Raw genomic sequence first — 144,179 nt, 5'->3', positions numbered from 1 at the left:
ACAAGAAATGAGACCAATCTTTCACGGCACCATGAAGGTTAGAAAGATAAAAGCTATAGTACTCTAAAAGCCATGAAATTACTTCTAAAGGCAATAATCGATTTAGTGGGGAACATTAGAAAACTACAAGTCAAAAACAACATCAACGAGAGTGGTAAGCCCTGGAGGTCACAACCATCAAAAAAGTGCCTGGCAAATCCTGTTTCTCTCACCTTGCTCCTCAGCTAAGATTGATTCTTGGCTGAATCCTGAACCTGAAACAACTATTTCCTAAGGAGAAACATTTTTACTTACTAAAAATTGCCCTTCTTTCACTTTTAACACAAAAGGAAGGGAGGGAGGAGTGGAGGAGGAAGGAGGAAGGAGGAAGGAAGAAAGGAAGAGGGAGAGGAGGGAGGGGGAAAAGAGAGGGAAAAAAAAGTCTGGTACTATTTGTTTTCTTCTGTGATTATTTTCTCTACTTGACCGATTGATCAAAAGTCCCTCAATGAAATAGATTAGTTGAACATTCTTGTGCTTCTTACAATAATATAATTGTGTAATTCATCATGAGTAATGATTTTCTTGATCATTTCAAGTCTTTTCTGAGTAGTATCCATTGCTTTGTGCTCTGATAATCTGCATTGACTATTCTCACAGTCAATTGTCGATTGCACATTTTCAATCCATAATTATTTATAAAGCTGGCATTTTATCATATCCTGTGAATGCTGAAATAGAAGATAGTCTCAGTATTCCAGCAAAAACACTGATATCTAGTTTAATCGTTTTGTACTTCATCTGAGACTATCATTTCCTGTGTGAGATAGAACCACTCCAGACACTGGTTAGGGAAGTGTAGTTAAGTTAGAATGACAGTTTTCTGTATTTTCCAGTTTTGTAAAATGAACACATATTTCCTTTGATAATTACAATAATATTAAACATTTTTAAATTACAGACATCAAAACATAAATTTAAATGATTAAAATTGAGAAAATATAAATATATTTTTGTTTCTTTAATTTTACTTATACATTACTTTTTGTCAAATAATAAATACAATATACCTTTTTGAAAGATTGATTAATTCTTTCATACATTTCTCATTCCTTCTCACTCCCAAGTCATATTACCGAGAAACAAGCACTTTCAACTCATTTAATAGCTTCTTCTATTGCTTTAGTTTATATTTCTAAATAACAAGCATACTGATATTTCCTGATTGTCAGTTAACAGATATTGAATTCCTTGGATGACATTTTATTTCTCCTCTTTGGTTTCTACTTCCCCATCACACACTTACCCTCTTCATATAGTTCTAACACACATATATTCACAATTGCTGGTTGAATCAATATTTAGCATTTGCAGTATTTATATGTACCTAAATGCTAATCACAGCAAAAGGCTATAGATTTTCTCGCCACATAAACCTTCAGTTTATCTTCTGGGAAATAAATTATGTTGATTGCCTCATATTGGTAACTTCTGGTTTCTTCCTGTGGTAACTTTGAAACTTATTATTTTTTCCAATTCCTCCAAAGAAAATACAGTCCACTGAGGAGTAGTATGCAAAAAAAAAAAAAAAAAGATTTTATCAAAGACCCAGTAGAGGAGAAGGCTTTAAAGGAGCATATGTCACATACTATATACCATGCAACATTTTCACTTCTTTAAAAATCTCCCTGAGGAGTCAGTTTCTGTGTCTTTTTTATCAGTTGCCTGACAGCAAAGATATCTCCACTTGCCCTCCTAATAATTTATGTAATTCCTTGTGCATAGATCTCCCTTAAATCCCCTCACCTCTTGCTTTGCCTCAATTTCTTCTTATGGTATATATTTTAGTCCTCCTCAAGCTTCATTACTTTTATATCTTCAAAAACAAAATTTGGTACCATAGTTATATCTGTGAGTTAGCTTTGTATCAATCAGAGATAGACTGGGTTATTCCCTGGTAATGAATAGTCCCCAAATCTCATGTATTTAATAGTAAAGGAAAAAAATATTTCTCATACTCCATGTCCAATGCAAGTATGTAGGAGGGGTCTGCACCACATTGATTTATACTTCCATGATCACAGCATTAGCAGGAAAGGTGACACATGCTATTTCCACTCACATTTTATTAGAAAAAGCTAGTTACATGTCCATACCTAACTTCAATAGGGGGAAGGAGATGTAATATTTACCCTACTGTGTGCCAGGAAAGACAACTGGAATATTTTTAAATAGCACTAATGACGACCTTAACCATTATAGTACTTATTGGGACTCTTTATATTCCAAACAAAGGAGACTCTTTAAAATGATGTATTTGAACTGGCTTTGAAAATAACTTTTTCTTCCATTACATATATTTTGATATCTTCTTGGTTAAAGGAGAGCCCAACTAAACTGACTCACTTCTGACTAACTCACCCATTGGGTCACATGTCAGTCTAACAGAGAATGATTTCATTTCTCTCATCTTGAAACATCTTCAGAAAACATCCTTCTATGAGTTTACTTTTAAATGCATTAATTTTTTCCCAAATTCATTAATTAGTAAATTAACTTAAAATATTATAAAAGCTATATAAAAGCTTCTGGGAAATGAAAATAAATCTGAGAAATGAAAATAAGGCAAGACAATCATTCTATGCATATTTGGTTTGTTACTATACTACATTTAAGTTTTAATTATTAAAAATCTAAAATAATTATCTCATGTTGAGAACATTAAAAACACTGAATATAAATTGCCTCAGAGTAAAAAATGCTAGTCAGATAACTGAATACCAACCAATATCATATATTAACCTTAGGATTTGAAAAAGAATATTAGTATAATGATAATCTGGGCCTTTACTCGCAGCAGAATATATTTCTCATTGCAAAGTAACTATCATTTCAGGTCCAATAAGCAAATATAGACTACCCATTCATTTCATGCAAGCCTCCGACGAGCTGTCTATGGAAACAAATGTCTCTTGTTGCTCAACTAGGTTGGGTTCAAACTGGTGAATTAGAGGTAAAAGGTTGTGGATTCTGTTATTAATCATCTATGCTACCTATTGCTCCATCGAGAGGGGAGAATTATTTGATTTCATTTATTGACACATTACACCACTGTATTAGCAAATATCATCTTATATAAATTATGAACAGCCTACAAAGCAGTTTTATTTAACATATGGAACATTTGTGAAGAACACGTGCCAAATATAGTGTTCTGCCAATTGATATGAATTGTTAGTGAGAAAATTTATTTGCAGTTTCTAGGTATTTCTTCTTGTCTGTAACTGTCAAACAATGGCAGTGTGATGGATTGACTCACCCCAAGCAGATCCCCATGAACACAGTCTCTGACCTCTGTCAGATAACATTTCAGACTTGACTTTAACACTCACTGCTAATGTACTTGGGAGAATGTTATTTTACATTTCTGCTACACTATTTTGTATTTCTTTGCAATAAATACACAATAGAGAGTATAAAATGATTGTTGAGACATAGCTAGCAGAGAAATCAAGACTTGCAGTTTGGGATATTTATTACTTCATGAAGATAATTCATCTAAATTTATCGAAACAATAAGAAAAGAACAAAAAAACCAAAATTTAGTCTCATGATTAGTTAGCATTAAATATTCGAAGAAAGTTTGAAATATACTCTTGTGCTTTTCTCTGAGATAACTTAAACTTCCAAAAGCACCCATGGCAGAATATCTTTTCTGGAAGATTTCTAAAATGGTTTCAACTGCAATTTTATGCCCAATTGATCAACTGCTTACTTTGTGCCATGCAGTGTTCAAGAATATAGAAATAAACAAAGTCAACAAGTTACTTAGCATTATGTAATTTATATTCTACTGAGAAGACAGAATATAGATGGATAACAAATGACGATAAGGGTAGTTTTAATAAGTACTATAAAAAAAAATAAAACCTAAGGTAAGATCAATGAAATCAGAGTCATGCAGTTTTCTGCTTTAGATAGGTCATTTATAAAAAGACTGTATGAAGAGATAACACGTGAGCATAAGTTTAAATAAAAAAGAAATCAGGCTGTAAAAATATTTAAGGGAAAATCATTTCAGACAGAAAGAATACTGAATTCCATAGGAGAGAATTGCTTGGAGTGTTCAAGAACCAGCAAGAGGATGTGTGTGGGCAGCAAGGCCAATGGTGCATTTCCAGTTCCAAGGACAGTGAGAAGGGCAACAAAGGCAATGGGACCTGATCCTGGATGCAGTAGGAAATCCATTGCTTTTCTATTTTGCTAAAGGGAAGGCAGTGCTGGGAATGAGGCTGGCTGTAGGCTGTTTGGTGAATATGAATCTAACTTGGATGGAGAGAGGAGACATAAGATATTAGACAGAGTTATTCATTGGCTAGATTATTTAGGGCCCCAAAGCATAAAAATGCTTTGGATTTTGTTCCAAATATTCCATGGGATATTCAGAAGGCCTGAGAACAGGGAATTGGTAAATGATTTACCTGTTAAAGTTATCTCTGGATGATGTGTAGAAGTAGACTCTAGAGAGTCAAGAATTGAAGCGAAGAAGCTACTACAGTATGAGTAAGAATTTATGGTGGATGGAACCAAAAGATGATAAGAAATATTCCTATTCTGGATATAAAGTGAAAGAATGATAGGATTTTTGAGTCTGAGAAGAAAAAAGCCATCAGAATGTTTTACCTAATCAGCTGAGTAAATGGTTGGGCCATTAACTTAGATAGGGAACACTAAAGAGATATAGATTTGAATGGCAGGAGGACCTGTGCTCTATTTTGGACAGGATTAATTTGTGACAGGATGCCTATTAGATTCTTTTATTTGTTGTCTATGATGCATAACAAATTACCACAAATTTAGTGACTTAAAACAACACAAATGTATTGTCTCACTGTTTCTGTGGGGTTAGAGTCTGGGTGTTAACTTAGCTGGGTTTTCTGCAAGCCTGCATAAGATATCAGCCAGTTGGGTTCACTTCTGGAAGCTTGCTTAGGAAAGGATCTGCATCCAAGCTTACTCAGGTTGAACACAGACTTTCTTTCCTAGCAGCTATAGGATTTATGGAAGCTTACTTTTTTAAAATCAGCAAAGAGAGAGCAAGTCAGCTAGCAAGATAGAGTTTTATATAATGTAACATAATCACAAGTGTGACATCTCATTATTTTTGCTGTAGTCAAGTCTTAGGTCCTATCTACACTCAAGAGGAGGGGATTCTACAAGGGCATGAAATCTAGGATGTGAAGATGATAGGAGACTATCTAAAAATCTATAGACATCCAAGTGGATAAACTGAGTAGGCAATTGAATATGCATTTCAGAAGGATCATCAGAGTAGAGATAGAAATTTTAGAGTTTAAGATAGATATCTCAAAGTCTTGAGTCTGGATGAAAATATAATGAATAAACATGAAAATGGTAGATAGTTTATCTTAATGGACATATAGAGAGAATATAGAGTCAGATTAATAAAAGATTACAGAAAATAATTCTAGGACAGGTTTTTCTACTTAATGGGTCATTTTTGTCTGTCTGAACATGTCTATCATTCTTTACTAATTATTGGCTGTTATCAGATGTTTAGGATGCTGCAGTACCTCTAGTAAAAAGTCACATATTCCTATGACTGCCATAACAAAATACCACAAGCTAGATGGCCTAAAACATCAAGCACTTTCTTGTTTCATAGTTCTGGAGGCCAGAAGTTTGAAGTCAAGGTGTTGGCAATGCCGTGCTGCCTCTAAAAATGCTAGGCAAGGAGCTTTCCCTACCTCTCTTCTGAGCCTCAGTTCTTGTAGCCGCAGACGTTCCACAGTAGGTGCATCAATTCAGTATTCACGTGACATTCTTCACAAGCTATTCTGCCTGTGTGTCTTTGAGTCATCTATTTGCATCTGTCTCTGTGTCCAAATTTTCCCTTTTTACAAGGACACCAGTCATATTGGATTAAGGCCCAGCATAAGACCTGATTTAAACTTGATTACTTCATAAAGACCTTGTTTCCAAATAAGGTTACATTTGAAGGTGCTGAGGGTAAGGATTTCAACATATTTTTGAGGTACACAATTTAACATGTGTAAAAGGCTATACATTTAAAATCAGTTTTGAAAACATTTGTGCTGAAATATTGAGTTCAGATTATGTAATTAATGTCCTTATGTTTACTACTTCATGCAGACTAACCACATTTTTATTTAACTTATTTTTAATTAAACCTATTCCAGATTCCTATACATGATTGAACTGCATTTTTTTAATTCCTTTTTCGTGATTCAACATAACAAAACATTGATAGAATCAAGGAGAAATTAATAGTATTATCACAACAATAATCTAGAGAAGAGACTATAAGCAGTAAGCAACAAATATTTATCACAAAACTTAACTATAACATTAAAATGATGATACATAATTATGAGCAATGTTAGACATTAATTTGTATTCAAATACATATCAAATAAATCACTTGTGGTTAGGATGCTTTACATGGTTTGTAGGCATGAGTTTAGAAAGGTAATTCCCAGCTTCTAAGTCTGCTTTATGTTCTTTATATATCTCTATAGTGCTGGTTAGAGACAAATTATTAATGTTTATAACTATGAAAAACATTAGAAATTTAATGAATTACTATTATGTGTACATTTCATCTGTAAATCAAGGTTCTTTCTTAGTACATTCTGCCTTTCTTAGAGGTGTTCATAAATAAAAGCACTTGATAACTTAGGACACCTGGTAAGATATACTGCTGTTGCTGCTGCTACTGCTACTACTACTGCTAACACTGACATAGCAGTCTTTATTTCTCATTTAATTGCCATAACAACACTATGAGGTAGGTACTATTATTATTTGTAAAATAGAGATGAGAAAAGGGAGGCACAGAAGGGTTAAGTGAATTGCCCAAGGAAATACAGCAAGTTACCAGATATAGGTTTGGAAACAAGATGGTCTGATTTCAGAGATCAGATTATTACTATTATAGAAGGGTATTCTAAATAATCCAAAAGAAATTATAATTCAGCATGCTTTTTTGTTGCCATTTTCCTTCATAATAATTATTTTAAATCTAATATTGTTTGTGTTGCCAAAAGAACTAGAAGTGGAGGCCTTATTTAAAAAATGATCTAACTTGTCTTTGTCAATGCTTACTTTATTTGCTTTTAGATTGTAGTCATAAAATGGAGAATAACGCATATACATTGTAGTTTTGTCTTAGCTCTTGAGATACAGAAATGAATAAAACAAACGAAGATCCCTGACCAAGTAGTAGTCATATCCTAGTGTGAAAATAGGCACCAGCCTTTTAAACCTCATTGTTTTCATGGTATGTGTTTATCTTATCATATTGCTTCTACATTTTTGAATCACTGGCTATTTTACCGCAAAATTATGGGTTGAAAATAAGAATCACTTAGATTTGTGTCTAAATACAAATGTACTAAAATTTTAGATTGCCTATTAATTTAAAAATTACCCTAATACAGTAGCATGAGACTATAAATTACCCTAAAATATTTTAATTTTAAGGACTTTTAGTTATGCATTATCGGATCAATACTAAAGCTTAGAGACACCAAAAGTATTTAACACTGCAAATTCAAATTCATCAGTCTCAATTTTCTAATGTTTTGAAGAATACAAATTTGAATGATTCTAGATATATGTAAATCACTTTCATGTCAGAGTTATAGAATATATGCCTATATAAACTTGCATGATTAATGTTTAATTTCTTTACAGAATAAGTCATATATAAAGTCATCGTTGACCCTTTTTGAACTTGTTCATCATAGTAACCTGATCTAAAACTGTAAGTATAATCTGTAGGATCGATTGTTCCTAAGAAGGCTTCTAAATAGCAAGCATAGTACCAATAACTATTATTGATGTATTATTGATGTATTATTGTATTCCACCAAGACCAGTGCTTTATTTTTCTCATTCTTTATGTAGTAGAATCACTAATAATTAAGAGGAGAAAAATTATAGTCTCTAAATACAAATGATCTCAATTTGCATGCTAGTTGCTTAATATAATTAATTCTAATATTTTACAGTATTTACTCTGGAGTTTTTTTTAATACTTTATTATATACTCTATGAAGAAAAGGGGATTGAATACTTGGATCTTTTTTTTATTATTATTATGGCAATCCTTTTCTCATTATTTCTACTTCCAATACTGCTCCAGAATCTTAAAAAAAATAAGTCAACTCAATTTTCAGAACTATGCAATTGAGAACTGGCTCCTCAAAATACACGGGAAACAATCCTTCAGTCCTTACATGAAGACCCCAAACCATCGTATTTGGGTAAGGATGTTGCAGGTTGATTCTAATTTTGCTCTCCTTCCAATCCTCTAAAGTTGCAGAATGACACTAAATACTACCTGGCCATACTCTGAGGTTTTCTAACTTTTAAATCAAATGGTATGTACTTTCTAATAATGTACTGAAGACACAGGAGCAATACAGGTTTATCAACAGTGGCTGAACAATGACCAGCTATCTCACATTTTTGTGCTTTGTAGGAAAACATCAGCATAAGGAACCCAGGCTTACTTTCCTGGACTTGTGATTTTTTTTTTTCCTGAAAGTAATTATAACCTCTGCTTAAAAGAGAAAATATGGTAAGTGGCTTGAAAAGATTTTATCTTTAGGGAACTTTAATTCTTTAGCCTGGAAATAAAATTGAATTTTTTAAAAAATTATTTTTCAATTACAGTTGACATTCAATATTATTTTATATTTGTTTCAGGTTATATAGCATAGTGGTTATATAATTTACAATGTGATCTCCTTGATTAGTCTAGTACCCACCTGGCACTATAGATAGTTATTATAATATTGTAATTTGTAAATTGTACTTATTATAATATATAATATTGACTATATTCCCTATGCTGTACTTCCATCTGCATGACTATTTTTTAACTTCAAATTTTTACTTCTTAATCCCTTCATCTTTTTCACCCAGCCCTCCAACTCCCCTCCCATCTGGCAATACCCAGTTTGTTCTCTGTATCTATGAGTCTATTTCCATTTTGTTTCTTCATTTATTTTGTTCTTTAGATTCCACATATAAGTAAGATCATATGATATTTGTCTTTATTTGTCTTTCTCTGTCTGACTTATTTCACTTAGCATAATACCCTCAAGGTCCATCCATATCATTGCAAATGTTAAGATTCACTTTCTTACACTATATATAAGAATAAACTCAAAATGGATTAAAGACTTACATGAAGACCCCAAACCATAAAACTTCTGGAAGAAAACAAGAAGTAAACTCTCTAACATTGCTCTTAGTAATATTTTTTTTCTCATATATCTTCTTGGGCAAGGAAAACAAAAGAAAAAATAAACAAATGGGACTATATCAAACTAAAAATGTTTTGCAAAGGAAACCATCAACAAAATGAAAAAAGAACCTACCGAAAGGGAGAAGGCATTTGTCAATGTTACATCTGATAAGGGGCTAATATTCAAAATTTATAAAGAACTCATACAACACAACACCAAAAATATCAAAACAACAATCCAATTAAAAAATGGGCAGAATACATGAACAGGCATTTCTCCAGAGGACATGCAGATGACCAATAGACATGAAAAGATGCTCAACATCACTAATCATCAGAGAAATGCAAATTAAAACCACAATGAGATATCACCTCACACGTGTCAGAATGGTTATCATAAATAAATATCATAAATAAATATCATAAATAAATAAACCAAAACACTAATTTGGAAAGATATATGCGCCCCTGTGTTTACAGCAGGATTATTTACAATAGCCAAAATATGGAAACAACCTAAGTGCCCATCAATAGACAATTGGATAAGAAGATGTGGTGCATTTATATAATGGAATATTACTCAGCCATAGAAAAATGAATTTGTATTGCAGGTGAAACGTAAGAATCCCAACTGGTTGGCCTACTTCAAGGGCTTCCTACTCTTTATACTTCACTTCAGAGATTAAAGACAGTCTTTATTTTGTCAAAGTATTCTACAGTTTCCTTAGCCTTTTTCACATTTGTATACAAATGTCCTTTTTTGTAGGAACTTCGAAGATTTGGTGTGTCCATGTCTAATGCACATAGCAAGCATAGGCAACTCAAAGTATAACTGTTCTGACACTAAAAAAACACACACTGTTATCTATGTGAAATTATTTAAAATATGTGATGTGTTCTTTAACCAGTATGACTAAAATAGTTGTTTCAGTCTGTTCTAGACTATCTCCTTTAAATCCACACTCTTGATTCATGTATTCCAAGTCTTTGGTAGAATGACTTCGTGCTTCAAAGACTTTACTAGCAATCTTCATCTTTGTACACACTATTTCAATGTTAATTTTTTATTAATAAACTTTAAAATGTGGAACATTTTTAGATTTGTAGAAAAGCTACAAAGAATGTATGGAGAGTTTCCAAAAGCTCTTCATCCATCTTCCCCTTACCTTCACATCTTACATAACCAAGACATCCTATATAACCAAAATAAGCAATTAGCATTGACACTTTACTATTAAAAGAAAACTACAGTCTTCGTTCAGATTCTTCACATTTTTTTCCCCACAAATGTCCTTTTTTTTTTTTGTTCCAGGATCAAACTTCTATTCCAGTATACACAGAGAAGGTAGTCAATGCTAGTTTGTAAGCACCAAGGTTTTATTTGTAGCCTTTCTCCAGTATAGTCTAATTAGTTCGATGGTCCTGAGAATGTCCTCTTGTTCCTGCTGCTTTAGTCAGTAGCATGCTCATTAGAACTTTGTGCTTACTGGCTTTGGTGTCCAATTTGTCGAATCTATTTTGAGTGGAATCCAGAGCCATCAAAGACTATAACAATGCTAAAAGAGAGATTATAGCAAAAGAATATAGAAAAAGAGTTTCATTTATATTGTTTTTGGTAGAGAGACCCTTTGCATGCATAAAATTTCAATGTACAATGTATCTCCATTACTTCAGTGCTGTGAAAAGTCCTAGGACATTTTAAACATTTACAAGGCAGCAAGAGCCAGGACAACCATTAATACCACACACACTCAGCCTTTTGGAAATGAATGTATCAGGTTTACTTTTTCTAACCAATCAAAAAATAAGATTATATGTATATAAAATTTGTTATTTAAAAAGTTAATGGGTTAAAAATCTTAACAGTTTTACTTTAAAATATATATTTTAAATGCATCTAACTTATATGTATATATATAAACATAATACATATATACATTATAACATATAGACACTCATAATTTAGATACATTTAAAAACACTTTAAATTATAATCCTTAAGATTTTTAATCTAATTTTCGAAACATATATATATATATATATTTACACACACATATACAAACACATACATGTTTAGTGCTAGAAACTTTCCTCTCAACACTACTTTAGCAAATTGTGATGTCTTATTTGCATTTTTAGATTGTCATTTAGATTTATCTGTATTGTTTATGGGTGTATCTTTCCATATGACTTTTTAGTAGTTGCTCTATTATATGTATTCACATATGTGTATTTGTATTATATCTATGTATTTGTATCATATCTATATATGAATATCTATGGTATAGATCACACTCTACAGGTATCATCTCTTCAGTAGTCTGAGAGAAGTGTAGAAGTGTTTCCCTTTTTCTCCCTTTATTTGCTCTATTTGTGATTTTTAAGAATATTTCTTCTATGTATATTAAAAATCACATCAGACAGTGTTAGAATTTTTACTTCGAACATCAATCATAATTTTAAAACTCAAGAGAAGGAAAGCCTTTTTTATTTACTCATAATTGCGCTTACTGTGTTTTTGAGCAACAATCTTTTTTTAGTGTTCCTTCATTTGATGATATCTTGAATTCCCCTTCAATGTTGAAAGATTGTCATTGTGTTTAGGACTCTAGGTTGAAAGCTTTCTGGGTTTTCTTTTCCCTTGGAAAATATTAGCCACCCTCTTTTGCCCTCGGTGGTAATGTGTTCCATTTCTCTAGCTGTTTTCAAGACTTTTTTTTTTTTCCTGGTATCTTTAGTTTTTAAGCTTTCATTATATGTTTTGGCATGTATTTCTTTGAGTTTATCCTGTTTGGAGTTCACTCAGGCTTTTTGACTATGGAGGTGTATGTTCCTTGCCATATTTGGGAAGTAACTAACCATGATTTCTTTCAGTACTTTTCCAGTCTCATCATTTTTCTTTTCTCCCGGGACACTCTGGTAGCAAGAATGTTAAATATTTCGTTATAGTCTCACCGACCCATGTTTATCTGTCTATTTATCAATCTATCCACTTATTTATTTATTTATTTATTTATTTATTTATTTATTTATTTATTGGTGTGTATATTCTCTTGGTTGTTCAGATTGGTTAAAGAATAAAAAAACCATTAAATATTCTCTGCTGTGAAAAGCAAATAGAACAAAATGTGGCTCTGCAATGAACAATATTTATATAGTTATGAGATAAATGTTGTTATGGACTATAAACTTTTATAATTAACCAATATTTAAAAGAAATCAAATTTTATTATTATTCAGTAGAATATAAATATTACCAAACTTGCGATAGAAATATGATGTGCAGAGAGCAGACACTGGATGATAGAATGAAAGGTGGGGATGTGGTAATACTGCTATCTTGTTAAGTGGGAAGTCAAAAGATAATTTCTGCGAATAATGGAATAAACAATACATTTAAACTGTAACTGTTTCATAGAAACTGTAAAATATGAGCTAGATGTTCATAAAACTTTTTTTCTTTTTGAGTTTTCAGTTGTCACTAGCTTGTCACACCTGAGTTAAGGCCAATGAAATGTAGAGAGAAGTAATACACGCCTTTTACTAATTTCTCAAAATCATATGTTTAATTTTCTATATTTTTCTCATACATTTCTTACAAAGCTTTATTTTCCCTGGCATTTTTTATTGTCTTTTATTTGTTCTTTTTAGAAGAAAAAGTGTTTTCCTCCTCACCATACCTTTATTATTTTCAACATCTCGTTCATTTGTTCTATTTCCTGGTATCCATTCCATTATTCATCTTTAAGCTTGCTTATTTTGATTTGAACACTTCACTTCATAATTGGACTATGACTTTCCTGTATAGATTTTCTTTTTCCTCAAGAGTCTATTTTTATTTGTTCTAGCACTCTATGCTTTTATAAAATCTGCAGGATTTTCTACACTTACTATTAAGAAGAGGTAAGCATTTGTGCCAGATTTGTCATCTTAAAACAAAAGCCCATAGTAGCACTAAAATTAATACATGATTCAAATTAATAGCAAACACCAAGCCAGGAAATACATCAAAGAAACAATACAGTAGGTATGATCCATGAATGCATCCTAAGATTTTATCCTATTTTTATTTACTTTTTAAAAGATGACATTTTGCAATAATATTTATGTAGATTTAGCGTAATTGTACTAAAATCTGAATAGAATTGGATAATCTCTGGAAAACAATTTTCAAAGTTTAGGCAAGACAGTAGTGTTCTCTTCTCATTCAGGATAAATGTTAATAATATATCCTCTTCCTCACAGTTACTGATGCTAACATGCATCTTAACTAATGATCACTCAAAACTAGCAGGAAGTGAAGGTTATGGTGGTGAGGAGACATTCCAAGTATAACTCATAGATTAATTGATTCACTTGTAAGTATTTAGATATATAAAAATCTTGAGATCAGTCTCTATCAAATGAGTTAAAGGTAAGCATTCAACATTACTATTTAATGAAGATGCTAAGATCTCTTCTTTTAGTCTTTATCTTATTACTTTTCCCTTTGTTACTAGAAAAGACAACTGTGCAAGCCAGTAAGATTGTTGTAAGCGTCTATTAGAAACATTTAATGATAATCTATTAGTAAGTTAATTTTAAACTAGTTGCTAATAATTTTATACTTACTTAGTCTTCCCAGAGTTACACGGAGCACTGGACTATCATTGCAGCAAGATCATTATGGGCTATAATAAGTTAATGCTTGTATGTTTCAGCTCAGCACTTAGTGGACTGCTTTGCTCAAAATAGGTGCTTTACTAAACTTGAACCAAAGATTGATTTATGGATTACCGAGCCCAAACCTATGATGGCAGTTTGGAAAATAAATTTGAGGTAATAAAACTGGAATTTGTTTTTAGAAAGGATTATTCAAAGCAGTTGGGGTGAGCAGCTGGCAGCTCTGAGGTTTGTGTATCTGGAAAAGGTATAACTTTAGCCTACTGTGTAGAGAACACAGAATTATAAGCTAAAACTGAGAATTAAAGTGGCAGAGTCAGTGGTAGAAGGGATAAAAGAGAAAAAATGGGTTAAAGCTCTTGTTTCCTGAGGATATTAGTTCCACCATTAGAAACTCCTCTTATATCTATGCCTACAGCACGAAGTAAGGCATACTTGCTCAGCCCTTCCTCTAAACATAGTTTTTCTTTTTCTTCATGAGAAATAAATTAATGAGTACATATAGATTTGAAAATAATTCTTATATTTTATTTCAGATGCCTTTGATGTTCCTACAAAACTGGGAACATTTTAGTAAAAATGAGCCATCCAAATCATCTACCTAGACTTCTTATCTCAACGAAGCCACAGTCATTACAGCCATCTTCCCCTTACCTCTCCCTCTTCATTCTTCATGATACGGCCAGTATATATCCTTTTTAAAACAGATTTGAATGTGTCATTTTCCTCTTAAAACCTTTCGACATCCTCCAAGTGGTCCTTCAAATAATGCCCTGAAAATACCAACAACCTGACTCTTAGTTGCTTCTCATATGCACAATTTTACTATTTGCTCACTTTATGCCAGTCACTCTGGCTTTCTATTTGAGCATACTATGCTTTCTCCTGCCTCGCAGCTTTTGTGTTTCCTCTTCCTGGAATGTTCCACCCCTTCTCTTTACCTTGTCTAATTGGTCCTTCAAATCACAGTGTGAATATTGCTATACAAGTAAACCTTTCCTAATGAACTTGAATAAGCTGGGTCCCCAAATTATACATTAGCACTATAAAAATCTACTCCCAACATTTTGCACATAACAGTTTCTAGTAAATACTGTTTATAACTAGTAAATACTGGTATATTTTTTCTTCTCTTTTAATTGTCGATTGTAAACTCTACAAGGAAAGAAACTATTTTGTTAACCATGTCCATCCTCTGAATACATGATATTGTCTGGTAGGTAGTAGGCACTCAGTAAATTTATTAGCCAACTGACAGATACAGTAATTTAGAATTTACTACATAGTTTTGTATACCTAAAAGATTTACTACATAGTAAATTTAGAATTTACTACATAGTTTTGTATACCTAAAAGATTTACTATATAGATTTGTATACCTAAAAGATTTTCTTCCAAGTTCATTTTTTATTCCTTTCCATTGTTGAGCTTTGTCAGAGTAGTTGGTAAGGTAAAGAAGGGAGAAAGTTGGATGAAAAGATAGGCTGAAGAGCTGCAGAGTAGGAAAGCGAAGAGAAGGTAAAAGAGAAACACTGATACTGGAAAATAATATTGTCTTCTTCAAAACATAAAACAAGACCCAGAAGCCGTCTCCATTTTTTTTTTTTCTTTCAACATAAGCTTTGCAATATGATTTAACATTACTATTCAGAGGTCAATTAACTAGACTGGTGTATTCATATCTTTATGCCTGTTCACTTTTGTCATTTATACTGGCCATTAACACTACCTCTAAAGTGACCATGTGAAGGGAATGGGGGTGAAATTTAAGCCAGGCAATTTACTTCCTGTTGACAGATTTCGTAATATGATTGATGGGGGCAGAAGGTGAAACTATCTGGTAAAATGAGTTTTTTTGCATTATCTGTGTATTTCATATATCAATGCCAGTGTTTCTCAAATTGCAGGTCAGGACCCCAGAGGGAAGGGTTACAATATAATTTAAGGGGGTTCATATATGGGAACTGTTTGGATGTGGAAATTGTGGGGTGTCTTGAGAGTATAAGTCTTCTTCTTTTTTTTCCTTCAACTCTCCACACTTCCTTCTTCCTGACCTATTAAAATTTAACAAAATTTTACTAATTAGAGGATATAAAATCTGTTACATTATTCATAGTATAAACACTTTAAAAGCAAATATTGAAGAATGTTGAAATCACTGATCTGAACAATGCTGCCTACAGTACCTTGCACAGTGCTTTAAAATAAATAATATCCATAGCTTGCTTTCCATTTATTCACATAAAGTAGATGACTACATTATGAGAAAAAGTAATAAAAATGTGGAATAGATAGGTACTACCTATCATACTAATTACTGATTATCTTAGAGAAGGAAAAAAACTGCAAAATGACCTGTTTTTACTTTATAAAGATGTATTAAACCCCTGATATAGTATTAAATAGGATTAAAATCAGGATTAAACAGATTTTCCAGGGTCTCTTAAATTTTATATTTGATTTCAGGCCTCAATTATGCTATTACGTCCTATCTTTCCACTTCTTTTTGCATCATCTCTATTATATTCAAGAAAAAAGTCCTTTTATTTGTGGACCATAAAGATTTCTATTACTACCCCAAATTTTACTGTCTACTTAGACTCATATTGACTCAAGCAACTTTGGTTGAATATTAAGCTCATGAAAATTTTTTTCAGTACATGACATGGAAAATAATGGAAGAAAATGTTAATTATTTTCCTTATCTAAACATTACAAAAAGATGTAAAGATTATGATAAAATTTTATATTAGGATTGTTTATTACAGGTGATATTATTATCTGACAATAAAACTTAAGAGTCTTAGAAGAAAATAAGCTATCTGCAGTCATATATTCTATTTTCATTTAAGTTATCATTAAAATGGAATACAGAGAATTCATAAATGTGTACTTAAATAATTTAAATTATATAATACGCACAACACACACACACACTAGCAAGCCAAATGCTCTAAAATATAATTTTGTACATATTAAAATCTTAGGATAGGAGGATTGTCTAAAGTCATTCAATTGTATATTTGATAGCTGTTTATTTAATTAAGATATTCATTTTAAATTTAGGCATACATTTCTAATAGACAAGTAAATATTGTTGTATGCTGAGGAACGAAGTGGCAGAGAAGATGATTTCTTTTTATAAAATATTGTTAAGGTTCCAGGTGCAAGACTAAACATTTCAGTTGTGTTAAGACAAAATCAAAAATAAAAATATATTTACTTATTTACTTAATATCTATTTTCATTACATTAATTAGAATAAAATAAAATAGAAAATTATCTGCTATAGCGCAAAGTAAAGAAACTAAAGGATTTTAGTAGAATTCCAGTGTCTATTCATACAGTGAAAAAATTTCATAGGTTGTATTGTCATTAAAGATCTATCACATTGCTTAGAGAGACCAGTATTGTCTGGTCATCATGATAAGCAGATTAAATTAGCTTTTTTAATATGTTAGCATATATAATCTTATGTTTTACTCATCTCTGAGGTCAGAAAGGATGATTTGTTTGTTTATTTTTTAAGAATGATTTATTTGTAAATTCTCATTTTATTTAACTGTTATATAATTTTGATATAAAATTTTATATCAAATAAAATCCCTAGATAAGAATCATTGTAGGCATAAGGAAGATGTTGGAAAATAACTACTAATTATTAACATCAAGTATGGATATTCCCAAGGGGTAAAAAAAAAATTGAGTCTCTGTTAATGTAGGTATTCTGGCATTTAGAACAAGCTACTCAATGCAAACGACTAAATTCTTGAGAGAAAATAACATCTTGGTTAATTTCAGCTTTGGGTCAAGATGGAGTGGTAGAGATTCAATTTTTCCCCCCTGTCTGGAGAAAGAGAAAAAAAAAAAAAAACATATATATATATAGAGAGAGAGAGAGAGAGAGAGAGCAACGGTTTTCAAGTAACTAGACTCCAGGCAATTAAGATAAAGATCCTTTGAGAGAGTTTTCAGACCACAGCTCAGGGAAGAGGAGCCTAGGTGAAGTTCAGTAGACACAGAGAGTTGAGGACATGGAACTGAGAGTCCAGTGAACTACGGCAGATAGAGTTCACAGGATAAATTATTGGAGAAAAGAGAACTACACAGACAGAAAACTCCAGAGATCTTCAGAGGATCCTCCACTGAGTATTCAGCTGATTACCAATCAGCACGTGTATGTAAGGATGCAGGACTGAGGAAATGACCTTCCAAAATGTAACAGCACTCAGTGGGCCACGTGTAGAAACACGTTGGAAAATCTTAAGTGTCCTGGGACTTTGGCCAAGGTACAGAGAAGGAATTTTCCTCAGTAACAGTGATCAATTGACCCTAGACCGAACACTAAATTGTTCCCATATAAGAAATGTTACAAGCAAGACCAGGAAAGATAGCAACGTTTCCAAGTAATTTAACTGGATCTATATCACATTACTTACTATACAGTCATACATCATTTTTTCTCTCCCTCCCTCTCCTTTTCTGTCTCTTTCTCTTTATATGTATGTATGTATATAGAATTATCAGAATAATTCTTTATTTTGATAATTTAAATAAAAAAATATAAAATGCAAAATAATGCAAATTCTACCCATAACCTTTGGTCAGTGTCAAACTAATGGCACCAGTTGCCTGTCACCAGAAGTAGAATTGTGAACACTTCTGCCTGCTGAATCTTGATATCAGAGTCTCCAAGAAAAACACAAAGTAATCAAGCACTACACAATGCTTACCTCACATAGAGAAGAAACATAAAAAGCTCTGCATCAGCTATGGGTGTTGGTTCCCCAAGACCAGCTGATCTTTTTGGCAGCTAACACAGGGCAATTGGCCTATACACACACCTCTTGTGCTGCAGCAGAAGGCCTCCCATCCTCTCTCCACAGAAGAGAGCTATAGCAGTGAGGATGACCAGGTGCTATATGATGTACGTACTTGAGAACAAAGTAGTACACGCTGAGTCTGAAAAAGGGAAAGAGATTCCTACAGGAGGCGATAAGTCCAGCACAAGCTCTGTGGACTCTATCTCCTGATCACGAATAATCTAGGCTCAAGGTCTATTCTTATACTGTCAGGCTGGGGATGGAAAACTGCATGTATGAGATTGCCTTTCCCAAAAGACAGCACGAGCAAAAATATATTTAGTTTGAGTAATCTAGATAATTAACGTACTATTTGACATGATAAAATTAAGAATAAAATCTACTGCCTGTCAAGTAATCTCTACCACCATGTTGCACATGCTTGGTAAATATTGGTTAAAAATAACATCATATTTGAAAAAAAAAGTATGTTTAATCCATCAAATTAAACTGTCTAGAGACCACAGAGAAGCCTATTTTGTTAATGGTGATTTTGTCCTAACTGAATGTCACCTCATGCATGGTGGGTAGACTCTAATATGGATTTGTCTCCATAAAACAACAAGAAATTGGCTCCCTAAGACCCACTGTCCCAAAGATAAGCTGCCCAAATAGCGTGAATTACAGCAAAAAGAGAAGATGCTCTGTAATGTTATTAAGGGTTGAGATGAATGGATGAAAATTGTTCTTTTTTTTTTTTTTTAAGTATAGAAGTTACATTCTTAGCTTCAAGTTGAGTGCGCTAAGAGAAAAAAAAAAACAAAGTACCTAAGATAAAATATACCAATGATGACTGCATGTATAAAAAATAATGAACCAACTTTATAGTTCAGGTCTAAAGTTCAGAAAGTAAAAGATTGCCTGTCTCTATATATTTGAGCCTTTATAGAAATACCTAAGAATATATATACACATACACACACGTCTAAGTCTATATGTATATTAATGTCTCTATATACACAAAAATGTATGCATATATGTATATATAAGTGTGTGTATGTGTATATGTGTATGTATATATGTGTATGTATATATAAAATGAGTGAGTATAGCATAAGATAAAGAGGAACATGGATAATTGAGTTCAAATCTATATTCCTCCATTTACCAGCTTGTGATCTTGTGTTTGGGGCAAGTGACTTAACCTCCTTTCATATGTATTAGATTGAATCATATAAAATTTACATTTCTATGGATCAAAATGGTTGAATAGAAGCAATTTCCTATTGTCTAACCTAATCAAATGGAGGAAAATAATAGTAAATAAAGCTTCATTATGTTGTTGCAAGAGTTAAACAATACACATAGATTATGTAGAATAGTTCCGGGCATAGTGCTCAAATGTGTTATTAAATATGCATTTTCAAATTTTACCACAGTATTGAACCCTGAGTAACATACCAGGTGCAAGTGAATTCTTGATATTCCTTATAACCTTTAGTTGTAGTCTATAAAATAAGTGACTGGGAGGTATTAATAACCAAATATCCAGATAAACATGAAAATAAACACAACTGAGCAAAATTCCCTCAAAAAACTGTTTATTTTCCCCTCCCTGTGAATTATTTCCTCCCACATGAGACCTGATATTTGGATGTGCACCAAATTATTTAGGTAATGAAAATGAAATTCCATTACTTTGACACACTAAAAAAAAAGGTCCCATTCTTTTTTCCTTATACAGTAACAAGTAGAAATTCCCAATGAGTGCTCTGCTGAGAAAGAGGAACAGAAAGAAATAAGGAGAATAAAATGTATTAATGGCCTTTAAACACAACCCTGCTTACTCAACAGCTGATCCTTTCTCATCACAGCAGAGAGAGAGATTTCCTGTGGGCACCTCTCTCATTGTCTCTTGGAACTTAGTGGCTTGACACAAGGATCCTCACTGGTCTAAAAAGTAAAGTTATTATAAATGTGTTCCATATGGTCAAAGTTAAGTGGCGACATAGAAGATATAAAAAAGACCCAGATATAACTTCTAAGATGAAATTTAAAAGTTGTCAGATGAAAAATACACTAGATTAAGTTCTCAGATAATGCATTGCAGAAAAAATGATTAGTGAAATTGAAGATACAACAATACAACTATCCAAAATGAAACCCAGAAGAAAAGATAGAAAAAAGGCAAACAGAAGATCAATGAGTTGTGGAACAACTTTAAGCAACCTAATATACCCAATTCCATGGATTTAGAGATCCCAGAGGAGAAGAAGAAGGCGGGGGGAATATTCAACAAAATGATCAAGAATTGTTCAAGTTTTATGACAACTAGAAACCCACAAATCCAAGAAGCTTAACAAATCTCCAAAATAAGAAAATAAGAAAGATGAAGAAAACTGCATCAAGGTATATCATAACCAAATTGCTAAAAACTAGTGTTAAAAAGTGTTAAAAATAGAATGAAGAGACATATTATATACAGAGGTATAAAGATAAGGATGAAAGCATATTTCATATCATAAATAATTCAGTGGAGCAAAATTTTAAAGAATCAAAAGAAAAAATATAAACCTAGAATTCTATACCCATCAAAAACTACCTTTAAAACAAAGGCTAAATAAAGACTATGTCAGGTATACGAAAAATTACAAAGAATCTATAAACTGCAGGCTTACATTATAAGATAGATTAAAAGAATTTTGGGAGAAGCAGAAAGAAAACAATACCAGATGGAGATATTGATGTATACAAAGAATAAAGTTCACAGGAAATAGTACCTAGATAGGTAAATATTTAAGATTTTTTTCATATTATTTAACTCTCTGAAAGACATGTAACTGTTTAAACAAAAATTATAACAATGTAATGTGAGGTGTATGTATATGTAAAATTAAAATGGTTAACAATAATAGCACAAATATTGGGAGGAGGAAAATGGAGGTATACTATTTTAAGGTTTTTATGCTATATGTGTACTGGTATTGTATCACTTAAAGAAAGATCACAATAACTTAAACATGTATTCTATACATCTTGAAGCAATCATTAAAATGACAAAGCAAAGAGTTATAGCTAAAAAGTCAACAAAAGAGATAAAATAATAGAAATATTAATCTAAAAAACTTCAGTTAAAAGGAAAAGATGGCACAAATCAAAAACCAATGGCAAAATGATGGATGTGAAGGTAACCATAGCAATAATAGATTAAATTTAAATGATGTAGAAACTCCATTTAAAATACAGAGATTGTCAGATTGGATAAAAAGCAATAAATACCTATATGCTGCCTATAAGAAACAAATTTCAACTACATAGATGTGGACACAAGCAAGTTAAAAGTAAAAGGATGGAAGAGTCTATACCATCCTAATTCTTTGTTAAAAAAAAAAAAACTGAGTGATTATATTAATATCAGTCAAAGTAGCTTTCAGAGCAAAGACTATTACTCAGGGACAAATACCTTTATAGCAATAAAGGGGTCAATTCATCAAGATTTATGTATCTAATAACAGAGCTGAAAATGCATGAGGCAAAAACTTCTAGAATTATAAGAAGAAATAGACAAACCTGTAATCACACTCAGAGATTTCAATAATCCTTTCTCAATAATAGATAGAATACGAGAAAGGAAAGTATGTAAGAAAATAAAAGATTTTAATAACACTATCAATTGAGTTAACCTAATTGACATTTAGAAAGTACTCCACCAAAAACATTTTTTTAAGAACACATAAAATATTTACTAAGATAGACTGCAATGGACCATAAAACAAATTTCAATAAATTTAAAGAGATTCAGGTTATTTGATATGTTATCGAGCACAAGAGAATTAAATTAGAAATCAGTAACAGAATGCTCTCTGGAAAAATGCTGCAAATTTATAAATTAAATAATGTACTTCTAAATAATGTATGGGTCAAAATCAAAGGATAAATTAGATGGTATTTTAACTTGAATAAAAATGAAAACACAATCTAACAAAATTTGATGCTACTAAAACAGTATTAAAGGGAAATTTTATAGCACCAAATGTCTATATTAGGAAAGAAGAAAGATCTCAAGTCAATGATTTCAGTGTTCATCATAATAAACAGGAAAAAGAAGAGCAAAATAAAGCCAAAGTAAGTGGGGAAGGAAATAACATCAGAGTAGATATCAATGAGAATAAGAGCAAGATGGCCGAATAGGAAGACCTAATCCTCTTTGCCCTGCACACTGACTTAACAACAGTATATGGACCAAAATATCTTTATGGGGACTCCCAAGACCAGTTAAAAAATTGTAATACCCCAGGAAAGTAAAAATGTGAGAACAGCTGCATTGAAATGAATAACTATTTCAGTTTACCTCTAACCGCTCCACCCTGCAAGCCAGCACAGTTCAGTGCCTTTGGAGAGAATTCCAGCTCATGGCTTCTCCTGGCAGGAAAAGAGGAGAGTGGGACGTGTGTCCAATGTGCAATATTTTCAATGGCTGCCACAGGGACTTGTTTCTTTCTCATTTGACTTAGAGCACTGGCATAGTTGGAAGCAGCATAAGTTGGATGCATGGGGGCTGGCTAATGTAAGCGAGAATGAGTGCAGCTTGCTTTCACACCAGCAGACCTGCAGTACTACAGATAGAAGTCTTATGGCTTTGTGTTATCAGGAGAATGCACCCAACTCATGGCTTCTTGTCAGGAATGGAAGAGAGTGGAGCATTTATCTAACTTGGTGGAGAGCTTCCAAAGAAATCAGTCCCTGTCTGGCCTGACTTGAGGCTCTGACAGGAAACCAGGATACTTTGGATGCCTCAGGGCCAATGAGAACAAAATAGAGCTGGACCACTTGCTTCTGTCATACCATAGAACCTGCAGTACTGCAGACAGACACCAGAGGGAGAAAATATTATGAGCTTCTGAAAAAGAAACTAGAAAATCTCTCTAATTTGAAAATTACATGTAAAAACCCAGAGAAGTGTCATCCTCCTGAAAAGAGTCCTGGAGGTCCCCAGAATCTCTAGCTGATTTAACTGGTAAAAGGTCTTTCCCTGCATAAAGCCAACCCATAAGGACTGGGAGAAGTGCTATTTTTTCAAATGCAAAAGCTCAGCAAAAAACAAACAAATAAACAAAACAGAAACACGGGAACACGAAGAAACAGGAAAATATGGTCAAATCAAAGGAACAAAATAAATCTAAAAGAATGGAGATTTATGAGTTACTCGACCAATAAAAATTAATAAAAATAATTGTCTCAAAGGTCAGTAATCAACAAGAGAACACAGATAGACAACTAAACAAAATCAGAAACATGCCTGAACAAAATGAGAATGTCAACAAAGAGACAAAAAATACAAAAAAAAAAAACCCAAACAAATTCTAGAGGAGAAGAATATAATAACTGAATTGAAAAATTCAGTAGAGCAGCTTAACAGTGGATTTAATCAAGTGGAAAAAAATCAATGAACTCAATAACAGGTCATTGAAGAATGCCTAAAGAACTTAAGGGACACCATTAAACAGCCAATATATACATTATGGGAGTTCCAGAAAGGGACTATTTGTCTACTGTACAATGAAATTTGATATGTTTACCATTGGGGGTATTTTGAATAATGCTTTATTTACCTGTTTTATGTGTGTGAATATCATTTGGGGGATGATAGCTAAGGGTAGAATTGCTAACGGATCATAAGTAGGTATATATTCAGTTAAATTCACTTTTAATAGATGCTGCCAAATAGTTTTCCAAAGTGGTTTTACATGTATATGATCGGTGTAAGAGAATTCCAGTTCTGACCTTGCTCACAACCACTTTCTGTGGTCAAATTATAAATTCAATATTCTTGATGTGGAGTGCTATCTTATTGTAGTTTGTACTTGTATGCCCTTTGTGACTTGCGGTTATGAGCACATCTTTATTTAATCATTGGTCACTGAGACACTTAGATAAATGTACTCTCATTAACAAAATGCCCGTTCAAGTCTTTCACACATTTAAAATTTGTTCTTGCCATTTTCATACTAATTTGTACGAGTTTTTAATACATTATAGATGTGGATACTTTGCTAGTTAAATATATTATAAATACCTTCTTCCAGTTTTCTGTCTCTTGATGAACATAAATTCTTCATTTGAATCAAGTCTAATTGAACAATCTTTTCCTTTATAGTTGGTGCTTTTTGTGTTCTATTTAAGAAAGCATTGACTTCACTTGATTATAAAGTATTTTCCAAAAGTTATCTTCTGAGTCGGGGCTGGAAGTAAAGGTTATTAAAATGGAGAAATATCTAAGGGATTAGGTTGTTAGAGAGATTATCTGCATTAATGGTTTCAAACTTTACTGTACTTTAGAGACACTTGGAAAGCTTTAAAACCCCCAGTTCTCCGGCTGTACCTCAAACTGACTAATTTGGGATTTCTCGATTTGGAACTTAAGCATTGGTATATTTTAAGTGGTTTAGAGAGCATTTAAGCATAGGAAATCAGCAAAGAAAGGACAGCATGGAATCAGATTTGGTGAATATCAATTTGAGCTAGACTATAGTCTCTATAGAGAGAAGTAATGGTGAGTCGCACCAGAAAAAGCTGAGGCTTATAGAACTTTGAATCCTGAATAAAGAATTGGATTTAATTCAGTGAACAGTGGAGTTGAAAAAAGGTTTTGAGAAAATTAATAGGATTCGTTAATATATTAAGGATTAAAGTGGCAGTGTGGGAGGAGTAGATCGGAAGTGAAGGAAATAAGAGTAGATTTTCAAACTAAAACCTTTGGTCTGATTTCTGTAATTCTACTAACGATCAGAAACTATATGACAAATTTTTTTTTGTATGGCATATTTATGGCAAGAAGATCTAAAGCTATCATTAGATTTTCAAAGGAATCTGAAACTCTCCAAAGGTTAAAAACAACAGGGTTAGAGAAGGAAATCAGTTAATGTTTATCGCGCTTTGCCTCTTAAGAGTTATTGAACACCCAAACCGTGTTTGTAGTAGTCGACATGGAAAAAAGACTGGTGGTAGAGATGTTAGTGGGTGGAATAAGAAGTAGAAAAGGCTGATTGAATGTGGTATGTGAGGTGGGAGGAGGGAGGTGGGTAGGAGTGGGAAAATAAAAAAATAAAAGACAAGAATAGGGAGAATGAAATATGATTAGAGGAAAATGATAAATGAAAGAGATATTAAGCTTTTAAACCTTGACTTTGATAATTAGGTAGCTGGAACTGACTTTCTAAACAAATTGTATTAAAGTTGATAAGAATGAAAAGTCAATAATCAATCTGGGCTCTTTATAGTTTTATGTTTGTTTGTTTCCATAGTAAACAATAGGTATGACAGGTAGAAGACTAATTTTCATCCTAGTCATTTGTTATTTGCTAATAAAAATATATCCTTTTTTTTCTGATTGGTGGTCTACACATTAAATAAACTTTAAAATAATGTATTGAAAAGAGAATGAGATCCTTTAACCATAGATTTCAAAGAAAGAATTTTTTTAAATGATGAAAATATGTACTTAAGTTTAGATTTAGATACAACTATTGAAAGGGCTTAGGAATTCATTATAATTACAAAGGGATAAATTTTTAAAACTCTGGTTTTTTCACATAGAGGTAGGAAAAATCATTGCATAAAGAGCTGACAGATGAGCTAAATCTTATCAGTGTTTCACAAATAAGGTTATGGTGAATGAAACAATAAGCGGTAATAAAAAATAATTGCAGGTCCCTACCTTCTATAATATTACATGTGTTTAGGGCCGGAATGATGACATTTCTTTAACCTTTAAGTTAAAGAAAAAAGCAGTGAGAGGAATTATAAATTTGTTTTTTTTTGGCAGATTGTCTTTATAAGGAAAAACCGCATTCAATTTATACCAATAAAATAAATTGAATGCTGTTTAAGAGCAGTCTTTGCAAATGATTATTTTAAACAGAGAGTGAGTCACCATAAAGTTTATCTGTGCTTATCATTATCTCGCTACTTGATAAATTGATTTGTACAGCTCCAATAAGCACATCAGCTTTTCACAACAAAATTAAATTTAATTTTCTAAGATTTGACAATTTGGCAACTTCCATAGAGCTAATTATACTAGGTAGGAGCTTAGTTTTCTTTCTTTTCCTCTACCACTCACTCTGCAACCTCCTCCCCACCCCCCCTTTTTTTTTTTTTTGACTTGTGATGCATTCAGAAATTTGTTAGGCATTATTGGAATTAGTAAAATTGGAAAGTTGTCATCCACTTTACTATTGTTGGTTATTTTTTTCCTAGCAGACTTTAGCAACCTAGAAGCAAGCTCACAGATGGTAGATACTTGTTGGGATTTTGGCAGACAAGTAGGAGGAAAAGCCAAAGAAGATTGCATGGACAAATATTGATGAAAGTAATTGAAAGTATTTAAAAAAATAGGCAATGGGATCTGAGCTAGATTGGAAGGATAGTACAATTAGAATGATGCCAGCAAGTGGGGAAGATGTAGAAGATGGGGCCATCTTAAATATGCTGTAGAACACTGAGAACATTGAGAGTGGGAATAATTAAAGCAAGGAAACAAAAATTTGGTATTTATTCAGTCTTCAGTCTTTTATACAGTGGCTACTCAATAAATAAATACTCTGTTTAGTATCTTCTCCCTGCTCCCCATACATGCACTCTAAGGATAAAGAAAGTCTGATACATGATATTATCTAACTCCTTTGATTTATAAAAATAGAAAATATATTATGCTTTAAAATGATTCCTAATGCTAAATAAAAATAGGGATACAATGATTATAGCATGTTAGGAAAGGAATATAGCAGAGAGTGACTTTTAAATGACTAAAACATTGTGTTTACTTTAATATTCATTTTTAGAATCTTTTACTGTAATAATTATAGTGTTCATTTTTTTTACAATGTACTGATTAAGCACAGTTGGAATTAGAGCATATGAAGTACTAAACTACTATTATAAGAAATAATATCACACCATTAGCCAATTTTGTATTACATGTATGTTAAGTAACCTAAGGTGTTGAATTATATTCAAATTACCTTTATTATCTTTTAATGGAAAACTTACTTAAAGGTAATATAAAATCTACCTAGTATAAAAGTGAATAAAAATATGCGCTGCATTAAATTGGCTATGATGCTAAATCTTTTTATATGACAAATCCTTTTGGAAGATATTTTATTATAAAAAAAATAATAAGAAACTAATGTATAGTCAATACTGCTTCTAGATGACAGGATAAAAACATTAAAATGTAAAATATTAATTTATAGTGGATTATAATGCCTGTTATGATCCAATTAAACCTTGATCAAATGTATATTTAGCTTTGTTAAAAATGACTTAAATTTAGTTGTTGATATCTTTATTTCCCCTTTCCTAATCATGATGTGGTTGCTCACATTTTCATGAAGAAGGGGAAGGAACAATTATTAAACAAATAGATGTAAAGAGAGGTTTTCTTTACCATTTCTTTCTATTGTTGACAACTATGTCAGAATTTGTACATTAGTTTTGCTAGATAGAAATAGATTGAAATTTCTGGCAAAGCCAAATGTGCTCAAACTCAGATGGGGCATCTGAATGAAACTGATGCCTTTGCAAATACAGGATTCATAGTAATTACTATGCTTTTAAAGCTTCATCTTACAAAATAAATAAATAGTTCCTATCCTCAAGGAGCTCACCATCTAGAAGAATAGACAGATAAGGCACCTATGAACATCAAGCAGTGTGAAGCTTAAGACTGTTTTCTCTGACTGGGGAATCAGAGGAAGCTGCAGAAGGAAGATAACACTTCAACAGAAGCTAGGTGGTCAAACGGGATTTAAGCTGTTTGGAGAAGCTTTGTGGACCTGAGTGAACAGGGATAAGAGCTGTAGGTGGGGCCAGGATATTCCACACGGACAGATCAGCTTGTTCAAAGCTCTGGAGGTGTGAAAGAATGTTTCTCATGCTAAATATTAAAAATAGCTAAGTATGGCAGGATCATAAGCAAATTATGAGGAATGAAGCTCGAATGTTGGGCAGGGGCATATTGTGGAGGGACTTAGGGTTAGAAGTTTATTGTTTAGCCTAAAAAAGGCCATTGAAGGAGGAAAAGCAATGGAAAGATTTTAGAAAGGTTCCTCTGGTTGAATAATGGAAGATAGATTGGAGAGTGTATCTGGAGGAAGGAGAAAGATTTAGAGACTTAATAAGCACATGCAAACTGAAACTGTAAATATTACAGAAAAATTATGTTTTCAAATATAGTACCTTATCACGATAGACTGAGGAATGTTTTCTCTCATTTTGTAAACTATATCCTTCTAAAACATTAGTTTATGTATATGACTCTCCTATTTAAAATCTTTTAATCATTACCTGACTAGTTTTTAATATTTCTAATGTTAGGTCAGACGTTATCTATATAAAATTGAATTTCCCAGACCCCCTGCTCCAGCATAGAATTTCATCCAAGAAATGAGCATGTCAGCCAAGTGGGATCTGGGACTAAATCCACTGAATATTTTAGAACTGGGTCTAGTTTAAAAACCCTATACTCTGTGGGAAAGAATATGAAGAAGAGCCTAGAGTGTGGTCATTTCTCCCCAACTGGATAGAAAAAAAAAACAAAAAATGTCCTTTGTTAAGAATTAATTAAACCAATGTACAGAGAGAAGTTGAGAAGAGGAACAGAAAAAAAAAAATTAAGAGTTCTTGATTTCACTTGCTGTGACCATGAAACTACACTACTTTGTATATTCTCAAGGTTTGGTTATTTACTTCTTCCTCTACTTCTGGAAGTGTTCTAGTACATTCTTTTTACTTAAATTAGAGTTGGGTATTTGTCACCTGCAACCTGCTAATATATCCTCCTTCTAGTCAAACTTGTCTCCTTATAAATGTGACACATTCATTTCTCTGTCCTTTTCATGATGTTTATACCCTGTTTAATATCAATACCCATCTTTCCACCTATTGATTTAGTTTCATAAATATATAATGAACTTATTCTCTGTGTAGTGATGGATGTTGTGCACTGTTGATGCAGAAGTGAGTAATCCACAGTGTCGGATCTTGAAGTGCTCACAATCTATGGGAAAGCAGACATAACCACAGAAAGGAACAATCCCAGGTGATGAAAGTTGTATTAGGACTAAGAACAAATTGTTATGGGAGCACAAAGGAGTCAGTGCCTAGGTCACCACACTGTCAATTGAATTTTACTAGAATAATCGAGTCCACATTAGTTTACCTCTTCTGTGAACTCATGTTGCCCTCATTTTGCCACTTAATACTATACTGGACTTTTTTGTTATTCATTTGTTTTGTGGATGTATATCTATCTTTTTTTTTTTTTTTTTTCACAGCTGCACTTTAAGCCCTTGCTGGGTGAGGAATGTGATTTTCTTTTCCTTTGTACTTCCTCAAGCATCTACAACTACGTGTTGCATTTGTTAGAAGATTCAGTAATGCTCAGATTTATAGATTCAGAGTTAAAACAGTAAAATAATTTAGGACTCAGCTTAAGTCATTGTTTTTCTTAACAGAACAGAAAACAAGTCAAGTAGTTTTAAACAATTTGCTTACAAAGTTTCTAAGTATTCAGTGAAATAGCGAAAGCAGGGTTTATCAACCTCAAGGTGCTATTGACAGTTGTGGCTGGACAATTCTTTGTTGGGGGGCACTCTCCTGAACACTGTTAGATATTTTTATCACTTGCCTCCCCGCCCACTAGATGACAGTAACACCTCTCCTTTCAGGGGAAATTTGTTTCCTACTACTAATCTAAGTCCTTGCCATCTAATTCCTCGATTTTTAGTCCTCTTTTACGATTAGGTAATGCCCAAAATATAATCTTTATATATTTGTTCTTTTTATGGCTATATTTTCTAATAGTAAATTTCAGCTATATAGAATAGCCAAGTTGTAGAATATCAGAGTTCCCTGAAATCAGAAACCAGCACAAAAAATTTATAATGAAAAAAATCACATTCTAAAGCATTATGTTAAAATACTGAAATGAAATTACAGTGAGAAAGAAAAACTTATCTTGCGCTGGGATTTTTAAAAATCTATTTGCGCCTTCTCCTGAACTATTTGGATCTGTTCAGATTTGAGAGCAGAACCACTGACCATCTTCTCCAATGTCATTATGGTCTTATAGAGAATTTCTCATGTAATGAATTAGTTTTCTTTTGCTGTATAATGAATTACCACAAATTTAGTGTCTAAAAACTGCACATTTGTTATCCCACTGCTTCCATGGCCAGGAATCCCAGCATGGCTTAAGCTACAAGGCTACGAGCAAGGACTTGGTTGTCCTGCATCCCCCTCTGGAGATCTGTCTAGGGAGGAGTCTACTCTCAAGCTTGTTCAGATTGTAGGCAGGATCCATTTCCTAATGGCTGAGGGTCCCAGCTACTTACTAGCTACTGGCTAGAAGCTGCTCTCTGATTCTAGATACCTACAGTTCCTGCCACTACGTTTGGCGGTTCATAAGATGGCAGTTTTCTTGTTCAAGGCCAGCAGTATAGCATCTCTCCCATCTGTGGGTTAATGCAATCAAATCTTATAAAACTTCAGGTAATCAAAGGAGTGACATCTATTCACCTTTGCCATATTCTGTTGGTTTTTATTGGTTGGAAGTAAGCTACAGGTTCTGCTTACACTCAAAAGGAGAGAATATATAAGAATCTGACTCAGGAAGGCACCTTTAAATATGTCCTACACACATACATTCATGAAGTTCTCGATCAAAAGTAAGAATCTAATAAGTAATCCTGTTAAAACTGAATAATCTATTGTTTCAGAGAGTGATCTTTTAAAAATACAATTTGATCCATGTTCTCCAACCATATCCTTTCACCTGCTGCTTATAACAATATGATAATTTCCCAACACATCTGGAATGAAGACTGATCTCCTCACTGATGTCTTTAGAGTAACACGAGTTGGCCCTTGTTAATCATTTCTTATGATTTTACTGCTTGCTCCTGTGCCCCAGCCATAATCTGAATTTGTTCTCAGTGTAGGGCTTCGAAGTAGTTATTCCCTCTTCTTGCTTCTCTTTTCCTTGTCAATCATACCTCAAAGTAAATGTCATCTTCTCAGAAAGACTTTCCCTGACTACTCAGTCTAGAATTTTATAGCTCATCAAGTATTACATAACCTGATTTCTATTGCCTTTTTGGAACCAATCATTGGCGATTTTTTTCTTTTGGTTTATATTGGTTATTGCTGGTTGGCCCCCAATCCCTCTACAGTAGAATATTATGTTCCATAAGCACAGAGTCTTAATGCACCTAGATCATCTTATTATTCCCAGCACCCAGAGAGGTTTATCTCACTGTTGGGGCTCTGCACATTTGTTGAATGAATCTATGTCCCACATAAATCTCTACCAGAAGTGGCTTTTACTATTACTAAAGAAATCAGATTCACACTTTTAAAAATGCTTATTTTACTTCCTATGTTTTTGGTTTGACTCTCTATATAAATTGTCAAAATCTTAGTAAGTATTGTGACTTATAATTCTTCAGTAATCACCACAAAACCTCATGCTCTGTGAATATCATTTTTGAGGCCGAATATATGTTGGTCCCTTGTCAGGACATAATGTAATGACTCTGCATTCAGATGGAATCATGGATTAACTATTTGCCCTTATATATAAGATTTTTTTTCACAAGTCGTATTGTTACTAACCAAATATATTTTGGACAATATAGATGTAGCATGCATTTCAAGAAAAAATAATGAGGAAATCTGTTGTAGCTGCAATATACTTTTTAAAGAAACTCGTGCATGACAACAATATGAAGATTAGGGCTATCTCTATGTGATTTAATTTTAAAATCTCAGGAATTTAGTGATTTTTGGAGAATACTACTATCTTTGAAAAGGACATGATAGCTTCATTTAAAAAAAAAGAATCTTGGTTAAATAAACATGTTCTGGGATTGCTTCTATCTTATGTAGTGCTGCCTGTGGTGAGTTTGATAAAGAGGTCAATTTGTGTTTGGAGTACAGTCTATGCTACTAGCAATGTGGACTGGAGAAAATAGAGAACTGGAGAGGAACTGGATGAATGATGAGTTGCACAGAGTTTGCCTTTATTGTTGTTGTTGTTGTTATATGAGAGCTATTCAACATTGAAAAAATATACTTTAAACATTTTTTTAAACCAAGAAATTAGCTTCAAAAATTCTCTAAGATTCAGAGTAAAATCAAGCATGTTTTCTTATCAGGAGACAAGACAGAAACTTAAACTTCTAGAAATATACTTAAATATGCAAGGATTTATAGAAGCATTCATTCAATACCTTGTAACACAATAGTATGAAAAGAAGTATGTAAAAATTTATATATAAGATTAATGTTTAAAAATGCTGACAATGGAATTGCCAGCAAATGTGTGCTATAGGAAACTCAAATGAAGGAGCAAAACTAGAGGAAGGTAATTAATCTTCAAGAGTGAAAGTGTTGTAATAGCAATTGTTCTATTTGAGATATATAATTGAATTTTCAGGAACCAAGGACTCATCTACTTTTAAAGGTGAAAACAAAGAACATGTGAATTTATGACATTTCCTTAGCATTATTCTTATTTTTTTAATGAAGAGTATCAAACTATTAATCTAGGTGAGATGTCTATAATTTCTGATCAAATCTGTCCCGGAGTGGGTTGACTAAATAGCTCATGATCATACCCAGTGACAAAGAATTTTAATGAGTTTCATTAACAGGGACTTCATGAATGTAAGAAGGGATAACTTTTTTTCCTATAGGAGACAGACACATTCTCTTCTTTTTGATACTATCACCTTAAAATATCTTCCTGAATTATGCGAAGCTTACAGCATTACTTTGAGTCAGACAGTACTTGTATGCCCTTCAGTAATGAGGTTTCAGAGAAAGTCCTTCTACCCCATGAGGAATGATGGGAAGGAAAGTTTCATTCACTATTCAGCACAGATTATAGCTAGGCAAGGTGATATAGGGTAGGTTTACATTGCTAAATAAAATAGAAAGTTTTCTTGTACTTGGGTGTTTTCCATCTATTGAAAAAAAAAATGAGGAAACCTATTGCAGCTGCAATCTACTTATCTTTTTAAAGAAACCCGTGCATGACAACAGTATGATTACGATTAGGACTATCTCTATGTGGTTTAATTAAAAAACAAATAAACAGTTTTTTTAAAGAACAACTCATTTTAAGTTTCTGAATGAACAGTGTGCAGGATGTAAAACAGTGGGAAACTTGCTTAAAGAGGATGTTTTGGGAGGGCCTCTCTGGGGAGGTGGCTTTTAAGGCGAGGTTTGAAAGATATGATGAGAAATCACTGGTGAAAACACATTAATATGGCCTTATATAAGCCAAAAGAAAAAAAGGAGGAAGTTGTCTACAGTGTCACCCCATGCAGATCAGTTAGTAAAGAACAATGACACATAGTCATTATATTAGTAACAGGAAGGTTGTAAGTTGCTTTGGCAAGAGCAGTTACAGTTGAGTAGTAGAGAACAGAATTCAAATTGCTAGACTTATGATAATCACATTGTAAGGTATATCAGTGTTGAATCACTGTTGTACACCTGAAACTAATATAATATTGTATATCAACTATATTTTAATTAAAAAAAAATGCTCAGAGTTGAGGAATGAATGAGAGTCAGGCTAGTGGTAATGAAAGAAAAGCCATGAATATAGCCAACTTCAAAAACAATTTTATGTCGTTGAACGATCTAAATACTTGAAAACACAGGTTGTAAGTTGTAAGTTAATAATATTATTATATTGTAAATTATTATAAGGTAGTATTGTACAACCATTAAAAGTAATATAAAAGAAGAATATTCAATGATATATAAAAAACTCACTAACTCACAAATTGAAATACTGTAAATAATATTGAGTATATAAAAATCTTTAAAAATATATGTGACTATAACACATCTGCCTATGAATATATAAATAGAAAAATATGTCAATGTTAGATATATCATAATTATATATTGTTTAATATATATGAATAATATAACTTGAGAGTTTATATTCATTAAATATAAATAGATATTATATAAACAGGTATTATTTCTATGTGATAATTTTACTGATATATTTTTTTATAATGAATGTGAATTTTGTAATCACAATTTAAAAATTAAACATTAAAAATAAAATACAATAAGCTCTAAAATCACATAGTCTTGGTTTAAATCTATGCTCTGGTATTCAATAATTTAACTTCTTTGAGTCTTTTATCCTCTGTGAAAGTAGAATTTAGCAGATTGACAATGTATTAAAACTCCTAACACTTTGAACAATAATTATACTTTCAATAATTTACTGCTATAGACTGAATGTTTGTGTTTCTCCCAAATTCATATGTTGAATCCTAATCCCCAATGTGATGGTATTTGGAGGCGGGGCCTATGAGCAGTGATTAAAGTCATGAGGGTGGAGCCCTCATGAGTGAGATTAGTACCAGAGAGTTCCCTGCCCATTTTATGAACTAAGAAGACGGCTCTCACCAGACACAAAATTTTCTGGCATCTTGATCTTGGACTTCTTCGTCTCCAGAATTGTGAGAAATAAATGATTGTTGTATAAGTGACTTGGTCTATGATGTTTTGATATAGCAGCCCAAATGGACTAAGACACTTGTCATAGATTAAAATGTATAATATATATGTAAAAATATATGTGTATGTATATATATATATATATATAAATGTATAAATATATAAATATATATCTATATATATCTACATATATAAATATATAAATATATATATCTATATATATCTATATATATATATATCTTCAGTTAGATATGTAAAAAGATCATACAATAAACTAGGGGAAGACAATAGAATTTAAGCCAGTAAAATTCTTAAATGAGCTAGTGCATACAATCTATAACTTTAGTGAGTCTGTATCGCTTTATATTTTTAGAATAAAAATAATAATTTTTGTTAGGAGAAAATCTTTATTATTCATACACATATCCTTCAAAAGTTTTCTATTTTTGTATATATCTCCAGAAAGTATCCTGTCATCAACTATGTGCTTATGTACTCTACAGAACAAAGTGTGGTCCATTGAGATATTAAAGAGATAATTATACTTCTGGAATTTGGAGAGTAAAAGAACTCTAAAAGTTTAACATAGTAGAATGCAAAGGCCAGTTATAAATCATGCCCACAAAAATGAAAAGTGAATATTTTTCTATACGATTTTATATAAGGCAAAGCTAGGTCATTCAGTTATTTTTATTTTAAGGTTAGGCTAGAAGATAAACTAACTCCATTTCTTCTCATGATTAAGTTTGTGTAGATTTTGTAGTAAAATTTATCCCTTTTTTGAAAGTAATAGCAAAAGGGAATAAAGTTTTTCTACACCTAAAGCTAATACAAAATTACAACTCAGAGGAAATTTCTCTTTTATGTACCCTCTAACATAAATCTAGGTTCATAAATTTTAGCTTTTTATTTGGGTGTTCTATAAAAATGGTAATCCAGGTTGAATTTAGCAGATGTCTATTTAAGTGAAAAAGCTTTGCATACCACATGTGTGCATTAATGATCTCTTATTATAATATTTATCACTGTTAAACACCTATGATATCCGGACACAGAGCGGAAGATATTGGCAGACACAGTCACAACCTTTAAGGTAGTTGTAGTCAATGATAACATGGATGAGAACACTCCTATGAAGAAAGAATAATGGCAAAAAACAATAATGTCCATATTAAATACGATTTTGGAATTACAGATGCCCCTTGACTTATGATGGGATTAAGTTGAAAATAGCTTAAGTTGAAAGTGTATTCAATATAGTTAATTTACCAAACATCATAGCTTAGCCTAGCCTACCTTACATGTGCTCAGAACACTTACAGTAGTCTACAGTTAATCAAAATCATCTAACATAAAGCCAATTTTATATTAAAGTTTTGATTATCTTGTAAAAAAGTAAAAAATTTAGAAATAATAAGTTGAGGTGTTGCTACCTTTTAGGAAAAACAGCAAAATAGTTATAGATGCAAATGTAAATTCAGAAAAAAAGTTATCCCTTTTTATGTTCCTGGGGAGAAATTCAAGGAAAATATGGGACTTCAGTGACAATTTGAATAGTAAAAGAAAATAAATCAGAGAAAGCTGATGGGTAGATACTCTTGATATCGGAGAGATTTCTTATAGTACACTGATGAGTTTCATCCATTGAGAATATAATTAGATTATATATCAGCTATTAAATTGCAGTTATATGATGAAGTAATTAGTAACCAACAATTGAGAGTCCCATAAGTAAACTTGGTAAGAGAGCATGAAAGAATATGGACAACCTGGTATTATTTAAAAGCACATTCTGTGATGTCAGACAATTCCAGCATTGGCTTGGCCACTTAAAACTTAATTTCTAAAGCTACCTTTTCTTATCTGCAAAACAGAGACAGTAAATAGTCCTTACAAACCCTCTCTGTTATACTAGCAGTAATGGTCTATGGTTTGGATTGACCATCAAGCTCATGAGACACTATATCTTTTAACCAGCAGCAAATATTTTAGCTATAAGGAAGGACACGAAAGAAATGACAGAGGATGCATAACAACATCCTAACAGAGACTATGTATTCTCAATGACTAACATGAACTCTTCCAGTCATTTCATACCTGGGACAATGTGATCATGAGATAAGTTGCTGGACGACCCAGGCTTAGAGGAGTAATCAGCACTGGAATCTTCTTAACTGTTTTCTTTAATTAGACATAGTCATCTCAGGTGCTCATAATTATCCCCAATCTTCAGAAAAGTTGCTTCTCATTGATTTACCTTATTTATTGCTTGCTATGGGAGATAAAGCAAGTGTTTAGACCAGTACATAGTTCTTGGCTGGTATCTTATTTTTCTATAAATTTTGTGAAATATTTGACTAAAGGTTAAATCTTCAGGGATCCCTAAAACTAAAGGAAAAAGCACAGATCTAGCCAACAATTTTTCCCTTCCAGTGTAACCTGATAAGATTTTATGAGGATTGAATGGAATATTACACTTGTAATGTTTAGCACAGTGAATGGCACAGAGTATGTAATACATGTTAAAAATACTTTATTAATAAGGTTCTAAAGAGGAATTTTCCATTCAAAAGGCTAACCTTATAATCAGCTCTTTGTTCTGCTTCCGTAGATATGCTTGCCACATAGGCCGAAGGGCAGGGTGACCTCGAAAATTAACTGAAGACTCAGCCTCCTTTTTGCTTGTTCTATCTAGATAATAAATGTATTGCCTGAGTTCCTGTCTGAAAATCCCATGCTCTGTGACTGCCTGTAACCCATAGTAGCTCCCAGGGTCTGTAACCACCTGAGAACAAATTAACCAATTGGCCCATGCCAACTGTAACTGTGTGGATAAGCCCTATAAAAGCAACATTGCCTCTGAGCGTGGGGCCCAGATTTTCAGAGCACTAGCTCCTCTGGGACCACCGGCGTAATAAATCTGAGTTCTCCAACTCTCCAAGTGGTGCTTGGTTTCTCGCCGGTCTGATTTTTCTGCAATATTTCAACATATAAAATTGATATTTGGTTTTGAGGATTTTTTCTTTTTTAACCATATTCTATTTAGGATATGATTCTATAATTGTCATCACTGTCTTACTACTACTACTACTGAACATACACACCTTTATATTTTTACTTAGTATCACATTTGGAAGCAATTTTTATATTACTTTTTAATCGGTAACTAAAGATAATTATTTTTTCTTTTTAAAAATATTTTTATCACTAAATGAACACACGCATATATATATATTTATGTAGCTATTATGGCGAAGTAATTTGATATCAAATTAGTATGAAGAAGTATGATATCAAAACTGTTTATTTTATTGTATCGGTTTTAATTCTGTCTTCACTCAGGCTCTCTTCAGCAAATTACGGAAATAATTGTCAAATTCTAGTGAAGTTTACAAATAGAAATTGATGTTCCATGCAGTTGATTTATATGCACACTTATCCTTTAGTATTATAGCTCTAGAAGCAAAGCAGACGGGAGGTTATAGCATTTTGCATTATTAGTCTTCAGAGGACCATAGAAGTAGAGCAAGAAAGGAAAGCAAATAAAGTTGCTCTGTCTGCTTTTTTCAGGGCTGCTTTTCTCCCGTGACTTCCTGAAATTCATAAAATGGAGAAATATCACATTTTTGAGGAGCTAGGGACCCTCTGACTCTAGGCTCTTTTATCTTTCAGATTTTAAAGACTTTTGGAAGAAATCATTAGGAAAAATTTATTTTTAATTATGACACAGTTTCTTGTCTTTTCTGTTTCTGTCATTTTTCTTCTCTCTATTTTCCTTGTTTCCAATTTAGTTTGATAATACTACAGCTTGCTTCAACCAACCATCTGGATTAAAATCATATGAGAAAGATATAAAGGTTTTAAAAAGTACTAAACAACAATAGCCAACCAAAATCAAGCAAAAATGGAGCAATTCTCTTTTATATTCTATCAATTTCTAGGTGCATTTTCTCTTAGAAAGGATGCTTCTTCCTCTAAGGAGAATCTCTTCTCTATGCTGCTTTTTTTTTTTTTTCAGTAAATAATCTATGAATTTTTAAAAGAGAGTAAAAAGAAAGAATGTTTTTAATATACAGTCAATGACTACCTTTTAAAGGAAATGTGCCAGGAGATCAATAGGTACAATTCTTTGTCTTCAATAATTATATGCTTAAATTATGTGACTGTTTTTCAGTAAGAGTTAGGACTTTTAGGCTCTCAGTAATAGATAATGCATTACTTTCCCATAAGTTCATGAGTTAATCAGGATTGAATCATATTCTTGCACATGCAAGCTTAATAATAATATATGCTGAGGCCCTAGCATCTCAGATTGATTAAAAAAAGCGGGGAGAGGGGGGAGAAGTAAAGGTCCAGCTTGTTGGGAGCAAGAATTTGACAGCTATGGAGCTAGATCTTGCAGTAAATAATTATCTGCATATCATCTGAATGGCTTAGAGAGAAACAGTCATGGACATGGCGATCGAGGCTAAATGGTAAAACTCTATGTTTCACTTGGGTTCAGCAACATGAGTCTAGCTGGCACGATGTGAGATTTGGTGGCATCCTAGTCCAAGTGATCTGCCCACCATGAAAAAATTCTGGTCAGTGATTGGGATTGGGATGGGAGTATACGAGTAGTGCTCTTTAGCATCTTAAGGTGATAGCAAGAGTTAAGGCAAGACAGGATATCAGAACCAAACAAAGAAGGTATGATTCAGGGAGGCGTTTCTTCCCTGTTTGAAAGCTGGTACTGAAGTGTGAGATGGAGTTAAAATCACAGGTTTCTATGTATTAGCCCATTTGTGCTGAGGAGTTAGTGTAGACTGTGACTGAATGACTGTACAGGGCTCGACATCATATACTATGTGTATGGCTGAGAGAACACTTATAATCCCAAAAGGATGGTAGATAGAGGAGAATGGAGATAGAGCCACTCAATATCTCCTTCACATGCTCATTTCTACCCTTCTATAGGATCTTCACAGATCTATGGAACACAGTAGCAAAATGAGTAATTTTAGGAACAGATTAAATATACACACACATATATGTATATAATTTCCTAATTCTTCCAAAAAGTTTGATTTAATTTATTTTGAAATTTGAAATATAGTTAATAATTGTGGAACATATTGTTGCCTAGTATTTATTTCCCAAGCAGCAGAGACTTTGGTCCATGATCTGAGCACTGCAGTGGTTTTTTATGCTTGATACTCATTTTGTAAACTCTTTTCTCTCATTTTTCTCAAATACAAAGAATCCTAAGATTCTCACGGCAGGAACTATAGGGTTCCTTGCTCTCACATGTTTGAAGCTACAAGAATAGTTTATGGGTTCTTGTCTGACCTTGAGAAGGTGGAGCATCCTATCTAATTGAGGTTATAAGTTTATGGCCTCCTAACTTGTTCCCCAAAATGTTAGAGACATCACTTTTTAAAAATAAAATTGCAGACAAATTATATTTTAGATTCAATGGTAAAGGTTTTATACCGCATTATGCTGCATTTTCTTAAAATGAATTAGTTCAGTCATTTAATGGAAACTATCTCCAGTTTCAGGTATTCTTCCATTTAGCCACTTTTTTTTTTTCTATGTTAGAAAACTTTGGCAGTGCTTGTGAAATACTGTTCAATAGTCTATGTCTCAATTGCCATTCTGATGTCAGAATCACCTTCAATGCCTTGGTTCAATCCTAGACCTACTTGACTAGGGGATTGCTTCAATTCGAAATTCAAGAATCAACTAATTGGGGATCTATTACTCACCCTGGCACTTCTTTATACTATAATTGAAGAAATTTATTCAATATTGATACTCATTTTGTAAACTCTTTTCTCTCATTTTTCTCAAATACAAAGAATCCTAAGATTCTCACGGCAGGAACTACAGGGTTCCTTGGTCTCACATGTTTGAAGCTACAAGAATAGTTTATGGGTTCTTGTCTGACCTTGAGAAGGTGGAGCATCCTATCTAATTGAGGTTATAAGTTTATGGCCTCCTAACTTGTTCTCCAAAATGTTAGAGACAAATATTTGGCAAACATTTGTTGATTGCCTGCAATATACTGGAGAGTTTGTTGGTACCAGTGATCCATAATGATCAAGACATATCTTTATTTTCAAGAAGTATATCACACTTGGGAGATAGAGATGTGAAACATATTGCATTAGATAAATGCAAAGTGCAATAGGAGCACAGGAAAAAAAAAAAAAGCTACTTCCCTTAGGAGAGAAGAGGAGAGTACACTATTTCACAGAAGATGTGACATGTGAACTTGGTCGAAGCAAGCTGACAGACAAGTAGACATGCCCCAGAAAGAGAAAAATAAATATCCCTGTATAATCAGAGAGAATGAGACGTCCTTGAGGCTGGAGCCTTCTGTGCATAAGCAGAAATCTAGGGACTTAATTGAGAAGGCATCTGTGGATTACAGTAAAGAGACTCCTAGTCCATAGGTGATGAGAAACAATGAGAGATTTTAAGAAGTGATATGACCAGATGAAGGTCTATAGCTGCTTAAGTATTTAGATGAAAGTAATCTCTTAAAAGGAAGAATGTGCCTTCATACCTCTATTGCATTGAAACAGCAAAATAACTTTTATTGTGAATGAATATATAGAGTAAAATAATCAGCTTCAATTTTTTTCTGTTCCTCTTCTCAACTTCTCTCTGTATATTGGTTTAATTAATTCTTAACAAAGGACATTTTTTTTTTCTATCTAGTTGGGGAGAAATGACCACACTCTAAGATTTCAGTTATCTTTTTATGGGCAGTGTTCCAAATGACAAAAATTCTATATTTTTAAATAACAACAATAACAAAAGTTATTAAGTTTATAAACATCTGAAATGATGTTTTTTAATTTTCCTTTTTTTTCCCCCCACTGGAACTTTTCTTAAATGCAAGTCAGCTGTGACAGTCGCAAGTGCTGCCACACACCACAGCAAAATGGCCTATCTTCATTTTTGTCCTTCATCAGTTCAGAGAGTTCTTATTCAATCTTCAGGGACGTAGGAGAAATGAAAAAAGCCTAAGGACAGGCCAAGGAGACTCACTATTTATAGAATAACCTTATGTTAGAATCAGCTCTCCAAAGAGAGGGAACTAAAGCTTTTTGCATGTTTAACAGAAACAGCAGCACTGTGAAATATGAGGAAACAAAACCTAAATGAAAGAAACACTTCGTAATTTTAAAAGAATTCAAGAGATGAATGTAAAATTAACAATGAGCTAAAATGAAATGATTCTTAGTGTCATCTATTCTTTTATTGTTCTCTTGGATGTTATATCTTAAGCATATCTTCTTGGGCAAGTTCTGCTGCCTCCCCAAGACCTGGCAAGATAACAAAATATTACAAAATGGGCATCATTTTTCACCTTGAATATTAACTGTATACCCCTGTTGAATTTTTTGTAAGTATAAAAATTGATAAATGTTATCACATAATGGCTTTAAAGAAATTATTTCATTTAAATAACATTTAAAATAATTTGTTTTAAAGTCCACTGTTATGAATCATAAATCCTGCCCAGTTTAAACATCGGAAATGTGAAAGATACATTGTTCCTTCTTTGTTCCTATTTCATGGAGTAGTTTTTTGTAACACCTTTATTATATAACCGGGTCCAGAAGACTCCCATCCCCCATCTGTTCACTATGTTTTCTTTCCATTTTATTCCAGAAGATGCCAAGACAGCCTCCTGGTGGGTTACCTTGGCAACCTCATGTGTCATGTTTTAGAATGTCCCAGGGCTGCAGTTTTATTTCCATTTGCATGCACTTCAGTCAGCTAACTGTAAATTAAAAAGGCCTGTTGGAGAATAAACCTTTTTCTTTTTTCTTGCAGAATGAAAAACAGATAATTAGGATTATTGTTCAGTAAAATCCACTTATACTTACTACTGTATACAGGAAAATTTGGATTACCCCTACCTAAAGTCCTGGTATTTTTCACATGACACTTCATAAACTGATGCTGTAATACAATATAATATAATACACAGTGTATATTATGCACATAATATAATACCCAGTGTGATTGCTTAATCTCATCTTTGAAAAGCATGTCACTTTACAATCTTTTGATGACAACCATATGAGGCTTTTATTATGGAGTTTTTGACATGTCAATCAGTATAAGACTGCAGTGACTCAAGATAATTTTATATCAAGCTACAAATTTCAAACAGCCTCCAATCAAACAAATATTGATTTTAATATTTCTCATTGAAGAGTCACATCTTTTTAGCTATATCTTTTAAAAGTTAGTGACATAATTTTTTTATAAGCTCGAAATACTTTTAATATATTGTCAAAATAGTTTAAAATTTGTACTAATCTTCATAGACTTTTGCAGTTTTATAAAAAGCAAGAAATACAGAAGGCCTGAAATTTCAGTAAAGTTGTATATAAAGTTAATAGCAAAGCTGAAGTGAAAAGAAATTCTTTTTGATACTCTAGTATTTATGAGATATCAGAGTGAGAGCAATCGATCAGTGTTTTCACTTCAGGAGAACTGTCATGCATGCTCCACAGTCTGCAAGGTATTTTTTTTTGCTTCATAGTAAAGAGTTCAGGCATCCTATGATCATTTACAGCATTCTAAGAGGTTATTCTGCTATGGAATAGTGACATTTTTTCGTTTGACTCAGACTCAAAGTTATATTGAAATTAATAACCTTCTCTTTCTAAGAAATGGTCTCTGAAGAACTTTTCCTGAGTAATTTTGAGTATGGCCATATTGAGCCATGTTTCCTCCTTTCATTCCTTAGAGGCACAGGCCGAACATGCTTCAGTATGTGCTGGGTAATTCAGTTGCTACTTTCTTTTACAGTGTTACCTTCTGGGCTTGAATATTCTTAGCATGTCATATTTTAGCTTAGAATTTGATGAAAATCATGGAAATAGATGGTATTGTTCATGAATTTTCTATTTTCCAAAGTTCTCCCCCTCTCAAGAGTATCAGGAGAATCTTCCAATATGGTGCACTGATTGAAGATGTCTGTGCCTGAATGTAATTTTTGTCCGTGTGTGAGTATTCTTAAAGCAATGTGGTTCCTTTAGACATGAGTTTGTAAGACACAATTCAATAGGGGCCTGGAGTAAGAAATGCTCTTTTTTTTCTTTTAACTCTAAAGAGGAGTAAAACTAGCTTGATATTTTACTTACTGCAGAAAGATGCAAAATCAGTTTGAGAGAAAATGACAAAATCAGTTTGAGAGAAATTGTAAAAATCCTTTGAAATACATAATAAGGAGACAGAAGGGCTGGTGCCCAGACTAATTTGGCAGCGTCATTCAGCTTGTTTCTGGTAGATAAACTATCAAACTCCCAATTTACCTAATTCAAGTCTAGTTCTTAAAGCTCTATTAAAGTGTTCTCCAAACTTTAGCTGTTTGTCCTGAATTTCACTAATTACTTCAAATACTTCATTAATCTACCCAATCTATAACTGTTCCAATTAGGTTTGCTTTTTGGTGGAAAATTGAGGGCGTGTATGAACATGCGTAGAATGTGTTTGTTATGTGATAACATATTATATAAGATTGAATATGAGCCTTGGAGTTAAATAGATCTGGGTAAAAATCCCAAGGTTGCCATTTACTAACATGTGTCAGTAGGCCTCTTTCCTCTGATACCAGCCTGTTGACATTCAGCAAACAATAATGATAACCTTACTACTTCTTTATATGTATATTCCTTTTTTGTACACATAACATAACAAATACACTGGCTAATGTTACAACATGGAATAAAATAAAATAGATTCATAAACTCTGAAAAAAAATAAATAAAAGAATCCCATATCATCACCAATACTAGGCCCTTGTCATTCTTTTAATTGCCACCATTCTAATACATGATTAGTGATATCCAATTGTGGTTTTAATTTGCATTTCACTAATAACTAATGATGTTGAGCATGTTTTCATGAGTTTATTTGCCATCTCTATACCTTCTGTTGTGAGGGGTCTGTTTAAACCATTTTTTATTGAGTTTTCTTATTTTTGAGTTTTAACAGTTCTTTATATATTCTAAATATAAGTCCTTTAGCAGATATACGTTTTGCAAATATTTTCTCCCACTCTGGTGTATGCCTTTTCTTTTATGGCAGAGTGTCTTAGAAAAGCAAAATTTCCTCATTTAATGAAGTCCAATTTATGTTTTCTTTCTTTTATGGATCATACTTTTGATGTTATATTTAAGAAATCTTTTTTTAACAAGATCAAAAAGGTTTTCTATTGTTTTATTCTGTATATTTTATAGTTTTGGGTTTTACATTTAGGTTTATCATCTATTTCAAATTAATTCTCATATGTGGTACAAGGTTTTCTTTATTTCTTTTCTTTTATTCACCCCCCCTTTTTTGCATATAGATGCTCATTTTTCCAGCACCATTTGTTGAAAGGCTGTCATTTCCTCTCAAACTGATTTTGCATCTTTGTTCAATTTCAATTGCCTATATATGTATGGGTCAATTTCTGGACTCTGTACTCTTTATTTTATTTCATTGATCTATGTTTCTTTTTTCATTGTTCTTTTGTTTGTTTTCCCCTTTGTCCCATCTTCATTCCTATTTTTTCCCCATAGAGACTTGTTATTGTGTGTGTGTATGTGTGTGTGCATAACATGTACATGTCTAAATCTACACACATATATTTGCATATGCATATATTTATCATTATAAAACATAGTTTTTGTATATATAGTTTTTAATTTATATAATTTTTTGTATCTAGTCTTTATTCTATTTGATACTTTTAATATTATATATTTATAGTATATTCAAAAATATATTTAGATACTCATATTTCTCTGTCTATATTCACCTAATGACCAACTGCTTTCCTGTAAAATCAGAACAATTTATATTCCAACCAACCGTGCATAAGGATTCCTGGTTCTTTACATCCTTGGCAACACTTGGTACTACCTCCAGTTTTACCATCTCCAATTTTTTTCACCAATAGATATATAAGTATAACTTTTTCATTTGCTTTTCTCAGATTATTGGTAAACTTGAGCAATTCATTTACACTAAACAGCATGGGTTTCTCTTTCGGACTTATATTTTACTGTGTTTTAATTTTTCTACCATGTTTGCTATTTTTTTTCCAGTTTATTTGTAGAAGTTCCTATATTCTAAACTAGCATTGTTCAATAGAACTTTCTTCAGTGATGGAAATGTTCTATATCTATGCTGCCTAATATAATAGCACTAGCCACATGTGACTAGTGAGCACTTGGAATATGGCTAGTATCACTAAAAAGTGGATTTTTGATTTTACTTAATTCCAAGTAATTTACACTTAAATAGTCAGGCTACTGTGCTGAAGAGTGCAGTTCTAGACATTGGTCCCTTGGTAGTGTACATACTGCAGTTGGTTCCTTTCTGGCTTTTGTCTGTCTGCGACCTTTTCCTGTGGTCTTTTTCATATAACAGAAATCTTCACTTTTGATCTATTCAACCACATTAATTTTGGGCTTATGGTTTTTAGTTTTGGGGTTTTCCTCAATAACTACTTTCCCATGTTGCGATCAAAAAGGATTCTCCTACATTTTTTTTTTTTTTCACTTATGGTGTCAGTTAATGATCCAGTCTTATTTTCCTCTGTGTAGTTATATATAGTTTACCTACATAATCTATTAAACACTTTCTTTGTAACTCATTGCTTTGTGGTGGCTTATTTATCATACATCAAAATTATGTTTATATTATTGTTCTGAGCCCTATATTCTTTCAATTGGGTTATTTCTCTTTTGCGCATATTCCTTATGCTTTTTCTAGTATAATTATGACATGTTTTAATATTCAACAGGATATGTACTTACTGTTTTGATAAACTTTTTTCAAAATTGCCTTACCTCTTTGTAGATCTTTATCTTTCACATAAACATATTTAAACCTTAATTTTTATTTTCAACTCCCTTCTCTCCTACTTTCTTACTACAAATAGGTTGGCCTTGTTCATTCAACTCTGTCTACTTCTGTTAACCACCTGCTTTCATTAAAGGCATGTTTAAAGAACTATTTTCAAAATCTTCTAGATTCTAATTAACACAGTGAAATTTTCTATATTTTTAAGACACTCTTGGGTATACTTGATGAGGTTGTTTTCAAGTCTGTCAACAGAAGAGCTTTTCCGGGTGTCTTCTTTTGGTCTTGAAAGCAGGGTTGTTATGAGACAACTGAGACTTCAGAGTTACCCAGAGTCATGGAGTAATTTGGCTCTAGCCTGAAGCTGGAATTCAGGATTATCAATTTCTGGGTCTCAACAAAGAATAGAGAGTTTATTTATTAAGTGTGTTGAGCCTAATTGTGTATTTTAGAGAATTCATAAACAACTGTCAACTAACAGCCAAGTCAGTGAAATAGAGAAAGGCATGCCAATTATAAAAGTTAATTTGAAGAGTGGAAAGAATATAGGATCAAGAACAGGTATGAATCAGAAAGAGTAGAAAGAATATAGGATCAAAACCAAATGTGAGTCCTTAATCTTGTTTATTTACTTTTGTTGGGGCAGGACTGACATTTTCATAGCTTCAGTTTGCCCTGCTCCAAGATGGTAGACTAATTTTACCCCACTTTTTTCAGATATCTATGAATAATAAATGAGACAATAGATATAAAAGTTATTTGAAATTTGAAAAGTGCAAGACACATGAAGAATTTATGAGTGGTGACGTGAAATCACTGCAAGGAAAGTGAGCATTTTTGTGGAATGTCCCTAAGGGTGAGTCAAAATCAGAGCTCTAAACAGAGTCCAGTTAACAGTGATAATTCCATAATCTTTGTTGAATGTCTTTATTTTAGCTGCTTAGTAAATTTGTTTCACGTGAACAACACTTTTCATTGCTACAAATTGAATTAATCTCTTAGAAATTATGTGAATATATTTAACATAATCATTTTAGTGCAATTTTTCCTCCATGATCAGGAAACTAAGAACTGGCATTAGACCTATTATCAGAAAATATATGTATTTTAATTTAATTTAATATATAATAACATCTTTTCATTAAATTGGTTTTATAGATGAGGTAAGGTCTGAAACCTTGTCTAATACAGTGTATTTTCCTCCATTTTTATCAGATTTAGCCTTAAATTTTTTATGCATTTCCTTTCGGGAGATCTATAATTCTCTTGTAGTGTATCCATCCATTTCCCCACATTTGGGAAAATTAATCTTATTTTTTTCCCCTAGAGTCTATTTTTTAGCTTCCGTGAGATTAGGGAAAGGAAATAGAACATAAAATGCCAGTAATTACCATGCACTCCATTTGCTTTCAGTTTTGAATAATATAGGTCGATATAGTGTACATGATAGCCCCAGGAAAACCCTAAATGTTGTCTCTGTGTCACTTAACGTATACCTGGAATAACTTATAGTGTAAAGAAGTAGCTTTTTCCAAGTTACTTGTGGAATTCAGTACTTGCATGGTTTAGATCAGTGGCTCTTTAAAGGGAAGAGGCGATGATTCTGCTCCAAAGGAAGCTTCGGTAATATCTGGAAATATTTTTGGCTGTAATAAGTTTTGAGGTTCTACTGGTATCAAGTCAGCTGAGGCCAAGGATGTTGTTAAACATCCTACAATGCACAGGAGAGTCCTCGCAAAACAGAATTATCCTGCCCCAAATATCAGCAGTGTTGAGATTGAGAAACCCTGGCTTAGATTAAATGAGTGATGAAATTTCATGAGTACTTGAAAAGAGCCTATTCACTGAGGATTGTGGATGGAAAAGAAAAAAATTCAGAGGCAGATTGAAATAAGTGTAAAAGAAAGCTATGGTTTCAGTGTCCAGAGCTGCAATGCTGTGTTGGTCACATTTGTTTCACCTGACACTTTGAAAAGTTGGAGAAACAGCCCATGCTGGCTTTTAATAAATTAGATCTGAAAGCTGTTCTGTCAAGGATGTTGGAGGATCAGATCGATGGTCCCTTGGCGGTTGTTTATCACTAAACACGGCTAGAAAGAAAAAGAAATGGAGGGGAAAACAGAATAAGAACAAATCTAAAAAGATGGGAGAATAGGAATACAGTGGCATCTTTTGTTATTGTTCTATGTAGTTTATTTGGTGGCAAGGAGCTGGGGAAGAGGGGATCGCAGTGGAAATGAGTTGAGGAGGATGTGGAATGTTCGACTCAGGATCAGTTTTGAGTGGGCCAGCCTCTCTACTCAGCCTTAGATGATATAGTGGACCCTGGCCCCAGGACCAGCTAGGGCGCTGGGACATCGGGTTTGGGTTACGAGCGTGGCCGTTGGCCCTTGTGGGACTCTGGCAAGATGACATGGATCTTGTGTCTCTGATGAACTAGAACACGAAGGGGCTGGGGCGTGCTGAGGCCTGAGGCGCCGCAGGTTTTCCCTTGATGGCAAGAACACGGAGGCAGGGCGGAGAGAGGCTACAGGGAACCCTGGCAGTGCCTTGTGGCTGGAAGGAGCAGCTGCAGCCGTGCGGGTGGGAGACCTGGCTTTCGTCGGGTGGGCGGGGTGCAGGGGTCTGGAGCCCAAGGCAGGAGGCACAACCAGCAGGCACTGTCCGAAGGAGCCTAGGTCCTGAGCGCAGTGCCTGCCTGGCTCCGGGAACCCGGCCCACCCTACCTCGGCCAGGCCTCCATGCAGTCCTGCGCCCTAGGCCTCACAGGCTGAGTGTGTCTGGCCTAGACGTCCTTTCTTCCTGGGAGCCTCGGGGAGCCCCAGGCTACACGTCGGACACTGGGTGAACCCCATTTGTGCCAGCGGCGGACATCACACAAAGAGGGCACTCCAGCTCTCCGCCCAGGTCTTTTTGGCAAAAACCCATAGGCAGCACTGTTTTTAAGTTTTGTCTACTTAGTTACACAACATCCCAAGAACTGAAGTTCCAAAATAGTTCTTCCTCCCCTTTATTTTTTAGAGTGAGTGGATTGAGAGGCTGTGGGCAGAGTGGAGAGATTTGATCGGATGGAAGCAGTAAATATTTTAAATGAGCGTGTCTATGGTATAGTTTCAGCATTCCAAACTGTCATCTTTTTTTCCGCTGAACAAATATGACCTGAAGTTAGACTTAAGAAAAAATCGAAGTCTATGCTGAGAGTAAAATGTAGAGAGTTCTCATGAGACAAGCAGACCTAGTTAACGAAATCGTTCTATTGGGCTGAAACAGGGCTGGGTAACAAAATGGCAGGATAAGTGGCTTCAAAAATTTGAAAATAAGTTTCCCTTATCTCTTTCTTGTCTACATCTAGAGATAATGTTGATTTTTACATGAAAAGAAAGTTAAGGTTAAATTTGCTAATTGAGTTAACCAAAACCTTTGCACTGTGTGTATCTTATTGAAAACACTTTTGAACAGTTCTGTGAATCTAACCTATTTGGAAAGAGATACTTGGGGGGTGAGGGAGCGTGCACTGATGGAATGTAATCTAAAACAAGTCATTTAATAGTTTGGGGCCAGTTTCCTCAATCTTAAAAGTGGTTTGATTAGCGGGAATATGTTATATCGGTATTTCTCACACTGTACATGCGTAATTAGTTTTCCCACACCAGTAGCTTTAGATAGACAAGGTGGAGATGGGGCAGGGGGTTTCTCAGGTGATTCTGATCATGATCTTTTCCTCTTCCCTCCCCATCAGGAAATTCTTGAATCCTTCTGGACTAGAGACTGGGTGAGTTATCATCCAATTTTATAAACTACTGAATATTTTATTTTTCTGCCAAAGATTTTTTCTTTAGTCATATTTTTTTCTTCTGAAGCACGAAAGTAATACAAAGTTGAAAGGTTTAAACAGGATGGGATGGTGAATAACTTCAAGTTGTAGTTGGTATGTTATTTAGTTGAAATGTTTTTCTCTAAACATGAGTATGGTACACTACACATGTTAAATTTACTGTGAGTGTGTCTGTGTTTTTAAGAGTGAATAGTTTCAAAGTTTTATACTGAAAAATAGCTTTATAAGCTTTTAATTTCCAATTTCCTTCACTTGTGTGAACTGCCTGGCTAAGTTCCTCCATTTAAATTGAGCTCACTTGAGCCTTTTCTTGACCTTATGATATGCCTGTTTTTCCTGATTTCTCTGGAATTGACTTTGAATTACTAGTATCTGTGGTGAATTTTTATCATTTCGTTGAGTACTTAAGATATTTTATCTTTAGTAGGCCATGGTTAGAAATTACTTTACATTTTCTTTATATGAATTGCTATAATATATACATGTAAACATATATGCGAAGGTGAATAAAATTAAATTTTCTCTTTTTGATTAGATTATGACTATCTAGATGTTCTTGGGATTTTGAAGGATTGGAGATTTGCTACCCCTTTTTCTGGTTGATATTAATAATTTGAGTCAAAAGTTCTCAGTCCTTAAGGAGTTATTTGGGATTGCTCAGGTTAGATGAAAAGTCTGTGCAGATATGATTCTGTAAATCCATTTATCAGATAGTTCCAAGGTTACAGCTGGGAAAATTCTCCTTTTTCTCATTAACCCTTTTCTAAGATATCATACAGGGTATTACAATAGGAGAATTAAAACCGAGGAACACAGGACTTGTGCTGATGTGTTGGGCACATTCCAAGTTGTATCTATACCACTTACACGGGACTTGGAAAGGAGATAGTAAAAATCCAATTTTCACTTCTGAGCTTATTAGTCACTATGAGGGCATTTTAGGGGTAGCTGGAGCTTTAATGAGGGTGTTGAAACCTGAAGAAGGCTGTTTGGCCCAAGTTATCAGTGTTTTTACCCCTTCCCAAGGAGGAATGGTAGGGGATGCTTTATGAAGCGGGGAATATTTCCTCCTCACCTGAAATCAAGTTGGAGAAGCTTCAAAATGTCCATTCATAGCGCCTGTTAATGTTTCTCAGTGTTTTTCGAGATTAATAAATGTGCTTGAAAATATGAGACACTGAGATGCCCCCGCCTGACCTGAGAGAGCTGGAAAACTGCATCAGGAGTAAACTGCAGTGACATCTGTTGTGGGGAAGGATGTATAGGTTTGGCTATTCTTGGGAAAGAGTTGGTGTAAAGCCTTTTTGAAAGTTTCTCTACCAAAAAGGACCAAAGGTTGGCCTCTGGAAACTCAGGGAAGTAAGTGGAAGCCACCAGCTGGGAGAAAAAAATCCCATGTTAGAGGAAGTTCAGCATTCACTGTGGTTGAATGTTTGAGAAATTGGCAAATGTGTTCCCTCTCCTCTCAAATCAGTTGTTCTGTCACCCAGAGGACCCTGACTTCATGTCAAGGACAACTGCCCCTATCCCCAGCCCCCATCTGACCTGTACTGAATCACACAGTTTATTAATGGGGTAGAGAGGAGGAGAAGAAAACACCTAATGGCATCATCACTACAGGTTTCTCAGCCTGAAATGGGCTTAAGATGGGAAAAGCCCATCTTGAACTTAGAGATTTTGATTTTTGCATTAAGTGGACATTTCTAACTAGTGAAATGAAATTATTCTTTTGACCAAAGGGAATTAGAAAGCTGTGGATGTTTCCTGAGAGTTTATCCAGAAGCAAAGATAGAACTAGCCCACAAAAGTAGGCTAAAAGATAGTGGAAGAAAACTTTTTATGCATGCTAAGGAGTCTAACTTCTTTAAGGAAGTGATTATTTCATAATAATTCCTTTGACTTTGGCTCAGCTATGAGATCTTGGCCATTGCACTATATCTGTGCAAAGCTTTGGTTTTTATGTCAGTACATGAGCAAAATATAAGTACTTATCCAATCTCATTGGGAGAATTAGCTTATTAGCATAGTGCCTGACACATGTAAGCAAATATTATATGTTAATGCCATTGATTTTTACATAAATGTCATAGCTCCCAGTTGCATATTGAGCTCAATTGGGTACTAATTCATCTTCTGTTGAATTATCAGAATGACATGGTTAAGGCCGTAAAAACCAACACATTTCTGAGCCTGGGGGAAAAGAAAGTGGTGACCAAAAGCATGAACAACTCTGATTATTTTATTTTGTCTGTAGCTTCCCTAACCAGTCTTTTCTTATTCTTTTAGTAGTAAACATAATAAAAGAGCTTCTTAAAGATAGCTAAATATGTAGTTATGAAAATTGGGGCACAAATCAGGGACTCTAGTGGCCATTTTTATAAAATCATTTTAGAAAAAAAAAAGATTCTGATGATGAAATTCAAAATGGAGTTCAATTGTTAAAGGCAAAGCTAATACTTCTAGGTCAGATTATATAGAAGTTCTAATCCAAATGCCAGTAAATTATTTTCAGATAATCCCACATCAAAGGCACATGTGACTGTGGGTAATATGTAAACGTTCGAAATCTCAAAAGCACTGCTTCGTCTTTAAACACCAGGAAGGCTTGTGCTCAAATGGTGACCATCTATGAAGTAATATAGTTTTTGCTTTTTTTAGCTTTAGCATTTGTTTATTTGATGAAGAAAATAAATCAATGCATTATGAAATGAAAGACAGATACTAAATTTCAGGGGAGCGATATGTGTTTAGAAAGGCACTAAAAATGCACAGATGTAGCCTCATAAACAGAAAAGCTTGATTCTAGCCTTTCTATTAACTTTTAGTGAAATTACATAACCAAGTATCTACAGAGCAGGAAAAATACCCTCAGTTAATAAAACACCCAAAGGAGAAGGCATTCAGCTCATTAAAAGTACCTCACTATGACTTCTTCATCCATACAAATTGAGCTGTAATATATAAAAATGTTGAATATTCATGGTGCATTTGTATGTCCTTTCAAAGAAAAAAATTTGCCTGGCGCTTTTATTTTTTTGTCTCTAGTCTCTTGCCTTCTAAACATGGTTTCAAGGACTCTTATTTCTCCATAAATATGTAACCACCAGGATCTGACACAATGAATTTGCACAACTCCTTGTTCATTTTCTTGCCACAGCTTCTTGGCTCTTGCATTGTAGAAATTAAAAAAAAAAAAAAATCCAAGTGTGGGAGGCAAAGAATCGTTGCAAATCCATCTGAACTTGGAAGAATCTTTTTATATTATTAACTAAGTTTTCATGTTGGGGTATACAGTATCATTATCTTTTCATAATATAAGCTATTTGTTTGCAAGAAAATATGCCAAGTTTTGAAGAACAGTAAATAATATAGTTTTAGTGAAAATGTTGTTATAAATATATATAATTTTGTATGTTTAAAAACATTTCTTTCCTGTACCTATTTTTGTCTTCTGAAAGCAAGTGTTCTAAACAAGCTTGGAAATATAATTTTGAGGTGAAATTATACTCATAGTCCTATTTCCTTATTTTATACCTGAATCCTAAATCAAGTTTTTAGATCAACTAATAGGGTCAAGACTAGAAGCTAAAACCTAAAGAATACATCTTTAGCCTCCATAATAAAAAGCAGCCCAGGGAAGTTAATTTGTGACAATGTCTTGTTTTGTTGATTTTGGTCAATTTTACATAAGTGGATTGGTAGAATAGCTTAGTTTGATATAATATCAGTCTTATTTAATAATAGAATAGGAAATGCTATTTTTAAATTATTTATATAAAATATCTTTTTAGTTTATTTAGAGCTATAAACTCTAGTTCAAAAATATTAATGAGAGTATTTAAAAATTGTCTGGAAAAAAAGCATACAAATAGGATTTATGTATAGTCCTTTAGTAGAATATGGCAGTCTCTCTTAAAACTCTCATTTGTTCAACATTTTCTGGATTTTAACTTTTGTTGACTAGAAAAAGAAACCAGAATTTTTAAGAAATTTGAACCAGTATTTTATTTTACTTTTTAATAGTGTTCATTTCATAACTTAAATTTCAGGGCTTGACATATTAAGTATTCTATTATGTGCTGGTGTATGTGCTTGAATGTTCTAATTTTGGTAAATTCATGAAGTTCTGATTTATACAGTGTTTGTCAAATTTGTTAACTACTTGGTATACCATTTTTTGTAAAAATAGCTTCATAATTTACTGGGTTATTTATTAAAATTGAGTTTATTCATTTATAATCTGTGCAGTATTATATATGCCTAGAAATTTACTTGCCAATAAAAATCCAACCTGTGAGAATATTTATAATTGGAAAAGGAATTGTTTAATAAATGATAATGGCAAATTAGCAATCCATCTGAAAAGAATTAAACAGATAGTGGATGAATTAAAACATATTTCATGAGAAAATATTTTATTTTATAAGTCATACAGAGAAAGATAAATACCATATGATTTCACTTATAAGTGGAATCTTAACAAAGTAAACAACACAGAAATAGCCTCAGATATAGAGAACAAACTTATGGGGGTTAGGGGGCTGAGTGAAAAATGGGAAGGGATTAGGAAGTACAAATTGGTAGTTACAAAATAGTCATGGAATGTAAAGTACATCATAGGAAATATTGTCAATAATATTGTAATAACTATGTATGGTGCCAAGTGGGTATTAGACTTATCAGGGAGGTCACTTTGTAAAATATATAAATGTCTAAGCACTATGCCATACACCTGAAATTAATATAAAATAATATTGAATGTCAACTCTAATTGAAAAATAATAAAGGAACAAAAAATATTTTAAAATTTAATTAGGTTATATTTAAACTTATTATTTAAAGAGGATATTAAGCTCGTTAATGCACAAAATAAGCCTTACGATTTATGATGGATGATTGAGTTAATACATGTGTTATTGAAATCAATACCTTTTGATGTAAAACAGTGAATAAAGTAAGCATGCAATTTTTCTTAGTAGCTTTTTAGAGTTTCTATAAGAATTTCTATAGGAATTTCACAAGTATTCATCTACTTGTCAAACTCTTTTAATCAAATTTATCTTCCTTCAGTCACCACAATTTAAACTAAAACATCTTTTCTATTGGGTAAAAAATGATGCCCTTAATTTAACTAACCATGTGACAGACTTGATGTGAAACTAGGTAAATAACAAAAACTTCCACTGTAGACAAACATAAAACACATTCAATAGTTTCACAGATATTTTCATCTCTTAAGTTGGTAGTGATAGTAGTACTTGAAGGAAGATTTAAGTCTTAAGTAAAGGGTAGATGGTTGTTCATATAAATTCCTGAAATTGGTTATAAAATGCATCATGAAGTAAACTTCTTTCATTTGATGTTTTGTCCTTACGTTATCTCTGACATTGTGCGTTAGACCAGAAGACTGAAATTGTGGAATTTAAGCACTTAATTAGGTGATTCAAATCAGATACATTAAGTATTGGGGTTTGGGACATCTGTGAATATTTTAAACGTGGCTAAGTGTCATAATTTTTTAAGACTTGATTGAAACTGGGTTGTCTTCCAGTAACAGTTTAAGAATCCAGTTACATTTCTTCTTTTAAAATTACGTAATTACTAACAATCATTGTTGGTTTATCATAAAACAAAGACAGTGTTCTACCAGCATAAATCAATTGTTATCAACATGATAGTGCTTTTAATCACACACACTATAGAAATTTTATATTATCACATGTTGGGAGGATGTTGCACTCTTGATTTAAAAACAAAACAAAACAAAAATCTAGCCCTTTAATGTCGAAAAATATGGATACTGGAGCCAGATAGACTGCATGCAAACCATTTTCTAGCAATGTGATTTTAGACTTAGGAGTAGTTATTCTCCATGAGGCTTCTTTTCTTTATTTGTAAAGTCACATAATATTTATACATTTTTCAAAGCATTGTTGTGAGGATTGAATGATTTAATACATATAAAGACAGCATTTAGAATTTTGCTTAGCACATAGAAATTATCCACAGATATTAACTACCAGGTAGTCCCCACTCCCTTCTGTCCTGCCCTAATGCTTTTCAAATTATCTTGTGCTAAATTCTCACCTCTTGCTTTTTCCTACTAGTCTCTTCCATAAACCCTGCAGATATGACTCTAACTTCTCTAAGACTAAATGTGTATATGCAGTTATTGTGGACATATAAACATATAGAAGTGTGTGTATATGAGAGATAAGTAATATTTTGATGGAAGTATATCAGAAGCATTTATAGAGTTGCTCTTTACCCTAAAGAGCCACCTTTTTGTTAGAAGCAATTGTGTGACTTGTTCTACATATGTGCTTAAACACAATGTTTACAAGTCTTAATCAGGGCCAGACACAGGACCTGCACACCTGTCACTGTGTATGTTAGATCACATGTTCGCAGATTTCTTTGAAGATTTTTTAAAATGATGACAGTTGTGAACCAGAACGTGATAGTCAAAGAAATATATTCCCTCCCCCACCCCAAAGGATACTAAAAATTCAATGTGGTGGTTCAGATTATTGACTGAAGGTTGGGTAACAGTCCTACCTTTGCTATTTAATTAGCTGTGTAATCTTACATGAGTTACTTAACATAGCTCTCCCTTTCTAAAATGGCTTGAAAATTATACATTTCTTATAATTCATATAAATGCATTCATAGAATTCTTACGATATTTCTCATAGTTAAAATGGTTAAAATGATCTGGCAAAGAGTAAACTGAAAAATGTAATAGTGATTGTTATTCTACACTTAACTCTTACCACTGTCTCAAATGTTTGCCTTTATTTATAACAAGCGCTAAGAAAATAAAACACAGTTATTTCTCCTTAAATACAGAATTCTCCAAGAACATCTCTAGTAGTGGACCGGTACAGCATCTCTATATAAGAACAAGAATTTTTTATTCAATGGAAATAGCATTTGCAAAACATCTATCTTTGTTTTCATTTGGAAACATCAAAATTTATTTTCTTAACTTCAAGGTGCAAAACTAGACTGTGTCCCACATCTGAAATAGTTTCAATAATTTAAGCAAAAACCCTAATGTCAAATGATCTGTCTATTCAATAAATGTCTATTATTTACTTTTCAATTTTGCTGCAGAATAATCTTATTTCTAATCAGTTCCAAAGACACAAGAAGCTGCCTTAATTTTCCAGTGTCAGTTTTAACAAATGTTGAGATGTTGGAGGATCTGTTAATGTGGGAAAAATAAAAGGTCATGGTTATTTTAAAGACATGTAACCTTAATCTCAGCAAATGAACCCCCAAATTAAACCTCTACCCAGAATTTTTTTTTCATAAAGGTTGTCAAAATAGAATAGATGTATTCTCCTAATATGCAAGTCCACATTTTATTAGAGTTTTTCAGAAAATTAGATAATAGACCCAAGTGAAATGAAAGGAAATGTTTGTGAACTAAAAATGAATAATTCTGAATGAGCGATAGTTAAGGCTTTTGTCCAAGTGACTGGGGACAGCTGCAGGTTTAGAGGCTCATGCTAAGTCACTCAACATTTATGGAATATCTAGTGTCTGTGTTGAGTTCTGAATAGCGCACCAACATCTATGGAATATATTGAATAATCACAAATCTTCTTTTAGGTATAAATTAAGTTGTCTAGGACCTTTTCAAACAAGATAGAGGATTGAAAATTCAAACATCAATGAGGGCATTATTGTTTGAAAATGAAATTTATTTACGGGCCCTACTTATAGCTGTGACACATAATGATAACACAACCCCTTTAACTTGAAATATAAATACTAAAGGCTTTTAAAAATATTATGCTCTTCTAGGAATACAAAATCCTTTAGAAACATTTTGTAAGGCATCATCTTACTAAAGCAGTGATATGTAAGGATATTTATAACTGCAAATATTCAGCAGCTATAAAGACAGTTATTTTATGTACATTGTAAACCATATTCTGCCAAGAAAGCGTAAAAGCTTAGGCAGGAGAGGACTATTTTTTACTCTTCAAAAGTGTTAGCTGGTAGGGAATGGGGAAAATCAAGAAAAATTGATACACTCATCATAGACATGACAAAAGTTGCCTTTTTCTTTTCTTTTTTACATTTGCAGTGGACTGTGGAAAAATGAGGGCGTAGGAATGAGAAAGGAATAATCTGGCAGATGGGTATCTGCCAGCTGAGAATTGTACGGACTAGAGAATAAGGAGATAAAGGTTTCTATCATCCAGACCAGAGGGGCAAAACAAAATTCAAATTCTGAGGTTAAAAAGTAGAGATGAGAATGATGTACAAGGTATTTATCTCTTAAAGAATTCTCTGTAAAAGTACATAATTTAAAAGTTAAGGTAAAAAAGGATCCTATTCTCAAAACTACAGAAGACACAAATAATTAAAGGTCAGACAAACATTAATTGTACTTCTTTGAACAGATCCTTATATGTTGCTAATTTGAAAAATACTTATTTTGTAATAGCATCATTTAAAACTAAGGATTAACAAAGAAGTAACATAATAAAAACTCTCAGTTTACTATATATTTCCCCTATCTTTGTATCTTTTGCTTCTCAATAAAATTCCATCCCTGTCAGATTTTTGCCCTATTTCTCTTGGAAACTACCAATATAAATTTCATTAGGAAAAAACAACAACAACAACAAAAAACCTTTCTTATGCTATTAATTGTGTTTGAAACATTCTCTACCTTTTCTGGCCATATTATTTAATTTTTTAAAGTGTACCTCTATTACCTCTATTATTTTTTACAAATTATGACTTTTTAAATGGTCGAGCACACGTCTACTTTTTTATTCCCTCCATTTTTTTTTAGTTCTATCATGATACAAATGACAAAAATGGTAAGATACTTAGAGTGTACATTATGATTTCATGTACATATACATTGTGAAAGAATTCTGTCCATTTAGTTAACACATTCATCACCTCACATGTTTATCTTTTGTGTGTTGCGTGTGAACATTTAAGCTATACTCTCTTAGCAAATTTTAATTACACTAAACAGTGTTATCACTATAGTCACCATGTTATACATTAGATCCTCAGATCTTATTCATCTTATACTGAAAATTTGTATCCTTTTACTAACATCTCCCTATTTTCCCTAGCCCCTTGCAACCACATTTCTAGTGTTTCTATGAGTTTAACTTTTTATTTTCATTCCACAGGGATGCTATGCAGTGTGTCTTTCTCTGTCTGACTTACCTCACTTAGCATAATAGCCTCAGGGTCCGTCCCTGTTGTTGCAAATGACAGGATTCTCTTCTTTCTCTTGGCTGAGTAATATTGTGGACACACACCACATTTTCTTGATCTATTAATCTGTTGATGGGCAGTTACATTGTTTCCATTCTTTCTAGCTATTTTAAACATCTAAGGGTCATATCAAATTCTGACTTCTTCAATAATGTCCTTTAATTTTTTTCTCTGTTGCAGTCCTCACTTCTTTCATTAACTAAATTGTGACTAATTTAATACAGTTAAAGAATTAATATAAATGATTATTATTAACTACAAATACTATTTTATAATTATAAATTGTGAAAATGTAACTCCAAGTGGAATGCATCTCCCTCAGTCTCAGGGATGGATGCCATAGTCGACTTCTCCTATGTGTTTATTTCAATGGCAATAATAGTGACAGGCAGCATAGGAAATAGAGATGGGGGTCAATCAGTAGGAAAATTTTATTATGCTAAAATGGTATATTGTAGTTACAGAAATGCCAATTGGCTATTTTATTATTAGCTCTACTACCATGTTGTAGGATACTGAGTTCTCAAAGCCTTCTTATATACTTCCCAAATTTTTACCAATATTTAAAACTATTATTTTTTTTTAATATTTCAAAAATGATTCTGGGTATCAGAATGCTGAACCCAACTGACAATGTGCAGGCTTTGGCTAGAGAAACTCAGAGCTGAAACTGTTTTAGGGTGAATAGCAGTAACTAACAAAAAGGTCACAGACTTAGGGTGGGGCAGAACCAGTGGAAGATGCTTGGTATGTTCTCTGTCGTGGTTCCCAGAAATTCGTGAATGGGGGGAAGCGTTCACAAGAAAGGAGGAGATCGTGGCAATCTTATCAAAACATAATTGTATCAGAAAAAGCCATTATAAGTAAATCTTTTAAAGATAAAGATCAAAATGTTTTCGTAGGTGTGGGGGTGGAGGACATTGGTAACGCATCATCTTAAAAAAAAAAAAGTCTACGGTCATGCCACCCTGAACAAGACCGAGCACATCTGATCTCAGAAGCTAAGCAAGGTTGGGCCTAGTTATTACTTCGATGGGAGACCACCTAAGAAGATCAGGTACTGCAGGTGTAAAAAATAAAAAATAAGATCGTAAGCTGACAAGGTCCTTGCAATCTGTGAGGTCAACCAAGAGTTGCCTCGCCAAAAAAGAAAAAAAAAATTTTTCAGAAATATTTATTTTCTCATAATAGTTTAGGGCATTTTCTTACTTTGGTTTTCCCAAACAAAATGATAGGACAGTATGACCCGATCTTTTCACTTGAAATTTGAGTTCTGCAGTACAGTCAGTACAAGAATTCCTTTTAGAAACATCGGATATCAGGCCATTCCCTCAAAGTTCTTCATTAATGATTTGATATTCAGATTGTCCATTTCTGAAGCTTAGCTTACTAGATTGTTCTTTTCTTCAGTTTTTGATTTTTTTTTTTAACTCTGGCATATCACCTTTTGTCTGTAACTTACCATCTAATTGTGTTTTCCAACATGACTTTCAGTAATTTGCTACATTTTCTGTCTTATTTTGTAATTGATTTAAATTTTATTTACACAGTATGATCAATGCTTCAGCTGACAATCAGTGAGGGACTGAACAATAAAAAGAAGTCAAGCAGTAAATGTGGATAATATTAAATGGAGAGATTTGAGTGGTAAAGGTAGATCATCAGTTCGCTTATGAACATTTTGGGGAGGTAGTGTGTTTCATCCCTCCATTCTTCAAAAGTGCTTTACACCTTTATTCAATGTGACTAAGGGGTTTAAGAGTCATCTCACAGATTCTTGGTCCTCATAATAAATCCTTGTCTCTAGGCTAAAACTCACTTTGGAATCCTAATCTTCCAGCAGTAGCAACTGAGAACATATTTTTTTCTTCGAATATTCAAAGATTTATCAAGAATTCCTCTGTCTTCTCCTTTTTAGGCCAAAATAATACTCAAAGAGTGACATTTCCAAATCCCTCAATGTCATCTTTTCTGTTTTCATTTGGATATGATCTAATTAATGAGTGTTTAAATATGTGGCAAGTGAATAAAACTACCAGGCCAAGAGAAATACTAAAAGAATAGAAGACACATATTTGTGACAGATATAGATGTGTGTGTGTGTGTGTGTGTGTGTGTGTGTATACATATATAAATAAATCAAATGCAAATAATATATGCTTAACAATTTTAAATATTTTACCTATGAGAGGAATGGATCATGGGGTTTTTTAAAAATTAAGAAAAAGAACAGGAGAGAGCTATTTGACTTCCCAAGAAAGTACTGTCCTATGAACTGGCAAAAGAAATTAGTTTATAAATTATAATATGCATGTAAAGAGCTTTTTAGATTTCTATCCTGTTTTCCTTAGATGGCTAAGTATGAAAGCATGACCTACTTGTCTCCAACTTGTGCCTCATAGTGCGTATGTGTTCTATTTTATGCACTGCTATTTTCTCCCTGAGTTACTCTTCTGCAGAAAGCACTTCCAAAATTGACTCATTCAAAACAGACAGTTCTGCAAATCTTAATCAGAGATTCATAGTTTGTATTCATCTAGTTCACAAGTCTGTAAATTGCCAATTTTTGTTGAATTATTTACATAAAAATGAATACATTTTAAATGTTCCTTAATTGGCAATATCTAATAATATCTCCCATTTGCTACTCACCTTGTGGACATTAAGAGAATGGTTCTGGGAGGCTGGCCTAGATAATCCATTTCTGGAAAATTACTGACTTATGCCAGAACATACTTTTAAAAAATCTCTTCTTAAATTACATCACTCTTTTCTTTCATCTTAAATTTAGTCCATGAACTCTTATCTATTTTTGTTTTAAATAGTTTGCCTTCTAACAACTGATAACCTAGAAAAACTTAGGCAAACACTAGCCAACAGAAGGAAAACTCAGTAAACATAGTGACATAGCAGCTGAGAGCATAGAACTATAAAGCCGAACCTAGGGGATTTGAATCTTTTTTGTCTTTTTTTTAGCTGGGTTACACTGAGTAGATTTGTTAAATTGTCTGTGACTTAGTTTTCTTAGCTATATAAAAAATAATAATAGCACATAGAGTAGAGATAAGGATTAAATGAATTAATATGCATAAAGGGCTTCTCAGTGCCTGGGACATGGAAAGCACACAGTAAATATATGTTTTAGTATTTGTAACATACAAATAGCTAGAAAACAATAGCCAAATCCTAACCTTTGCATAGTGATAACAGGAATTGTACCATTTTAAATATTTTTCACATGAAGAATAAATAAAAGTTAATTGAACTTCTGTGATTATCCTTTGCACCAATCTTAGCATACTGGTTTGAGAAACTTTAAAAAAAAATAAACAAGAAAAAGAAACACAAGATAGTAGAATTTAAACTGACAAAATGTTTTATTTTAAGAGGTATCGGCCGCAGTTAACACCATATGGAAAAGTGTTCAGAGCTGTCCTTTGCTCTTTAGGCTATCTAATCCTATATCTTAGGAAAAAAAACAATAATACTCAGTAAACACCCCATTCTGAAAAGAACTTATTCCAAAAAGAACTAATGCATCGGCTTCCTGGTAGGTCCTGAAGTTTGTGGTTTCCTCTCACAGGACCCTTAGCACTAAGGTGTTGTGCAGCTCCAGCATCTATGGCCGGAATTTGGTGCTCTTGATCTCTTGCTAGCTTAAATTACTTTCTGCAATATTGGAGCAGATTATTCGGAAAAGTTACTCACATTCCAGTATCCTGTCTGCTTTCATATTTACAGGTTTCCTTTTTCCCTTGTTTGCTCTTCTTGTAAATCTAGAGATGCAGACCACCAAGGGAGTGTGTTCACACTGAGTGTCACAGGGAGGGAGAAGGTGGAATATATTTTCTTAGTTCTCTGGCTAATTAGGCCTTGCAGACCTCCTGCCAGTACCTACACTATACAGAAAGCTTTGAAGATAAAATTCAAAGCAAAATCTAGAAGTTGTTTAAAAATGTCTCAGGAGTACGAAGTTGATAGGTATTTTTCCTATATTAATATAACTAAAATGGCAAATAGCTTCTCAAATTTATCTTTTTCTAATATATATTTCATAAGTTATAACGTGTATGGTCAATAATGTTACACATTTTAAAAATAACTGACCCTCAAATTCCAATATTGATCATAGTTCTACATAAATCAATACTAATCTCTTAGACAAATTAGTTTTTACATTGACCAAAACAAACTCATTATATGCATATTAGTTAGATGCCTCAACATAAATTGAATTAATTTTAGAGGTGAGTGAAGAACATATGCTTTTCATATAACTTGATATTTGAGACTTCCAGCCTTAATTCTCTACCATGTTTTTACTGTTATAGAATCATTTCAATAGCTAAACCATCAGTTATCTGCTCATTAAGTGAAATAAAATATGTAAAATGTCCTGTACAATGTCTGTTGTATAAAGGGGTTCATTAAATACTTTTCTTTTAATGTTTATCTTTCAAAATGAAGGTATTGACAATTTAATTAATTCCATTTTATATGTTTAATGCCAGAGAATTTGGCATTGAAATCGAGAACCAAAATCTGCCTTATGATGTGACTTGATTATTCTTTGAGTGTAGAGTTGAGTGGAGATTATAATTTGGGGAAGTAGTGAAATGTTTTATAAGAACATGTGGTAAAAATAGTTATACCATCTTTCACCCCACTCCAGGGCACTGCCCATTTAATTCCTCTGTGTGCACGTGTATTTCTGTTTAAGACTAGCTGTTTGAACAATTTGTTGTGTTGTTGTTTACTTCTCTCTGCTCCTTCTACCCCCACTCCCACCAATAAACACATACAAACACGTCAGTTGTAACATGCCCAGGTCCATTTAGCATCAAAGTCATTTTTATTACAGCATGAACAAATCCTGAGATATCAACTATACATATTGAGATAAATTAAAAGATTAATGTTTTATATTAATCCATGTTTAAATGAATAGGTTGAATCATATGAAATTGCTGATATTCATCCATATTAGATCTTCAGAGAAGGTCAAACTAATATCTTGGTCTCTTCTAAGATATCTAGTTATTTCTCAGCCAGTCAGGAGTCTTATATCTGGGAACAGACCATATGATGCAATGGGCTACTATTACAATTTTTGCCTACCCAGGATGCTTCTTTTTTGTTTTCTTGGCTATACCCTCAATTCTGTCCTCCTAACCTACATTGCTTAGTGGAGTTCTCTTTTGACTACTTAAGGGTGTTTCCTTTTTTCTGTTACTAAAGACACGTAGACTAATATGTATATTTTTGAGTTTAAACTTTTACCAAGAAAAGGAAAAATTCTTGACTTAAAATAAGTTTTGCTTTATGTCCAGCAAAAAAACCAAAAAACAAAAACCAAAAATCTATCAGATAAATAAATGCTAAGGACCTCAGTCTCTGCTTGGACTGGAAGAGGAAGGTAAAAAGCAGAAAAAGTTAGAATCAAGCTCTCAAAAAAGAATTTGGTCAAATGTGTGATACCTTAATCTTTTGTATATCATATAAGAAAATGACAATTGAAGTCATTTTTAGGGGGGCTCTTAACATCTTTGCATTTGCTGAGGTACATGAGACAGAAGTGCATGTGAGTGGAGAAATAGTCTAAGTAAATGGATGCTTTGAAAACTCTTGCAGATGGATGAATATTTTTTTCCCAGTCACTCCTGGACCAATTTTGTAAAGTACACTAAAAATGGATTACTAGAAGAATGAAATAAAAAAATAAATAAAAAAAAACTAAAGACCTCCAATTCAACTTATTTGATTCAGTAGACCTAAAATTACATATCAGTAAATACTATCAGAACACACATAACAGGAGAAAAGATAATTATGCAACCATATTTTATACATTAAAAATGATGCATTGGGGATTAATATAGAAAATCATGATTACATGGATAACTCTTTGTTGTACAATTATAACAACAAACAGTTATGAAAACTGTTATGTAGCTGTAGAATAATGAAAACGTATTTTTCTCATTATTCTTCTGTAGCACTTTGAGAAAGGGGAAGGAGAGAATGAAAGAGGGAGGGGAAGGAAGTGGAGTGAAGCAGGGAAGCGAAGCAGGGAGGAAGAGAAGGGAGAGAGAGAGAAGTATCCATTCAGTTGTAACTTTTCAGGTAAGAATGTAGACTTGTTTTTCTAACTGATGTCTAAATAATATTAATCTGGCAAGAATTATGATATGGTAATGATAGTGATAGCTTCACTAAATCACTGTGGCAACATAATGCCAAGGATTTGTTTTTAACACCTTCAAGATGTTTCATGTTCATGTTTCTGCCTGAATTTATATATAATTAATTTTTAATTTTTTACTAATCTCAAACATTATAGAAAACGACTTAACAATATACTTCCAACTAAAAGCTTTCATAGTTAAAACAAAACAAAACTTTAGTGAGCTACTTGAATGATTTAAATTATTCATTCAAGGCAAGGAACTATTTTTCTTGCACTGATTCATGTTCTATTGAGGTAGACACTTGTAGTTTTCATCAATAGTATAAACTTTAGAAAATTAATATGAGTAATATCTGCTTCTAAAAGCACTAAATCTAAAAATATGTTATCATTCCACATTAGGTATACATTAGTGTCTGAAATTGTATTAGATTTCCCATAATTTCTATTTCTCAAAAGCCAACTTAGACCTAATATTTTCTTGCATTATTATTGTAAAATGTTTAATGGTTATTCTTGAAAAATATTTTTGATACACATATATAAATCTTCCTGACTAATATGTATGTATTTGTGTGCAGGCATACCTTGTTTTATTGTGCTTCACTTTATTGTGCTTTGCAGATATTGCATTCTTTTTTTTACAAATTGAAGTTTTGTGGAATTCCTGTGTCAAACAAATCTATCGGTTCCATTTTTCCAACATTTGCACACTTCGTGTCTCTGTGTCACATTTTGGTAATTCTCACTATTAAAATATTTTTCATTATTTGTTATAGTGATCTGTGATGTTATAACACCATCTTTGATGTTATAATTGGGACACCACAAATTATTTCTGAGTAATTAAGCATACATGATGCTGGCTTCTCCTTAATCTTTTTTTTCTTTTCTTTTAGGGGAGACAACCCTTGGTTGACCTCACAAATTGCAAGGACCTTGTCAGTTTACAATCCCTTATTATTATTATTATTTTATTTTTTATACCTACAACATTTAGTCTTCCTAGGTGGTCTCCCATCCAAATACTAACCAGGCCTGACCCTGCTTAGCTTCCGAGATCAGCCAGGATTGGGCTTGTTCAGGACAGCATGGCCGTAGAGTTCTCCTTAATCTCGGTCTATGCTTTGTAATCATGAATTTGAATGCTACTTTTATATAGAGAATTTAATCTTAACTAAAACATATCAAGTAGAATAGATTCCTATGATTTCATACTAGATAGCTCTTCACATCTAACCATTTAAAAATATTCTTTGGATACCCAATTCTTTAAAACTATTTTGCTTAAATGAAATTTTAATAGTGTTTTTTTTTTTTTTAATTGTGTGTGCTAGAAAACTTGGTATAATACTGCTGAGTTTGCTGTAAAAAAAATCTTTCTATATGTATCTCAGTTATATACCTAGACCTGTAGTGCTATAATAGAACCCAAGTTATTTCATACAGATGCAATTTAATAACAGATAGGGTAATGCAATTGTAAATACCTTGTGGTGTGGATATTAACATATATCTCTAAAGCTTCCATAACAACTAGCTCTGAGCTTATGAATTATAGGAACTGAATGAACTTGATAATTGGATGGATTGTTGTACTGAGAAAGTAATTATGAATCATTCGTACCAAGAACAATTTGATTTCCAATTTACTATTTAATTTAGGAAGGACTATAGTTAAAGGAAATAGAGCAAAGTAATATGTGTCTCTTTAGGTGAGACATTTTTTCCTGACATTTTCAACCAAATAATAATTTTCCAATATATCTTTCCAGAGAACAAAATAAGAAATATAAAATGAAAGACTTTGAAGTGTTAATGGTATATATTCTTAAATTTAAAAAGAGAGGCTATGCTTCTCTGTTCACAGTGAGATGTTTGAAGTAAGTACCACAGAGCTTGGCATGTACTCAGCTATTAAAGTAACCACTAGTGCTGTTCGGGAAATGTTACTGACTCACCACTTTCTGGGCACATGATAGGACTGACATTCCTCATAAACTGAAGTAATTAAATTTGTCCTAGTACTTGCTTTGGCCAATGAAATGTGAGCAGAAGCAACATTTTAAGAGTTTGTGAGTGGTACAGAATTCTCTGTGTCTTTTCTCTCCTTCCCTCTCTCCCTCCTCTGTCTCCTTTGCCTTAACAATTGTAATATGGAGTTGGGGCCTCCCTCAGCCTGAGTCCCTGAAAATACAGCAAAATAGAGCATAGCCCAATGTGAATAGACATATAGTAAGAATGAGAAATGGATTGTTATTTAAAGATACTGAGATTTGGGGGATTGTTTGTAACTGCAGTATAACCTTGCCTAAATCAGAATAATATAGCGATATAAATAGATTAACTAGATAGAGAGAAATATAGATGAATATGATACAAAGTAAAATAGAATATTTGTTAAAATTGTCCGTGTTGTTTGATTTTAAAATCTGCAAAGCATTCGGGACTTGGGGTTGAATTTAGGCAGTCTTCCTGAATTAAAAAAATATTAAATCATGTCAAGCCATGTTAATACAAATATTCTGTATTTTATAAATATAGTATCTGAAATAAACTTGAAATACCTTTGTTTTCTCCCCTTCTTCGAACATGCATGGAAACATTTAAAAATTATAAGAGTTATATATATAGTATTACATATAATCTTTAATTTGTAAAATTAAGCAGCAATTGAGTTAGCCTTTGAGAGTCTTTAGATAGTATTATCTTCATGATGCACCGATTACTCTGACAAGTTTTATAATCCATTTAGTTGGAGTTTTGTGTTGGCTGATTGATGAATCTTAAATTGGCTACCCATGGGGAAATTGTGAGTGTCATTTAGGATAAAGTATATTTAAGCTAATTATTAATATTTTAGAGGTTGAATTTTATTTAGATCATATATATACTGCTTATATCTTTAATTCTGTGGAATTAATAATGGGTAATAGTAAAAAGAGCATCAGAAAGAGCATCTTTATAGATAATATTAAATAGCAGTTCTACTAGTTTGTGAATAAATGACCACTGCTTCTCATAACATCACATTTTTTAATATTTATACAAATTAAATTTTCATATGGATGTTTTCTGTCATGTTTTTTGTAAGATGCTTTTCAAAATTTAGCTGTATTTTTTCAGATGACCTTCAGCTCATAAAGAATAATTTTCTGCATTCTAATTTTTGTTATCCCAATATTTAGTACTTTCAAATAAGACAAACTTCAAAGAGTTTAATTTTTTATAAAGCCTGGTAAGAGTGGGAGTGTGGGAGTTATTAAATTACACATGATTACTCAAAATTATTGAATATTTTCTAGGAAGTTAATTGAAGCAGGATGAGAAGAAGGTATATTTTACTATATCCACACAGATAAATTTATCATTTCTTTAGAAAACAATCATTTCTTTGCAGTTTCCAGTGCTGAATCTTCTAATGTATCTTTCAAATGTAGTGAGTTTTCCTTTTGGAACTCGGAATGATTCCTTCTCAGTTTCGTGGTGCTTAAAGATCAGCATCTAATGCCTGGGTTCTTACACTTGTCTCTTTAGGTGGACTCTAAATCCGTAGTTTGGTGGATCTTAAATTGTTTTAAAAATAGACTCCAGTGAGAATCTGGTGAAAGCTATGGATCTTCTTTCTCTCTCCCTCCCACTTTCCCTCCTTACCATTCTCCTCTCTGACCCTCTACCAGCTCCCACCCAGCTCTCCTTTGTGGTGGGCCCAAGGCATAGCTCCAGTCCCAGTGTTGATACTGGGATTAGCCCCTCAGCCAAACCCGGATTTCATATTTACTTCCAACTCATAGCTTTCTGCTTTGGTTTGGGGACTTTATTTATGTTTGCTTGGTTTTGTAAAGAGGTCTTAATTATTCTCCTTAGTTTCTGAAAACCAAGAAAAAACATTAAAAGCCTGTTTTGTTTTGTATTCAGTTGTTTTGTAGCAGTGAGACTCCAGAATATCTTATCTAACATACTATCAAAAGCAGAACCACAGATGAAGTTTTAGAAATATATTGACATATATATAGTTAATTGAAGCATGTAATAATCAGACTCCTAAGAATATTGAAATAATTCCCTAAATAAAAAAGTGATATTTTATTAATCACTCCCAATATTGCCACAATTATATATATTACACTAGGTATAGCTAGTTCCAATTATTTCTTTTTAATCTGACATCCCTACCTGAATTTGTTTAATAACACAGAACATGTCTTACTGATCTTTGTATCTGCAATACTTAATACAATGCATCTAGTGTTGTGTCCAGAAAAATGCTTATTAGATGAATGTGTACATGATATCCCAGCATTATAGTTGCATTATACATTATATGAGATTTTGAGAATTGGATTTATTTAACTTAGTATTGTGAACATGGTTCTGTTGGACAGCTTAGCTCATTTAGTCCAGTATATATAAATATCTATTGAATAAATTTTATATGCTAGACTTTTTTGCAGAAAGAAAGTCCTGCTTTCATGGTTGGCCCTTGGCCAGTATCTCGGAATGTGAAGAGTAAACAGTTTTCTACAATGATGTAAAACTTCAGCTAAATAATAATAATAATAAAAGCAGCTCATTCTCCCCAGACTGTTTGTGCAGTGTGGTTTTACACTAAAAATCCACTTTTTTTTTCTGCGAGTGTAGAATTTTGCTAGTGGCTGGACAGAGAATACCTATGCGATCTACCCCCAGTATCCACCTGGAACGCTGAATCTCCAATGAGCTTCCCTGGTTGACAGCATTTAGCTTGTGTTATCACAGTTCCATGGTGGAGGAGAAAAAGTATGTCCTTTGTGACTCCACACAAAGAGAAGATTCTTTGGACTCTTACACATGGTTTCCTCTGGTCTCTGCCCCATGCACTTTTTCCCTTCGCTAATTTTGCTTTATGTCATTTCACTGTAATTAATCATAGCCATGAATGCAACTATATACTGAGTCCTGTGAGCTCTCCTAATGAACCACTGAACCTGCGGGTGGTCTTGGGGACCCCTGACACAGCCGTGCATCAGTGCTAGGGAACAGATGGAGAAAGACAGGATACTTGCCATTCAGGACCTAATAGCCTTACAGCTGGGAAGGAGGGGGGCGGGTGTATGAAGGCTTATTAGATATTTAGATAGATAATTTCAATATAATTTGTTTGATAATGACATTGATAAAGAGAGTGCTCTGGGAGCACTGCAAAGAAACGTTCTAGGGGTTCAGGACAGTTTTTTGAGTCAGGTTTTGAAAAATGAAAAATATTTTGCCAAGTGTAGGAAAGACATAATCAGCAGAGGGACTTGAATATATAAATAAAATAATATTAGTAATAGTAATAATAGTAATGGGTACAAGAGCAACAGCAGCAAACATACAGTACTTACCAAGAATTGTTTTAAGCCCTTTATATATGTTAATTCATTTAATCCTTACAACATTCCTGTGAAGTAGATGATATTATGTTATATAAATGAGGAAACTTTGGCACCAAAGAATTATTAAGTGCTTGTACAGACTCATTAAATTGCAGGGCACTAAATTGTATAGTGCCCTGCAATTTAAACCTGGGCAATTTGCCTCTTATTCTGTGCTATTTTTCTAAAGAAGAACAACAGAGGATATGATTGTTAATACTTATATTTCAGTTCTTAACTTCTGACATAGAAGAGACATTTTGAATTATAATACATATTTGCGTTAGGGGTTTCCCAGGATAAAATGTACTTTAATTATATCAATGGAGATATAAGACTTAAAAACATAAAATAGTAGAAAGCAATATATAACAGCATTTTCAAATATATAATACAATCTAAAACCGGCAATGTAGATATTAAGCATTATTCCTTTGTGCATGTGTAGGCTCAGTGATATCCTCACATTGCCTCGATCAATGATAAAAGCATGATAGCATATTAATTTCTTTATTGAATAATATCTAGCCTCCCCTTGACCTTTAGTTTGTACCTTCTTTACTATTATATATAACTTAATATTTTCAATGGTGAATGACTTGTTTTTTATATCTTTGGTATTGTATGTGTGTATCTATGTGTGTGTGTGTGTGTGTGTGTGTGTGTGTGCCTTCAGACGTCATAAAAAGTGGTGAATATAATGTATTTTTTTAAGAAATTTTTTCTCCTCACATCATTTCTTGAAGTTTTAGAAAAAAAATAAGAGAATTAAAGCAACTACCTTTAACTCGTTCTGTAACAAAGTTTAAAGAAATAATGAAAAGATAAACAAGCCGGTGCATGTCGAAATACTAAATAATATTTTTAGGTCCACTTAGTTTTTCAGGGTTCTTTTTGGCTAACCTGACTACACTATAATTATGACCTTATTTTTAATTCACTTGGAAAAGTGAAATTTTCAAGTGGTCTGACACATATGTATAAAAAATGATACTTTCATAGAAGGAAAATGATAACCAGAACCTGTATTTGAGCATAATGATGAAATTCTTATATTAATGGAGTAATTTTTAGGAAAATTAGCCAATGATATTAAGTTATACATTTTAGAAAAAAGGATGATGTTAATCTCATTTGAATAGAATTTAGTATGATACTCCATATAGTTACATGCTTAGATTCACACAGTATTACTTAAATTTTAGTCATTGTAAATTTTTCATTTCTAGAATAATCATTTGATTAATTTTTATACTTGTTTCCAGCTCTTGACTGAAGTTCACTATGTTGTTATATAACTTCATGATCATACTCATCATGTTTATTTTAATATCCATGTCTGATAATTCCAATCTGTATCTGCTATGGGTTTGTTTCTATTTTTTATTGCCTGGCTTTGACTCATTTGGTGTTTTGTCTTGGTATGCTTGAAAAGTTTTTAAAGAAATGCTCTCGTTCCATTGTGTATGAAAATTTTAGGGATAATTTGAGTCTCTGGGTATTTTCTTTCTCAAGAGAGAATTCACTTTTGCTTCTTTCAGGCAGAGGGAAGGGATAGGTTATATGAACTCAGTTAGGGATGGCACTTTCGAGTTGCAATTCAGTCCTTGGGCTGCTCTGTTTTCATTTCAACTGTGAAAAATGTGTGTGTGCATGTGCGTTCACACATACATATACACAAATACAGACATAAACATTTGATATATTATCTTGTTTGATATATTATCTTGATATCAATATTGATGCATCCCAACTCGGGTATTTACCAAGACCCCTTCTTCTTGATGTCCTTCAATTCCAATTTCAATCTCTCCAGCCCCATAAGAAGCTCTGTTCAGTTTTCCAGCCCCTACCCTTTGCTTGTGAATTAGAAATGATTTATGAGGAAAAGCGGTAGTGACTGTCAGACTGCATACTTTGTACTTCTGTCTGGGATCATGGTCTAAGTCCATGGCCTTAGTAATTCTCCAGTGCCTTTAAAATGGTATAATTTGGAGCATTGGTCTGTCTCAAGTTTTTCTTCAGATAACATACTTCATTATTGAAGATGTAAAATGTAAAGCACACTTAAATATGTTATTCATTATAGAATCCATGATAACTGATTTCAGAACACTTGACTACTGCACTCAAAAATATTCCTACTGTGCAGTAAATGACAGCATATTAACTGGGAGTGAATAAACTAATGTGCTTAGAAGATACAATATGTAATGTTCCATATTTGGTTAGATCTGGATTTCTCATTCCAGATCATAGTCTATATTTTAGACTAAAACATGATGCTATTCAAAAAGTTACAAAAATATATAGCTTGTACCTCCAGGTCTATGCTGTAGCTAGAGCCAGGTGTATACAGGATTCCACTGTGGCTCATATCTGAACTTAACCTATTTCATTTTGTAGCATTGCAATCAATTTGTTTTTATTGTGTAATAAATAAATTGGTAATAGGTAAAGTGCTTGAGGTTGAGTGATATTAAAAGTAATGATGACAAATGTAAAAAAACCTGAAAACGTATGAGTTTTCCTTGCCCTTGACTGTTAGTTTCAGTGTAAGTTCACATTTCTTATAAAAATGTCATTTCTTTCAGTTCCTGATGAGACCCTTTTCATTCAATAAATTAGAGGAAATGCCATTTTATTACTTCACATAACTCAACACTATGAATTACTACAAATGCACATCAATCTACCATTTCCCCAAAAGCCTATTTCACATAGCTTTGCAAACAAATGAGAAAGGCACATGAATGAAATTAGATATTTAATCATTTAGTAGCGCTTCTAATGTACAGCTTTGACATAACACTTTAACAAAACAATGAAGTGATTGATTCAAGAAAAATAGACTACAAATTACACTCTGAAATATTTGGTCCCCAAAATTTCAGATGTGAGTTAGTATTACTGTAATCTGTAGGCACTCATTTGAGTATTGATGCATTTTATTGATGGATTGTGTGATCAGTTTAATAAGAACAACATTTCCTCCTCATTACCACCTCCAAACCACAATCATCAATTAATGTTCAGGGGCCATCTACAGGGGCAAGGCTGGTTGACTGAACCACTAGCATAAGTACATACGAGAAGAGTGTGACTTCTAATGTTGGAGTTTTTCTAATGCCTGAAAAGTCAGTAGTAGCACTGACTTTTGTCACAAGTGAAAGGCTATTTTCACAAGTGACATATACAATAATTAATATGCTATATAAATAATTTATTGAAGCTTCTTGTCTTTAAAATGTAACCTTTTTTTAACGAGTGGATTAATATCATCATTCTTTATTCCTCCATAATGATCATCAGTGCCCTGAGCCTAAGAATGAGCACATGCAGTTGTATATAAATTTTCATGTGTTATTTGCTTTTTGTATTTATTCATATGCTGAATAAATTTTTAAAATTAGCACATTCTTGTTAGAATGAATTTTTTGTTTTTTATCTTAGTACTAAGTGGCTATCAGACCAATGCTCCAAAATTATACCATTTTTAAGGCACTGGAGAATTACGCTAAGTTTAATGTATAGAATTTTTTTATAGGCACATGAATGAACTTAGTGCATTTGAGCATTGATTTCCTTCACTATGGTTTGCATTCTATACACGTTCCTACCTACGTAGACACAGCAAAATATATGGATTGTCGAACTAAGAACTATAGAAATAGGTGGTAGCCACCAAGAATTTCTATATGTAGAAAAGAAAAAATATACAATATAGACAAGATGACTATAATCATTATTATTGTAATTATATTAAACTATGAGATATTGAGTGCTTATAAAGTCTTTAGAGTTCCTGATATTTTAGCTTCACACAATGAAGGTCATAAAGCAGGAATGATGGTGAATAGGGTGTCTTCAAAGATGAAACGAGACATGCTAAAGAGTGAGGCTGAAAAAAAATACAAAGAGTCTCAGTCCAAGTGTGTTTTAGAATGTGTGACACCAAGTCTTGGACCTTTATCATTTAAGTATTATTATTCATACTTTTGAAATGTGATTTTATTTATAAGATTCTTTATCTATTTGGATATCCATTTTGACCTCATATACATTAAAATGTATTTCTTTTCCATAATAAGCATAGTTCTTATTTGCACATGACAAATCTGGGAGGTGACACCTGCTGGCATAGGAGCTTTCATTTATCTCTTCCACTTGGAAATACTCTGAGTAAATAATTTTTCAGACACCTTATTACCTTTCTAGAACAAAGCAACTAATGAATAGAAACATATTTACTATTAGGCATCATGAAGAATGCAAAAATCAATAAGATGTGATTTCTTTCTTCTGGAACCTTACAACATAAAAGAAGTAAATATTAACGACAAATAAGTAAAAATGGAATTTACTATACTGCAGGTTGAGAGACTAGTAAAGGTGGAGGTTTGAGAAAGAAAAATTTCCCGCTTTAAAGCCTATGTTCTTAGAAAAGAGAAAAAGTACTGAATTTCAAGGATCTCCTAGAATTCATTTCTATCCTTAAGGAGCCCTTTAAGAGAAGGAACTCTTGTCTTTGACATTTCAACAAATCAACCAATGATCTCATAACTCTCTTTAACTCTAAACACACATGAGACCCAACCTTTAATATTGAATTCGACCCACACTGTTCAATGCATTACCTCCTTTTTCTTCCCCTTGGTTTTGCAGAATTGGCCTCCTCAAGTTATATATTTAAAGCAGGAAAATAATTCATTTACCAAGTAAGCCTTGTCTTTTCCTGACTTGTTAAGTAATGTTGCAAAAATAAAATTCTTCTCTGGCTCTAAATTTTCCAGCTTTCTTTGGCAGAAAGGAAGTGGGGATAGGTTGGGAACTGCATAAATGAACCTAAATTTGCAGAAAGGGTTTGGTGCTTGCACTGAAGCTGATTTGTATGCTGATGTATGCTAATCAGCACAGCAGAATTCTCTAATAAGATAATTATTATGCTGACTCAGGCTAAAACGTTAGCTCCTGTGGCATGTTTATCTTGTCCTCGAGCACTAGTGGTATAAAGGGATTGATTTCACCATAATGCTAGTGAATGTGATAAATGTTTAAAAGCAGATTATTGTTTTGGTGTAAACTCAAATATCTTAATAAACATGGAAAATAATTGCTAAAAAGTAGGTTTGGGGTTCATTTCAGTAGGGTTAAGATACATGATGGTGAGTAAAACAATAATTAAAATGTGAGCAGACAAACTCCCTCAAGCACTATTTTAATGATAGATACATTCCAAGAAGGCTTTTACATCCTCAGGGCAAAGGCTGGAAGCCCCTTTTCTGTCTTTCGGACAGAGGAGAATGGCATCTCATTTTGGTTTTAGGGGAAAAACATCTAGAAGTACACAAAAGCATGATACTTTTCAGGATGGAAAAATACTGTAGCTATAAGGATCAGTTTAAGAGATTTCTTGTTTTGTTTTTACATATATGAATTTCTGAACATTTGAAACAAAAGCAGATTTTAAAAATTAAGACTCTTTATATTTGTACAAAAGGCAACATGAATATTATTCTTGTGCCTTGGACTGAACTTGGAAAGGATTTGGGGCATTTTTCATTGTTTGATTTTAATGGGCACTTAAATAGAGTATTATCATAACCATTTTGTGATAACCTGTTTGGAATATACTTTATTATGAACATCATTAAGTATGAGTTTATGTCCATGTACTTTTTTCTGCTGTAGAATGCTGAGCACGTCCTCTGAACTGGTTTAGTGTCTTGGCGGCTCCCTGTCCACATGACTGCAGGTGACCATACAAACCCTATGGCCTTGCCAGCTCTGTGTACAGTCCCCTGGGAAAGTTTGGATGCAGGGGATTCCTTGTAATAACTCACACTTCACCATCATCATTTCCTTGGGTTGGGTAATTCCTTTCATTTAATCAGTAGTTCTCAATGCTGCCTGTGTGTTTGAATCCCCAGAGATTCAATTGAATCCCCAGGTATGGGTGAGAGCAGGTATTAGTATTTTATTTCAAACTCCTCGGGTGATTTAGTGTCCATTTGGGGTGAAGAACACTGCGACAGATGATTTACGGTCACCCCAGGGCCATTCACTCATGGCAGAAGAGGGAAACATGGTGATTCTTGGTGTCTTTTATACATTTTCCATGGACTTGGCCATTTCACTTTTTCTGTCCAAAGGGACTCACCAAGTTCCATTTTCTGACTAAGTCTTGCTTAATTTTAGGTACTGTATCTTGCTTTGTACTCTTCTCACTGCCTAGCACTTAATAGCTCAAATTTCTTCTAGCTTCCTAGTTTGTGGCTACACAAGACTTGAATAGTAATTCATCTTGGCTTCATATCTTGCAACTCAGGCTAGCTTCCTCTCTCAGCCCGAGAGGAGACTGGACTGCAACTTATGCTGTATTAGATATATAGGCTTATGAAACTGTTTATTTAAAAAAGCTGTTTTTATCCAAAAAGTATAATTACTGTGTTTTCAATAATGTATGATTACAGTATGAAAAATTCAGTCTTCATGGATAAACTACTGTTGATAAATATGATGATGCATATTAGGAATATAGCTTGGTAACAATTCCATGTGTTAGCTAAAAGGGTTGGAACAAAGGCAATTTATCAACCAAAATATATGAATAAGTTGAAATTTTGTTTGGAAGTGGAAATCTTTGTTCTATGACTTATATTTTGATTGTTTTATATAGTGAGTATGTTTATTTTTTCCTCTACTAGAAGAGCTTTATTTAAAAAACAAATACATAATCACAAAAAATACAATAAAAATTTATGCCTTGGCATTAACCTTCCTTTTGGATTATTTCAGCTATTATTAAAACAATGCAACCACTAAAATATGAAGGTTTTTTGTTTTCTTTTGTTTTGTTTTTTAAATAAAGAAGGCCTGGTTTACTTGGCAGTGTTAAAATACTATGTGAGTGTGTACACATATATATACTCACAAAGTTCTAATAATCTGCACTTTTACACCACATGGTGTTAATAGCAATGATATTAAGATTCCTGAGGATATTTTAGTGGTTTTATATTTGGCTCAGCTTTATTATTTGGAGTCAGCTAGAGTGTCATACTGTTATCTCTATAAGGTAACATCGACACACATGAAAACCTTTAATGACTTCACAGGATTAGGCTGGTTCAGTTACATTGATGCTTTCTGCTCATTACCTTCACTATTTAAGAGGGAGATCCAGTAATATTTTTAAATTGAGCTAGAGGGTAATCATTGAGGCAAAAATCCCTGGCTCAGTAGCAGAGGTTATGTAATTATATGATTTGAACTCTTTGATTCTAAATAACAGAACCAACCTGAGATACTTCTAAATCAAAAGGCAACTTAATAATGAAGGTATTGGGGCACAGTCTAGAATCCAGGGACAGAAATTTATTCATGCCTTACCATAAACAGGAAAAGTCATCGGGACTCTATTCTACATCTTTATTCTTCCTTGCATGTCTGTTTTTCTATTTTTGCAAACAAGTTTTCTGTTCTACTCTACTTGGTGGGATATGGCTACCCCATCTCTGTATATTGTGTGTGGAAGTTCTAGCCATATTTGAAATTTAAGTGGCTGTAGAAAAGAGAATCTGACAGTTTCAGCTTTGGTCAAGGACTTATCCATCACTAGTGATGGCCTGGCATTAGCATCATTGAGCTGTGACTTCTGGGGTCTTGGGCCCATGTATGAGGAAGAGGAATAAACTGTACAGACAATCAAATAGTGTCAGCTCTCATGGGGAATGCACAGAAGGGTCTAATTTTATTTGTGTGTGAAGCTTAGATGTATTACTTAACAGCTAATACCTCAGCCTGGGGTCAAAAACCTCATCTTCCTGGCTACCTGTTATACCTAGGGACACCTCTCACTATCTTCTTTTCCTGTATTTGCACAGCTGACAACCATCCTGCTACCTCCTATTTGTTTCGTAGGATGCTGATTTTGATGTCTTCCATAACCCCAAAGCTGGGCCAGCATATGCTCTACCTTGGTTTAAAAAAAAAAAATAGATAGAAGGAGAAGAAAGTGTAGGTTGTTCCTTTTCCCTCTGATTTTCTCTCATCCCCAACCTATGTTACCATAGCAGCAGACCCAGCATAATAATTCTCATCAATAATTTTAATAATAGTTAATACTACTGAATGTGTACGGGACTATGCGGGTCCTTAGATTGTTCCATTTATACTAATGACAGGCTTATATACAGACATTCGTCTCCATTTTACAGGTGAATAATTAGAGCTTAGAGAAATTAACTTTCTAGAGGAAACATAAGCATTAAGTGATGGTGATTGAATTCAACCTCAGGCAATCTAATTTCCAGCCTAAGTAGTTTTTTACAGAAAGTTTGTGAAGTACGGCATGGCTGTAGGCCAGAATCCTGTACATCCGCTCCCTCCTTCACCCCTGTTCCGTCCTTAATGGGCTCAACCAGATTCCTCATCCCAAACACTTGTCTGGAGACTCTCTAGGCCTTAATAGTGCTCCTGTAGCGTAGTCCACTTGGTCACACAGTCACACCCTTTCATGTAACAATGACTTTACTAGGGGAGGTTTAAATGGATAAATGTTCATCCTCTGTTATGGAATGAATGTTTGTGCCCACCCCCATACATAGGTTGAAACCCTAACCCCCAATATGATGGTATTAGGAGCTGGGGCCTTTGAAGATAATTAGGTCATGAGGGTAGCACTTTCATGAATAGGATTGGCATCCTTATAAAAGAGACATGAGAGCTTGCTCTCTACTCTCTGCCATGTGAAGACACAGTGAGAAAAGAGTCATCTGCAAGCATCTCACAAATAGTTCTCATATAGTCTATAGAGAAGCTACTTATGGCTCTTTATAAGCCCATATTTTGTCAAGTTTATATTCTTGTTTGTATATGAAATATTAAAAGTATAAATTTTGAAAATAATTTTAAAAGTGAGATCCTACTTATTTGTAGTCCTGGCAAAACACAGTATCAGTATAGTATATTCAGTTTCTTTTCAAGACTGTAGAACGTATGTCTGCAGGTGAGGCAATTGGGTACATATTTTACTTAACAACAGTCAATAAGCACTGGTCTGTTCCTTAACCCTTCCCTTACAATGCTAGACAAGCAGAGCCATTCAGGCCCTTTCAAAACACTCATCATTCCACTAGTATACCCACTAATTTTTAAAAACAATTTCTCCCCGGGGGAGTTTAATGGTAAGTATTGCTTTATTTTGTGGTGTCTATGGTAGCTTTCAAGTCTTGCAAAAAAAAAAGAGAGAAAAAGAGAAGAGAAACAGCCTTTTAAGAAAAAAGTTGAAAAGTTCAAAAGCCCAGCTTCATTGGCAATGATTTAACTCTGTTCTTTGAAGGTGAGTTTACTCTCTGATTCAGTGAAAGGAGGACTCATTGCTCGCTCGTAGTAACTGCCTTGCCTATGCGTTGTAATTGTGGTACTCTGGACCGTTAGTCTGCTCTCAGGATCGATTTGGGTGTCAGTGGCCCTGTTATGTTTATGGGTGGGACACACCACAGTTTTACATCTTACAGTAACTTAAACAGAATAAGCATAAGAGTATGTATTAGTTTCCTATTGCTGCCATAGCAAATTACCACAACTTTATCGCCTTCAAATAACACAAATTTATTATCTTATAGTTCTGGAGGTCAGAAGTTCAACGAGAGTGTCACTGGTCTAAAATCAAGGTGTCAGTATCTTGCATTCCCTCTGGGAGGCTTTAAAGAAGAACCTATTTCATTGCTTTTTCCAACTTTAGAGGCTGCTCACATTTCTTAGCTTATGGATCCCTTTCTCCATCTTCAAAGTCACCAAAGCTTTGGCCATTCTGTTCTTACTTCTCTCTGACTGTGGCATGTATGATTCTCCATGTTTAAGAGTTCATACTGTTAAGTTGGGCCCACCTGGATAATCCAGGACACTGTTCTATTGTCAAAGTTCTTACTTTTAACCACATCTCATGTCATGTCAGATAATGTCTATCACAGTTCTCAGAATTAGGATGTAGACAGCTTTCAGAGGAGGGAGGACACTTAACTTTAACCACATCTCATGTCATGTCAGATAATGTCTATCACAGGTCTCAGAATTGGGATGTAGACAGCTTTCAGAGGAGGGAGGACACAGAATGGATTAAGACAGCAATACACAAAACTATTAGGCATTTGGTAGGACTTCCCCAACCCAACATACATGATCTCTTCAGTTCTTAACATGTGAGATATTTTAGTTTATTTTTTATTATTCTTACTTTATGTGAAAATTGAAGCTCATACAGTTTTCATACTTCATGCTTGTAGTTACAGGAGGAGCCAAAGGCTAAACTGGTCTCTGATGCAAGAGTCCCTTCGCTTGTGTCCAGATTGTTCACAAGGTAGCAGACAGAAAAAGGATGTCCTGGAAAATTATAGGGTAGTCCCTGGTTCAGGAAACCTCTGGGAATGTGAGCTGTTTGTCCAGGTCATTAAGAGATTCCTTTTACTGAGAATTGTAACAAATGTTCCCTCTGACTTTTAAAACAGTAAAATATGCAGGCCAGGGCAGAGTTTGCAGCTGAATAAAATTTTAGGACAGAGATAATTAAATCTTAAAATTGTATATATTTTAGGGCTGCCCACCAATTCAGGGGAGAAAAATGAAGAGTTCACATACATTATTGTAAACACCAGTGCTTCTCCAACTTTAGATTACATCAAGATCATCTGGATGGTTTGTTCAAATGCAGGTTGTCAGGCTACATCCTTAGAGTTACTGATTCAGTGGGTCTAGGCTGAATTTTCATTTCTAAAATGTTCTCATGTGATCTTCAAGCTCCTAGTCTGGGACTACACTTTGAGAACCACTGGTTGGATCTTTAATTTACATAGGCAGACTCTATATTTCAGCCATGTGCTTCTGATTGGCTCCTCTGTAATCTGCTAGTCTTTTTTATCTTTTGAGTTAGGAATACTCTTCTTATCTAAAATGTAAGGCCAGACCTGAAGTGGAAAGGGAAAAGAAACATTTATTTATACTCGACAGATTCTCTCTTCTGGTAAAGAAAATGAAAAGAGAATGGAGCTTTTATATAAAGTGCTCTGAGATCTTTTTGAGGAACCTTTACTCCCTATCTCAAAGGAAATTGCTTAATATCTGTTCATCAAATAATTTTTTTCCAATTAATTTTTTATAAAGAACAGTATAATTCAAGTGTGCAGCAAAATTTGAGAAGCAATGGCCTAGGAATTCTCAGTGATTCAGGAATTTCTATCTTTACTGTCATTAACTTCAGACCCTGAGCATGATTCTTATCTTTACCCCGCTGGGGTTATATCGTGAGCCATGACCATTACCTGAATGAGGAAGCCTCCAAACTGACTGCAGACACAGTTCTGTGTCTTACAGTCTCTGGCGTTGGCCTTTTGCTTCCTCAACTGACTCCATGCAGAGGGGCTGTGACTCAGCTGCTGTCAACAACCCTGGGCTAGCTCCCTCCTGGCTCTCTGGTCCACACATCTGTCAAGCTGTTGTCAAAGTGTGGTGGTTCCTGCTCTACCTGAAATAGTTTTGCTTGTGCCTTTAAGATTAGGATCTGGAAAATAACACCCCCATGTCATGTAGGCCTGATCTACATGAAAGTTTTAGTGCAGATTTTATTCTAGCCAAATTGGCTAGTACGGAAAGTTGCTAATACTGTGTGTTCATGGAACTACTGACAGCAGCTGCCAAAACGTGAGCTTAGATCATACAGTAACTATTATCGAAAAGGAAGGTGATTAATTATATAGTTGGAGTGGTTCTGGCTTCCATTTAAAGATGTCATGAAACAAGGCATTTTGATGGACAACTCACAAAGCTGTATAGATGAGACTAAACCACACGCACAGTGCACTCAATTCTGGTCACAGTCTTAGGGACCTTCTTAAATTACCATTATTATCAGAACAATCATGTGACTGGTCCACACCTACATTTCTGACCAGCAGGCTAGCTAATCAGAACCCTGGCACCCTAGGGTTAGTTTATGAAAGTTTCTAAGGCCTTTTCCTAAAGGTATTTTTGCTAATAATGCGGTCTTTTTGAAAATTTAGTATTAGTTATATATTTTCATTACAAAAATGGCAAAAATACGATCCCAGTGGAGAAATTTACATATATTATTCCTTATTTTTATTATAAAATGACATAGATATAAAATAGGTTTTTTTTCTGATGTGATCTTTAACAAGAAGAGCAGAGTAGCAGACAGTTTGAGCATTACTATAGAATACTGCATGATCAAATGAGTGAAATGTCATAAAATTTTCAGTACTGGATAGAATTCTCACCACCCATTAAATTGAAAAACGAGAGAAGCAAGACTTCAGCTGCCACACACTTCGGTAAAGAGTCCAGTTTTCTTGATACAAAAATAAAATACCCATTCCATTCTCTTTTGAGCAATATCTTTGAAATATTACTAACCTCCATGGCAGAGGTTGCTTAATCTGCAAATTTATCAGCTAGCAAACCATTATTATTGCTAATAACCCTTATTCACATTACCCAGAGAACTGCTGTTCTAGTGTTCTTTAACAAATGGAGTACGGCATACTAGGCGTACTGAAGTCTATTAAATTTTCACAGATCATTAGTTCCCACCTCCCTTAAAGTTTTAGCTTATATTTTTTCCTTTCTGTCATTTTCTTCATGAAGGCATTTTCTTTCTACTAAACGACAAATACTGAGTTAGATTTCATGCAGCTTAGTGTAATTATCTTCTGTAATTTTATTTAAAAAATAGTCAAAGCACTGGCTCAAAGTAGATATGTGAAAATGTGGTGACTTAGTCTGTTTGGTAACAATAATTTAAAAGTATGAGCAATCTGTTTTGTCTATGTGAATGGTGCCAAGCTCACAATATAATATGTAACATAAAAACAATCAAAAATAATGTTTTAGTTTGACTGTCAGGGTTCACCATGATTACATTATAATGAACTCTTCAACAGGATCATTCTTCAAGGTTGAGTTTATTATGATAACATTTACTTTTTCATCATCTTCCATTCATCAATTATCTCAAGGTCATTTATTTAACTTTGGTACACAGTGTTTTTGCACTTCACACCTAAGTTTCTACCAAATTAGGTGAGTATTTTAGGGAATGGCATACAAACAAAACAGTAAGGCCTGTTTTGTAGCATCTAACAATTTGATGTGTCTTTCCTCTGTTTCCAGAGAAGACACCCTCTCAATTAACAGTGAATATTCTGTCTTTGGCCAAATAAACACAAACTTGCTAATCACATTTATGATGATCCCCCGGAAGTTCTTGCCAGTCAGGGTATTATGCTAGTGAATCCTAGGTACGTCTCAAGCCAGAAATAGTTCTTTTTGGATCAGGCTTGAATGAGGAGTCAGGATATGTGTTGTGAAGATCAGTAGACCCAGCTATGTTTATCATCAGGAAAATAAAGTCTGCCAGTTTTTACAATAGACGAAGATAGGTTAAATGTATGACTAGATTGGGTTGTATCCCTGAATAATCAAATTTTTAATGATTAAAGAGTACTGTAAGTATTTATAGGCAAATGAGAATGAGTAATTTCTTAAAGTAGCACTTATAAAGCTGGGTCCAGCATGTAAAGAACTTGGAAGTCATAACTCTCATCCTTGCAATAACAAAAAGCTGAACAAATTGAAAATTGACTCTATAGATTCATCAAAGAATTGAAGTCACAGGGCAAAGTGATGACTTCCAAAATTGGAGAGACATGCAAACAGTGACATTTAAATGATATTTTTATTTCCTGGGACACTCTGTTTTACATAGTTTTTGTCAACAACAAATTTAGCAAAAATTTTCCAGAAATGAATGAACATGAAAAAATTCCAGGCAAATTGCAGAAACTTTAAATAAGGGATGAAATAAAAGCAAGAATTTTTTTTAAAATGTTGCAAGTTATAGAATATTAAACTGCAATAATATTTTTTCTAAGTTTCTAATTTTTCACAATTGATATATTTCTGGAAAGTTATGATACAGTTTTGGAGGGGTTAGGAATATATCAAAACATTTAAATTTTACTAGGGTTGGGGCCAATTGAAGTAAATTTTTGAAAAATGTTAATGGACAAAGTCTGTTTAGAAATGTGAAGTAGCTTTCCCTGATTGATTTATATTTTATGGGTAGTTTTTTCATTGATTACTTGTTAATGTTGAGAATATTTGTGAATGAGTATGGGGGTTTTTTCTCTCTGCTTTCCTATTTCCATAAAGAATTTTTTTTTTAGCTGGTACAAAAAATAATCACCCTCTTCTGACTTTTTCTTTGGTGATTTGATTAACAAAGCACCTAAAAAAAAGACCAAGGAGGAAATGTGGAGGTTGCTTTTTAAGGAAAGAAGAAAACAAATGAAAAGAGAATGAAAGGAAATGTTAGAGTAAGAGAAGTAAAAATATTTTCAGGATGAATGTTTTGGGGAAAAAAATTAGACAGCAAAAGTAAGGGAGTTTTTTCAAAGCAATAAACCCAGGTTTTCAGGCCTTTTTGTCTCTGCCATAATTACATGGTATCACCATTTGATTCTTATTTCACTAGAAAAAGGTATGGGAAAAAAAAAAAGTGAGGTTACAAGAGCATTCTTCAGTTCTTTCTGCTTTTATTGGTATTACTTCTCCTGTCTTGTTTTGCTTATAAACATTAACTCTTTGCAGGTCGGAAGGAATACAGATATAGTTCAGGAGTTAATATGTGTGACAGCCCTGAAAATAATCATGTTTTCTGAGATAGTAAAACTTTTAGAAGAGTGGAATGCAGTGAGAAATTGATCATAGTGTACTGCTTTCTTGTTTCTTAGTGTATCTGGATTTAAAAATATTTTTTTTGTCAATTTCTGTGTTGATTTACAAACTATATTTCTATGACAATGGAAATTCTAGATAAAAATTTATTTTTAGATTTTTTTAAACTGGTTAATGTTTTTTAAAAATTTCAACATTCTTTTCACCTTTCTTACCTATTTTCTTCAGTAAGAATAGCTTTCATACCCAGTAACAGCCCTACGCACGGTGTTCATTAATTCTAACTGCTTGATATCATGATTAACATATATTCAGAGGATCTATAACACTGAGCCTTTGCTTTTAATGATTTCTCTCTGCTGAGACATTAAAATACAGTTCTAAATTGAATTTGTTTACATATGAACACACGTGTGTATGTATGTATGTATGTATCTATGTGTATATATATATATTCTGTGTAAATGTTTTACATATTCTATGTTGGCATAAAAAGTAACTAAGTTCTATAGTTATTTTGGCAAAAAATTATATATTTTGTATGTAGTTGCAACTCTACCAACTTGAGTGGGTTTTATAAAATTGGTTGCTCACATTTTGAAATTTGCTAGTCTTTTATGTTTTTTTTATGACTTATCTATTTCACAGTCTTTTATTCTAGGTTTCTTAAAATTTGATGTTAAAAAGTATGCACTGTGCTAACATATGTCACCTAAGGTCTCTGTCTTGGAGCAACTGACTTAACCTGAAAGTAATGTTAAAAACTGTAGTCCCGAAAACCTGGAGAATTTTATAGTTGCCAGCTTTCATTTTGTCTTTTTCTTAATATACACATTTATATTTCTATTCTTTGCTCTTAACCATGAAGAATCTTTCTTAATTAAGGTTTTCTGTTATCATTATTCATTTTTTATGTTGATCATCATCCTATTTGCAAACTTGTAACTGATATTCTGAAAGCCATAGCTAGGGAAGAAATCTTTCTGGTGATTTCTACTTTACATTTTAGAAACCTGATGTTAGTGATAGCCATATTTCAAGAGGAATAACCTTTGATTAACTTCCAATTCATGTTATTTTCTTTTTCTTGCCCAATCTATGTTGCCTCACGCCATTTTTGAGAAAGATGGTGAAAGCAGGGAGGACTGACTTGCCTAACTTGGCCTTGTCAGTAGATTGCATGCATCACCAGTACATCATTTCTAGGATGCTGCCAGAGTTTGCCAATGACTATGGCAAAGGCACAGGGCTTCAACCCTTTCTAGATTCAACTGTAAGTGCCTGATCCCAAAGTGAATATACAGAATATTAAGGGAAATTTAAGGAATTTACTGTAGGCTTCAGGTAGTTGACCCAGTTATCGCATGGATGATGAGGTGGCTTAGCTACCTGACTGCCTTATCAGGATCAATGACTTGGACTAGGTCTTGAAGTAAGGAATGAGTAGGTATCGCACATGAATATCTTAAAAGTCTCTCCATTCACTGCTCCTTTCCTTCAGTCCTCACCCTTTAACCTCTTTCCCTTTTGGCTGGAGCTCTCCTCCCCTTACCACAGGATTTTCCAGCCCCTCTGTTTCCAGTCATCCCTTGTTTCTTTCACTTTTGCAGCCAAAAGCATTGCCGAAAGTTCTCAGCTTTTCTCCTTTACCCAGATGGTTTTCTGTTGGCCCTGCAAAGGGAGGACCCTTTCTTGTAGGGTTTCTGTGTTTGTCTGTGTTAGAGGAGCATAATAAAGACTTTGTTTCCCATTTAGAGAGAGGAAATTAATGATGGAGTAGGATAGGTGTTTTCCCTCCAGGCGGTAGGTTATTTTCACCCAAGGTATCTGAAATCAAACACACCTCCCACTGTGATGTTCGTTTATTTCTAAAGGTCCCCATCTGGTGTCTGTGAGAAATTCATATTTCTTCTATTAACATGACTTTGACCTTATTTGTAACAAACAAATAGCTAATAACTCTGGCTTTATAACACAAAAGCATCCGCCTTTTCCTGCCCTGGGCTAAGTTAAAATTTGTCTTATATTAACAGGCAACGAAAGGCGCTATGCCCGTTTTCTTCTCTTCAATTTCTAGATTTCTTCCTGAATAATAGGATGGATGGGAAAGAAATCACATATAATTTGCCCAGTGCTGTCCTTAAATTAGTAAATCAGGACACCTAGCCTCTAAGAGAGTCTTGTTTTCTTCATTTCTACTCTCATCATTGTAGATTTTATGTTCTATGTCAAACTGGAATGTTTACAGATATCTTTATGACAGATTCATTTTATTTTTATTTTTTCAAGTTATCAAGATAAGATAATCTGGAACTAAAATTATAGATGCTTTTATTTATGAATGGAAGACAATATAACAAGATAATTTATAAAATTTAGCTTAGAACATCTATGCTATGTATTCATTGAGAATAATTTTCTTCATAGTTATTTAGATGTCTGAATCTTTTAGGAGCAATTTCTGGTTAATTTTGACAAAAGTAATACAAAAGCGTGAAGGGCTGCTGTCCCTAAAGAATATTTTCACAAATAGATATGATTATTCATTTTTTAGGATTAGCCACCAAATTTTACATATTCTTATATTTTTACAAGAATTATAAAATTATACATATTCAATCATTAGTGTAAAAAGACCTTCAGGCTATTAGGCTATTTACAATATTTTGATAAATAATATGTATTAGAACTTTATTTTTCTGAACGACATTTTGTCTTTTTTTTATATTCTGGTATCTGCTTCTTTGGTCAGCTGTAGCTTGCTATTTAAGTACAAATTCTTCACTAATCCCTGTTATTGAGTGTTATGAAATATAGGAACTATTCCTCATCTGTGGTACCTATTATTCATATATCTCCCTTTCTTTATCTTTCTCTATAATTTTTTTATCAGTTTTTTCCTTCTTTGTCTATGCCTGGACCCTGTCATTAACAAATATCCTTCTCTTTACTAACTGTTCTTCTTCTAAAATTATCTGATCTATTTTCATCATTTGATTTATGGATTTTTATCTCCTTCCAGGGATTTTAGAATGAGAGTGATCTAATGATATTATGCGGAGTAACAGGAATTGCATCTTATCCCTCCATTTAAATAAGTATTGTTATTTATTTTATGGGTTTATTGATCACCTACAATATCATGTGACACTCACTGTGTTAGAAGCCCAAACAACAAAGCCCAGTAACATAAGAGTTGGTTGAAACTAGGCCAAATGATAATATTATAAGTAAAGCAAAAGGTTTTTATCAGAGATGGCAACTAATTCTTTCAACTAGTCAAGATTTTTTTTTTTTTACAAATATGAACCCTAGAAATTTGTTGGATTAGGAAAACTAATATATAGATTTTTTAGTACATTAAAGTTTTCTCCAGCAGTGTTTTGCTCCATTTTCTTGATAAGTATATAGCCAGCTCCTTGGCTAAGAAGATACTGTCATAGCAATAGTTTGCATGAAGGTATATAGAAGAATGCATCATGTTGGGTCATGTTTGCATATACCAGCATATTCAGTAATCTTAGTTGGGTGTCTTAATCCTTTAAATACAAGTTGGAAAATGAAATATATATATTTTCATATGATATGAAATATGATATATGTGATATAAGTAGAAATATCTGGGAAGGTATGTGGGTATGCATGATAAGGGTTTTTCAGAATTCTTGAGAAACATCTCTGCTTAAGTGTATTTCTTAAGGATGATGAATATATTATATTTGGGACTTTGTATGTGACTTGTGATAGTCTTGACCTACTTACCTATAAAGCAGTGTAAATATTCAATCAAAATCTATCTTGTAAGTATCAATCCTTTATACTTCAGAGATCAGGAAATCTAGAGGTAAGCAAAATATCAGGATATGATTGTCTCTAAAGATTGCTGAAACAATTTAAAGAGAGTCATGGATGGAGAAACAGAATAATGTAAATGTTATTCTACAATTTCAGATTCAAGCTTTGAGAGACTAACACCCAGTCACTTATTTTAATCCTTTAATTTTCCTTGCAATAATCTAAGTCAAAGAGCCAGAAGTGACTGGATCAAAAAAGTGACCCCATCAATACTTCTTTTAAATAACAAACAAATTGATTTTTTAAAAAATTTTCTTTACCTCCATTGGTACCATAAGGATGCGGATGTGGGAATCAGTGAATATGACTGTTGTTTGAATAACACATTCACTAAAAGACAGAAGTTGAGTTAAATAACTTTGATTAACTTCCAATTTTGATATTTTAATATTTCTTATGGTTGTAGCATTTGGAAACAACAATGAGCTTTCTCTAGTTTTTATCATTCACGTCTATGGTTAGAAATACCACCTGCATTCTTGAATCTGATCATTTAGGCTCTAACACAGAACATTTTTTTAAAAATTCAAACTTATGCATCCAGTTGCCTGATTCACATCACCACTTAGATATATCAATTTTTTTTAAAAAAAATTTCTTAATGTGAGATAAAACATACATGTAAAAAAGTACTCCCCACCTCAAGAACCACTATGTTAACACTCAAACTCTATGCTAACACTTTAACTTTATAGCATCATTAAAATTTTAAATGTATATTTGTTATTGATATTCTTACTAATGTGCTTATATAAGCTGTGTGCTTCACCAGCACAAGGTTTTATTCATCATATATCATAGCACCTAGCACAATGCCTGACAGTTAGTAGATTGTCTATATATCACTGAATTATAGAGAGACTTTGTAAAATATAACCAATTTATATTATGCACACATACCAGTTTGCTGATAACAGAATTTTCTGATTAATTCATGGGATAGAAAGAAAGGGAAAGCTGATTACTAGTTATTGTGCTCATATTTTCTAATGACAAGATTTAGTTAAATGTTTACATTTTCTTGTGACTTTTCTGACAAAGTACTATTTTCTTTGTGTGTAATAGATAAATAGTCCAAACACAAAACCTACAGTATTTTTATTTATCTTGAATAAAGAATAGAGAAAGAGCTCTTGTACTTTTGGTTTATAAAACAACCAGGCAGGCATGAACATTCTTATAAAATGACATCAGGCTTGCATTAGAAAATTATTCTTTTCTCTTTTTTATTAAATTTATTGGAGCGATATCAGTTAATAAAATTATTTAGGTTTCAAGTGTGCAATTCAATAATACATCGTATCTATATTGCATTGTTTTTTCACCACCCAAAGTGAAATCTCCTTCCGTCACCATATATTTGACCCCCTTTACTCTTATCTACCTCCCCGCACCCACCCCGTTCTCTCTGGTAACCATTAAACTGTTGTCTGTGTCTGTGAGTCTCTGTTTGTTTGTCTTATTTGTTGCTTTCAGTTTTATATCCTACATATGAGTGAAATCATACGGTTCTCAACTTTTTCAGTCTGACACATTTTGCTTCTCATGATAATCTCAAGATCCATCCATATTGTCACAAATGGCATTATTTCATCTTTTCTTATGGTTGAGTAATATTCCATTGTATATATGTACTACATCTTCTTTATCTTAATAAAGGGCACTTTGGTTGTTTCTATGTCTAGGTCACTGTGAATAATGCTGCAATGAACATTAGGGTGCATATATCTTTATGGATAAATGTTTTTAAATTTATTCTTTTGACATACTTTATTAGTTGGATCACTCATTCTTTTCTAGTTTACTGTTTTTTTTCCTTAACACTTTTTTTTTCCTCTTCTACTTTTATCTACCCTGTTTTATTTTTCCTACTGTCTACCAAGTCTTTAGACCCATTATTAGCTCCTTGTGGGGTCTGTTCAACACTGGTGGCCTTTGGGGCTGATGAGAAATAGAGCAACATATGGTTGATCAAAACCAAGCTGGAACTACTGGCAGATATCTACTGCTTAATTACTGTTTAGGATTCTTTCTCATTTGTTATTTCTGATGAATGGTCCTTATTGTGCCAGATTTATTAGTTACTTGTTTGAAGACTTCTGCAGCTGCACTTCTGTAATTTAAGGAGAAAATTCCTGATGCACATAGATTGGTAGGCTCTTAAATTGGAAGATTTGCCTTCAAAAAGCATATTTTAGAGGAGTCTCTGAGAAAAATGTATAAAATAGTCTATGATATTATTGCTCAGGCTAAATGTCATTAGAGCTAATAAAAATAAAACAGAAAGCAAAAACAAATCACGTCTTCTGTTATTTCTAAGTACAGAGCCTCTTTATTGAAGAGTGAAATATCACATTCTATATTGACATTGTTTTGTATGTTTGTGTCTGTTCTATGAATGACCTACAATTATATGTGAAAGTGTACAAGGTAAAATAAATTAACTTATTTTCTATATTAGTACCCAGATCTAGTCATTCATCAAAAAAAATGTACTATAAATTTTATAAACATAGTTTTAAAGTTTCATCCTTAGTTAGTAATCTGTATGTGGCAGAATAGATATATAGTATGTGTGTACACATTCATACCACACACACATGCTCACTTATTTGATAGTGTCAGCTGTTTATCTGATGTCCTAATGTGACTATAATGTTACATTTTTTGATGTCCATTGTCTTAAGAACAAATGCTAAGTGAAGGATAGTAGATACATTGATGTTCAGTGTGTTACCTTAATGGACACATTAAAATTTTTAAAGAATCAATAACATTATTAATTAAAGTAAGTTTTCTATAACAAAATCTTCAAATTTAATAAGTCAAATTGACAGTCTACTGTAAGTTTAACTATAAATTACCTATTTAATATGATTACTGTAATTTTAATGTATGCATATATAAGTGTGTGTTCATTGTAACTATTGTAATTTAAATACCCGAGATGGTTTAAGCAGATTATCATAAACTCATAAATGGCTTTATTTGACATTTTTAAAAATTATTTATTATTATTTATGCCTACAGCACTTGGTCTTCCTAGGTGTTCTCCCATCCAAGTACTAACCAGGCCCTAACCTGCTTATCTTCCGAGATCAGACATTGGGCTTGTTCAGAGTGGCATGACCGTAGACCATGAACTGTGCCTCCACTGGGGCATAAACCCAAGACCTTCTGCCTGTAAAGCAGATGTGCTAACCGCTACACTATGGAACCACGTCCTATCTGACATTTTTTTGACTTGGTACTTCAGGGATGTTTCCCCAAATGGAGGGAGAAATTTAAAGATGGCCTGCCATACTTTTGTCCCTGACCTAGTGCCATTCCACATTTATCCCAGGGATGACTTTAGCTGTGAATGCTGCAAAAGTGATAAAAGCAGCATCATGATGAAGACAGGTCATGCTAACTACCACTCTCTGTAATATATTTTTAGTATGAATGAAAGGACAGATTTCTGACTTCCGTGTGACTTTTTACAAATAATTTTGACTTAATCAGAAAAAATGAGAATGGCACAATTGGGAAAAAAGTGGTCTACTCAGAGGTAAAGCAAAGATAAATCCTTTACAGCACTTTATCTTTGTACTATTGATTTTTAAAAATATGTCATGCTATGTGTTAAATGATGTGTATGTACGGGGGAAGCTATTAAGATAGTATATTAAGAGTTGGCAGTGCGACTCAGTTTAGAGGGAAAAAAATTTAGTTCTTTATTAAAAAAACACTGGATAAGTAATTGGTGAATTAATGTTTTTTAAAGCACTTATAACTGCTAAACTATCACTTTTTAACATTCCTTATATGACTCAGACAATTATAGAATGAACACTTGCCAAACACTTATGCAATTAATTGTAGGAAGAGAGTTACATGGCATTAGAGAAAGATGATTGGGAAAGAATGGCTAGGTTAGATACAAATTTGTTAGTATCCTACAGGGCAACGGCTCATAACCTTCAGCATTACCTCTCTACCAAACAGATATCATTTGCTTCTCTACCAGACAAAATATACAGGTTAAGTTGTACTTTTGCCTCCTCTAGGCTTTTAATTAATAATATAACTAAGTCAGTCAAAGATACATTCTCTTAGATAATTAAATAATCCTTAGATGGGCTGGTTAAATAGTGTTCCAATGTGAAATTCAAAATTATGCTGCTTTCCTTTTGCCTTATTTCTAAATTGTGAATACTTTTTTTTAATGGAACAATTATTAATGTGTAAGAAGGACTCAGTGTTTGAGAACAAGAGAAAATGGCATAGAGGTGACATGCTTGGGGGCTTATGTTTAGGGTTAAGATTAGAGAACAAAACTCATTTGTGTAAGTTATGAATTTCTTTTTATTCCCAAGAGAGTGGGGATGAGATAACAGAGAAGGGTCTAAAAAGAACATGAGTCATGGAGAAAATATGAAATCTAGCACTGCATGGGAGAAGGTCAAGAGAAACCAATAGTTGTGACATGACCAAAAGGAGTTTTGTGAACAGAAATATCTAAGATTTGGAGTTATTTGACTATGCAGTAGATGATATAATCCATCTTTCTTGTCTTCCAATCTTTAGTAAATTCTAATGTGCTCATGAATGTTCTATGTGTGCTTTATTTTTATTTTATTTTTAGAAATTGGTGAATGTGCTGTATTTCATAGGTAGATTATTCATTTATTAGCACATTTATGTATTAAACATCAATGTTTGAACCCAACTATGTATTAAGCATGTATAATTTACCAGACACACTGTGTTTAATTGGACAAAGAAAACAAAAAGAACCTTTATAGAGCTTATAGTTTAGTATGGAAGTCAGGCAATAAACAGATAAATACATAAATATGTAATTATAACTTGGGGTGAATGCTTAAAGAAGAACAGGATTCAGTGATAGAGATTGATAGGTTTAGAGATCTGTTTTAATTGTGTGACTCAGGAAAGCCCCTCTGAGGAGGAGGCCTTTAGGTAGACCTGAGGCAAAAGCCATTCAAGAAGATAGAGGTAACGTTCCTGTGTCTTAGTTTCTAGGGCTGCTGTAACAACCATAAACTTGGTGTAGCTTAAGAACAGACATTTATTCTCACCCCGTTCCAGAGGCCAAAGGCCAAAATCAAGGTGTCGGCAGGGCTGGTTCTTTCCGAATGCTCTGAGGTAAACTCTGATCCATGCTTCTCTGCTAGCATGGTGGCAGCCAACGATCCTTGATGTTCCTTTGCTTCTAAGTGCAATAATCAAGATTCTGCCTCTGTCTTCACATTGTCTTCTGTTCTTTGAGTGTCTTTGCATCCCAGCCTTCTCTCCACCTTTCTCTTATAAGAAAACCGTCATTGGATTTAGGGCATGCCTTAAATCCAGGATGAACTCACCTAAGATTCTTAATTACATCTGCATAATTCAACCCAGTACACTAGACAGAGGGAGTAGCATGTACAAAGACAGAGGTCTGGAAAAGAGCTTGTCATGTTCAAGGAATGAGAGATGATTTTGGGTGAGTGGGAGAACAGGTCATTTTTCAGTTGATATGATAGGCAATGTTTCCATGTTGCCAGCTATGTCAGTGAGTACAACTAGAGAATTTTCTGAAGCACGAGGAATAATTTAGGTTTCACAGGGCCTGGAAATGAGATTGAAGTTGTGAATCTGTTTCCTGTTCAGCTTACTAATATAATAATTATTCTTCTTTCATAGTCTACTCAAAAGCCTTGTGATTTAACGATCTTACTCTAAGTGGATATGCTACAAACTTATGTATAATTTTTCTTCCAAATTACTGCTTGTGTTTTTCTCATTCATTCTAAAAGTGTCATGTTTCAATGGTCCTTGCCTCTCATGTGTTGTGACCGTATCCCTTTTCTGAGGTCAATGCCTAATGGTTCATTTTCCATATCATATCTGCAAGAAAGAGTGAATGTAAGTCATAAAGCACTGATACTATCCAGGTTGTACAGACCAAGCAAGGCTTTTCTCATGGTACTATATATATGGTACTATGGAGAATTTGTGTAGTTGTATATATTACTATTTTGAGAAGCCTATTTAGGTCCCCTCTCTAAGATTTGCCAAGAGAATTCAGCTTACAGCAGAGTACAAAAAATGTTTTGGAGTCTTAGTGAATCTGAGAATCTCTTGTCTAAGGAAACTGATTCTGTCAACATCAATTGTCTCCCATTAAGGAATTTATTTCAAATTCTTTACTCCAAAAGAACCACTTTATGTAATTGTAGACAACTTATAAAAAGGCAGTACTGTACAACTGGATTATAGCTGATGGCTTCATTAAGCACAAATAAGAGAGATTTCTTTTAACCTTTTAAATGTGACTTTCTTGCTTCTCTACTCAACAATATGATGCTAAGATTACTGATGTCCCAATACCAAACCTGCCTCCAAGTATGGTCGAACCATTCTGGAGCATTTTAGGTATTATACCTTAACATTATTAGCTGCTAACCTCAATACTGAAATAATAGTAACAGTAATAAAACCACTTTAGGAACTTTTCTGGTCAAATGATAATATTTTTTACATTTCTGGATAGTTTCTACTAACAGTTTCTACTGTTTATAACTTACTCTGAAAGTAATTTAGCGGCATCTCTGTAAAGGAAACCAATTGATTACTAGTCTAAGTGTTGAGTGTAACACTAAGAAAATAATTGAGAAGTAGGACAAAACAAAGTCAATTCACTGTAACATATCCTGAGTACCTTCCTTCTGCAAAGCAAAACTGAACTAACCATTAGGAAGATTAAAATTGGTCTTTCTGTCGAGCAGTTAAAGGACTTACTTTTTCAAAACATAATTTATAGAAAACAGAAATCTGCACTTCAGGAAAATTTTCCTCAATTGTGCATTTGCTCAAATGTGGAATGCACACCAATGAACTTTGGGGGACATATTGTAATTTTTAATAATTTACTTGCGAACCAATGCCAGATGTATCCTAAAAATTAGCACAGCAGATGAATTAATTCATTCGTTGTTCCAGAATGGCTTATAGATAAATGAAAAGAGCTGAAATACAGCTTTCCATGAGAGAGCAAATGAGATGTGCCTCACTGCTTGAATGAAACTGACCCAAAAGAAGGCAGTTTAGAAAATAAGATTGTTTGTTGAAATGGCATTTAAATATGCTTAAGAAAACAGCCATGCCTTATGACAAATGTGAGGTTGTATAGAATAATTTACTGAATACCATTTTGTGAAAACATTTTGTAAATCATACTCATGTTAGATTTATTTTTTTCCATTAAAATATAAAAAGCTCCTCAGCAATTTCTATCCCTTAAGAGAATTATAAATTATTAGTTTGTTGCATTTCTTATTTTTAATCTGAAGCTTGTTTGCCTATTGTATTTGACCTTGAATAATGAGAAAATAAACTTAAAGTAATAAAATACTGCTTTAATCTTATCTGTTTTATTACTTTCATTTTTTTTCCCTTTTGGAGAAATATATTTCTGGTATGAGGAAAATTTTAGACCAAAATGTGAAAAAAAGCAACTAAAGAGATTGTCATTTTTCAGTCAACAAAGTACTTTTTAAACAAATAATAGTAATATGAAGATTAAATGATGAAGTCTTTGTTTTTTATTAATCAATAGTGTTTAAAAGATGACTTTAGTAAGTAATTTTTAAAAAATTACATGTTAAAATTAGAACAATAGGTTTTGGTAAGTTATAATTAATAGAGCAGACAAATAACCATGTCTCAGATTCTCAGTTCTCATATTCTTGCAGTTTTTCCTTCTGACCCCTGACTACAGTTAAATAATCTACCTTTCTGGCATAATTGGTAGATTAGCTCAGCATGATCTTCAAGCTAAAGGAGAAAACTTCAGCTCTGTGACACCCTTTCTCTCATCAGTTTCTCCCATCCTCATTCTTGTACCCTACTTTCTTCTTGGTTAAACATAAGTTAAACATTTTCATACTCTGGCAACTATAAAATGTACTGTTCAGCAAAGATAAGAATATAGGATTTAGCATGGTTTATTTATCTTACAGATTATCCTCATGGCTTTATTTAGAATTGTGAAAGAAAATTGCACTGGATAAGTTGAACAGGCAAGGAAGACTTTGTTCAAGACATTGAAATAGAGGTCAAGACTATTGCCATAAGGGAGAGAGATTGAACTCAACTCTGCCTCTAAAATGGCTAGAAAGTGTTTAAGCATTGGGGTAAGGTAGTGAGAAACTAATGGAAGATACTTTGGGTGGAAGTTGGTCAAGGTGACTAGGCCAACTGTGTTTGCTAACCGGTGATAATGGAAGTTAGGCTTCTATCTACTGACTGGAGCACTATCTTTCTGAATGATTATATTTCAAAAGGATGGCTTCCAGGTCTTTGAGAAAGACGTTCCTAAGTTGTAAAACTGGCAAGAGACTGAGAGAAGATTTATACCTCAAAGGAGCAGAGAAATAATTTACAATAGCAAGTTTTCTAAACCCATTTTAGCTTTCTAAAGTGGTAAAAGGGAGGTCAGAGGTCTATAATCAAGAAGAAACTTGTCTAAATTTAGTCAAGCTGAGTGATGTTTAATCAAAACTAAAGCCAAGATAAATTTATTGGCTACATCTCAGAGGTTATCTAATGAAGCATTCTTTTTACAAAGATTATTTCATTTCTAGGTAGATGTTAAAGCTAACTAACACATAGGCCCATTAGCATCTTAAAACATAAATACAGTTATATTGTTGTCATCACTAATCACTATGGCATTATCTCTAATATTCTAAACTTACAAAGTATAATTACTATGGACATAATTGTGCCCCTCCATCCCAGTTCATATGTTGAAGTTCTAACTCACAATGTAACTAATGCTAATAATAGTGTATTTTAGGGCTTTTTAGGAGGTAATTAAGATTAAGTGAAGTCATGATAGTGGGATCTCAAACCTATAGAATTGGTGGCTTTATAAGGAGAGAGGGGTCTCTCTATCCTCCATGTGAGGACCCAGGGAGAAGTTGGCTATCTGCAAGCCAGGAAGAGAGCTGTGACAAGAACCTGATTGTGCTGGTTCCTTGATTTTGGACTTCCAGCCTCCAGAACTGTGAGAAAATAAATGTCTATTGTTTAAGCCACCTAGGCTATGGTATTTTGTTATGATGTACAGCCTGAGATGACTAGTACAATAATGAAAATACTGTACTTCAAAATGATGCAGTAGACAGAGATTGACACATACTGAACCTTAGTTTTGAGAGATACTTATCTGATATGTTCAGGTCCAAGACAACTTTATTTTTGCAGTAGGATTACTCTGGAATTTCAGTGAATAAGGGCCATAATCCACCTGGTAAATTCTCACAAGTTTTTTGCTTGTATTTAATAGGTAGTACATGGATTTTATACTATAGCACACCTGGGAATTTTTTAGAATAAGAATAAAGTTAGCTAACAGTAGCTTTTGACTCAGTACCTGTCACCAGAATCATTAGATTCCAGTCCTGCCTCAAATCCCTTCCTGTGGTAGACCAGGTTATTTCATACATGTTCTTGAATAACTTTGGACTACATTCTCTCTTCTTTTTAAAAACCCCTTCTTAAATTGACCGTGTTTACCACATGTATTAGTCAAGATCAGCATTAGCTGTATATAACAGAGCATCTTCCAATTTTCCTCCATTAGCCACAAATAAGTGATTATTGTGGGGATAAGGAGTATGGATTCTATATGTATAGTTTTTTCTTACTATAGGTAGGTTCCACTAAAATGTAACCCCCTGGATGAAGTGATCTTGCCTATCTTATTTACCTCTATATAGATAACTTTTAAAATAATGCCTAGAACATAATAAGCCCTTGGTCAATAGTTTTTTAATGTGCAAATATATAATAAGTAAATGGAGTTGATACTGGAAATACAGATGAAGGTCATTTTGTAAACCGTTATTTTTAAAATGTCAAAAAAATAAACTTTTCCCTGTAGGTAGTGGAGAACTATTGAACATTTCCAAGGTGAGACAAATAAAAATATTTTTTCACACTAATCATGTTTTTGTTTTTTTAGACTAAAAACATGTTTTTTTTTCAGTCTAAGCACATATTTTTTAAATAAATACTGGCAGGTATAATTAATGAAAAAGAAATAATTACTTTAAAATTCTTAGAATTTAAAAACACTTAATCCTTCCATATATTAATAAAGCTAATTTTATTAAGAAAGAGTAGAAATGGCCAAAAAGCAGACAAAATATTTAGGGTAATAATATAAGGTATGAATCCATATTTCCGCTTAGTGAGACACATCAATGCAGTATTTTTGGTTTTGAACAAAACTAAAGAAAGTTACAGAGAATTTTGTAACTTTTAAAAACTGCTATTGAGGTATAATATACATAGATATCATAGGCATATAGTTCAATTAATTTTCACAAAATAAACATTCTCAACCTAGCTTTAATAGCGACGGGGAAGCCCCATAATACATGGGTAATCTTTCTAACATATAGATTAGTTTATCCTGTTTTCATATTTTATTTAAGTACACTTCTGAATCTGGCTCTTTTGTCCAATATTATGTTACTAAGAGTCAATCATATTTTGCTGTGGTTCTAGAATGTTCATTCTCATTACCATATAGAATTACATGAATACGTTTTTATTGAGTATATACTTAGGAGTAGAACTGGAGTATCACAGTATACATGTGCTCAGCTGTGATAGCTATTGCAAAATTTTTCCAAAATGGATAACTTACACTCTCAAGAGGAATTTTTGAGGTTTCACATTCCTCCATATTTTTTCCAACACTTGGTTTTAGTAGTCTTTTTATAAAATTGATTTTAGCCATTTTAGTAGAAGTGTAATGATAAATGAATTGTGGTTTTAATTTTCATTTCCTTATGAAAAAATAAGTTGGGCATCTTTTCCTCTTCATACTGGCCATTTAGATATTCTCTTGTGAGGTTTCAAGTCTTCAGAATATTTCTAAATATTTAACTTTTAATGCTGTTCTAAATTATTTCATTTTTAAACTTCCTTTTCTATGTATTTATTGCTGCTATAAGAGATAACTTAGTACATTGAGAAGTTGCTTAATTATTTCTAAATAAAATTTTAGATATTCTAAATGCACAATTATGTCTCCTATTAACAATAATACTTTGATATCTTCTGATTCTTAAGGCTACTTTTTCTTCTTGCCTTATTACATAGTCTGAAATTTCCAGTAAATATTGAATAGAAGTGATGATAAAGGGCTTCCTCGTCTCATACTTATCTCTTGATTATTGGGGTATAATATGTGTGTACTTTTCTGTATGCTTAAATGTACAGCTTGGATAATTTTTACACACAGAACACACCCATTCAATAAACCTAAAGTTATCAGTAATTCAGAAGCCCACATTTTGAAATAATAATCAATTTCTGTACTTTAAATGTCATAGATTAGTTTTACCTGCCTTCATATTTATAGAATAATACAGTATATAATCTCATGTGCCTTGATTTTTTGCTTCGCCATTCAGATGTGTTAGAATTTGTAGAAATTCTTTGTAAGATAAAGTAAATTCTCTTTGATTTCTAGTTTACCAAGAGGTTTTTATAATTATAAATAGGTGATGATATTTGTAAAATTCTTTAATTGAATCTATTAAAATATTTATATTTTTCCTTATTTTTCTGTTAGTGTGGTCAGTCATATTGATTTATTTTGATTGCTAAACCATCTTTTCACTTATGGAATATGTTCCACTTAGTTATGGTGTACTGCCCTTTTTACTTGCTTATATTTTACTTAGGTTTTTTGCTTCTATGTTCTTGAGAAAAATCTCTTCATAATTTTCCTTTTTTGTTATATCTTTATCAGGTTTTGGTATCAAGATGACACTGGCCTCCTAAAATGAATAAAGAGAATGATGTCCCTTCTCTTTCTGTTATCACAAAGAATATTGCGGGACATTAGTATTATTTATTTCTTAAACATTTCAAAGAATTCACTGATGAAAAAAATCTATCTAGACCTAGGGTTGTCTTTGTGAGAATATTTTTAATAGAAGATTTAATTTATTTGATATCAAGTAATTCAGATTTTATATATGTTCTCATCCTCCTACATTTTTGTTTTGAGGAATCTGTAGATTGCATTCAAATATTCTAATTTATTGCAATTTTTTAAAAATATTCTCCTATGATCTCTTTTGATGCAGCTAGAAATGGTGTAAATGTAACCATAATATCATTTATCATTCTTTAGTTTGTGTTTACTACTATTCATTTCCCCTTGTTCTACCTTGCTAGGGGGATAATCAATTTCGTAAATATTTTCAAGAGTTTAAATTGGCTTCTGTTGAATGTTTGTATTATATTTTATTGATTTATTCTCTTTACTATTTTCTTCTATATTTTCTTTTATGTGCAACTTTTTCATAGTACTAATGGATTTAACTATTTTTCTTTTAGTTCTGTCAGTTTTTGCTTTATGTATTTTGAAATAATATTAATAGGTATAAATTTAAGATTGTGATAGTTTTCTTTATTACTATGAATTATAATTGTCTACCTCTAGTAATGATTCTTAAAGTCTACTTTTTGATTATTAATATAGATACATTGTTTCTTTTGATTATTGTCAATCACCTTTTCCCAAAAACTTGTCATCTCTCTGCTTTGTTTATTGAGAGGATGCCTGTTTTTATAAACACCACAAAGGCTTATGGTGTATAATTTTTCTTGCATCTTTCTTGATTCTAGTAATAAAAATCATAAAGGCAATTGTTTCCCAAAAGGGCTGATAATGCAAAATAGAAGCATTATTTGAGGATGAGGAGCTTGAAGGTTGACGTGTCTCTAAAGTTGTAAAACACTGAGAATTGAAAGAACTCTTCCTCAGTTCATGAAATATATATACTTACTTTTATTTTTCTAGGACATAAGCTTTATAAAAAGAATGTGCCTTTTATATTGATTGCTGCAGCACCCAGTAATTAGAATTGTGCTTTGCACATGATAGAAGTCTTTATTTGTGTAATGTGTAATGTAATCTCATTTTTCTTCCCAACATCTCTCTGAGGATGATTCTGTTACCTTTGTTTTGCTAATAATGTAATTGAGTCTAAAAAAAGGTTATGTAACTTTCTTAAGGTGAATAAATTATGGAATAGACTTAGAGAAAGGTCCATCTGGTGTAGGAGGACATTTTATCCTAGTCTCTACAGCGGTGGGGTTCTTTAGCTGAGTGACGATATGGTGATATGATAGCTAAGGGCACATGTTTCAAAGTCAGACTTATAGACCATCTCTGCCCTTATGACTGTGGGCAAATTATCTAACCCCTCCCTGCCTGTTTCTTCATCTGTAACTAGCGATGCCAATACCTATGTCATTGAGTTGTTTTGAGAATTAACTATACATAGTTAATATCTGTGTATAGGAAAAATTTATATTTTTTTCCATATGAGGAAAAAAAACAGTTCTTTCCATTTATTTTTCTGTGTATCTCCTCTACCACTCACACAGAACACTTTACTTCCGGTTACCATATGTGCTAAATTAACTCATTTCTGACTCTCTCTGCCCAGACATAGCGTCAGATCCCAAAGGCTAAGGGCTCAGTCTCATAAGTCTGCTCCTGCCCGCGTACTCCAGAGGCCAATTACCAGTAGTAAGTCTCTAGATTATCCACAGCTTCTGTCAAATTTCACTATAAATTAGAGGTCCCTATGCCCCCCTCCACAAGTTTGATTAATTTGCTAAAGTGGCTCACAGAACTCAGAGGAACACTTATTTATCATTTTACTAAAGAATAACGAATACAGATGAATAGCCAGATGAAGAGATACATAAGGTGAAGTCTGGAGGGTTCCAAGTGCAGGAACTTCTGTCCCTGGTGGCGCTGGCGTGCGTCACCTCCAATGTGAATATATTAGTCAGCCTGGAAGCTCTCCGAAGCCTGTATTTTGGGGATTTTATGTAGGCTTCCTTGTGCAGATATGATAAATTATTAATTTTATTTTCAGCCTCTCCCCCTGGAAAATGAGGGGAGATGCTGAAGATTCTAAGTTTCTAATCATGGCTTGGTCTTTCTCGTGACCATCCCTTATCCAGGAGCCCACTCAGAATCACCTCAGTAGAACAAAAGTTGCTCCTAGTGCTCTTATCACTTAAGAAATTACAAAGAGTTTCAGGAGCTCTGTGCCAAGAACTCAGGGGCAAAGGCCAATATATATTTTTTCGATTATCTCACAACCTGGAAAATATAAGACAGGTTCAGTTTCCACCCCACACATAGAATCAGATCCTACTTTAGAGGAAAAAGGGAATCCATTCTATGGAGAATGCTTTCACCTTCTCCAAACCTTGTACATTTGCTTTTGGACCAATATTTTCCATTTTTCTCCTGTCACAGGGAGGACGGGAGACATCCTCTTTTATGGTGTCAATTCCCTTTCCTGTGCTCTGGATCCCAGCTCTTCATTCCGTCTCTAGGAGGTCAAGGATGGATTTTTCTTTTTCTCTAATCATACCCTCAATCTCTCCCTTTCTGCTGGATCTTTCTCAGGAGCATTTATATTTGTTAAAGTAGGAGTCCCCAACCCCCAGGCTGAGGACTTCAGTGGCCTGTTAGGAACTGGGCTGAACAGCAGGAGGTAAGTGGCAGGCAAGTGAGTAAAGCTTCATCTGTATTTGCAGCTGCTCCCCAGCACTAGCGTCGCTGCCTTAGCTCCACCTTAGATCATCAGGCATTAGATTCTCACAGGAGCACTGATCCTTAGCGTCAAAAAAATTGGGGACCGTTGTAGTTAAAGTATCCCACATCCTTAAAAATTCTTCCCAAATTCATATCCTTTTCCTACCACCACTTGATTAGAATCAAGAAACTTGGTTCTAATTTAGTCTCAATTTCCTAATTTCCCACTTAAACCATCTCACCCCTTGATTTCTATTCCTTCTTACCTCTTCACTATCTGCAGTACATTTTTTAAATACTGGAGTTGCTAAAGGATCAGTAATCTTTTCTGACTTAATATCAGAAGCTCTCAAACCTTGTTGAACAGTAGAGCCACCTTCGGAGCTTTAGAAAAATTGTCGATGGCCAAATATTCCCCCTCAAAGATTTTGATTTAATTAGTGTGGGTGAAATCTGGGCTTCTGCTTTTTTTTTTTAAGTCATGAAATGATCTAATGTTCAGCCAAGTCTGAGACTCAGTGTTTTAAACTCCAGTTAATTTTATTTATAACTGCCGCTTTATTTAATATATATGAATGATAAACCTCTATCTGTATTTCAGCATATGGCTATTGGAGTTTTTAGGAAATTAAAATCTTGAAACTGATCATGAACATCATACTAACACTTGGCATGGTTCAGTGTAAAAAAAAAAACCAAACCAAAGCAAAAAAAAAACCAAAAAAACAGTGTTTTAGCAATACTAGAGATAGCTCTGGCAGTTATCATGCATGCATCACTTCCCCTGAGCCCAATCTTGGTTGGTATTTAGAATTCTGCAATATAGAATATAGCTTCAAAAATGGTGGCCTGATGGAGAAGGAAGGAACTGAAGAGAGAAAGGGAACTCTAACAAAGGAAAAGGCCAAAAGAAGAGGTCTCAAGAGAGCAAATTTCAGAGAGGGAAAAACTTAAAATCTTTTTTTCCACTGAAGACTCGTCTCCTTACTTCCTCAATCCGTTTGTGTTTCTTACGATAGCATGATGAAGATAAAATGAGGCTGCTGTAAACCTTTTCTGGTTTAATTTGACCCTAGAAAATGTTTCTGACAGGATTATAGTGAGAAAATGAGTTACTAAGAGTGAATAAATCTGACATAGCACTTGACAGAAAGTATGAACTTGCCAAAGTAATTTGCCTTTCTCAAAGTAATATCTATGGACAGTCCCTCTCTGCTGATCTTTTGGCCAGTGAATTTCAAAATTCAATAGCTATCCATCTATTATACATATCACAGAGCTCTAAAGGTTCCTCCCCACCTTCACAATCCTGGGAAAGATGCTTTAATTTGTCTTTCTTATAGATTTTCACAAAGTAAAAGTTGAAAGAGAGATAAAGATTTTTCAGAACTTTTTTTCTCTACAATCAATTCAAGTTTATTAAACTTTAATGCAGTTCAATTACCATTATGTTTACAGCATTATTTTTTATGTCTGAATTCTTAGGCCCTTTTGGATATCACCTCACTAATGAAATATGTTTACTGTAGTCACATGTTCTTCCCTAACCAGTGCAAAACAAAACCCTCTATGCTGTACTATCATTATAATCAGAATAATTCTCATTTCCTCTGGGAGAAAAAAAGCTCTTATCAATGTTATGTTCTCCACTGAGGATCATACTAAAACCTTGACATTCCTAAATTATGAGAAAAGGTATATTTTAGTGAATATGATTTTGTGATTCCGCTAATTTACTATTGGCAAAAAAGTGGGGAAGGGCAAATTTTAAAGTCAATAGCTAATCTACCTTAAACTATCTATCAGCTAAATTACAATTAGTTAGGATTGTTTTCCACATTGCTGACATAGGGAAGGAAGAAACTGTCCCCTTCTAGTTTCTTTTGGCTGGTCTAACAATAAAATCAACATGAGACAGATCAATAAGAAAACAGTAACTAAATTTAATTACATACATACATATAGGAGCCCTACCTACATGAGTGGTTCAGGGACAGAAAGCTAAAATGAGGGATGTATATATGGCACTTTTAGGTAAGGATGAAGTAGGGAATCTTGGGGCTTCAGAAGGGAGAAAGGTCATTCACAGGATGATAAGAAGAGCAGATGTTCACTAATTAGATGTTTGGCTTTGCCATATAGATAGGTCGTAGAAAGCTATTTCTAGCAATAACTCTTATTATGGATAAGGCCCTGATTTAAATTCTTTAAGGGAGAGGCAAAATTTTCTCTGGAGCCCACAGGGTCTTGATTGCCTTCAACTTAGTATTATCCACATGCCAAAATGGTACATCTTGAAGAGGCCTGTTCTGAACCCTTTCACTGATAAAAATGGTACAAATGTGTGTGTATGTATTCAAGCAATTAAACGAAATTTTTTTCTAAGTAAATACTGTCCATAGTATTTAAAAGTAAAAATAAATTTACTGGCTTAACTTTTAGTTAATTTGGAATTAAGTAGTCATATTGGATATTGTTTGATCTAAGTTGCTAGTGAATTCTGTAATCAAGATGAAATTATATGCAGTTGCCTGTGATCATTTGAAACAGCATTTCAAGGGTCCTGAAAGAATGAATTAGCCTACTTCAAACACTCAGGATATGATCATCTTTAATCATCATATAAGCTAACCCAGTTCTATCTAAAGAATTATTGAATTGCCTGAAATACTGATAAAAATATATTGTAAAAAGAAGAGTTGCCTCTTGTTTTTCTAAACCACTTTCCCTCAATCATCTAATGTTAAGTCACTTGAGAGGGTAAGAATTAACTACACCAATTATTAAATTCAGTACCGTAATTATACAGAAAGGTGACGTGACTTCTCCAAGAGCACACAACAGGTTAGTGACAAAGCCAAAAAATCTTTCATGTCTCAATCTAATGAAAACAATGTTCTATGTAATAGTTTCCTTTAAATTACTAAAAAGGAAAGAAAAAGAGAAGGAAGCTGTGACTTCACATTTTTCAAATTTATTCTGCTTAAATTTAAATCCTTTACAAATTAAAAAAAAAAAAACATCTCTAGCATTATCTGGTCACTTCCCTCTATTTCTGATAAATACTCCAGAATTATTACTTCGTGAATAAATTTGAAGTCTAATTCTTTGTTACTTTTTTTTTTTTTTTTGAACATTCTAGACAGATGGAAGCTTGTCATATTTAAAAAGATCCAAGTCATAACATTCTTAATTTGGAACTCTCTGAATTAACTCAGATTTGAAATCTTAATTAGCCTTAAAGAATATAGTTACATGTGTATAAAGTTTCCCTAATAAAATGGTTGATTAAATGTGACTAGATTTTTGAAGTTATGAAGATGACAATTTTTATATATCTCTAATTTTTCAAATATTCCAAATTGTTTTTGAGAAATATAATTACTAAAAAACTAAAATGACAATTGTCTTTAAATGTTAGAGTACTTACTTTCATTAAAAATTTGTTTTTTTCTGAAGAATAATTTTAGACTAAGGACAGTGTTTTATTTAAATTATAAGAGAAATTTGAATGTTTATTTTTAAATTTTGTCTGCATGTGATGTTTATATATGGCACAAGATTTTGATATATAGATTATTTGACCTTAATATATTCATCTGTAGTTGAATTTAATGATTATATGTTATAAAAATCGAAGTCCAGTTTGAACTTTTTACATATTCATTTAACCACAGTACAATGCACTTCAAATATATTTATAGTAAATGATTTTAGAGTTAATCTCAATAATCTTAAGAGCCACAAGCACTCCTCTTTGAAAACATACTCATTACCTATTTCATTCATGTCATTCTAGTGTGAGTTTTGATTTTAGTTTGCTTGTCTAGCCATGTCTTACCTAAACAAGAGCTTAATTTGATATTTTAATAGCTTAAATATGACCTCGCCAGCAATTTCTGTGTTGACATGTTTTTAAAATTCGATGAACTGAATTGAAATATGTACCTCATATATTGTAATGTTCTCTTGTATTTCTCTGTATTAATGTTTTCTTGACTCTTTAACATTTTGATGTAAAGCATTATTGAGATATAGAGGTGACTATCCTGAGAACACGTTTTGTTCTCCTTTATTATTCTTGAGTAGGAGGAGTGCATATCAAAGTCAGACTCTGACTTCAGCCTCCCTCAGTCATCTCCTCCTGTGCTGCCTTCTCTCATTTTCTCCCACACATTTTTCTTCTAAATTAAATTGTCCATTAGCACTATTACAACCTTTGGATTCTTTGTTTTTTTCCACAACATTTATATGAATTTCCTCTTTTATCAGCAAAATTTTGACAGTTAAAAACATATTTTGAAAGCTACATAAGCATTTTCTAAAACAAAGCCTGACTTTAATGCAGTGTGTGTGTGTGTGTGTGTGTGTGTGTTTTGCACAAGGGGAAGATATTCTTTGAAAGCCAGATTTACCCAAATGCTTCTCTCATTTTTCAATACATAACTTCCAGTTTTGTACAGAATAGAAAATTTCTTTTAACTTAGGAATGGTGAATATGATTTTAAATATGTGCAGTTAAGGCTGTTTTTCAAGTGTCGATATTTCACACTTTAGTTTATGACAGTTGAAAATTAGTTAATTGAATAATATAAGTGCCTGAGGGCATCTTCAACAAACACAAAGAAAAAGAAATAAAACAAAGATGGAATAAAAGAGGAAATGCATCTTTTAAGGACATGTTATAAATGCATGATTTTAACACTATTGTATATAGTAAAACATAAAAAGATGCCAGAAAGACTTTTATTATTATTTTTTTACTATGTTTTTAAGAAGTCTGGGGGAACAAGAAACTTATTTAATGCTTATTGTGTATATACTAAAGAACCTTTCTGGTTGTCCATTACCCTGATTTGGGAAGACAAATCCTCTATATGCTGCATCTTCATAAAGAGAGAAGGTTATTAACATGTACTGCTGCTTTTAGAGTTGTTTAGACATCATTTGATCGTGAGATTTACTTTTATCTAAAATATTAGCTATTCTTTGAGAACTTATGACCTATGTGTTCTTTACTGAATACTTTTTATTATTTTCTAACTCTTAAATTTCTCTTGTGTCAAGAAAATAAAATCGAAAATTGAAGCTGAAAGCTTGTTAGTATTGTTTTACAAATGTTGATTGAAAGTTTGGCTCAAGTTAAGGGTAAGGAGTTCTTTATTGATTATGACTCATTGCAGCTAAATTAGGGAAATCTTTTAAAATGATTATATAATGTACTCTATTAAAGCATATTTGAGTCATTTTATTATTTCATACTAATTGAAAGATAGTTTACTATTTTATCTTAGCACATGTTAATACAAAATTTGTGAATGACCCAGTGAGAAAAAATATCAAAGTGATGGAAAATTTAGATGAAGAGGCAATGGCAGAGTTTCATACTGAATTCCATTTTAAAAAGTTATTTTTTACTGGCAATTTGCACCTAGCATTGGTTAGAAACCTTTGTTAAAGCTACCTATATACATTACACAGGAAAAGATTGTTCCAAACTAAAACAGGAAAGAGAGAGTGCTTAAGAGCACTTACTTTCTATTTGCATTACTATAAAAAAGTATTTTCTTTTACTTTATTGTTTCTTGTGTTCCACCTCAAAACAAATTATTACTGTTAATTTGAAAGATCAGTGATGGCAGCTTAAACCAAAATTTACAACTGTTTAGTATCTAAATTAGTAAAAACTAAAGTTTGTTGTTAAATTTTTTTTTTTCCTTAGGTGAGGCAATCCTTGGTTGACCTCACAGATTGCAAGGACCTTGTCAGTTTATAATCCCTTTATTTTTCATTTTTTAAGCCTACAGCACCTGGTCTTCCTAGGTGATTCTCCCGTCCAAGTACTAACCAGGCCCGGCCCTGCTTAGCTTCTGAGATCAGATGGGATCGGGCTTGTTCAGGGCGTCATGGCCATAGACTAAAAAAATTATAGCTACATTCATTTGGGAAGATTTCATGAAGAATAATGATTGTAAGCTCTGTCTAATTAAAAATTTGGGCAGGCAATTAGAATTTTGTTTGTGATACAAGAAATCGATAATTACTTTTATAATTTTTCATACATCAAGGAGAATTTTTCACCTTACATTGTGGGTCTTGAAATACCAGTTCCTAGAATGATGACATCATTTAGAGAATTTTAAAAAATCAGCCATACTTACCTATGAGAGTACTACATTTATTCAATTACATAGAAAGATACTGTATTTTTTCTTTTTTGATCTCCTGAAGGAAAACATAAGACCAGAAACCATAACACAATTGAGAGTAAAATGATTGATTATAAGACCGAATTTCCTTAATAATTGTAGGAATTTGGACCTGCATGTGATGGTACAAAAGGATCTTTGAACTAGCATTTGCTTTGCTTCTGCTACAGCCTAAAATCACACTCTAATATGCAGTTTACTCATTGCAGTGCCCCATAAAGATTGTAGTCTGTGTCATGTGACAAGATAAATTAAGAGTTGTATTGTTTTAAAATGGAAAGGTGGGTCTACGGCTACCCTGAACGTGCCTGATCGCTTCTGATCTCAGAAGCTAAGCAGGGTCGGGTGACCACCTTGGACGACCAGGTGCTGTAGGCAAAAATGAATGAATGAATGAATGAATGAATGAATGAATAAATAAATAAATAAGAAAAAAATAAAATGGAAAGGTGGGATATATAAGAAAGCATATGTAAATTTTGATAACATCTCTTGGAGTTTTGTTCCTAAGGTGTCTCTAGGTTTTTCACTTGTATCCTCAGAGGTCTAATGTTTAAGCATTTGTGACTTATCACTGAGGGACAAAGGCATATAATAAGAAAGTGAGAAAGCCTTGTTACCATTTTATAGATGTTGTGTTCATTATCAGACATTTTATTTTACTTTAATACAGAAGGACTCACAGCTCTGTGCTTGTTTTCTAAGAGAAACAAGAATAAAAAGGAAAGGACTGCTATGGCTTCTTCCTGAGTTACTTCTAAAATGAAATTAATATTCAATTTTGCAATTTGGTCCTGCCCTAGAGTGCCTTTTTCTTTACTATGTAAAAATATAGGCATTCAAATGGAAACAAGTGTTTCAAATGACAGTATCAGTCTCAAAAAAAGTTAGTCTGGCATAACTTTTGAAAAAGTAAAAAAATTTTAAAGTCCACAGTGGTATTTTGTACTCAAAAGATAATATTTGAATTATAAAAACTTGATGGGAGTTTGGTTGCATAATCATACACATTCATTAACCTATGAGCTCAGCATCACTGATTTAAGATTCACTGTGGTCAGGTAGATTTGCCTTTTCTGTAACTACAGGTTGCACTTTCCTCTTGCTCACCTGGCAGCCATCTCACCAATATTTAGACCTAGACAGTGAGAATGCATCAGCTCAAGTCCAGGAGCCCTGACAGAAAAATCTTACAGTTCTTTCACTATGACATAGCAGCATATTTGTGCATAGGGAGAATAGCAGGCTTTTATTATATAAAAGGAGTACCCCTATTCTACTGTCTAACACTACTGATTGACTTTAGTGTTTTATATTATTAGGAACAAATCATCAAAACCTTAAATTGCCCAGCAAACTAAGAAGTAAACAAAATTTCTATGCCTTCAGAAAAATAATAACAGCTTCTGAAATAGATAAGTGAAATTTTAGCAAAGAGATTCCTGCATATTTTAAACTCTGAGCGCTGCATTTGCTGTTTTTATGTAGCGAGTGGATAAGCACAGTGCGTGCTTTTATTTAGTCATTCAGAATTATTTATAGAGCCTCTAATATGTACTCAAATTGTGCTAGATGTTAGGAATATATCTATGACAAGAAAAAGTCAATTGCTTTAACAAAAAAAAAGAAAAAAGTAATATATACTAAAGAAAATTGAGAACAAATGAAAATATCTACTCATTTACCAGCAAATGAAAAGCTTAGGAGTAACGAATAGGCAAAAAGAATAGCTGCAAGGACATTCTCGAGAGGACAGAAATGTATTATTCACCCTCCAACTTCAGAAAAGCGATATTCTGCAAGTGTCAAAGTGTTCACTATGGCCAAATACTAAGTGGAAAGTGAAACCGAACGAGAATTATTTAAGTGAAATTGGAACAGAATGCCAAAAGAATATTTAATTAGAGGCCAACAGCCCACAGGGTTCTACATGCCTGTAAATAATGTTTCCATAGAAATTTTTTCTTAATGATAGTTTGGAAGACTTACCTCTTTTTTGATTTATCTATGAGAGCAGCTTGTTGAATCCCCCTATGATGGATAAAACCACGAGCTTTACTGCCATCGTTTGCATTCTCCACATGCCAGTGGGCATTCATAAGGTATCACTGGAAAGTGTCAGTCAATAATCAGGTTGCAAATGAGATTGTATGAAAAGTGTGTTGGGAGTTCCTTCTAACCTCTGTCTCTTTCACTGCATCTGTGACTTCAAAGAGATTACTATTCTCATTGAAAAAATAATTGGCAGTGAACTATTACAGCTTATTTTAAAATGAATGTTCTGTAGCCAACTAAAGTAAACATGGAAAATGTAAAAATTATAGCATTTAAAAATTACCTCTTAATGCATTTTTATATACATTTTGTAATGTCTCCTGTGATTGTAAAATAAAAACATTCGCATTATTGAAAATGTGATAAAATAGAGACATATAGAGGTGACATCAATTTGAATTCCAGGACATAGAGATTGTCATTGTGAATATTTTGGAGAGTTGACTTTCAAATCTTGACAAGCACATACAAACACTAATTCACTTACAAACACACTTTGCATCCATCTGCTAAGTGAGATTCATCTGGGAACACCTGATTTTCCAATCTTAGCTCACTTTGCTTTTCCATTTCCCATTATCACTGGCAGTATTGAGGTCCCCGAGGCCAATGTTCTTGAGATGGTGTTTTTGTGTTCCTTTTCCTTTATCTTATATATCTACTATGTTGTTAAATTTTGTCGCTTTTAACATCTAGAAATTTTCAATCATCCAAAAAAATGGAGAGAAGGGTACAGTTCCTTCCAATACTTCACGTGTTTATGTATTTTAAAGAAAACCTCAGAAATTATATTTTTGTACTCATAAATATTGACACCTCAGATATAAACCTATCAAAAGATTTTTTAAATTATAGTTCCATACCTTAACTATATTTAACAGTAAAATATATAATTTGTTAATATTAAATCCATAATTTTCCCATTATTTTCAAAATGTTTGTCAACAGTTGGTTTGTTTGAATCTTGTTCCAAACAAGGTGCAAACCATGCATTTGATTAGTATGACCTTTCCTTTATGTTTTTTGCATTATAGTTGAGCATTAACTATGAGAGATCCTTTCAAACCAACAATGAGTTTCCTCGCCACAGAATGAGAATCACAGCTGGCAGTGCCCAAACAGAGGCTGAGTGAGCATCTATCAGAGGTTTTTCAGAGGGAATTCATATGTTGGTTGTTTTAAAAGTTCCTCCCAACTCTAAGACTGTTGTTCCTAGAAATAAAGTAATCATGAGTGCGGTCTTCCGGTTACTCTAGTGAACACTTTGGACTCCACACGGGCAGAGAGCCAGTTCCTCTTCAGCTACTTCTCTCACCAGCATCAGTGGTGGGAAATGGGGAAGACTCAGGTTATAGTTCTTTCAGAATCTAGCACTGGGCGGAATGCCTCTTTTCTCCTCAAAATGAGTGGGGCAATGAAGATGATTATGCAAGCATTATAAGTAACACATCTTTACAAGCTTTGTTTTAACATAAATATGGCATTTCCCCCCTTTATTCATACCATAATCCTTGTTATATATGGTCTAATTACTAAAATAACTACTTGTTTTCTTCTGGTCTCTTGAAGTAGTTATTCAACATTTGGCTATATTTCTGTTTTTTAAAATACTGACTCATTATTTTCTCTAAGTTGCTGGGCCTCTCTTTTCTTTATGATCAATGCCAAGTTTTTATTGTTGAATTTTTAAGGACCCGTGAGAGTGGCCTCTCAATGAGTAAAGAAGTTGCTTCTCTTTCCATATCAGGATCAGTGTGTCCTCCATAATAAATTGTATAGATTATGAAGCAAACAGCTCGAAGCAACATGTATGACCTCAAGCAATTCCCTTAGCCTCCTTAACTCTTTTTTTATAGTTATTTCTAAAATGAGAATAAAATTTAACTTATAGAATTATCATTAGTAAGAGAGTAAAACACTTTGCACACTGCTTTGCAGACAATGTGTTCTTTTTTACCAGTGTCAGTTGCCTTTCTTCACCAACGTGCTCCTTTTATTTACTATACCTATAGTTATTTTAATTGGGCGTGCCATTCGTTTTGAGCCTTATATACATTCTATACATATTTTTATTAGTTGTCTCTCTTTAAAGTTCACCAATGAAGCAAATTAGGCTGAAACTAATAGTGAATTTATTATAAACGTTGCAACTTGAAAATAGCATGTGCTGAATATTTGGGAAAGCCAGAAAAACTAAATTCCTGCCTTCTCTTGTAAAAGATTAAGTGTAAACAGAGAAATTTTTCATAGCGATAAAAGAAAAAATGACACTGAACCTTAACATTTATGTAACGAAGCATGGCTATGATAAGCAGTGACAGTTTGAACACTGAATCTATCATAGTGACAACGTGGTTACCACATTTCAGCTGCATCTGTAGCGGTTTTCTCATTCAGTAAAGACTATAATTATTTTTTAATTGCACTTCACTTTGGTGTTTCTGCTGTGCTCTCGTGCCTTGTTTCTCAAGGTATCTCCCTTTACGATGAGCTGGTTTAAAGAGTTTTCACAAAAACAGGAGCCACGAGCAGGTGATCTGTGCTATAGAAGTGGTTTCTAGCAACAAAAGAACTTTGTGGACATTTCAAACAATCCAAAGTACATAAAATTATATCTTCATTTAAGAGTTAAGAACTCTTTAGGAAATAAAACTTTTCTGAGATCACAGCATGGGAGCTTTTAGTGTTGCTATTTTCTTTACCAATCACACTTTTCCCCATCATCTTGCAATTTTTGCCCTCTGTGCTTGCTTTGGTGGGTTATATATTTTCTGGTGGAGCAAAGTCATTTCATTTCATCATCATAGACAACCATTCATTTATACCCCAAGCTGCTCGAAGAGGTATTATATAAATATATGATTAAAATAATGGCTTCTGGCTTTCAAGAGAACAGGCATAAAAGTCATAGCCCCATTTATAAACCACGCTGACTTTGTCTAATAAAACAACAGTATCTGTAAGAGCCTGGCAAGTTAAAAGCAAGCTCAATAACTTCAACTATTTTCTGAATTCTTCTTACTTTTGCTTTTTTGCCTTATCCTTTAGATATAAATTTTCATGCATTCACCTAATTTGTAGATGCCTATAATATACATAATTCTAAACTAATTGCTTTGGGGAAGATACCTTATTTTGCAGCTGTGGTCTAAGAAATTTGCAGTCTAGATGGAGAAAAAGGAATAAAGCATAAAATGTTAGATATTGAAATTAAAACAAGGCTATAACTATCAATCCTTAGCCACCTTCAGCTTCATAATAAAATACTTATGAAAATAAAAATATCGAAAAAGAAGAGAGATGAAAAACAAATATCTATTAATACAGTCTAGAAGAAATTTCCATGACTTGAAAGATTATTGTAACTGAATTGAGAACATAATCCAAGTCTACTCATATGTATACTGCTGGAAACGGAACATGCCTCTTAATATGAAGAAAGATCATGTGGAGTTTTCTTCATCCTCTTATCTCCCAGTTCAGAAATGAAAGCTTTGACCGAAGAGAATGACGGACAGCCATCTCTTTACTTTATTGGCGCTGGTTTTATAAACAGCCAGAGTGCTACTCTCATCTTTCATACTCATTTGTAATTAAAGTTCTTGAAAACGATTGCCAGTAGGCAGGGAATAGGGTAAAACTTACACTGCCCTACCCTATTTGTAGATAAAGTATGTACAGAGAGAGGAAATACAATAGCAGTTCATATAAAAATTATAGTTTATCATATAACTCCCTATGTTAAAAAGCAAAGGAGGCAGTTGAATAAGCCTATGACAGCCCCATCTGAGGCTAACAAAGACTTATCTCAAGATCTCTGGACACTAAGATTTGTTTCAGGAAAGTGGACCTAGTTATCTGAAGTGGGAAAAAAAAAGCGAGAATAAGGACAATCCACACACCTTACTGACTAGTAATGACTGGGTATCTTTCTTGCTTCTTCACCTAGAGCTATAGGCTCAGAAGGCAGGCAGTTTTCTTCTATGTTATCTCAGCTGCAGTTTAACTGAAGGTGACTTTTGGTTTTTCCTGAATAATTCGCATCTCCCTCTTTTTAGTCTCCATTGTCAATTTCTTTTCTGTTCTTTAAATGATCACTAAGCTAATAATATATATTTTAGTTTTCTTCATTATAAGACTTTAACTGCAAATTACCAGCTACTGAAATAAAATCTTCAGTAAAACGTGCAGAATTTAGCTATGTTACATTTTAAGTGCTCACTTGCAGATCCGGCTTTAAAAAAAACTGAAATAATATATAATCTACATTTTTATGGCCCCTAATGTCAAAATAGACCTATAAAGACTTTTCCCTTACAACACAACCTTTCCCTCAGGCCACCCTGCTGAGGAAAAGCTATAAGGGAAGCTTTAGCAATGCATCCCTGAAGCTGTTTCAGCCTGCTAACGGCCAAAGCATTGGACAGTGTCTGATATTTGACCAAGCCACCACAGGCCTTTTCCAAGGACTGAGGGAGACTATAAACCACCTATAGACAAAGCTACCGTAAGCTCTAGTCACTCACCAAATTCAGAATACTGTGTGACCAGTTACATAGTTAAAATCCCACCTGGGTAATATGAGCCTCAAAAAGTCGCCAAAGCAAATTACCTTGGCAACATAAAGGTCTGCACAATTTAATCCTACCAGTAGGCTCTCTCATGTAACTTCTGTCTGAAATTCCACACTCTTTCATTTCTCAGTGTTCTCTGATAATGCACAAAAAATTACTGGTGTTGAAAGGAACCCAAGAAATAGCAAACTATTCCTCAATTGAGTTCTGAGAAATAAGATGAAAGTCTTTAAAAATATAAAAGATTGTCTTTGTGACTTTGGAATGGGGAAACACTTTCTAACAAAAACTGTAGAGAGAAACTGGAGCACAAACTGTAATGAGAAAAAAAAATATTGATGCATTTGACTACATCAAAGTCATGGTTTTTGTTCAAGCACACACAAAAAGTTAAATTGGAAGAAGTTATCTGTAGCGTCCAGACCAATAAGAGATTGTTATGGCTGGAATGTTCCCCCCAGATTTATATGTTGAAGCCCCAATTCCCAACGTGATAGTATTTGGGAGGTAGGTAGGTTTAGATGAGGGCATGTAGGTAAAGCTCTCATGATGGGATTAGTATTCTTATAAAACCCGGAAGAGAGGCCAGAGCTCACTCCTACACAATGTATGGACATAGTGAGAAGGCCCTCATCAGAACGTGACCAGGCTGCACCCGGATCTCGGACTTCCCAGCCTCTAGAACTATGAGAAATAAATGTCTATTATTTAAGTCACCCAGTCTGTAATATTCTGTTAGAGCAGCCCAAGCTGAGTGAGACAGGGATATTCAGAAATATTGAGGAGACTAATATACATCAGCAAGAAAAAAGGCAGGAAACCCAAAAGAAAGTAATACACAGATAGAAAGTAATACACAGAGAGAAAATGTATAACAAGTATATGAAGATAGGCTAATGCAAATTCATCAGCAATAAAGAATTGCAAATTAAAATAATCGTGCTATACTTTCTTTGTGCTGAATAGGTTTTTAAACATTAGAAAGTTGAATTATTAAGTTATTTAGGACGTAGGGAACACAAAATTCCTTTTGTACTTCTGATTTGTATGTAAACAAATATAGGTGCTCTGGAAAGTAATTTGACAGCATTTCATGAAATCAAGCATGCCAAAACCCTATAACCCAGCAATTTCAGTGTTTAGAGGGCAGAGAATGTCTCAATAGATGTACAAGGGAGCTGATATAAATTCACTCATTTAAAGCACTGCTTATGATTTCAGAAGCAGACAAACTAGGTATCCATCACCAAGAGAATAGATAAGAAGTGACAGAAATAATTGAGCAGGAGGCAGTTCTAAAGAACTAGATTTATCTTGGTTTTATGAACTGATTTTTAAAATTCAGTCTTGAGTGGAGGGAAAAATATATATAAGAACCTGCACAGGCCCATTTTTTATAAGTAAAACAAAATGCTTATAGGTATCAAATAACAAGTATTTTTGCTTGTCAAAATACACATAATAAACATTAAAACGACTGCTTATGGTAGCTGGTGAGAAGGGAATGGGATCAAGAATTGGAAATTTAAGGGAATAAATATGAGGGGCCTCATACCAACTAATGACAAACTGAAGACTGATTCATTCAACTATCTGCTTCTGAAATTCAGAACAAAAATCAATATTAAAATGACATATAATCCGAGGCATGCTGGGAAATAAATGGGAAAAGGTTATAATATCATTAATATCCAAATTGATTTTACTATAATTAGGTCAATAATATTGATGATCCATAATGTTAAGAATGAAGAGTCCTTCCAGAATGAAGGGTAAACAACTCAAGGAAAACAATAAGAAATCTAAGAATACATATGTAGGACATAGAATTCCTGAAGAAGAAATAAGAACCAAAGCAATAATAAATGACATTAGCAGGAGAAATTTTTTAGCTCAAAATAACATACCACGTTCCTATAAACTAATAAAGTCAAATTAATAAAATGACATACACCTAGATATAGCCTGTCAAGTTTATTGTTGTTGAATTGCAAGAATATGGGAGAGGAGATAATGTAGTTTTGTTGGGGGAATTTATGTTTATAAAAAATATATAATGACCTAGCAAATGCTTAGCATTATGTACTCTGTAAAAAGTATGTTACAACCTGCTTATGTTGGAATAGGAGATAAAAGCAGAAAATGTGATATGGATTCCAACTGTGTAAGAAAGTATACTAAAATGCAGACAGTCATTATCTCTGAGAGGCTAAATTGAGATTTTATATATATATATATATATATGAGAAAAAAACTATATATAGTTTTCCAATTATCCCACTATATACACATATTTCTTTTAAAACCAGTAAAAATATATCTAATTTATAATATTAGATAGTAATCATAATTTAAATAACAGTTTAAAAGATTTTATGGCTTAACAGGTTAAGCTAGTATGGGTACAAAAGAAAGACAGAAAAACCATGCAAATTAACCCAGGTATGGAACTGATACTGAGAGCAAGACCCTACTAATTTTGTGGCTCAAGTATCTATAGGTATCAACAGTCTAATTGAGAAGAATTTAGGACAATGGTTTCTTTAGAGAACTAGCTTTATAAAGGATTATTTTTTTCTGTGTCAGCACATTTGAGACTTAGAGCATTAATCATTTGGATGCACGTGTTATTTTTATTATACTAATTCTTGTATTTCAATGTTATGAATGGGTGGAACATCAAATTACACACTAATTTTCAGCACCAGATCTCTTAAAGGATTTTCTTGAGAGTTGCCGTATGTGTTCAGTTATTAAAATTATTTTATTTTATTTGAAAATAAAAGACGGAATGCAATTTGGTCAGGTGGTCTACTGGGTTTATGAAGATTATCAAATGTTAGGATAATTTGACACTGTATCACTTAATATGAAATTAAGAATTTGGGTCCCAGAGTATGCATTACTATCTCCAGATCTTGTATTCCTTCTGCATTAATATCTACAGTACATTTTGCATTGACACTGTAATTAAGTGGGGATATTCTTATTCATGTTATTACCATAGCTGGGGCAGGTGGCATTGCCTGGGATTTTTCTTTCCTGGAGGTGCCTCAGGGCTATGTGACGGAATGAGGTGTCCCTGAGGGACTTAAAATAGATAAATACATTTGTGTGGACAAACCACTTAGTATCTCTGTTTAGGAATACTTATGTTCCTTCTAAGTATTCCACCCTTGTTCCATCCTACTTTGCATTTACAATTGTAAGACAATCAGAGGTATCAGAAGAAAACTCTCAATGATGGTTATTAAAGGAGAAACATAGGCTCTGGCTCCAAAGAACAAAGAAGTAAAAAAAGGCCTGAATGCAGTGTAGTGAGGTGGTCTACTGGATTTATGAGGATTATCAAATGTTAAAGTTTCAGACACATCTAATATTTAACAGAATTGGATCAAACTACATAAATAGGCTAAACACTGTTAAAATTGCCTCTCTCTCTTGGGAATCTGACACTCTCTTACAAAGCTGAATTGCTAGCATTTTCACAATCGCTTTTCCATGTCTCCAGACCTTGCTTTAGATTGCTTTCTTCCACATTCTGTATTTATTTGCCTCCTTCACTATTGACTTCATCTGCCCCTAGCTAGTACATGAATATCTATTTACTGGGAATGGTACACTAAGAAAATATGATCAATGGACTGGTGGTTGACTGGTACCTATTCACAGTAAGATAAAAACATGTTGAGAGTCGGTGTTTAGAAACTTTTATAGCAATTTGACATTGTCATGAGTCTAAACATGTGGACAGTGGCTGGTCTGGTTGAACAGGGTATAAATTATTTGGAGTATTGTTAAACCTGATTGCTGGTTGCTGAAGGTACAAATTGTGTTACAGTTATAACATGTAATATTTCAAGATTTGTAATAGCTACAACCCAGTATTATACAAAATTTGGAATCCACTCATTTAAATATGTAAATTTAATTACATTCTAAAAAAATTGTTGAAACTAGTTACTGATGAGGTTTAGAAGATTAGTTTTGAAAAACAGTATTTCTTGCTTTATTTTGGATAAAAATTAAAAATTAATATCCCAAGCTTGATGAAATCACTTTAAGAGTTGTTCGTCTTTTCCTGTCAGCATTCCTCTGTGAGAATGCTGTCTGTTATGAGTTTTATTTAACAAATGTAGAAATACTTTAGTACACATAATTGCCTACAAATAGCATTGTCATCAATCCAATATAGATTAGAAAAATAAAAGTGGACAAGTAAGAACCAAGGTTGTCATATAAAAAACTTAAATATTCTTATACATGCTGTTTGTTTAAATGATGTATATATTAATATGAGAATTACTATTTTGCTCATAGCTTAAGTTATGGTTGCCAAACAAAAAGTTACAAGAGTCATATTGGTTTTCTATATTAATTGCCCATAAATACATTTTCAACAAATATTAACTTTTTTCTGAAAATCTCTCATCCTGTGTTATGTTTTTCTGATTATATTATTGGAATATATTCTGAATCTAATAATTAAAATTGGAGCTCACAGTTTTTATTTTTCAAATAATTTATTTTCTCATTGTATATGTATGTATATACATATTTTTATATATCTTGTATATGTATGTATACACTAATTTATATATATATTAGTATGAAACTATTTGGAAATAATTTTTTTAAATGAATATTTCACTAGAGTTTAAAATATACTAGAGTATTAGAAAGAATGGTGTGGAAAGAGAGGTCCAAAACTTCATGACGTTTTTGAGGATGCTGTAGACACTGGACATCAGAGATAATATAGGCTACAAAAAAGTTCATGTACAACATTTTTATATTGCACCAGTCTCTACAAAGTTCCGTTCTGGGCAGTAGCTTTGTCAATATGATATGGCTACATTGCCTAGCCACATTGATTGTTCAAGGGTGGGTGCCGAACTGAAGCTTTGTCAGTCACAAGGCTTTCCTGGTAATTTGAAATGTGGGCACAGAACAAGAGGCTTAGGAACAAGCCTTAGACCAAATTTCAACAGTGGTAGCATCCCTGAAGATCCACAAACTTCTCCAGAGCTAATCTTGCTCCTTATTTTCTTTGAGGCTCAGTTGTACCTGTGGTCTTGTGAAGGACACTATTATTCTTTTACTAATCCCCCCTTTTGTTCTCTAAGTAGATGGAATAGATTTTGGTCCTTGCAACTAAAATGCATATGCTATAGAACAAGGGGAGGATGAGATACAGCACTGGAAATTAAATGGTAATAATGAAATAGTCTCAATATCAAAGTCGCCGCCTCCTTACCTCCCTCTTCTCCTTCACTAGGGAGAATTGGAAACAGATGGACTTGTGGAAGTAAACAACTGAAAAGGCTCCAAGGCCACACCCTGCATTTGGGAGAAACCATTTGAATCTTGGAGTTTTCTGTCATGACATGGCTAACCACACATGTATGTCCTGATATAGGACATTTCATAAAAACTTCTGAATGGAGAACTGTTTCGAACATCTTACAAAGATGTGACACTGCATTTGTGATTCTTATTTGTCCTCAGCCTCGCTACTTATTCTATCAAACCATGGAAAACTAATAGAAAAATATACATACCAAGTTCTTCGATCTGAAGCCACATATTAGTGGGGAAGTATTCTTGCTTCAGATGTAGTAGAAAGGAAATTACTAAGCCATTTATACTCTGTTGGTGAAAATAAGAGGTATTGAAGAGCTGTTTAGTCAGGGCTGAGATAAGAAGAAATGGCATGGTGAGCGTGCAAACTCAAGACAGCAAAAATCAAACAAGGCAAAAAACTGACAATGTCAATAGCTATGAATAACCAGAAACCCAAAACTAAAAACATAACCCCCCCAAATAGATAAAAATTTTCCAAAAGTACTTCTAACTATAAAAAAATATATGAACATGAATTAAATGGACAAAACCTCAAATATGAGATGTTAAAACAATAGATGGATACAAAATATTGAACACTTAAGGATACACATGACAACTAAAACAAATAGGATCATCAGGGGACGCTATTAAGAATGAAGATCAAAATAGTGATAATACTAGTCATCTTATTTTCTACACATTATATAAATCTTTGTCTCTGTCTTTGTCTCTATATAGAGATGTTTATGGCAACATCATTCATCTTTTCCATCATGAATATAGCCAAACTTATAAATTCTTGATATTCATTTATCTAAAAAATCATAACTTTGGAGCCTGGAGGGTTATCCATCTTAGAGGGTTGCCTGACATCTTCTTAAGTGAAAAAATATTTTTACAACAATATGTATAATATAACCTCATTTTTATAATAATGCAAAAAATCCCTTTGTGTTAATATATATGTTAAAATGATCAGATAGATAGATATAAAAAAGAGAGGAACAACAACTTGCCACAAATTATGCAGGCTGTGTAAGACAGAATAATGATTCAAATCAGTTATTTTAACCCACTGCTTGTGTCCTTTTAAGTATGTAAATTTCTAGATTAAAGTTTAACTTTGGATAAGGTGAAAAAAAAATCATCTCTTGTTATTTTTCTTTGTCAAACCATTTACTAAGTAGATTGCTTTCTTTATTCTAGCACAGAATTGACTGATTATTTTAACTGTAACAGAAAGGGCCTCAGCCATATGGAGGATTTGGCTTTTTAAATATAGATTACAATAATCAACAAATTGTGTCTTGAATGCCCTTACATGCTATGAATGTGCTACATTTCTCAGGGATGTAAGGCAACAGGCACGACTTCACTGCCAGTCTTAGTGGGGTTTCAGGTTTAGCTGAAGCAAAGAGAGTGCTATGAGTACAACACCATGGGCAGAGAGTGATTAGGGAAATACAGCAGGGAAATATCCAAAGGTGAAGAAAGTGCAGAACCATAATTCTTGTGCTAAAAAACCAGTGTTGAAAGCAGGAGAGTCATAGCTTGCATAAATATAAAGGATAAGCCAATAGCAGGGACATGAGTGAGAATAATCTAGAGAAGCAGTGTCAATTTGAAATATAATGCATGCCTCAAATGTGAACAACATACATAATTTTTAATTTTCTAGTAGCTAAAAAGTAAACGAGCGGAATTAATTTTAATAAACATTTCATTTCACTAATATATTCCAAATATTATTTCAACATATAATCATTACACAAATTACAAATGAGATGTTTTACATTTTTTCTTGCATTCTAAGTCGAATGTAGCCCTATTCATAGTCCAGTGTAGCCTTATTTTATACGCTCAGTAGCCACATGTGGCTACTGGCTATTATATTAAATAGACCTAGAGTCACACAAGTTACTAACAGGTTAAGGTGAGAGATTCTAGGGTTAATCTGTTCATAGCCAGTTGAATGCCATGGTCCCTTTTGTTTCATTGCACAAAATGGGGCATACAGTTAACTACATACATTTAGAAAGCCACAATTCTCTTGATTCCTCTACTTACTTTCTGAACCTCAGATTTATTGGTTATGTAAATGAGAAAACTTACATTATATGCTCATTGTATAGGCCTGAGGTATCCTATGAATGGGCACTTTTGATGATCTTAATGTTATTCAAAATATATAATTTTTAGCCTGTTACAAAGTTGGGAGAAAAAGGGCATGCGTAAACTGAGAGTTCCCATCTAACCAGGACAACCCACATTTTAATTATGATTGATATTTTCACCATAGCTTGTATTAAATAGTAAAGTCATATAGATAGAACCTAGAGTTAATATTTCTATAAATTAGCTTTGTTTTCATTTCTATTTTTTTTATTTTTTAAATTAAACTTATTAGGGTGACATTGGTTAATAAAATTATAGGATTCAAGTGTACAGTTTAATAATACATCATATATAATTGCATTGTACTTTCAAGTCGATTAGCTTTTCAATTACACAAGAGAATTAAAAAAGATTTGGTTCTGTTCTAATGAAAAGTAAACATAGAAAGGTTGATAATCTTACATTAACAGTACTTAGAGAAAGTATTATTTATTTCTTTACATATAAGAGGAAAAAGTAAAGTCCAAGTGAAGGTATAGTTAGTAGGGTAAAACAAATCATCTCAGTAGAATGAAAAGGCAGAAAATCAATGATTCAATGATTTGTTTCTTCAACAAAATCAGTGTATGTTTATGTTATGTTGTTATTAAACTAAAAAATGGATGCTTTTTATGCTGTATAATTAGAATCAAGGAAAATAAAATAATCTGGCCATCAGCCATCTGTTTATTCAAAATCAGCTATAACTAGAACATAAAGATTATGTCATAAAGATTAATATCATGAACGGTTTCTGGGAAATTTGTCTCTTTTGTGGCATTTCATATTTGTCCAATTTAAAAACATTTTTGAAAGTGAACAATAAAATTAAAATTATTTAACTTGTAAAAAAAACTAGCTATTTTGAATTAGAATGATTTTAGTATATCAAATGTGCCACATTAAAATTTTAAAATTTGTGTCCAGATTATCTGTTATACAAGGGAGGGGAATTTTCCTTGCTCGTTAAATGTTCTCAATACTCTGAAGCCCTCTTCATTCAATGGAGAAGTTTGGCTCACAAATTAGATGTGAGAGCTTCTGACCTCTCACTGAATCAGCTTTCCTATTTCTATAAGACTGTAGAAGGCAGGTTTACAATCCTACAATGGTGTGCTGGAAAGTATTTAACAGCCAGATCTCCAGAAGTGAAAATTAGCCCTGACCTGTAGTTGGTTAATTTCTCTAATGTAAACACACCTAGTGTGGCTAGTTTCAATTTACCAACACTATTTCTTAGTCAGATTAGGCTGTTATAACAAAATATCTTGGACTGAATGCCCAAAACAACTGATATTTATTTCTCACAATTTTGGATCCTGGGAAGTCTAAGATCAAGACGTTAGTAGATTCCTTGCCTGGTGAGGGCCTGCTTCTTGGGTTGTACACAGCTAATTTCTTGCAGCAAATTCAGAGAGCACTATGGTTTCCTCCTCTTATAAGGAGGAGGAAATCCCATCATGAAGGTCTTACTTTCATGAACTAATTTAGACCTGATTACTTCCCAAAGGTCCTGCCTCCTAATACCATTACATTAAGGTTTGGGCCTTTAACATACGAATTTAGGGATAGGAGGGGCACAAACATTCAGTCCATTAACAGCAAGGAAAAGATGTGCACATCCTAGTATACCACTGCTACCCTTCCTCCAATCCTGTTTTTATTTCCCTGGCAGTAAGATGATTGGTTAGTACCACACTGCATTGTGTGTTCTTCCATTGATGATATGTAAATTATTGATTCTACACATACTTTACGCAAATGGACGTTGTTTTTATAGATCTATGTTATCATAAGGTCTAAGGTACATTTTTCAGATTTTAAAATCTTGGTATTTCAGCAATTCAAACTAAGCCACCTTGGTGGGCTTGTAGTTGTTATTTCATTATGGTTTTAACCATAATGGTCTCATCTTCGACTTACTAATAAGTAGAAAACCAATATGTTATTGTCATTTACATATTCTATTTTGTGAAGTGCCTTTCAAATATTTTATTGTTTTCCTAATTTTAGGAGACTTTTCCGTATTGAGTACTTTATTGGTACTATATTTATACATATCCAAATATTTTCCCCATGCTTCTTTATACTTGTTAATGATGTCTTTTAATAAATAGACTTCTTTAATGTCATTGTCATCTAATTATCAACTTGTTTCTTTACGATCAGTGTTTCTTTTTTTCTTTTAAATTTTCTCAGTTCTGAAACTATGAAGACATTCTTAAAGCTTTACTGGTTTGCTTTCCAGATTGCGATTTATAATCTAAATGGAAATGATTTTTCTGTGAATCGTGTAAAGTCAAGTTTCATGTTGCTTCCATGTATATACTATATGAACCAACACCAATTATTAAAGACCACCCTTTACCTACTGCTCTGCAGTTCCGTCTTTGTCATAATGAAATACCTGTATATATGGACCTATTTCTAAAATATATTTTTGCTTTGGTCAGTTTGCCTATCTTTGCACCAATATTGTTTTGTATGAATAATTGTACCTTCATAATGGTAGAAGAAATGATTCCATTCGTTCCTGTTTTTTTTTCAAAATTTCAGTTGACAGTCTCATCTCCTGCATGCAGTCTTTCAACCTCTACTTAGCCACATAAGAACAGGTGTTGGTCTGAGAACACTTCCTTCCTAAGAGATAAAGAACCTTCATAGCTTGAACTGGGCTTGTCACTTTGTTTGGAAATATATTTTTCTGTTTCAGATTCAATGTGTATTCTTTTATTCTGCTTAAACATATGTGTCTTATGGTACCTGGTACCTGGCCTGTGGTACCTGGCCAATCCACTACTATATCTGTCCCCTGCAAGGAGGGAATGAGATCCTTTGTTTTGTGGCACAAGAGGGATGTGAATAGGCCCATGGCCTTGGATCAGATGCCGGGAGGGACCCATTGGCTACAATGGGACCAACACCCACTACTGAAGGTGATCTTGCTCCTCTCTTTGTAGGTGAAGCGTTCCATTTAGTGCTTGACTGTGCTGTGTTTTCCTTGTTGACCTTGATATCAAAATGCAGTGGGAAGAAGTGTTTAGATTTCTACTCATGGGGATAGGCAACAGATGCCATTTGCTCAACAGTTTCCTTGGTATCCTTGGTCCTCTATTTTTATACATGTTTTCAGAAATATATTAAAATAAAGTTATTTATAATATTTTCTAAAATCATTTTGCTGTTAATAAAGTCTGAAATAATAACTTATTTTCAATCTGACACTGTTTATTTTTGTTATACTTGCTTTTTATTTCTTGGTAAGTCTTTTAAATCAATTTTATTAGTTCTTCAAAGAATTAACTTTTAGCTTTCTTAATCCTTTCATATGTTTTTTTTTTCTTTTTTCTGGTCTCAACATTATTATTTTTTTCTATCTACATTTTTAGGTTCAATTTAAATTTCTCATTCAAATTTTGTATGCAATAGTTAGATTCACCGATTTCAGATATTTTTTCTTCTAATATATGCATTCTAAAGGTGTACATTTCCTCCTTAGTACAGCTTTATCATTAGTAAAAGGTTTTCAAATATGTTTTTCATCATTAAAAAAATACTTATATATTTTTATTTACAGTTTGAAAATGTATATTTAATCTTTTTGGTAACTTCTCATTTGATCAATGGTTTATTTCCAAGTGTATTTCTTAATTTTTAAGTATCTGCTAATTCAAAATATTCTTTTTATTACTTTCTAGTCTTACTTCTCTGTAATGAGGGATCAGATTCTGAATGATTTCAATATGTTAAAATTCATTGAGTCTTGTTTTGTTTAACATGTGGATATCTATAAACTTTCCATGTACCTTGAAAATAAGATACATTTGAGTATTTCGCAGTTGCTGTTCATATGTACATGTGTGTGCGTGTATATATGTGTGAACATGTATATGTATATGTATATTTATTTTCAAACTAGGCCTCGATTGCTAAAAGTCAAGTCGATCTTTTCTGTAGTTATTACTTTCTGTCTTTTATCAGTGCCTGAAAAAGACGTAATTAAAAATCTACTCTAGTTGTGGATTTGTTCATTTATCCTTGTATTTCTTACAATGTTTATTTCATAAATATTGTAGATATAACATTAGAAGAACAAAAATTAAGAATTGCTATACATATATTATGGATTGACCCTTTTATCATTATGATAGAAGCTTCTTCTTTAGATTTTTCATAATAGCATAGAATTGTTTTTGTTTGGATTGTTAATACAATATTTTTCTCTTGATTGGAACATTAGGTGCTCTTATATTTCAGTAATGATTTTATGTTTTAACGATTTATCTACTTTTCTAAGTGCTTCATATGTGTGTGTGTGTGTGTGTGTGTTTGTCTCCATCTTACTTTTCTTACTGCTTTTTTCTCATTGGTTTTTCTTCCATCTAGCCACTTAGAAGTTATATACTTTTTCTATTTATTTGTATACTTCCTTGATATGAAAATCAACACTCTTATCAAAATTAAATATTAATTGCCATCATTGAAATCTTTCGTGCAAAGCAGGTAGCTAAGAATACTCTATTTACCCCTTCCCACTATGAAAGCCATTGTGAGTTTAATTCTATATCTATCTAACATTCAAGTAAAGCATTACTATTATTGCTGTATACAGGCAACATTCAAGTGTATTTACTTACGTATTTAGCATTATAAGTTTTTCTGCATTTCCTAGGTTGTCAATTACTTTTTCAGTGTCTTTAGTTCATTTTCTTCTGGTTTATATTGTTCTGTTTGAGAATTTACCTGCTAGACTAGCTGCTGTTCCTTTAATGTGATTTTTTTCCTAGTTACTTTTAAGATTTCTTTGGTATATAATAATTTAATATTACATTCATTAGTATAGATTTATTTTTGTTTATTTTTCTTGGGTGTACAGGGCTGCTCTAAATCTATGGCTATATGGCTCTGATAAGTTTTGAAAAGTTCTAAGCCATTATGTTATAAAATTTTGCTTCATCTCTCTCTCCCCTTTCATAGTGAGACTCCAGTTGTATATAAGTTAGACCTTATCACTGTATCTCCAATGTTTTTAACCCTCTCCTTTTACTTTTTATCCTTTTATCTCTGTGTTTCACTCTAGATATTTTCACCTGACCTATCCTCTAGTTAGTTAATTCACCTTCTCTCTTCATCTTTGTCTAATTACAATGAAATCTATTTATTCAGTTATTTTTGGAAGGATTTTTTGTTTGTTTTTTTAAGGAACAGCCAACATTTATTTATTTGGCTTCACACCAGGTCCACTGAGGTAGAATGTTTCCATTTTGCATGAGGGAAAACTAAGGCTTTGTGAGTGGTAATGAATTGGCCCGAAATGCACTGCCAAGTGGTAGAATCAGGATTGGAATCCAGGCCAAGCCAATTTCATAGTCCTGATACCCATGTGTATATTCAACTTGTCAGTGCCCTTCAGCTAGAGACCATCAAGAACATACCCAAATTAAACTTGTTCCTTCCTGCAAGAATGGAGAATACACATCACAGGAAACTGTGGGGTGTTTCAGCAAGAAGGTATTAGAACCTATTAAATGATTTGCGATTTGGTTGGGTGATTTGCAAGAAGAGTCTAAGAAAGCAGAGAGGTCGTTCCAGACAAGCTATTGTTGTGAAAATGCTATTAGAAGAGAGGCTATTGAACATAGTTTGTAGTTACAGTAGAGTTATTTTATTTATTTAGATAATAATAAAATAAACAATAAAATAGAAATTATACTTGCCATTTTAGTTTTCTTTTACATGTCTTATATTTTTTCTTGTTTTTATATTTCTCTATTAATGCTTTTTTTTGTGTTAAATATATATTTTATGGTATTTCATGTTACTTCTCTTGTGTTTTTTGTTTTGTTTTGTTTCGTTTTTACTACATTTGTGTGTGCATGTGTTTTAGTGATTGCCCCAGAAATTGTAATTAAATTTTTAATTTAGAATAATGTAGTTCAGGTTAATACCAATATAATTTAACAAGTATATAACACTCTTCTCCAATATAGCTTTATTTCTTCCCCCTCTTTTGTGCTAGTGTTACCATCAAATTTTATCTTTTTTTCACTATAAGCTATCAACAGTTTTATAACTATTTACTCTATGCAGTTGTCTTTTAAATAAGATAAGAATTACAAAAAAAGTACTTATACAGTTTTTTAAATTTAACTATATACTTACTTTTACCAATGCTCTTTGTTTTGAGTTACTACTTAGTGTTTTTTCAGTTTAGGCTAAAAGTGTTCCTTTAGCATTTTTTATAGGACAAACCTATTAGTGATTAATTCTTTCAGTATTTGTCTATCCAGAGATGTCTTAAATTCTCTGTTGCTTTGAAGTATAATTTTGAAAAATATGGCATTCTTTCAGCACCTTGAGTATGTCATCACACTGCCTTCTGACCTCCATGATTTTTGTGGAGAACTTAGCTATTAATTTAATTAAGGATCCTTTGAATGTGATGAGTTGTTTCTCACTACATTCAAGATTCTTCCTTTGTCTTTCAACAACTTGACTATGATGCTTCAAGGCATGAATCCCTTTGATTCATGCTTTTTCTCCTTGGATTTATTGAACTTCTTGGATGTGTAGATTAATGTTTTTCATCAAATTTGGTTAGGGGAAGTTTAGATTTTTTTAAAATATATACATTCTTTTCCAGAGATTGCCATTATATCTCTGAGGTTATGTTTATTTTTTTAATTTTTCCTTTCTGTTCATCAGACTTGATAATCTAAATTTACTTATCTTTAAATTTATTGACTTTTTTCTCTTGTTCAAATCTACTTTTGAGCTCTTCAAAGGAATCTTTTATTTTGATTATTGTATTTTGTTACTCCATTTCTATTTGTCTAATAATTTCTCTGATATTGATATTCTCTATTTGTCAAGACATCGTTCTCATACTTCCTTTAATTCCTCAGACATGACTTATTTTAATTCTTTTACATGCTTATAAAACTTATCTACTAAGCCCAACCCCCAGACTTCCTCGGGAACAGTTTCTCTTGTCTACATTTTATCCTATGTGCCACACGGTTCTACTATTTTATGATCTCTCTCTCCGATGTCTTTTGTTTTTGCTCTTTCTTGGTACTGCTGCTGGTTGTTTTGTTTGTTTGTTATGGAGTGATGTTTCTGGATTAGCTCTACAACTTTGAGTACTTCATTATGTATGGCCACCGAAGTCTCTGCTAGATTAGCTTAGTGGTCAGCCAATGATTAGGCAGAGAATTCCTTAAGTTTGTTGAGCCAAAGTCTTCTCGACTTTGCTAAGAGGATCTGTGTTTGTGTTGGGGCATTCCTTCAGCTCCTCATCAGGGAATTTACAACTCTGTCATAGCATTCACTTCCTGCTGGCATTTATCCTGAAGGTCAGCCAGAGATGAAAGATTATGGCCCTCTCAGGTCCGTTCTAGATTTGCCCGGAACTCTATACATGTGCATAGCCTCTAGATTTCCAACAATATCTCAAATTTTCTCAAAGCCTTGTATGAACATGTTATTACCCAGTTTTTCCTTTTAAATTTTTTGATCAGAATCTCATTAGCCTTAGTTGATATTATACTGCACCTCCCACCCCCCAAAGTGAGCCAACTGCAATATTAAACACTTGCCCAATTTGTTTTTGACAAATGTCCTAGGGATTGGGCTGCTCACACAAAGTCTATGTCAGGTCAAATAAAGACAACTCCTGAGAATGGGGCTTTTCAAGGAGCTGTCAGGTGACCATCTGGAGATAGAGCATTTGCAGAGCTCCAAACCTGTTCTGCCTCTCAGTTTGCTTATTGGCTAATTTCATAGCCACTGTATTTGCAAGGCTGTTTGTTTTCAAGGCTACCAAAGAATAGAGAAGAAGGAAATGGCAAATTATAATACCACAAAGCTTGCTGATCTTAAGGAGTTTCAGCCAATTTCTCAAATAAATTTTTTTTCTCAAATAAACATTTTTTTTTGCATTGTTTCAAAATTTTGGTTAATTTCCAGAGTTCAGAAAAATTTAATTTTGAGATTTTTTTCAGTGCACTTGTTGGCCCTATGTATAAATGTTTGGTTTTATGTTTTGTTGTTTTGTGGCACCCATTCTGCCTTTCCTGAAGTGCTTCCCTGTTATTCAGTTTTTTAGTTAATATATTTTTTAGGTCTCTGCCTGAATTTTCAATATTGTTCTATATGGAAGTAGTAATTATAGATATTTAAACATTTTAAAGCTTGGATCTGATAACTTTATTATCGGGAGGCCTATGATCTATTTTGTTTATCTCCTTATGTGCTTGTGTGTTGTTTTTGTTTGGTACCAATGTTGTATGTGCAAGATGTTTTTGTACAAATGTCTTGAGTCCCTGAACAAAATTACCTTTCCCAAAAGAGGACTAATTCTGCCATATATCTATTTTTGGAATCTCAAAATCATATTTTTTCCATTTCAAGAATTGAAATGATTCAAAGATAGATTGTATTCTGTTTTTTGATGTACCAGTCTAAATAAAAGTTTTTAGAAGGGACCCTTAGGTGGAGCCTGGACTCTAATATGTGCCCCGCCACCGCCCTCCCTCCCTAACCCCGGCTCTACAAGACTACCAAAAGCACTTAGTGTCTCAGCTTACCCCCTTCTGAAATTCGCAAGGAAACTGGGTTCACTTCTCTGGGTCTTTTCTGTCCCCTAGATCCTGGCCTGGTAATTCTTCAATATTTTATCATCTCTCTGATTCCTTTTGTGTGTTTTCCAGATTTTCTAATTATCCCGAATAGGAAGATTATCTGAATTACCTAATCTACTATAACCAGATGCAGAAGCCAAGTGTATTTTTTTTTTTTTAATCAATTTAGACTTCCAAAATCTTGGGTTGAATCAATTTTAAAAATTTGATGGTGCACTAGAAAGTTAACTTCAGATCTCTTTTCCTTGTTTGATGAATAACGGTTTTCGGTTAAATTATCTCCATAATGATTACTGGATTTAATGTTTCTTGCTCCAAGTCACATTCAGTCTTTGTTTTTCTTAAAAGTTAAGACAGAAATTATATAAAAGTAACCCGTTTCCATCCAGCTTCCCAAGACAGTCACTTCACTCTGTGTTCTCATAAATGTTGTATTTATCTCTGTAAAACTCAACACTGTGCTTTGGAATTTGCTTTTAGGAATTTTTTATTATTATTATTAGACTAGCTAAGGACATGTTTTATTCCTCTATTTTTTGTATCCTTTGTTTAAGAGAAATGTAATGAGGAACAAAAATGCTCAAAAATTGTGTTTTATTTTAAAATTATCTGCTTTTTAATTATCTGATGCGCTACTAAGTGAAAATGCAAGTTAGAATGTAAGGTATTCAATATGATCATTTTTTAATGAAGGAAAATTAGATGTTTGTATATTTGTTTGAGTATAAATAGTGGTGTGGAACGATACCCGAAAATTGATTTCCTTAATGAGGTAAGGTTTTCAATGTGGTAGGGAACAGGAACTATTTTTTAAAATATATTTTTAGATTATTTAATTTACAAAAACAGCTAATATGTTTTGAGTGTTTACAGAGATCCAGGCACTTTTCTAAATTCTTTACTTATTTGAACTAATTTAAATCTCACAAGTATATAAGGCAAGTTCTATTGTTTCCCCATTTTATAAGAAAAATTTAAGCACGAAAACTTAAGGGCCTTCCCAAAGTTGCATAATACTTGGCAGAACTGGGATTTTAAATAGCTTGTTTTGTTTATTTGTCCCTTATGCTAGTCATTTAAAAAAAGCATTAAACAATATTTTTTAATAATATTAACTTGCTTAATTTATTTATTTAAATTATTATACTTTTGTACAGTAGGCCTTAATTCCATTGTATAATGAAATGAATTATATTTCTAGCTCACATAAAAGGCCAGTGAGAATAAACCCAACCAATAATTGCAATGAAACTTCTCTTTGACAATAGATAAGATGCCAAGGGAAGTCAAGTGCATTAATTCTTTGTGCCTTGATAATATCTTTCAGAGTATCTTCTAATTTCTTAACTCATACATAGTTAATGTGACTGTTGACTTGCTCTATGGGACTGAAAGATGCTGGGGAGAAATAAATTCCCATCCTCTTCTTTTTTTCCTGAAACATCCTTTAGGGTTCTTGAATAAAAGATATTTTAACAACACTTAAGGCTTTTTTGTAAGAATTGACTACCCTCTGGAGATAAATGTCTATGGTGAGTTTTACCATCTGGTACATATGTTTAAAATAGGAAAGCATCTTATATACAACAGTTTTGACAGACGCTCATTTTAATGGACAAGTCAGGTTATCCCCAAAGGTACTGAATAGAGAAAACAGGCATATATTCAATAGGTTGAATTTTTCTTCTTTTATTTTCTCATTTCCCCATAACGGCTTGCAATTTGCATCTATCTCTTTGCTAATTGCTTTATTAATGCATTAGAAATTTAGGATGTTTGCTGTACTCTGCAGTCAGGTCGCCTAAGGCAGAGTAAATTCTAACTTTAAATAATCTCAATAAAATTGTCACTAAAATGCTACCATTTATAGTTCTTTGTACAGTTATATTCAGTAGATTCTAAGCTCTTTGAATGAGACCATGATATACATATTCATGTTTAAGATATTATGGAAGTGGATGTCTCTGTTTAGAAGCTTTTAGTTGTATTAATTTTAATGATTTTTTTTTAGTGTATATTGTATGAGAGACCTTATGGAATCAATATATATTGCAGATTAAAAATTGCTTATGGAAATTTTCAACATGAGCATACCTAAGAACAAATAGAAGGAACAAATAGTTAAGAGAAATTAGGAAATAAGAAGATCTGGCTTTTTATTTATATTTAAACTTAATCCCATCAAATATGATTGATGCTGAGTTTGTGAAATTTTATTACCATCATGTGATAAATACACTTTAGGTATAATATAGCATGGTTATTAAAGTTCTCTTTTAAATTAATTGTCACAGTTCTCAGCTTAGTATTTTAAAAACATTAAAATCTCCATTAAGCAATTCGTTCACCACTATTGTTCGTAAATATCCCAATAAAAATTTAACCTCACTCTCAGACAAAGGTAGACAAAATGAAAAGTGTTATAAAATATTTATACCTAAATTGATTCAGATTGTATATTAAAGAAAATATTAATAGATTTATTGACTAGCAAGTTTGTTTGTATTTATAGATTCGGATGATCTTAAAAATAGGATTTTAAAGTAGATTCCTGCATTTTTATTTATTTTTTACTCAAGCACAATACCATACGTATTTGTGCCACATAAATCTTCCATTACATTAAAGAAAAAATGTCTTCATATAGATTTTTGAACTATTTGAAATATTTTGCCATTTTCCCAAAACAAAATTCTGAAACACACTAGAGTATATTCTAATGTAATCATTTTATTTAGCTTTTTGTCAAGAAACAATTTGAACTTCTGAACAATCCTTTGAGCTAAAGAAAATCAATATATCATTATTGGCATTATATCGATGCAGAGATTAGGCATAGTTATTAAGTGAATTTTTTAAAGGGCTGGAATGAGTAAACTGTTCTGAATACTAATGCCCTTTTATATTAGTTATAAAGGATTGGTCAAAAAATCATTATAAAATTAAAGAATGAATAATCTTATACTTTTAATAAAGCATGATATCATAGAATTTTATATGTGCAGGCATTTTTCCTAGCAATGATAGTATTTTTAGAATGTGCACAATGAAAAGGACACAATCTAAGGAAGATAAATATACATTTGAATAAATGTAAGAGTTTCATAAATTAAAATGGCAATAAAATAGACTTCTAAAATAAAGGTACAGTAATTATGTTCTAATTAACATATAGCACTATAAAATTGCACATAGTTGATTGACTGTCTTTTCATTCTTTTATGTCATATTTATTGAATACCTGCTGTGTATCAGTCCCCATTCTAAGAGCTGGGAATACTAGAGTGAACATCTTTTAGAAAGTCTTTTAGAAACTTGTCTTTCAGCTTGTATAGTTTCATGAATATTATATAATGATAATAATTATGAGTACCACCCACTTAAATTCTATCTATTTCTTTCATGTTGGGACTTTTTCAACATAATATAAATTTGTGTTATGAACAGTGGCATTGCAATGATTACAGTTGCTATAGTTTAATGTAAAACAAATTGAGTAATGCTGAATAAAATGAAAGAAAAACCCCTGCTACAACAAAAATCAAACTACCAAATAATCTAAGGGGTGATGAGAAAGAAAAATTGGGATAAAGGTACTTTGTCAGTTCTAATTATCCTAATTTGAAAAAGCAAATAGACCCACCAGATGTTACTACATGAGTTAATTCTGTCTTCAACATTAAAAGTAATTAACTTAACATGCTTACACTTGTACAATTTCTTAGACTAGAATTAAATTCACATAATTTTCCATAACACTGTTTTGAAACAAAAGCCTGTATTAGAGTGATGTAAATTCTTTGTAAATAGGGAAATTCTGGCTCTCTACTCAGACACTATCCTTTGAGGAGACAGCTCAGACCAGGGTTAACCACTCCCAGTTTTGTGGCGGGGAATAGAGCCTTAGATCTTGTCAACCTGCTTCCTTAAGTGCTGCTTGGCCATTGCTCACTGAAAATTTGCTTGACACATTTCCTTGTCTCCTCAACTCCCCCAGAGCCCCATAAAAGGAAAGTCAACTGAGGCAATGATATTGTAGTTATATTTCCCATCTGCTGGTCATCTTATTGACTGGAAAAATAGCAGCTAACTTTTATTGTATGCTAGGTAATTGTCTAAGTGTTTCTATATATTCAGCTTTTTAATTCTTACTACAAGTTTTACATTAAGTTTTTAAGGATATGTATTTTATAGATGAACATACTAAGGCCCAGAGTGGTGGTCAAAGAGTCTGAGATACACCCAGTGGTCTGAGATTTGAACCCAGGCAGTCCAGATCAGAAGCTGTGTTTGTAACAAGTCATGACTGTGGAAAAAAAATATTTTATATTCAGATTTTTCTATATTCATGTTTATCCCTTTGACCTAATCTTCCTTAACCTCGATTTTTTTTTAATCCATAAAAGAGAAAGATGGTTATGTCTTGCTTCCATCATAGAGTTGTCATTGGTAACAAATTTTAATGAAAAAATATTTGGGAACTGTAAAATACTATATGTGTGAAGAATTCTTATCACTATCATTTGGGACTATTGATAGCCTCCTTCTTTACTCAACTCTTTCTGGCTTTGTGGTAGTGATCTATTTTAGCTTTTCTTCTGCTTCTCTAACTGTTCCTTTTCTTTTTCTTTGGCTGGGACCATTTTCTTTTAACACCACCAAAAAGAGGGGGGAGGGGTTAATTCAGGTTTTTATCCTTGAGCCTGGAGAATTTAGATGTCACCTAGTCTGACTTTTTCATCTTATAGATAAAGAAACAAACTTTGAATATTTATCTGATGCCACCACAGGCTAATTTTGTGAGACACTGTATTAATTCATGGATTCTACTACCTAGTCTGAAGTTCTTCCACTACAAATCTTGGGCTAATTCAATGGGAGGCATTTCTGCATCTTCTTACTTTCATATCAAAGGATATCAGATTTGAAAGTTAATAATGGTTAAAACATAAAAATTTCAAGAGTTAATGTAAGATTACTTTTGTTTAAGATTGCTGGTAGTAAGATCCATTAAAAGCAGAAAATGGAAAAGATTAAACAAATTGATTCCATAATAAAAAGATATTCAGTATCAGGGCAGAGTAACAAAAGTATCTGTTTTTCTCTCTTTTGGGGAGGCAAAAAACTAATTAGTTTGGGACTGATTCAGTAGATGTTGTTTAAAATTACTTCTGTTTACCAAAATAATGCAATTAAATGGAGTAAGTATAATAAAGAAGATAGGTTTAAAACAGATTCACATTATTAAAAACTGCATATGGAACTGCCTACTAAGCAAATTTATACAGAACTAAATGTTGAGTCATTCTCAAGAAAAATAAGCCTTAATTGAATTGCTTAGATTTAGCCACAGATTTCATTTTTAATCAACAGAGGACATCGCTTGGTCAAACTAAATGGAATGGTGTGGCTTGGATTGGGGGTAAGGCAGGGGAAGGGAAATGATTGGATTAATCAGTCTACTGAAAAAAATCGACATGTCTTTGTTTTTAATTTCCAATTTTTTTATTTATGTACCTTTCAATTTGGATTGTGAATATACATCTAATCCACATATATATGTATTTACACTTAGACACACGTTTCCTCAGAGAGTTAAGCAATGATATATATTGTATCTGATTTAGAAAAATTTTCACTAAGCTTAACCAATTCTTTGCCCAGATTTTCTTTGAATAAGGAAGGAGAATGGTTAGAAGCTTAGTCTAAGATGGTAGCAATTGATTTTGACCAAAGCATAAAGGAATTTTTTACTCAAGTTGGCAGAGTATTTAAGATAAAAACAAAGTGCTAGATTTAAACTTTATTAACTACCTGAGGATCTTTGGGCATTTTCTTACTGATACATAGCCTCATAACCTATGAAAAATAAATAATACAAAAATTACACTTATTCTGTAGCTAAGTACTAGTTTTTCTTTCCCTGGATACTGTAAGTACTTCTTAAATATTGACCTGTTCATTTAAAGTATTTACAGCAAATTTATACACAATGCATGGGGAATGTGTTAGATAGGATGAGCATAGTCTTGTCTCACAGAGAGATTCTTTAAGGGCATAGATTTATGATTTACAAATCAAGGTGATTTGGGCTATGGGATGAGGACTTTTAGTATGCTCTATGAACATATGTAGACCCAGCAAATCTAGTCTGGTGTAGGGGACTGTGGGATATGTAGGAGTCAAGAGAGGTATATATGGCTGCAGTTTACAAACATGGAGAGTTGAAGAGTTGGCAGAACCAGATTATGAAATGCCTAATGACTAAGAATCTTAAAATTTATCCTATCAACAATTGAAAACCATAAAATGATTTTAATGGGGAGAGAAGAGGGTGAGCCGATTTGCATTTTAGAGCAATCATTGTTTAAATTGATTTGCCAATTAGGATTCTTTTCAGGCAGAATTTATGCTCTAAATTTTGATATAGCTCTGTGTCAATAAAGGCTTGTCAGATACTGCAATAGAAAAAAGGAGAAATTTGGTCTTGCGCATTTCTGTTTATAATCTATGATCAGTTATCTATCGTTTGCCTATTAGGCATGTTGCAACTTGCTTGGCTCTGTGGAGCAGATGTTAGGGTCCAAGGCATGCCACCCCAAAATATCCCACAATGGCTTATTAATTACTTTGAATTAAAGTTACTTGACAGCCAATGCAAAAAGGGTGCATTGACCCTCCCTTGTCTCCTTGAATGTAGAAAATAAATCTCCTGTGAAAGGTGCCTTCCTTGTTCCAAGGGGGTTGAGAGAGACATCCTTATTACCAGAGTTAAGTAATTCACAGCTGAAAGCCTATATAAACAGACCTTGTTATTTGTTTACTAATTTACTAATTAACTTTGTTTAGACTGCTCACTAATGAACACCCACACCTAAGTTTCTTTGTCCTATTAATTCTTCGCAAATCTGTTGTTCCTTTGTGTAAAAAGTTTAAAAAGCTATCTAGTTTATCATTTCTCTGAGCATCATTTATGATCTGTGTGCTCAAATTAAATTGTTTTTTCAGAACTGTGATACGGTTCTGAGAAAGGTCAATGATCCCCCCTATTTCTTGATTTATAGGATTGTATAATCATTTATTTACTGGTCCTCTCCATTTCTTTTTCAACCAGTGCTGAATCTCCTTACACAGGTACCTTGAAATCACCTTTGGCCTCCCTCTCTCCCTTTTTGCCACTCTCCCAACAAACTTTAATCTGATGGCAACCTTAGGTTTCTCCAGGAAAATCCTGTTTCATATAGCTGTCTTTTGAATTTATGTCTGCAAGTCCCAATTGCTTTAGATCATCATGGTCTTAATAGCATCTAGAAGAAAAAATGTATTTTTTTCTAAATATCACTGATTGCTTTTCTTTGCATTACTTTGATATATTATCATACTAAAACTAGGCTGTGCTGATAAATGTTTAACAACTGGCCCTTAAGGAAAAAAAAAAGTCCTACTTTGTACTTACTGTCCCTGGTATAAATAATTCCATCATTACAGGTTTCACCCTACCAACTTGACATCACTGCATGTAGTGTTGTGTAGTGTTGGAGAGATACACACAATTGGCTCTTGTAAGTTGGCACGAGCCAACTTCAAAACACTACTTAAATATTCCCTTCCTACTACATGAGGCAGTTGAGAAGGACAAAAAAAAAGTGTAGAGGGCAGAGAGATCTGAAACCCCATCATGCCTCAGATGAATGAAATGAAGTAAAGTAAAATGACTTGAGAAAATGGACTTGAAAAAATTCTCCCTTTCAATTTTTAGAACATAGCAGTGTTTATTAAGTGCTGGGTTTAGAAGCTGAGAATAAAATAGTAGTTTTCTCTTTGTCTGTTAACCTACTCTTCTCCTTGTACTTGACCTGCTTATTGTAACATTTTAAAATTAGAAATGTATAAAAAAATATAAAAACCCTATAATTATATAACAGAGATGTCTACTGTAAATATTTTCAGTGAGTGTCCTTCAGATCTGTCTAGTGTCTGATTCTGTGTGTATATTTTTGCAGAGTAGATCATACTGTATAATTTTGTAGTCTTCATTTTTTTCCTTAAAAATAAATCATTGGCATTTTCTATATGATAAAAATTTCTAGTAAACCTGATCGGTAGTAGTTAGATTATGTTTTGTGGTAACTACATATCAGAATCAATTTGTGTATTTTGGAAACTTAAGTTTACAATTATTTACTAATATAAACAATTCTTTGAAAAGATGTATTTATTTTTATAAGCATTTCTGATTATTTTTTCCTTGGAGTAGCATTTTCAAAATGAAATGAATTGTTCAAAAGGTATACGTTGACAAGAACTTGAATACATATTTCAAATGCTTACAATAAAGATTAGAGAAAAGTAAACCTCCCCGATTAAGATGGCCTTAATGGGATAGAAATGGGGTAGATAGGGTAAAATGGGTCAAATATGTAGTGACAGAAGAAATCTAACAATGGGTGGTGAGCACAGTGCCATATATACATGCTTTACTGTTGAATTATACACTTGAAACTTACTGGATTTTGTTAATCTATGTCACCATAAAAAAAAAAAAATGACCTTAATGTTCTCCTCAGATTAATTAAACTTTAAATAGGCTTCTTCCTGACTCTAGGCCCCTCACTTTTTTTTCTTAGAGTGTTTATTGTAGAAAACATGTAATTGTCCATTCTTTCTCTGCCTTTTGTGAGATGTAAATCTTTCTAAAGGCCTCTTGTCAGCTTACTAACCAGAAATGTCTTTCTCAAAGACCTGGGAGCCATCCCTTTGAAATGTAATCAAGGAAGATATTGTCTTTATCTCTTGTCCTGATGATAAGGAAGATAGATTCCCTTTGGGTAAAGGCAATTAGCAAACTCAGATGGTCTAAGAATCCTACCGCTACCCTCCCTACTCCCCCATCCTCCCACCCCTTCCCCAACTCTTAAAACTCTTCAGCCCATTCTGTCAGTGGAGCTGAATTCAGACTGAGCTCTCTCCCCTATTTTAATTGCCTTGAATTGTCTTCCTTGGCCAGTGTAATTTTTACTTTGACACTTGTTATAGGCTTAATTGGCCTCTACCTCCCAAATTCTTATGTTGAGATCTTAACCCCAAGTACCTCAGAATGTGACTGTATTTGGAGATAGGGCCATTAAGAGGTTAGTAAGATAAAGAGGTCACATGGGTGGGCTCTAATCCAATATATCTGGTGTCCTTATAAAAAGAGTTTAGGACACTGACAGGCACAGAGAGAAGACCATGTTAATATACAGGGAAAAGACAGCCATTATATGCCAAGGAGAGAGGCCTTCAAATAAACCACCTCAGCTAACACCTTGATTTCAAACTTCTAGTCTCCAGAACTGTGAGAAAATAACCTTCTGTAGTTTAAACCACCCAGGCTGTGGTACTTTGTTTTGATAGCCATAGTAAACTAATATAATACCCCTTAGTAGAATATGAGATGGCCTGTGTTATCACAAGATCGCCAGTAATCAATATTAAACATTTAAAAGTATTTGCTTATTTAATAAATAAAAAGCCATTTTTGATTTTTTTGTTTTCTTTTTACATTGATTAGTAGTAAGATTTTATATATTTTTTGTATTTATCCTTTTATAAACTGTATTTTGTTGAAATATATATAAAATCTTACTACTAATCAATTTACATTGATATATTGAAAAATTGACTATACAATATATATACATTGATATATTGAAAAATATATTGAAAAATTTACATTGATATATTGAAAAATTAGTCAATTGATAAATTGACTAATCAATTTACATTGATATATTGAAAAATATATAAAATCTTACTACTAATCAATTTACATTGATTAGTAGTAAGATTTTATATATTTTTTGTATTTATTCTTTTATAAAATCAGTGACTGACACATTTTTCTTTTGTGATCTTAATGTTATTGTTTGTAAAAATCTATTTGAATATTTCTTCACATTTAAATACTGCATGCCATTTAGTTCAATATAATTTCATTACAACATTGATGAGAAGCTATAGGAACTTAACTCTTGTTAGTATCAGTTAGCCTATGGTAAATTGGTTTTATAATACGTCAATTTGCTTAAAGTCAGCAGGACCTACTGTGGGTATAAAAGGAGTTACATGAGAAACTCAGTG

General features: G+C 33.1%; 1 long non-coding RNA gene and 1 pseudogene across 1 annotated transcript; one reads left to right on the top strand and one right to left on the bottom strand.

Moving 5' to 3' along the window:
- Positions 1-47,825: 47,825 nt before the first annotated feature.
- On the top strand, positions 47,826-127,439 carry LOC120602290 (uncharacterized). The gene is made up of 3 exons (XR_005652684.1): positions 47,826-48,013; positions 50,897-50,929; positions 123,194-127,439. It is a non-coding gene; the product is annotated as an uncharacterized LOC120602290 (long non-coding RNA).
- Positions 110,876-110,995, bottom strand: LOC120602570 (uncharacterized; annotated as a pseudogene).
- Positions 127,440-144,179: the final 16,740 nt, after the last annotated feature.

Source organism: Pteropus medius, unplaced genomic scaffold (assembly GCF_902729225.1).
Source record: "Pteropus medius unplaced genomic scaffold, Ma_sr-lr_union100, whole genome shotgun sequence".
In the NCBI taxonomy this organism is placed as follows: domain Eukaryota; kingdom Metazoa; phylum Chordata; class Mammalia; order Chiroptera; family Pteropodidae; genus Pteropus; species Pteropus medius.
The sequence above is the reverse complement of the archived record's forward strand: the minus strand, read 5'-3'. Positions and strand labels throughout refer to the sequence as shown.